Genomic DNA, 138,976 nt, shown 5'->3' with positions numbered 1-138,976 from the left:
TTTTGAGACAGGGTCTGGCTCTGTTGGCCAGGCAGTGCAGTGGCACAATCATAGCTCACTTCACCCTCTACTTGCCTGGCTCAAGCAATCCTCCTGCCTTAGCCTCCTCAGTAGCTGGGACTACAGGTGTGCACCACTACACCTGGCTAATTTTTAAACTTTTTTTTTTTTTTTTTTGAGATGGAGTGTCACTCTGTCACCCAGGCTGGAGTGCAGTGGCGCGATCTTGGCTCACTGCAACCTCCGCCTCTCGGGTTAAAGCGATTCTCCTGCCTCAGCCTCCCAAGTAGCTGTGACTACAGGTGCACAGCACCACAGCTGGCTAATTTTTGTATTTTTAGTAGAGATGGGGTTTCACCATATTGGTTAGTCTGGTCTTGAACTCCTGACCTCATGATCTGCCTGCCTCGGCTTCCCAAAGTGTTGGGATTATGGGCATGAGCCACCGCGCCAGGCCTTTTTAAACACTTTGTAGAGACGGGGTTTCACTGTGTTGCTCAGGCTGTCCTCGTACTCCTAGGCTCAAGTAATCCTCCTGCCTTGGCCTCCTGAGTAGCTGAGACTTTGGGTTTGTGCTACCATGCCTAGCTAATTTTTTTTTTAATTTTTAGTAGAGACAAGGTCTTGCTACGTTGCTCAGGCTGGTCTCTAACTCCTGGACTCAAGCCGTCCTCCCACCTCAGACTCCCAAAGTGCTGGGATTACAGATGTGAGCCACCACAACTGGCCAGTCCTTTAGTCTTTACCCCTCCTCCTTTGACCTCAGAACTGACTATTGCCAAGTTTGTCCTGCAGATACCTTCCCTCCAAGCAATTGCTGCATATTCATCACCCTCATCTTCACTTCCATTTTTAGGGCACTATGTGCTAAGAACTTTATACATGGCTTTTTTGGTTTGTTTTTGAGATGGAGTCTTGTTCTGTCGCCCAGACTGGAGTGCAGTGGCATGATCTCAGCTCACTGCAAACTCCACCTCCTAGGTTCAGGCGATTCTTCTGCCTCAGTCTCCTGAGTAGCTGGGACCATAGGTGCCCGCCAACATGGCTGGCTAATTTTTGTATTTTTAGTAGAGACAGGGTTTCACCATGTTGGCCAGGCTGGTCTCAAACTCCTGACCTCCGGTGATCCGCCCGTCTCAGGCTCCCAAAGTGCTGGGATTACAGGCATGAGCCATAGCGCTCGGGCTATACAAGGTATTTTTGATGTTCTGTTGTAGATATTTTCTAATTTCTGTTAGGAGTTCTTCAAGCCACAAATTTTTAATTAATTCATTAATTAATTTATTTATTTTGAGACAGGATCTCTGTGGTCCAGGCTGGAGTGCAGTGGTTTGATCATGAATCACTGCAGCCTTTAACTCCTGGGCTCAAGCAATCCTCCTACCTCTGTTTCCCGAGTAGCTGGAACTACAGGTGTGCGCCACCATGCCAGGCTATTTTTATTTTTAATTTTTTTTATACAGACAGGGTCTCACTATGTTGCCCAGGCTGGTCTCAAACTCCTGCGCTCAAGCGAGTCTCCTACCTCAGCCTCTGAAAGTGCTGGGATTACGAGCATTAGCCACTGTGTCCAGCCCCATGAATTATTTAGAAGTGCATTTTGACTTTTTTTTGAGACGGAGTCTTACACTGTCACCTGGGTTGGTGTGCAGTGGCACGATCTTGGCTCTCTGCAACCTCCGTCTCTCGGGTTCAAGCGATTCTCCTGCCTCAGCCTCCCAAGTAGCAGGATTACAGGCACCTGCCATCATGCTTGGCTAATTTTTGTATTTTTAGTAGAGATGAGGTTTCACTATCTTGGCCAGGCTGATCTCGAACTACTGACCTCATGATCCACCCTCTTTGGCCTCCCAAAGTGCTGGGATTACAGGCGTGAGCCACTGCGCCCAGTGCATTTTGACATTTAAAAATGCATGGGGTTGTTTATTTTTAAAAATTATTGATTTCTAATTTAATTCTATTGCTGTTAGAAAATGTGGTCTGTATGATATTTTGAGTTGATGGAGACTACTTGCTTTATGATCTGATATGTGGTCATTTTTGTAAATAGTCCGTGTGTGTCTGAAAGTAACAGTGTGTTCACCAATTGTTTGAACTGGAGTATTTAAAATATTCTGTTAGATTATGCTTGCTGATTGCATGGCTCAAATCTTTTAAATCCTTACTGAATTTTTTGTCTGCTTGATGTACCAATTCCAGAGGGAGGTGATTTAAATCTTCCATTGGTAGATTTGTCTATTTTTCCCAGTATTTCTTTCTTTTTTTTTTTTTTTTTTGAGACAGAGTCTCGCTCTGCTGCCCAGGCTGGAGGGCAGTGGTGCGATCTCGGCTCACTGCAAGCTCTGCCTCCCGGGTTCACGCCATTCTCCTGCCTCAGCCTCCCGAGTAGCTGGGACTACAGGCGCCCGCCACCACGCTCGGCTAATTTTTTGTATTTTTAGTAGAGACGGGGTTTCACCGTGTTAGTCAGGATGGTCTCAATCTCCTGACCTTGTGATCCGCCCCCCTGGGCCTCCCAAAGTGCTGGGATTACAGGCATGAGCCATTGAGCCCGGCCTATTTTTACCAGTATTTCTGTTTTATGATTTTTGAAGCTATGTTATTAGGTACATACAACTGTAGAATGGATATATCTTTTTTTTTTTTTTTGAGATGGAGTCTCGCTCTGTTGCCCAGGCTGGAGTGCAGTGGCGCGATCTCAGCTTACTGCAAGCTCAGCCTCCCGGGTTCAAGCCTTTCTCCTGCCTCGGCCTCCCGAGTAGCTGGGACTACAGGTGCCCGCCACTATGACCGGCTAATTGTTTTGTATTTTTAGTAGAGGCGGGGTTTCACCATGTTAGCCAGGATGGTCTCGATCTCTCCTACTAAAAAGATACAAAAATTAGCTGGGCATGGTGGCATGCGCCTGTAATCTTGATCTCCTGACCTTGTGATCTGCCCATCTCAGCCTCCCAAAGTGCTGGGATTAGAGGCGTGAGCCACTGTGCCTGGCCTAGAATGGATATATCTTATTGATAGATTGAGGTAAGCAAGTATCCCTAGAATCTCTCTCTGCTGGGTAGATGTTTTTTCCATTACTATCGAAGGATATCACCTTTTGGGCACCCTTGACTTTTTCTTTCTTTCTTTTTAAAATTTTTTTTTGAGACAGGGTCTTGCTCTGTCACCCAGGCTGGAGTGTCGCGGCATGATCTTGGCTCACTCCAGCCTCTGTCTCCTGGGCTCATGTGATCCTCCCACCTCAGCCTCCTGAGTAGCTGGGACTACAGGTGTGTACCACCATGCCTGGCTAATTTTAAGTATTTTTTGTAGAGATGGTGTCTCACCATGTTGCCCAGGCTGTTCTTGAACTCTTGGACTCAAGCGATCCTTCTGCCTCAGCCTCTCAAAGTGCTGGAATTACAGGCTTGAGCCACCACGCCTGGTTCACTCTTGACTTTTTTGAAGGGTACATTATCTCTGATTTAATTTCCTCCTCTTTATGAGGCCCCAGGCTTTGTCTTGTTCCTTTCTGGATTTGTGCCTTTGTGGAGTCTTGTTTTCTTGCTGGCTTAGCCTTGCATTGAAAATAACACACATGTCTGGGCGCAGTGGCTCACGCCTGTAATCCCAACACTTTGGGAGGCCGAGGTGGGTGGATCAGTTGAGGTCAGGAGTTTGAGACCAGCCTGGCCAACATGGTGAAAACCCGTCTGTACTAAAAATATAAAAATTAGCCAGGGATGGTGATGTGCACCTGTAGTCCCAGCTACTCAAGGCTCAAGAGGCTGAGGCAAGAGAATTGCTTGAAGCCAGGAGATGGAGGCTGCAGTGAGCCAAGATCACAACACTGCACTCCAGCCTGGGCAACACAGCAAGAGAAAGAAAGAGAGAAACAGAGAAACAGAGAGAGAGAGAGAGAGAAAGAGAGGAAGAGAGAAAGAGAGAGAAAGAAAGAGAGAGAAAGAGAGAAGGAAGGAGAGGGAGAGAGGGAGGGAAGGAAGGAAGCAAAGAAGGAAAGAAGGAAAGGAAGGAAGGAAGGAGACCCATATACATTTTTTTTTAATTTTTTATCTAGCATTTCTAGCTGTTTTGTACACAAGAGTTTTTCTGAATATATATAGTCCACCTTATTGCTGGAAATAAAAGTCTCTGCTAAGTGCTTTACATAAAATTGTATTGAACATTCAAAACAATTCAATAAAATCGTGTCACCATTTTCTTTTTTCAGAGAAGAAAACAGAGGCTCAGGGAGTTTATGACTGGATTCAGATCCTAGTTCTGACATTTACCAGCAATATGACATTGAATAAGTCAGTCACTCCAGAGGACACCGAGCTCAGTGAGCACATCGGCGAGGCCTGCCCTGCCGGGATGCTGTTTGCCTTACAGTAACACGTAGAATGCCTCAGTGTCTGGCACAGCACTGGTACTCAGAAGACGTCAGTGATGACTGCTGTCTAAAGGGAAGGGATATGTACCTGGGACATGTAGCCTGTACTCTCTTCACTGGGAAGCATTGACAAGGACAGCTCAGTAACTGACTGAATTACCTGGAGGACTTTAAAAGACACAAATCCCTGACCGTACTCCCCCCAAATTCTGATTGTGATGCATGGCCGGGTTTGGGAGCCTGTGTCACTGGGGTATGGCTCATGCGGTCTTCGCTGGTCCACTCCCTGGGGCTGTCCTCTAGTGAGTTACATAGAAAGGATAGCGTTGGGTTGGGTGCAGTGGCTCACACCTGTAATCCCAGCACTTTGGGAGGCTGAGGTGGGCAGATCACAAGGTCAGGAGTTCGAGACCAGCCTGGCCAATATGGTGAAACCCCGTCTCTACTAAAAAAATACAAAAATTAGCCGGGCATGGTGGCATGCACCTGTAATCCCAGCTACTCAGGAGGCTGAGGCAGAAGAATTGCTTTAACCCAGGAGGCGGAGGTTGCAGTGAGCTGAGATCGCACCACTGCACTCCAGTCTGGGCGACAGAACAAGGCTTTGTCTCAAAAAAAAAAAAAAAAAAAAAAAAAAAAGAAAGGATAACATAGTGACTATCACGAGTTGCCAAGAAGAGGGAGACAGCAGCCCTCATGGTTAAATAGCAAGCAATTTGCTTTAATTTTAATTTACTTTTTTTTTTTTTTGAGACGGAGTCTCGCTTTGCCACCCAGGCTGGAGTGCAGTAGTACAATTTCGGCTCGCTGCAACCTCTGCCTCCCGGGTTCAAGTGATTCTTCTGCCTCAGCCTCTCTAGTAGCTGGGACTACAGGCACACACTGCCACACCCAGATAATTTTTGTATTTTTAGTAGAGATGGGGTTTCACCATGTTAGCCAGTCTGGTCTCGAACTCATGGCCTCAAGTGATCTGCCTGCCTCAGTCTCCCAAAGTGCTGGGATTACAGGTGTGAGCCTTGTGCCCAGCCACCTTTTCATTTTTTTGAGACATAGTCTCACTGTGTCACACAGGCAGGAGTGCAGTGGCGCGATCTTGGCTCTCTGCAGCCTCAACTTCCCTGGCTCAAGTGACTTTCCCATCTCAGCCTCCCAAGTAGCTGGGACTACAGGAACGTGTCACCGTATATGGCTAATTTTTTTTTTTTTTTTTTGAGACGGAGTCTTGCTCTGTTGCCGAGGCTGGAGTGTAGTGTAGTGGCGTGATCTTGACTCACTGTAGCCTCTGCCTCCCGGGCTCAAGCGATTCTCCTGTCTCAGCCTCCCAAGTAGTTGGGATTATAGGCACCTGCTGCCATTCCCAGCTAATTTTTGTAGTTTTAGTAGAGATGAGGTTTCACCATGTTGGCCAGGCTGGTCTCGGACTCCTGACCTCAAGTGATCTGCCTGCCTCCGCCTCCCAAAGTGCTGGGATTACAGGTGTGAGCCACCGCACCTGGCTTATGGCTAATTTGTAAACTTTTTGTAGAAAGGAGGTCTCACTATATTGCCCAGGCTGGTCTCCAACTCCTGGGGTAAAGTGATCCTCCTACCTCAACCTCCCAAAGTACTGGGATTACGGGCATGAGCCACTGCACCTGACCTTAATTTAACTTTTTGAATAGATAATATATGTACATGTTTCAACAACCAAAATGAAATATAAAGAAATTCACTGGAAAGTTCTGTTCCCACCCTGTCCTTGCCTACCCCCCCAACAGGATTCCCCAGCTCCCTATAGGTCACCCACTGTTATTACTTTCCCTATGCAAATTCAAGCAAATATAAACATTTATTTTTATTTCCACCTCCCTTTCATTCATTGGCTATGATACTACCACTGTGCAAAGCTCTTTTTTTTTTGAGACAGGGTCTCACTCTGTCACTCCTGCTGTCTCACTCTGTCACCCCTGCTGGAGTGCAGTGGTGCAATCTTGGCTCACTGCAGCCTTGACTTCCCCAGCTCAAGCAACCCTCCCACTTTAGCCTCCTGAGTAGCTGGGACTACAGGTGCGCACTACCACGTCCAACTAATTTTTGTATTTTGTGTAGAGATGGGGTTTCACTATGTTGTCCAGGCCGGTCTCACATTTCTGCAAGTGATCTGTTCCCCTTGGCCTCCCAAAGTGCTGGTATTACAGGCATGAGCCACCACACCCAGCCTCCTCTACCTGCCTTTCTTTTTTTTTTTTTTTTATTTTTTGAGACGGAATCTCGCTCTGTCTCCCAGGCTGAAGTACAGTGGCGCGATCTTGGCTCACTGCAAGCTCAGCCTCCCGGGTTTTACGCCATTCTCCTGCCTCAGCCTCCCGAGTAGCTGGGACTACAGGAGTGCACCACCTATGCCCGGCTAATTTTTTGTATTTTTAGTAGAGACAGGGTTTCACCGCGTTAGCCAGGATGGTCTCGATCTCCTGACCTCGTGATCCGCCCGCCTCGGCCTCCCAAAGTGCTGGGATTACAGGCGTGAGCCACTGCGCCCGGCCTACCTGCCTTTCTTTCAAAAAAGATGACATACTATGTATACTGTTCTGAACCACATTTTTTTTTTTGAGACGGAGTTTCACTCTTGTTGCCCAGGCTGAAGTGCAATGGCACTATCTTGGCTCACCGCAACCTCCGCCTCCTGGGTTCAAGTGATTCTTCTGCCTCAGTCTTCTGAGTAGCTGGGATTATAGGCATGTGCCACCACACCCGGCTAATTTTGTGTTTTTAGTAGAGATGAGGTTTCTCTATGTTGGTCAGGCTGGTCTTGAGCTCCCAACCTCAGGTGATCCACGGTCCTTGGCCTCCCAAAGTGCTGGGATTACAGGTGTGAGCCATCGTGCCTGGCCTTTTTTTTTTTTTTAGATGGGGTCTTGCTCTGTCACACAGGCTGGAGTGTGGTGGCACAATCACAGCTTACTGCAGCCTCAACTTCCCCGGCTCAAGCAATCCTCCCACCTCAGCTTCCTGAGTAGATAGGACTAAATTCATATACCACCATGCTGTCTTTTTTTTTTTTTTTTTTCACTTTCTGTAGAGACGGAAGTCTCATTATGTTGACCAGGCTGGTCTTGAACCCCTGGACTCAAGTGATCCTCCTGCCTCGGCTCTCACCTTGGCCTCCCAAAGTGCTGGGATTATTGGCGTGAGCCACTGCACCCAGCCTGTACCACATTTTTGTTTCAAAATATATCCTGAAGATCTTTCCATTTTTCTTGGCATCCTTATTATTTTTTTTTACAGCTGCATAGTTTTCCATTGTGGGGCTATATCATAATTTACTGAACCCTTCACTGTCAAATATAGTAGCCACACATGGCTACTTAAATGGAAATTAATTAAAATTAAGTAACATTTATTTATTTCCTTAGTTGAACTAGCTACAGCTTGAATACTCGGTAGCTACGAGTGGCCAGTGGCTGCCATATTGGACAGGGCAGATAGAGAACATTTTCATCATTGCAGAAAGTTCTATAGGACAGTGGTTTAACTGATCCCCTAAAGCTGGACACCTAGTTTGTTTCCAGTTCTCAGGCAGCTTGGGGATGATGGGGCCCATCCCTGGAATGCAGCAGAGCTGGGTGAAAGCTGCACTGGGAGTTCTGGGCCTTCAACCTCAGACCTTGCAACCTGGGAGGCTCCTGCAAGAGGAAGTCTTTTGGATTTGGGGCAGAGGCTTGACCAGGGTCTGGAAGAGAAAGTGGCCCTAAAGAGCAGTCCTCCTCAGAGGTTGCAGTGAGCTGAGATCGCGCCACTGCACTCCAGCCTGGGCAACAGAGTGAGACTCCGTCTCAAAAAAAAAAAAAAAGCAGGCCTCCTGTTCAAACCTAACCTTTTACCCTCTCCGTCCCGGCCTGCCAAAATGCAGCTCTGTTTCTTTCACTCAATATTTAGCAGACACTTCTTGAGTAACTCCCAAGGATGATGTCAAGTCCTTCACTGGGGATGTAGGTATGAGAAAGACACAGTCCCTTCCTTGGAGAAACCCGCTGCCCAAAGAAAAAGACAGATCATCAACTGCTCTGTGAGCAGGACTTTTAAAGAGTCATCACCTAAGATCAAAAGGCCTGATATTAACCTGTTTGTGAGGATTTGGGGAAACAGGTGATCTCATCCGTTGTTGGGGATTGTAAATTGGTACAAAATTTTTGGAGGGCAATTCTGTGAAAACCTATAAAACATTTAAGAGCACATAATCTTTGACCCAGAATTGCCATACTTATAAATGTATTTTACACACACATATGTCTGCAAATATATGTACCAAGATATTTCCTGTAATTAGCATTGTTTGTAGTAATAAAAGGCGGACATACATAAATATCCACTAGGAGGGGAATGGTAAATAAATTGTGACACACCATATGATGGAAAATGATGTTGACTATCTACAGGCAGGTATATTATGACATGAAAATAGCAGGTGCTGAGCAGTGTAGAGCGTGTGCTATCATTTGTGTCACACACAGACGCACATACACACAGCATATGCTCCAAATATCTCTGCAAAGATACATTAGAACTGTTAAGAGGCCAGGCGCGGTGGCTCACACCTGTAATCCCAGCACTTTGGGAGGCCAAGGCGAGTGGATCACTTGAGGTCAGGAGTTCAAGACCAGCCTGGCCAACATGGTGAAACCCCGTCTCTACTAAAAATACAAAAATTAGCTGAACGTGGTGGTGCACACCTGTAGTCCCAGCTACTCAGGAGGCTGAGGCAGGAGAATTGCTTGAATCCGGGAAGCGGAGGTCGCAGTGAGCTGAGATCACACCACTGCACTCCAGCCGCCTGGGCAACAGAGTGAGACTCTGTCTAAAAAAAAACTGTTAAGAGTGGTTGCCTCTGGGGAGGGAATGGGCAACAGGGCAACAAGGAGGCTGATTGGCAAGCAATCTTTCCTTTCTTTCCCCTTCCTTCCTTCCTTCCTTCCTTCCTTCCTTCCTTCCTTCCTTCCTTCCTTCCTTCCTTCGAGATAGAGTCTTGCTCTGTTGCCGAGGCTAGAGTGCACTGGCGTGATCTTGGCTCGCGGCACCCTCCGCCTCCCAAGTTCAAGTAATTCTCCTGCCTCAGCCTCCCGAGTACCTGGGATTACAGGCACCTGCCACTACGCCAAGCTAATTCTTATATTTTTAGTAGAGACGGGGTTTCACCATGTTGGCCAGGCTGGTCTCAAACTCCAGACCTCAAATGATCCACCCACTTCAGCCTCCCAGGGTGTTGAGATTACAGGCATGAGCCATCGCACTTGGCCAGGAGGGACTTTACTTTCTTTGCACATGCTTTTGCACTTTGTTTCTCTTTTGAACTGTGTAATAACCTTTTTCCTTATTTTTTTTTTTTTTTTGAGGCAGGGTCTTGCTCTGTTACCCAGGCTGGAGTGCAGTGATGCGATCTTGGCTCACTGCAGCCTTGACCTCTCAGGCTCAAACAATCCTCCCACCTCAGCCTCCCGAGTAGCTGGGACTACAGGTGCGCACCATCATGCCCAGCTGTTTTTTGTTTTTGTTTTTGTTTTTTGTATTTTTTGTAGAGATGGGGTCTCACCATGTTGCCCAGGCTGGTCTTGAACTCCTGGGTTTTAGCGATCTTCCCTCCTCAGCCTCCCAAAGTGCTGGGATTACAGGTGCCTGGCCCCTTTTTCTTTTTTTTTTTTTTCCCCTCAAGATGGAGTCTTGCTCTGTCGCCCAGGCTGGAGTGCAATGGCGTGATCTCGGCTCACTGCAACCTCGGCCTCCTGGGTTCAAGCGATTCTCCTGCCTCGGCCTCCCGAGTAGCTAGGATTACAGGCATGCGCCACCACACCCGGCTAATTTTTTGTATTTTTAGTAGAGATGGGGTTTCACCATGTTGGCCACACTAGTCTCGAATTCCTGACCTCGTGATCTGCCCGCCTTGGTCTCCCAAAGTGCTAGGATTATAGGCGTGAGCCACCGCGCCCGGCCCCTTTTTCCTTTTTTTTTTTTTTTTTTTTTTTTGGAGATGGAGTCTCAGTCGGCCAGGCTGGAGTGCAGTGGCACCATCTCAGCTCACTGCAACCTCCTCCGCCTCCCGGGTTCAAGCGATTCTCCTGCCTCAGCCTCCTGAGTAGCTGGGACTACAGGCGCGTGCCACCACGCCCGGCTAATTTTTAGTATTTTAAGTAGAGACGGGGTTGTGTTAGCCAGGATGGTCTCGATCTCCTGACCTCGTGATCCACCCGCCTCGGCCTCCCAAAGTGCTGGGATTACAGGCGTGAGCCACCGCGCCCGGCCTCTCGTTTTCCGTTTTTAAGGAGGCTCCTACTGAGTAATGGTGAAGGGGAGAGAAGAGATCCCTGGGGAAACCTTAGCAATCACCTGGGTTCTGAATATCCCCAGTGACTGCACTGAAGGTGACAACAGTCCAGAAATGTCGCCGCTGCGGTGAATCCATCCATCGCCCCTCGAAGCCTTGCCCTATCTTGGCTGTCATACCGTCTGTGGCCAGCAGGGGGTAGCACAGATTCACCAATGTGTTAGTCCCAAGCTTCAGTCATCCCTTCTAGGATTTCCTCCTCTGTGGGCCAAGATGGGAAAGATACCTCCTGCCAAGCCAATGAAATTTACTACGTAATAATTGATTCCATCTTCTCATTTTTTTTTGTAACTCACAGTTCTGATCAGCATGAGAGAGAGAGAGAGAGAGAGAGAGAGAGAATGAATATAGGCTTGCAGAAACAATAATTTTCCACAGAAGAGGTGTTACTTAGCCCAGCTTTATTCCACCAGGCCTTGGGTGAAGAGTGGCTGGCAATGGCTTGAGAAGCCCCCAGGATTGAAGATACAGTCTGGTAACTACTGCATTCGTGGCTCCCCGCCTGGCTTGGGTTTCCAGCTGCAGGGCACGCTCCTACCCTTCTCTTTTCCTCTCACAGAAGTAGTTCTGGGCAAGAGGAAGCATGAACAGCTGGTCCCATAGGATGACTTGAAGCAGCCACTCTCCTAGAGAGGTTAAAAGTCTGTCCCTCGCTAGGCTGCAAGCAGCCCAAGGACCGAGGCATTTCTCATCTGCCACAGAATCTGCAGGACCAAGCACAGTGATGGGCATGTAGCTGGTGCTAAGTAAAGGTTTATTGTTCAATTGAAAGAGACAGCCATTGAGGAATCAGGGAATCCATTCTTTAAAAAAATGTGTTTTTATTCATTAAAAAAAAAAGTCTTCCAGGCTGGACGGGGTGCCTCATGCCTGTAATCCCAGCACTTTGGGAGGCCGAGGCAGGCGGATCACTTGAGGTCAGGAGTTCGAGACCAGCTTGGTCAACATAGCAAAACCCCGTCTCTACTAAAAATACAAACATGAGCTGGGTGTGGTGGCGCGCACCTGTGGTCCCAGCTACTGAGGAGGCTGAGACTGGATGATTGCTTGGACCTGGGAGGTGGAGGTTGCAGTGAGCTGAGACCGAGCCACTGCACTCCAGCCTGGGCAACAGCGAGAGACTCCGTCTTAAAAGAAAAAAAAGTCTTCCACAACAGTTATCTTATAGAGACAAGAAGAAGAAGAAAGAAGGAGAAGAAGAGGAGGAGGTCCTAGCTAATCTCAAGGGCAAGGACCCAAGGGCAAGGCTCTGGTCTGTCTGAGAGGGAGAATATGGCAGTGTGCAGGGAATGGATCATTTCCCCTGCATGCCCAAGGAGAATCCTGCTTTGACTCACCTTGGAGGTCCTTGGTCAGGCCACGAAACCAGTGATCACATCTCTCACCCATCTGGGGTGCTGGTGACCTTGGCAAAAGAAAGGCTTAAACCAGGTCAGCCTGGGGGAAGAGGCTGGCTCCTTCCAGGGTCTTCCTCCGGATTAGATGTTAACTTTCCGTCTCTTGCTTAAAGTCTTGTCAGTGGCTCTGAATGTGAGGGCAGAAGGAGGAGGATGCTGTCAGGGGAGGGGACACTAATGGCTCCTGACCTGGCCTAGAGATAATTCGGGGCTCCTTCAGTGGGCCCTCCCTCCTCAGTGCCCTGGAAGTGTAGGGAGGGGTCAGTTGGGGATCCCCACAAATTAAATGGGGAATGAGAGGAGCAACTGAAAGTCTCAAATTCAGGCTATAGATGGGACCCCAGCCCCCCATACTCTCCCATCCTACATGAGATGGGCAACGGAGGGCCAGGACAGCAACTCCAAGCCAGTGTAGGTTTTGGAGGTAGACAGTGAGGAGGCTTGCTTCTGTCCTTTGTTAGCTGAGTGCCCTTGAACAGCTTACTCACCTACTCTCAGCCTCAGTTTCCTCATCTCTAAAATAAGGCTACCAATACCTACCTTCTCTGGCCATTGTCAGGATGAATGAAAGAGCTCTGAAAGTATTTCTGTAATTAGCAGACATCAGAGATTGTTATTCTCCAAGGTGAGAGGCCCCTCTAGATCCCTGGTGGTGACAGTGTCAAGATTCTTTTTCCCTCCTCTGCGGTGCCCGCTCCTTTTCCAGCCTTGTGGCTGGCTCTCATCCTCCTTTCCGCAACCCCCCACTCCTCCTTGGGACCACCTTGGCGGGCCCAGCTTCTCGCAGCCTGCAATATTCCATAGGTGCCCCCATTCTAAAACCTGTAGGGGTGCCCTGCACAGGCGCACGGTTGGTCGAGGTGGGACAGGTGGCGGGGGTCTCCACTGGCCAGCGTCCGCGCCCCCCACCCTGTTTAGGAGTTCCTGTTTGGAGATGGCTCCCCCTGGTCCTCAGCTCGTCTCTGGGCTAAGCAGGGGAGGAGAGAAATAAAAGGTGGGGGGCCTGGAAGGGGGTTCCCACCTTCTCAGTCCGGGACCCGAGACGGGAACGCAGCCCTGGCGCGCCAACGCTGCACCACCGTGGGTCTCCGAGCCGTGCTCGCAGTCGCTGAGATCCTCGGTGCGGAGAAGATGTGCCCCTCCGATCCCCAGGGCGTGACCCCCTTCACCCAGACCCGGCCAATCCCTCGCCCGAGGCGAGCGGGAGGATGCGGTTCTAGGACCCGGAGGCGCCGCCGAGCGCGCCGCCGCCTCGGCCTCGCCTCGGTGGCCTCCCGCTCCGGCAGGTGAAGCGGCGCCGGCCGCCCCCTCTGCGGCAGGTGAAGCGGCTCGGCAGCCCACTCCCCGCCCGCCATGGTTGCGGGGGTCCCCCGGCCAGCGCCCGCCCCCTCCCTCCAGCCCGCCCCCCTGGGGCTGGGTGCCCGGCGGCGGCGGCGAACTGCGGTTTGCGCGCACGGGGAGCGACAGCAGAAGTTCGAAAATCGCCGAGGGGGGAGCCAGCGCCGCAGCTTCCTGCCCCCGGCCCAGCCCTCTGGCCCCGGCGGCCTGCAGCCTGACTTCCTCCCCCAACCCTGCAGCTCGCCGCCCGGTCCCACGGACGGGGCCGCCCCGATGGGACGCCGCGCTCCGGCCCCTGCGCGCCGCTGAGCCGAGCGCCCCCCGCCGCCGAGACCCCCGCCGCCGCCGCCAGCCGCTGCCCCCTCGCCCCCGCCCGGGCCGGGAGCCTCGTCCCCGTCCCCCGGAAAGCTGGATTTCCGAGGCTGGAGGCGCCTGGCCGGCTGGGTGGGGACCACCATGGGCAACGCGGCCGGCAGCGCCGAGCAGCCCGCGGGCCCCGCCGCGCCGCCCCCCAAGCAGCCCGCGCCTCCCAAGCAGCCGATGCCCGCGGCCGGAGAGCTGGAGGAGAGGTTCAACCGCGCCCTGGTGAGTGCGACCCGGAGGCGGGTCGGGCGCGGGCGGGGGGCGGCAGGGGCGCGGCAGGGGCTGGGCGCGCGTCCCCGCCCCCGGGGACTCAGGTGCCGCTTGGAGATCCCCGGTCCGGCAGCTGCCCCTTCCAGGAGGTGGGAGCGACAGTGGCCTTTTTTTCAGAGTGACTTAGCACTCTCCCCCCAAAACTTTCTTCAGTTATCGCCCAGTCTCCCTCCCTAAGACACCTCCACCCCAGCTGGGTCTAAAGGTCTAAACAAGTATGTTCTGTGAAGAAGTTGGGAGCGGGGCCGCACAGGGGTCCCGGGTCGCCCCCTTCCCCACTGCACGCAGGCCCAGCCACCGGGCGCGGGTCTGGGGCATCTGCCTTTCTGTGTCTAGAGTCAAAGATGAAAGGGTTACAACCTCCCGGGAGCGGGAGACCTGCTGGAGGTGTTGGGTCCTGATTTGTTGGGCGCCTGGGCTGCGGGGAATGGGGTTGTCGGATCATGGCCAGGAGGTATCTGTGTTTCTACCCCGCCATATGTCAGAGCCAGGGTGCCTGTGGGTCTTTATCTTGGGGCATCCTTTCCAAGCCACTGAAGGGAGTAAGATGAGGGAGGGTGGGGTCAGGACGGGTGGGTCGCCCAGGCTAGGGGTGGAGCAAAATCTGGAACCACCCTCCTCTGTGCCTACCTGGGGAATTGGAGCGGGGTCGCTGGGGAATAGGTCTCTGGGAGGGAACCATCAGCTCAGGCCGAGCCTGGAAACAGTCAACATGTTCAGTGGGGTGGGGGCTCCAGAGCAGACTCAGGGGTTTCCAAGACCCTGCATAAGGCAGAAGTAGGGAGAGGAAGAGCTGCTCACTCTCACTCTCCCCACCCCCGACGCCCTGGCCCTGGCTCCCTCCTCTAATTGCCTGGTGGCCTGCCTGCTGTCAGCCTTCCCTTGCTGGACGCTGGGTGACAGGCAAATGAGGCTGTGCCTTCTCCCAGATGCATTTCCCAGTCCCTGCAGGTCTGAGGGTGGGGGCTCAACGGAGACACAGGCCGCAGAGGGTGCTGGCTCAGTTGGTGGCCCTCCATCTCCTTGACATCATTTCCCCTCGCCTGGCTGGTCATTAGGCCATACGTGCTAGATCCTCAGCATGGCCCCAAAGGGTCGCCTCCTAACAGTTCCTGAATATGTTGGCTTCTGTCCTCTCCCAAGAGAAGGCTGGGGGGAGTTTGGAGGAGCTATGGGGTGGCAAGGGATCCATCCTTGTGAAGACACCTTGCTTGATTAGAGGAGGGCAGGGACGCTGAGGGACGCCTCACACCAGGCTGGCCCCTGACTTCTCCATCTCTCCACCTGCCCTGCTCCCCGCTCCCCAAGCATAGGACTTCACAAAGCTGAGCTGAGCTGAGCAGATGGGGGAGGGGGGAGAACGAGGAGACACAGTCTCTGGGGGCCATCTGGAGAGCCTGCATTGGTGGTGGGTCCTTGGACCCCTGCCAACCTGGTTGGAGGGACATGGGTCTGTCTTTCCGCCAAGTGTGTGTCTATGGTCGCGGGTGTGGGCTCTTGGGGTGAGGTCCTGACCCCAATCTTCTGTTTAGCACGCTGATGGGGAGGAGCCCTGTGAATAATTCAGACCAGGGGAAAATCCACAAGTCAAATGGTGAGGTTCTGATGTGTGTGTAGGACTTGTTTGCCCTGCTTGGATTTGTGGCTGTAACTGATTGGCTGAGTCTGACAGTAAATGCCACTGGGAGTCCCTGAGTACCAGGATGTGGAGGGGGGACACCCACAGGTGGGTCAGAGAGGGTGTGCTGGTGGAGAAAGCGGAGGTGCCTAGCAGAAATTTAGGGTAGCAGCACCCACCAGGGCTTACCCCCTACCAGGTGCCCAGGAACCCCAGTGTGTTTATACCTTCTTCCCGGGGTGGCTCAGCCTGTCTTATATCCTGTTGTGGGCAGGTTAAACCCAATCTAAGGACACTTGGCTAAGACCCTGGTTCCTCTCATTCCCCACCAGCTGGGGCATGAGGCTTGCCCCAGGGTGACAACCTTGACCTCTGCCTGAGGCTGCCCAGGGCTAAAGAGTTGGTTCAACCCTCAGGTCTGGCAGTGTGTATCGCAGAGTTGGTCGCTATGTGAACCCCCACCCGAACCACCATGGCCAGAGCTGAGTCCTGTCCTCGGTCAGTGTCTAAGAGGAGAAGAACCTTAGATTGCTGAGGGGAGGGGCCCACCGCCATCAGTGGTCCCCAGTCTCAATGGGAGAAGCACAGTCCTGCCCTCAGGGATGTAGTCCAGCGGCCCCAGGGAACCTCTTCCTTCCCCTTTTGTCCCTGGTGGGGCATAGGATCCTGATACCCCAAACTCTCCTTCCTCTCCTGGCTGTAGGACCTCTCTTGTGGGTGAGGGGTGTCCCCACTTACAGCCAGACAGGAGGTGCAGGGAGCCCTTCTCCCATGCAAGGGTGGGTGGTGGGGGGCTACCTTTCCAAGAAAGCTGTGGAAGAAGGGGGTGCCCCCTGCTTAAAATGGGGGTGGAGAGAAAGAGCAGGTTGAGCCAGGGTTTCCGGCTGCTGCCTTAGCAACAGCAGAGGAGTGATGGCTGCCCAGCCCCACGGGCCTGCTGCGATGGTGGGAACACCAGCCAGCGGGGCGCCAAGCTCTCGCCTCTCCTACGCCCATGCCCAAGGCTGGGTGTCTTCCAGCCCCTTCATGCCTTCCCCTGGGAGGCATGCAGGGTCAGGGACTGGGATGACAAGGCGACCTTTCCAGGCCTGCCAGAAGAGCCACGCTTACACCTGGGCCTGGGACACCCCTGATCTGCCGGGCAGGGAGAATCCCGTAACCTTGGGGCAGAGGGATCAAGGGAAGGTGTCAGGGGTGGTGTACGTGAGGCCAAGAGCCATGCTGGCTGGCATCCAGTAGCAGTGGAGAGGAATTTGCCTGATGGGTGCTCTTGGCTTGTGCCCAGAGGCCTGGGTGCCTGGCCAGGCTGTGTGGGGAGGTCAGGATGGCCCCATGTTGGGTGTGTGGGCCTGGAGTCCTGCTTGCAGCTGGGGCCCTTCCCTTCTGGGGCTGGCAGTAAAGGGCAGAAGGGACTGCAACTGAGGCGCTGCCCCCTGGCCACTCCCACCTCCGGGACAGGGCAGATGAAGTGTGGGGACATGGAGCCATGAGGTGGCTCAGGCCTTATGCCTGCCATTTGCAGGACAGAGGATCTCAGGGGGGATGCGGCCATGTGGTCTGATGTTGGGCTGGGCAGAGGGGAGGGGTGACATTCCCAGCAGGCAGGGCTGGCACATACTAACCCTGGAAAGCCACGGATGTGGTGGGCATGATTCACAGTGACATCTGGGGCTGATTGGCAGAGAGCTGGGTGAGACGGGCAGGAGCAGGTGCTCTCAGGGCTACCTCTGCCTTTTTCCTGGGGACATGGAGCCCTGGAAGGTGGCTTGGGTGGCCTTTGAGGGGACAGGGATTACTTATGGGAAAGGCAGGGACGTTTCCTGAGCTTTGGGGTCATGATGTTTGGGGGTTGAGATTCATTTTTGTCACTACCTGCATGGCCCTGGACAAGTTACTTAACTTCTCTGAGCTGTAGTTTCCCTCACCTGTAAAAAGAGAATAGTAATGGCATCTGCTGGCCTCCTAGGATTGTCGAGAGGGTGAAATAGAGGACTTCGCACAGTGCCTGACACAGAGCAGATGCTCAGTAACCCCCCTCCACTGTGAGAAAGGGGATAAAGCTGGAGCTGATCTGGTCCTCTCCATCTCAGGGCCCATTTAGCAGAGGGAGCCCAGACCCTGCCTCTCCCCTCCCTCCTCCTCCACTACCAAGAGCACCCAAGGTTACTGTGCACTCCCCAGGAGCCCCAGATCCTTAGTTAGTGAGGGCCAGGCAACCTCCCCACCGTTATGCAGGTCACCAGCAGTGGGGCCCGGACCGAAAACTGCCTGGTGGCCGGAAACCGCTGGAGGGAGGGCCCACCTCTCCTGGAGGGTGGGGCAGCGGTGGTGCTAACGGTAGCAGTGTGCACATGGGAGGGGGAGGGGAGGCCTCCACTTCCCCCTGAGAGAGGGTGTGCTGCCGGGGGGGGGGGGGGGTTCCCCAGTGAGTAAGAGCTCTGTGTGGGCAACAACAGGAAGCGTGGGGCGCTGGGTGGCAGGAAGTGGGGCTGGCTGTTCCTGGTTCCTCAGATGGGGGATCTGGGCCAGGCTGTCTGCAGAAGACCCCTGGGGGCCAGGACCCACATTTCCCATTCCCCGGCTGCTCCTTCTTTGGAGGAAGCTGGGTCTTCCTTGCTAGCTTGCCACCGAGGCCACCCTGGGCAAGCACCTTAACCTCCTTGAGTCTCAGTTTCCCATTTGTGAAATAGGGATTATAACAGTATCTATTTTGTAGGCTTGTTGAGGTTTAAATGAGTTTTGATGTAAAGCGCTTAGAACGGCACCTAGCACCCAGTGTTTGGGGATTGAGAGATTAATTCTGAGTTGAAAAAAAGTGTCTGGGGAGCGTTTGTTATTGTTACTGTTGTCGGTGTTGTTTTCCTCCTACCAGCCTGGATGATATAGGTAGTGGCTTCCACCCTGCTTGCCCTTGTCCCAGCTGTGGGGACCCTTGAACTCTGATGGGAGAAGCTGTTAGCTCTTTGGGTCCTCAGCACCTGATCCTGGGGCTGGGTCTCCTCACAGATCTCCTGTAAGCCTGGAATTGCTTATAAGAGCTCCAGAAAATCTATATGCCAAAGTTTAAAAAAGTAGGTAAAACTGATTGTGTTTGGATATGTGCCGAGAACACTACAACTAAGGTTGAGACCATATAGAGGTGGGCAGGTGGCAGGGAGATGGATGGGGGAGTGGGGGCTGGGGGACAGGCTCAGCTTCTGGGCCCATCCGGCTGAGGAAAGCCTGTGGGGCTGGCCTGAGACTGGGATTGATGTCCAAGTTCAGGGGTACCCTGGGGCTTAAAGGGCTAGGCCATAGGGAGAGATGGGCAGGTGGACTGAGATGTAGGCTCCGCTCAAACTGAAAGTGAAACCCTAGGGTGTGGCTGTGTCCAGATGTGGACGCAGCCCCTTCAGCCTCCTGGGACACTGTCTCAGAAGTCAGCACTGGTGTGGGGGAGGTGGGGGAAGGGCTCTTAGCAGTGTCTTTTGGGGGCTGGTCTTAGGTGAGCAGATGCTGGGGGTCCCCTCTCACACTCAGGGCAGGGAGGGAGGAGAATGGTCCCCACACATTCTAATAGAAAGATGTGGGGAATCAGTTCCTTTTCTCGGCCACACCCTAAAAGATGAATCCTGTCTCTTTCCTCATCTGGCCCGAAGCACTAAAAGCAGCAGGGAAAGTAGGCTAAGGCTAGTTAAGGTTTGGCCAAAGCCTTGGAGACAAGTCTGTGTTTCTGGATGTTTTCACAAACTTCTGCTCACCCTACCATCCCCTACCCTGGGGTCTTCCATGGACCCCTGCCCCTCCACCTCTTCTGTCTCTGTGGAGTGCTTCTTCATAGTGTTAGGCCACTGAAGAGCTTTGTTAAATCCAAACTCAACTTCTCACTGAGTGTTCCAGGAGCTCCGTGAGTGTGAGGCTCCGGTGAGGGAGTGCGCCCATTTTATGGAGGAGGAAGCTGAGGTCCAAGGGGGCAAAGAAGCTGTAGGGCTAGTTGGGCCCAGAGCCTGGGTCTTTTGAAGCCAGCTCCAGGTCCTCCATGTGGCAGCTCATAGCTGTCCCTCCCTGCCCCACTCAGGAGGCAGGTATCCCGCCCACCTGGACTGCCAGCCCCTCCCCTCCTACTTGAGCACTGTCAGCCAACTCTCCGTGTGTCCCCCAGCCCCCCATCCCATGGTGCTGCTGCCTTGCTGAAGGCCCTGGTCTGGGGGTCTGTTCCTGTTTTCAGGGTGGCCTCACTCCACCCCGAGTGAGTGGCATCTGATGGCCCCTCTCCTACTCCCTGGAGTGCCTGGCTCCTCGGTGGGCACAGCCACAGCTGAGGAGCAGCTGCTAATTAGTGTTCGGCGCTGTCAGAGCTATTTCTGATTTCTGAGCCTAAATTTAGCCTGTCTGGCAGGCTGGCATGTGGGCCTGGGGGCCTGAGAAGGCCCAGGTGGGGAAGGGGCATGGGCACCCTGCCCTCCACCACTGTTCAGACAGGTGCTCCAGGCCCCAGCAGAGGCCTCCCCTCGTCAGTAACAACCAGGGGGCTGTCCTGGGGGAGTGGACCCAGGTGGTGGCTCAGAGTCAGCTCCAGGCTCAAAGCCAGCCCAGCTCTCCTCTTACTGGCTTCGTAACCTTGGGCAGGTCACTAAACTAATCTGTGCCTGCACCTGTGAGGTGGGAATGTTAACGGTGCCAGTGACGGCAGCGAGGGTGGAAGGCAGTCGTCGGCGCGCAGGGTTCGGAGCAGTGCCTTGCACAGTAGGCATTCTGGCGGAGCTGGCCACCTGACTGTTGGGGATGTCATTATGACTAGTTACTGCCTCTAGAAATGCCGCTGGGGCCATTCCAGAACCATAAAGTTCCCTGGGTGGGTGAGGGCCTGGGAGGATTCATGTCGGGAAGCAGCTGTCCCCTCTGTGGCTCTGTGCTGGGCTCAGCCATCCCCTTACTCCCTGGCCACCATCTCCGTCTTTTGTGCCGGCCACGGCTCCAGTTTCCCTGGCACTGCTGGCCCTGTCTCTCCTCTTTGTCCCTTTTCTCCACCTTGCTCCCACCTTAGCCCTGCCCCACCCTTTGTCCCTGTGGGGTGGGGGTGACTGAGAGACATCATCAGCAAGACGGATCAGAGAGAGAGACAGACAGATGGACAGGGACAGAGAGACAGAGAATGACCTCGCCTCCTTTGTACTCCTGGGCGGTTCCCCCCACCCCCTGCCCCTGTGGTAGCAGGAGCTGTCCTGGCCCTTGGAGGGCTGGGGGAGGGCGGCTGATGAGACAGCGGTGGTTTCCTCAATCCAGGCTCACTTTCGCAATAGGGGAGAGGAATGACGTATTCCACCCCCTTCAGCCGCTGGGGGCGGGGGGCCTGGCGGAGGGGCAGTTTCACCTCTCCAGCAGGGCCTGGCCGGAAAGCTTAGGCAATGGAGGCTGAGCGCACCCAGCTTCCTGTTGTCTGGGCCTGACCCAAGGCAGTGATTTTGGGGGTAAGGTCTGGCTGGAGCCCCAGAACTAGGCCCAGCACCCTGGAGAGGAAGCTGGCTGTGGAGCCTCAGGTGGGTGTGGCCCTCTGACTGCTCCAGCTGTGGCCTCTCCTCAGAGCCACATGACTGAGGGTGTGGAGCGTGAACCACCATGGCTGATGAGCCCCTCAGGGTCTCCCACATCCCCGATGGAGACTCTTACTCAACTCAGATCTCCTTGAGGGCAGGAACTGTCTTTTTGGGCCAGACATCTAGAAGGCTCTCAATAACCTGGGGTTTACTAAATTGAAGGGAACTGGCCTCATCTTTTGGTCTGTCAGGGAGACAAGCCAAGTCTGGGGGTCCAGAAAGCCCCTGGTGCTATTGACACCTGGTTGATTCTGCAGCCCTGGGCTGGCCCTAACCTGCTCCGTGGTGGCAGGGGCACCGTACCCTTGTCGTCTGTGGCCAGGGGAGGAGGACCCAGGCAGAGCTCTGTTGACCTTTCTCAGCTCCTGGGGGAGTCCCAGCTGGGCGGCCTGCACCACAGACCCAGGGCACTGGCTCTTCTCCCCAGTGCTGTGGCCGAGTGACCTTCCCCGCAAATCTCCCCACCCCTGCAGCTGTGATCTGGAACTCCCTGCCTGCTGACATGGCCGCCCTCAGCTCCCCCAGCCCTCTCTTTCCTTTCTCAGCCTTCTCCTCCAAGTGGGAGGGGGCTGGAGAGGGATGAGGAGAAGGCTGCTGTCCACTCTCCTTGCAAGAGGTTTCCTGGTGTTCGTGAGGCACTGGTGCCCTGGGCCTGGTCTGTGTACACGTGGGATCTGGTGGCACGTGGAGGTGGGACACTGGCCACTGGCCACTGGCCACATTTTGGCTTGACTGGTGATGGCTCCCCTGTTAGCTTCCCACCAGAATGGGGGAAGAGATGATGCCCCAACAGGAAAACTGAGGCCCAGAAGTGTCTCAGGTCTCCAGAGAGGTAGGCTGACAACCCACGCACCTGCCTGCACACCAGGCAGGCCAGGGAGGCGGTGTGGGGGGTGACACAGCGCAGGCAGACTCGAATTCAAATCCTGCTGTCCCTTCTAGCTGGTGTGCCCCGGGAAAGGTGCTCTGTCTCTCTTGGCCTTGGCCTTCTCACTGGATAACATTACATATCTCCTAGGGTCAGAGGATTCATGGGGGTGATGCACCTCCTAGGGAGCCAAGTGGGTTTCCCCCAAATGCCCATTCTCCCCTCTCCCCTTGTTGGGGCCTCAGGCTCAGGGGTCTTTGTCCTCCCTGTCCCCAGAACTGCATGAACTTGCCCCCGGACAAGGTCCAGCTGCTGAGCCAGTATGACAATGAGAAGAAGTGGGAGCTCATCTGTGATCAGGTAGGTGCCAGCACTGCCCAGCCACCCCTTCCCTCCCACTGTCAGTACCCCACCCTGACCAGGCTGGGGCTATGGGGAGAGGGGCACCGCCATACTGCCCATAGGGCCAAGACTCTGCTCAGTGGCCAATGTAGCACCTGGGGAGGGTGCTGGGGTCTGCAGGACTCCCAGATCCCTTTCTCTTGAACTCCCCAAAAGACCTTGTGAGTCACTAGCAGGGCTGGGTCAGCTTCGGAGGAGCTGGCAGAGCTGGTTCAGGCTGGGGCAGCTGGGGCCTCGCACTGTCACTGTCCTCCTGCTGAGCTTCCTGAGAAACCTCTCTGGACTGGGGAAGGGAGAGGGCGACCCTGGGGTTGGACATCTTCACCTGACCCCATGGGAGGGAGGGAGGAAGGGGCGGGAATTCCTGCCCTTTTGCCTTGGGTCCAGAGGAGCTGCAGTTGACCAGCAACTCCCCAAGGCCAGCCACTTTGGACCCCTGCTTTGGTGCTCCGTCCAGGTGCCTGGACTCACGGGTCACTCAGCTGTCCCCACCCCTCCAGCTTCAAGGGCTGCGGTCGGCCATGGGCCGACCCTCTCCCAGCGCTGGGCTGGGTGGGGCTCGGCTGCCGCAGGGATTCTGTGAAGGAGGGAGGCTGCAGAGGCTGGGGGTGGGGAGTTGGGAGCTGAGAGCCTCCCCTGGGAGCCAAGGCTGGGCCTTTGCCTCCTGTTAATGAAGCAGATGGCCTGAGCCGGCTGGGCAGCAGTCCAGGGGTAAGGGCTGGGAAGTGGGAAGAGGGTGGAGAGCTGCCCCTGGAGTCTCTGGTAGGGGTCCCCTTGGAGCAGCTCAGCCTGACATCTCAGAGGTTGGGGGCTCAAAGGGCTGGAAGAAGTGAAAGTCTGAGGGGTGGCTCGGTGAATCTGAGGGGTTTGGGTTGGAAGGGTGGGGGCCCCTCTGGGGAGGGGTCTTTGCCGTGGTCCCTGCCTCTTTGTGTGAGTGGCCGCTGGAGCCTGCAGTGGGGCGGGGGGATTAGGAATTGCATCACTGAGCACAGGAGAGGAGCACGCAGGTTCCTGCCAACGCAGACGTGCAGGGCGGCTGGGTCCAAGTCCTACCCAGGTGCTGGGTCCCCTTCACGAGGCACCTCCAGCCGTCCTTCCCCGCCGTATCCCAGCTCTGGTCCAGGGAGGGCACCACCTGCCGGCTAGACTGAGTTCCTTCCCACCCCAGGGCGGGGCCTACGGCAGGACTGACCCCTGCATAGTCCACCCCAAAGCTGTGTCAGGGCTGTGGCCTGGGAGCCCATACAGGAAGGGCAGGCTAGGCCTAGGCCAGGGGTCTTTAAAGTGGCCCGATGCTAGCTGGGCGTGGTGGTGCACACCCGTAGTCCCAGCTACCTGGGAGGCTGAGGTAGGAGGATCGCTTGAGCCCGGGAGTAGGAGGCTGCAGTGAACTATGTTCGTGCCACAGCACTCCAGCCTGGGCCACAGGGCAAGAAAAGAGAAAGATAAAAGAAAAGAAAAAAAAAGAAAGTGGCTTGGTGGACTGTTTGGGTTTATACCTTTGGTATTTCAGAGGCGTCTTAAGAAAGCCTGGGACCTCAGATCAGAGCTGAGAATGGGACACTGGGACGAGAACTGGTCATTTGCCCTGGGGTAGCTCTGGCTGGTTTTCTGTATACCCCATTCCATCTCCCCAGGAGCGGTTTCAAGTCAAGAATCCCCCCGCAGCCTACATCCAGAAGCTGAAGAGCTATGTGGATACTGGTGGGGTCAGCCGAAAGGTAGCAGCTGATTGGATGTCCAACCTGGGGGTAGATGTCTCCCCTCTTTACTCTGTCCCTTTCCCCCACATTTTCCAAGCTCTGGGCAGCTGGAGTAACTGTGTGTACAGACTTTTCTATGTGCGTGTGTGGGTGCATGTATGAGTGTGTGTGTGTGTGTGTTTGTGTGTCTGTGTATTTATAGGGGACTGAGAGTGCCCTGGGTGTGCACTTTAAACATTCCTCTGTACATCCTGTGTGTGCTTACATGGACACATTCTGTGTACTTATACTGTGTGTATACACATGTGCAGCCCATATGTCCATACATAGGTGTGTGTGTATACTATGTGTGTACTTTGTCCACTTATGGATGTGTGTATGTACCATTGAGTCCATATCTAGGAGAGAGAGAGAATGTGTGTGTGTGTGTGTCCATGTATGGATGTGTGGATATTCTATGTCTGTATTTAGAGTGCATGTATATGGATGTTCATGTGCTGTGTGTGTGTGTGCACGTGCACACCCTGCCTGTGTGTGTGCATGTGTATACCTTGTGTGCCCATGTATCGGGGGTGTGTGTACCCCTGCTTGTCTATGTATGGGGGAGCACACGTAGCCTGTGAGTTCTTATTCTGCTGGGCAGGTGTGTGGAGGTGGTGGGGGAGGCTGAGCATGAAAGGCCACTTGTGCCAGTTGGAGGAGGGTGGGTGCTGCTGCCTGCTGCCTCAGGACTTGGTGGGCCTGTGGGAGGCCGGGCTTCACCCCCAGCCTTCCCTGTTCTCGGTCCCCAGTTTAAGAGGCGAGTTCAGGAGTCCACGCAGGTGCTACGGGAGCTGGAGACCTCCCTGAGGACCAACCACATTGGGTGAGTGAGGGCTCAGATCTTCCTTTCTGGGCCTAGGAAGGCTCTGCTTCCAGGCAGCTCCTGGAGCTTCCCTTTCCTACTCCCCCTGCCCCCTGCACAAGGCTGTGCTTGTGGACCACCTCCTGGAGGTGTCCAGGACAGCTTCCCCTCCCCTTCCTGCCCATGCTCTGACTGGCACCTTGAGGCATGGCTGGGCTGTGGGACCCACCTGAGTCTCCCAGAATCCTTTGGTATCATTGGGTCTTTGGGGGTTGAAAGGGCACCCCAGGGGTCCTTGCTGTCCCTGTTCTGTGCCCATCTGAGGCAGGACCTCCTTTCTGGCTGGAGCTCAGGGAGCCCTGTGCCCACAGGTGGGTGCAGGAGTTCCTCAATGAAGAGAACCGTGGCCTGGATGTGCTGCTCGAGTACCTGGCCTTTGCCCAGTGCTCTGTCACGTAAGCCCCCTGCTCCCAGCCCTCATGCCGCTCCTCAGAGCTTTGATCCCCGTCTCCCTGCATCTCACCCACTCCCCTGGCCAATTTCAAGCCAGGCAGCCCGAGCCTACCCTGGAACCCTCCATTTGGCCTTGAGCGATGCTCCTTCCAGAAGGCCTGCCCCCGACAGGGAGGGGTGGCCTCTCTTCCACCACTATGTTCAGCACAGTGCCAAGAACACAGCCTCCTCCTCCTGCTCCTTAGTCTCACCTGCAGGTCTGTCTCTCCTTGCGTTTCCTCTGCCCCCTCTTAAGTGGCCCCTGCAGTGTTGGCCTCCAGCCCCATTGCATCCTGTCCCCAGGTATGACATGGAGAGCACAGACAACGGGGCTTCCAACTCAGAGAAAAACAAGCCCCTGGAGCAGTCTGTGGAAGACCTCAGCAAGGGTCCACCCTCCTCCGTGCCCAAAAGCCGCCACCTGACCATCAAGTATGTGGGCCACAAAGTGGGGTGGTGGGAGAACAGAGAATTCAGCCCCCACACTGCTGCATCTAGCCAGCCCACCCCGGGCCCTTGGGGTTGGCGAGAGGGGTAGCCACACATTAGGGGTCCGAGTAAGGGACTCATACAGAGTTTGGGACACCAGTATGTTAAGAAGCCATCAGGGGTGGGGCTGGGTGCTGTGGCTCATGCCTGTAATCCCAGCACTTTGGGAGACTGAGGTGGGCAGATCATTTGAGGACATGAGTTTGAGACCAGCCTGGCTAACATGGTGAAACCCCATCTCTACTAAAATACAAAAATTAGCTGGGTGTGGTGGCGCACGCCTGTAATCCTAGCTACTCAGGAAGCTGAGGTGGGAGAATCACTGGAGCCCAGGGAATGGAGGATGCAGTGAGCTGAGATCGCACCACTGCACTGCAGCCTGGGTGACAGAGTGAGACCCTGTCTCAAAAAAAAAAAAAAAAAAAAAAAGAAAAGAAAAAGCCATCAGGGGTGGGCACCTAGAAGTTGGAGTCTGGATGGGTCTGGGATAAGAAGGGAGTTTCTGGGTTGGTGGGACCCCTCTTGTATGCATCTAATCCCCTGTTTTCTCCCATGCGGCCTCCAGGTGTCCCCCTTCTCCCCGGTACGTAGCCATCTAGGGGCAGGTGCATGCCTGGCTGACTCCCTCCCAGGGTGGTGGTGGGTTAGGATGAGGTATTCAACTGATGTCCCTGGGTTCAGTGCTGTGGCTGGGTTCCTCCATCCTAACACGGGCATCTTGCTGGGAGGCAGGAAGCAGGCAGTAGATTGACCCTAGAGCATCTTGTGAATCCCTAGCTTCCTGCTTTGGGTCTAGAGGATTGATTGCATATTAAGCCTCAAACTTTCACAATATGTTATTTGTCCATTCATGCAATTATGCATTCAGCAAACATTTTTTTTTAACACTTAGTATGTATTAGGTGTATGGCAGGTGCCCAGGAGACAGGTCACCCTGCCCTCAGGGGCCCACAGTCTAAGTGGGGGACAATTTAGTGTGAGCTAAATTGGGAGCTCTGAGTAGGGAGGTGGCCACCACTTGGGACATCAGGAAGGCTTCCCAGAAAAGGTGACACTGGAACTGTGTCTTACAGACAGATACAGGCTTTACAGGCAGCCATGGGAACAGGGAAGAGCATTCCAGGCAGAAGGAACAGCATGAACAAAAACTCTGGCATATTAGCACAATGACAAGAAAGGGTGATGTGGCAGGAGAGGGTGAAGGCGGGGCCTCCTGGTATTACTGGGAATGTGATAGAATCGTCAGGGAGACGGACATGTGGAAGTCCCGGTCAGCAGTTCTGCAACAATGAAAACATCACACATTTGTTAGCAAAGAATAAGGGAGTACAGTCATGTAGCACTTACTATGTGCCAGGCACTGTTCTAAGCCTATTCCATAGTCCCAACAACCCTGACAGGAAGCTACTATTATTAGCATTCCTATTCTAGAAGCGAGGAAAGTGAGGGACAGGGAGATTAAGTGACTCGTCCAGTAAATGGTGAGCTGGGATGCGCCTGAACCCTGGCAGTGTGAATTCAGATCTGCGTCTCACATTGGAAGATGAGCCCAAGTGGCCATGAGCGCCACCTTGTGGTGATCCTTCCCGTGTCTCTTCCTTCTATAGACCCTCACCCTACCAAGTCCCTGGGAAGTGTCTTTGCTTCCGTGTCCCTCCTCCTCCAAGCATGCCAGACCCCAGGTCTAAGGACTGAGGAAGCCTGCCTGCCCTCAGCCAGCCTCTTTGGTTGGGTAGATGGGATGTGGTGCCGTCAGGTTCCAGATGTGCCTCCTCTTACCCCAGAGGCTGAGTGGTGGGGAAACAGGAAGCTGGGGCTCACTCTGACTCCTGCTGCCTCCTCCACACCCCGCCCAGGCTGACCCCAGCCCACAGCAGGAAGGCCCTGCGGAATTCCCGCATCGTCAGCCAGAAGGACGATGTCCACGTCTGTATTATGTGCCTACGCGCCATCATGAACTACCAGGTCAGCCGGGGGGCGTGGGACTGGCGACTAGGGAGCCCAGCCTGTCCTCACTGGGGGCTACACAAGCCGCCGAGGCTCTGGGATCCACTGTCCCTTTACCCTGTGCTGTGCTGGGGAACTTGCGCATCTGGGCTGTTGGCTCAGGCTTTTAAGGCTGATGAGTCTTGAGGGGAAGCCCATGTTTTTGCTGCCTCTGTCAGGTTCTCTGAGTACCCCTGCCCATAGCTGGGGCATGAAGGAGCCTCACATAGGGACTGGGCTCACCTACCAAGAAGGGCTGGCCAGAGGGCCAGGGGAGAACAGCCTCGGGTCGATTCATTTGGAGGGCTGATGGGTGAAGCCGGGTCCTCCTTTACTTAGCCCGCCTTTAAGCCAGCTTCACGGTTTCCAAGGTGCCTGACGCTGGCTTTTGGAAACACAGAGGTTTTAAAAAAGAGGCCAGGAACAGTGGCTCATGCCTATAATCCCAGCACTCTGGGAGGCCGAAGCGGGAGGATTGCTTGAACCCAGGAATTCGAGATCAGCCTGGGCAACATACTGAAACCCCATCTCTATGAAAATAAAAAAATAAAAAATAAATAAAGAGAGGCCAGGCGTGGTGGCTCATATCTGTAATCCCAGCACTTTGGGAGGCCAAGGTGGGCAGATCACCTGAGGTCAGGAGTTTGAGACCAGCCTGGCCAATATGGCGAAACCCCAACTCTACTGAAAAAATACAAAAAAAAATCAGCTGAGTGTGGTGGTAGGTGCCTGTAATCCCAGCTACATGGGAAGCTGAGTCAGGAGAATCACTTGAACCCGGGAGGCAGAGGCTGCGGTGAGCTGAGATGGCGCCACTGCGCTCCAGCCTGGGTGACAGAGGGAAACTCCGTCTTGAAAAAAAAAAAAGAGAGAAACAAGGCCAGGTTTTGGTGGCCACAGAAGTTGCGGTTGGATACGAAGAACTTCCTAAACTCGAGGGCAGTTAAAGATCCGCGTGGCGCGGCACTGACTCTGCTGGGGTGCCTGAAGTCCTGGGGGGCCCTTCCTGGAGACACTGACCTCTCCTCTCTCCCCAGTCTGGCTTCAGCCTTGTCATGAACCACCCAGCCTGTGTCAATGAGATTGCTCTGAGCCTCAACAACAAGAACCCCAGGTGAGGTCCAGGCCCCAAACCTTTCTCCGTATCTAGAGTCTTCTCCTACTTAGCCCCTTGCTTACTCTGTCCTCCAGGTCTCAGAGGCTCATTCTGCACCCACTATGCTCCTCCTAGCCAGGCCTGTGCCCACCCTTGCTGCGGGTCCTGACTGTTCTCAAGGGACAACCTGCCCCTTCTCTCTCCAGAACCAAGGCTCTGGTGCTGGAGCTGCTGGCGGCCGTGTGCTTGGTGCGGGGAGGACATGACATCATCCTTGCAGCCTTTGACAACTTCAAGGAGGTACCGGAGTCCCTCACCCAAACATGCATTTCCCCCTATGGTGTTGCTTGGAGTCTTGTTGTTGGCAGTTGTGGCCTTTGCTGGAGGCAGCTGGGGACATTGGGTGGGCATTTGGGGAATGCCCAAAAGTTGAAGTTGAGCCACATCACTGGCTCAGCAATCTGGGATGGGGAAGTTCTGAATGGAAGGTACAGGGTCAGGTAAGGGCACCACCTGGGTGGGGGTAGGGACAACTACAGGGACCTGCTGAACCTCTGACTCAGCCTTGCCAGATCCAAACTAGCCTTGGTTCATACCTCCAGGAGTTGCGGACTCTGGCTAACAGGCTTGCAAGTAGATGTGTGGGGCTGCATAAGATGCATAAGACAAGATATCTTCATTCATTCATTCCTTTAATGAATATTTATTGAGTGCCTACTATGTGTCAGGAACAGGGCACTTGGGCACATCAGTGAACAAAGGAAACCATATAGGGAAAGACAGAAATGATATAATAAACAAGCAAATTACATAGTATGTTAGGAAATGATAAATGCTGTGAGAAAAAAGCCAGCAATGTTGCAGAGGGAGGGGGAATTGGTTGCAGGGTGGTCAGGGAAGGCCTCACTGAGCAAGTGAGATTTCAGCAAAGCTGTGAAGGAAGCAAGGGACTTGGTGTGGTAGTGAGGGCACTCCAGGGAGTTGGAACAGTAAGTGCAAAGGCCCTGGGGTGGGAATGTGCCAGGATGCCAGTGTAGCCAGAGTGGAAAAAGTGAGGGAGAGTGGGAGATTGAGAGGGAGTGGAGGTTTTGAGCAGAAGAGTGACGTGGCTCAACTTAGAATTAACTGGAGAGGAGCCTGTTGAAGCACAGGTGTGGCAGCCAGAAGGTAGCTTAGGACGTGTGTCACTGGGCCTCAGTGAGAGCCATTCCCCTTACCCAGGTGTGTGGGGAGCAGCACCGCTTTGAAAAGCTGATGGAATATTTCCGGAATGAGGACAGCAACATTGACTTCATGGTGAGCTCAGGAGCCCAGCAGCCTGAGGCCTGGGCCAGGCCCTCTTGGGTGCAGGGAGCAGCTAGGGTCCTGGATGCTGGGCAATGGGCTCTGCCCCCGCAAAGCGTAAGGACTGAGTGGTCAGTAGGGGAAGGGTGGATGTTGGCAGGGGGCTGGATTGAGGGAACATGGAGGTGAAATGTTGGGCAGGCCAAGGCTGGGAGTTAGTGGAGTGAGAACTGTGGAGAAGGAGGGAGGCTTGGGGTAAGTGGAGGTGGAAGGCATTGAGCAACCCCACCTAGAGGATCATAGATCTCCCCATGTCCCTGGCTCCCAGGTGGCCTGCATGCAGTTCATCAACATTGTGGTACATTCGGTGGAGAACATGAACTTCCGTGTCTTCCTGCAATATGAGTTCACCCACTTGGGCCTGGACCTGTACTTGGAGGTAAGCCCTGTACTGCCCCCCAGACTGAACTGCCTGCCCATGGCAGAGTATGGCTGAGTGGTTAGCAGCATGAGTGCTGGGGTCAGGCAGACCTGGGTTTAAATCCTGGCTCTGCCATTTCCTGCCATGTGACCTTGGATAGGCCTCTTCCTCTCTCTCAGTGTCAGTTTTGCCATCTGTCAAATAGGAGAATCATAGAAGATAATCTTGACTCTAAATGCATAGACCAGTGCCTGGCACATACCAGGCCCCCAGTCTATGGAACTGTTTTTGCAGGCACCAGAACAGGTCAAGGTGGCCCAGAGTCTGGCTCTGGGAGCACCAGCCTCAGACAGGTGCTCTGACTCCAGCATATAACGGGGAACCCAGAGATACAGGGTAGAAGCAGGAGTTGGCTCATGCTGGATGGGCCCAGGACATGGAGGAGTTCCCTGCCCTGGGGAAGGTGGGCAGAGCTGCTTGGTGCTTCCTGGCCCAGGCTGAGCAGAGAAGCTGTAGCTCCTTCTCTGCTTCCTTTGAGAGGTTTCCTGGAGGAGCGGGGCTTTCGGGGTTGGATTTTTGAAAGCCAGGATTAACAAAAGGTAGAGAGCAGGCTGGTGGGGGGGTCTACCTGTGCAATGGAATATTATTCAGCCACAAGAAGGAATGAAGTATTGACACATGGTACAACATGGGTGAGCCTTGAAAACATGCTAAGTGAAAGAAGCCAGACACAAAAGGTCACGTACTCTATGATTGCTTTTTTTTTTTTTTTTTAAGACGGAGTCTTGCTCTGTTGCCCAGGCTAGAGTGCAGTGACACGATCTTGGCTCACTGCAACCTCTGCCTCCTGGGTTCAAGTGATTTTCCAGCCTCCCCAGTAGTTGGGATTATAGGCGCCCACCACCACACTCGGTTAATTTTTGTATTTTTGGTAGAGACGGGGGTTTCACCACGTTGGCCAGGTTGGTCTTGAACTCCTGACCTTAGGTGATCCGTCTGTCTCAGCCTCCCACAGTGCTGGGATTACAGGCATGAGCCACCTCGCCCAGCTATCTATGATTGCTTTATATGAAATGTCCAGAATGGGTAAATCCATAAAGATGGAAAGTAGATCAGTGGTTGCCAGGGACTGGGGGAGGAGAGAATGGCAAGTGACTGCTGACGCCTATGGGGTTTCTTTTTGGGCTGATGACAATGTTCTGGAATTAGATAATGGTGATGGTTGCACAACCTTGTGGCTATACTAAGAATGACTGAATTGTACACTTTAAATGGATTTTATGATTTGTGAATTATATCTTAAAAAATAAAGAAAAAGTAGGCTAGGGCTCAGGCCCCTTCCTCTGGATGGCAGTGGTGGCAGGGGGGTGGTTTGGAAAGACTCCCCCCCCCCACACACACACACCAGGCCTCACCCCACTCCTTCCATCTGGGGGACAGAGGCTTCGGCTCACCGAGAGTGACAAGCTGCAGGTGCAGATCCAGGCATACCTGGACAATATTTTTGATGTGGGGGCGCTGCTGGAGGACACAGAGACCAAGAACGCTGTGCTGGAGCACATGGAGGAACTGCAGGAGCAAGTGGCGCTGGTGAGAGTGGGTCCTGACCCCAGCCCAGCACATCATAGGCCCACAGGGCACACGGGCCACAGGGCCACGCAAGCATGGGCACTGGGCAGCAGACAGTGTTGTAGTTGTGCATTGGAGGTGCTGCCTGCCTGGCCCCAGAGCCTGGCCTGAATCCAAAGCCTGAATCTGTTGGGTGTCTTTCTCAATGAGTGTGGGTGAGCACCCTCACTGACAGGCCCCTCCTCTACCCAGGCTCAGACCCCAGGTGAACTGAAATGGGTGCCTGAGGCCCCTCCCAGCTCAGTCTCCTCCTCTCCCTCCACCTCCCGCATCACTGGTACCTTGGTTTCCTCTCCTTATTTGCTTGGGTTCGAGTGCCAGGCTCGGCCCACCCTTGGCACCTGGGCTGAGCGGATCTGGGAGCCTCCCCCAGTCTTCCAGGCAGGCATGCCTGATGCCGCCCCCTCACCGGCGGTGCCAGTGCCGGGCTGCGGGTCGGGGCTCACCATGTGCTGGTGCTACAGCTGACAGAGCGGCTTCGAGACGCGGAGAACGAATCCATGGCCAAGATTGCAGAACTGGAAAAACAGCTAAGCCAGGCGCGCAAGGAGTTGGAGACCCTGCGGGTGAGGCTGGGGCGGGTGGTAGGCCAGGCGCCCAAGAACAGGCCAGCTGAGGCTTCTAGCCTTGACATCTCCCTCCACCCCGGGAAGAGGATGGGGGCTTTGTGCCAAGGAGCCTGCTGGTGGGCACTGACCCCTCCCGTGGGGTTCGTAGGAGCGCTTCAGCGAATCGACCGCCATGGGCACCTCCAGGCGTCCCCCAGAGCCTGAGAAAGCGCCTCCCGCTGCCCCGACGCGGCCCTCGGCCCTGGAGCTGAAGGTGGAGGAGCTGGAGGAGAAGGGTTTAATCCGTATCCTGCGGGGGCCGGGGGATGCTGTCTCCATCGAGATCCTCCCCGTCGCTGTGGCAACTCCGAGCGGCGGTGATGCTCCGACTCCGGGGGTGCCAACCGGCTCCCCCAGCCCAGGTGCGCAGGAGCTTCAGGCTGGCGGGGATGCGGGGCAGGGTCTGGAGGGGGGAGCCCAGGGGCATCTGTGGCGGGCAGAGTTGGGCGAGGGAGGTTTGGATTGTAGGCTCGGCTCAGGTAGGAGCGCATGCGTAGAGCGGAGAGGCGGAGAGGGGCCCACCCAAGCCAAGGAGCTGACTCGCGCCTCCCCCACGCCGCGCCCTCGCTGGCTCAGATCTCGCACCTGCAGCAGAGCCGGCTCCCGGAGCAGCGCCGCCGCCGCCGCCCCCACTGCCCGGCCTCCCCTTCCCGCAGGAAGCCCCGCCCTCTGCGCCCCCACAGGCCCCGCCTCTCCCTGGCAGCCCGGAGCCCCCGCCTGCGCCGCCGCTGCCCGGAGACCTGCCGCCCCCACCCCCGCCACCGCCACCACCTCCGGGCACTGACGGGCCGGTGCCTCCTCCGCCGCCGCCGCCGCCTCCCGGAGGTCCTCCTGATGCCCTAGGAAGACGCGACCCAGAATTGGGCCCAGGTGAGTGGAGTGGACCACCTTGGGCCCGGGGCTGGGGGGAGATGGAGGGAGGGGCCTGGGCCTCAGTGTCCTCCAGGGTCCTCTGCCTGGGGGCCTCCTGCTGCCTCCTGGCTGCCCCATCAGCCCTCCCTGGGCCCAGGTTCCCTCCAGTACCCCCAGTGCTCACCACTGCCCCCAAACCCCCGTCCCAGGAGTGAAGGCCAAGAAGCCCATCCAGACTAAGTTCCGAATGCCACTCTTGAACTGGGTGGCACTGAAACCCAGCCAGATCACCGGCACTGTCTTCACAGAGCTCAATGATGAGAAGGTGCTGCAGGTGAGTGGCCCTGCCTGGCTCCGCATGTGGGCACCGGAGGAAGAGGGGAGTTGCCTGGATCAGGCTGGGCCCTGGGGGTAGTCATTTTCTCCAAGCCATTTCACAGATGAGGAGGGGGAGGCCCAGGGATGGGCATTAAGCCAGACTGGACCAATACCTCTAACAGGCAGAATCCTGCTTTCCCAAACGCCTTCCCCTCCATCCCTGCAGAGGGGTGCATCCCCTCACCCCACTTCTTCTGCCTCCAGGCCTCTTTCCTTCCACTTTCCCACAGGCAGCCAAGGCTTCAGCCCTCCTGATTCTTCCAGTTTTCCAAAAGGATGTATTCTCTTGCCTCTAGGCCATTGTTCCATTCTGTTTCCTCTGCCTGGAATGTCTTTTCCTTTCTCCTTTTTACCGCTGGCCAGTTCAGCTCTTCCTTTAGCTCTTGTGGCCCCAAGTCTGGGTCCCCCGGGTTAGGCGGCCCTCCTCCTCCTGTGCTTCCCCTGTGCCTCCCATCAGGGCCTGTGGTCAGGCTGGGTTACTGGTTCTCTGCTGGTGGCCTGGTCAGGGCCAGATGGATGGCTCTAGCACTGTGCTCAGCCAGGAGAGTGCCAGACCCCAGCCCCACCCAGCTCCGCCTCCTCACCCTGTACCTTCAGGAGCTAGACATGAGTGATTTTGAGGAACAGTTCAAGACCAAGTCCCAAGGCCCCAGCCTGGACCTCAGCGCTCTCAAGAGTAAGGCAGCCCAGAAGGCCCCCAGCAAGGCGACACTCATTGAGGCCAACCGGGCCAAGAACTTGGCCATCACCCTGAGGAAGGGCAACCTGGGGGCCGAGCGCATCTGCCAAGCCATTGAGGCGTGAGTGTCCCTGTCCTGGGTTTGTGGGCAGTCTGGCCCCTTTGCTAGGCTGGGGTTGTCAGGCAGATCCTAGTAAAAGAGCCTCAATGGTGAGCTCTTTCATCAAGCTTCATACCAACCCTGGTCCAGGAAACTTGTCGCCATTTTAAGGTGGAGAAAACTCAGTCCATGCCTAAATTAGGATGTCCCACTTCCTCCCTGCCTCTTTGCCTAGCTGTGAGTACCCAGGCTGTGGGATTTACAGCTGGGCGTCCGCCGCTGATGTACAATGGGGACCCTGGCTTCCCAGTTCCCAGTTTCTCTGGATTCCCAGTTCCCAGTTTCTCTGGATTCCTACCTCTTGCTCTCTGAAGCTGTTGGCAAATAGAAAATACTGAAATTCATTTATTCAATCAAGGCAGGGGTAGCCCTGCTCCCAGGGACTGGTGGGTATGGATGATGCCCAGTCTCCCCTCTCCTCCCTCTCACAGCTACGACCTGCAGGCTCTGGGCCTGGACTTCCTGGAGCTGCTGATGCGCTTCCTGCCCACAGAGTATGAGCGCAGCCTCATCACCCGCTTTGAGCGGGAGCAGCGGCCAATGGAGGAGCTGTCAGAGGAGGACCGCTTCATGCTATGCTTCAGCCGCATCCCGCGCCTGCCGGAGCGCATGACCACACTCACCTTCCTGGGCAACTTCCCGGACACAGCCCAGCTGCTCATGCCGGTGTGGGCGGAGCGGGCAGGGTGGTGTGACTTGGGAGGGGATGGGCAGGAGGCAACTCCCAGCCTGGGCTGCAGCAGGGAAACTGGGAGTACTTGAGCCTCCAGATGGAGGAGGCTCCAACTTATCTTACCTCCCCCATCCCACCCCCAGCAACTGAATGCCATCATTGCAGCCTCAATGTCCATCAAGTCCTCTGACAAACTCCGCCAGATCCTGGAGGTGAGGGGCCAGGAGGTGGGGCCCACCCTTGCCTGTTCTGGATAGTGTGAGAGGGAGACCCAGGCCCTGCTCACCTGCAATGCAACAAAGATAATATTCCCACTTCTCATGTACATGCTGAGAAGGACAAATCTAAGGGTGGTGGCGAGTGGGAAGGGGTACAGCAGCCGTGTCTGTAGCAGCTCACCTGGGACCCTGCCGGAGGGCTCAGTCCCCTTTAGCGTTGCTCTGTGAGCAACCTCACCTGCTCAGTGGAGGGCCCGGGAACCAGTAGAAATGGCTGGTGGAAAGGCAGTGACCACACAGACTAGGAGGGGATGCTGGCAACAAGTTGTGGGTTGGACTAGCAGAGGACAAAATTTGGTGTGCCCATGGTGTTAACCGTGCACATGTGTGAGACCTGTGTGTACACACATGTACATGTGCTGTGGATCTGAGGGGCCTGTGCAGGAGTACAGTAGGGGCTGAGTGTGTGGGGCCTGCTCCTTGCCACCTCTTCTCCTCCTTGTGCAATATGCTTAAGCGGTGTCCTCAGCTCTGGCATTCTGCTGAGCCTTTCTCCTGCCTCTCCCAGATTGTCCTGGCCTTTGGCAACTACATGAACAGTAGCAAGCGTGGGGCAGCCTATGGCTTCCGGCTCCAGAGCCTGGATGCGGTGAGGAGGGGCCCCTGGCTTGGGGACTGGGGCTGGGGACTGGCTGGTGGCCTGTGGCTTACAATGGGTCCTTGTGCAGCTGTTGGAGATGAAGTCGACTGATCGCAAGCAGACGCTGCTGCACTACCTGGTGAAGGTCATTGCTGAGAAGTACCCGCAACTCACAGGCTTCCACAGCGACCTGCACTTCCTGGACAAGGCGGGCTCAGGTAGGAGACACACAGATCCTCGGGTGCGGGGAGGGGCCGTGGGCTGGGGTAGGTTGGGAGAAAGCTAGGGGGCCACAGTATATAATTGGTGGGAGGGCTGCCTCTCCGATTCACTGACCTGATACTGCCCCATCCCTGGCCCAGTGTCCCTGGACAGTGTCCTGGCGGACGTGCGCTCCCTGCAGCGAGGCCTAGAGTTGACACAGAGAGAGTTTGTGCGGCAGGATGACTGCATGGTGCTCAAGGAGTTCCTGAGGGCCAACTCGCCCACCATGGACAAGCTGCTGGCAGACAGCAAGACGGCTCAGGTGCGCCAGGGCTGGCCTCACCTGGAGGTGGGGCATGTAGGAGCACTAGATAGCACAGCCTGGAGGGGTGTGGCCATAGCTGGGACCCCTTGGGGGGATGCAGCAGGAATGAGGGGCCACCCTGCCTGGGAGGAGCTCAGATCAGGTGGCCAGTGTCCTGAGGGGTACAGGCTGTGAGAGGTCTAAGCTGGGGGGCTGACAGGCTGTGCCCACAGGAGGCCTTTGAGTCTGTGGTGGAGTACTTCGGAGAGAACCCCAAGACCACATCCCCAGGCCTGTTCTTCTCCCTCTTTAGCCGCTTCATTAAGGCCTACAAGGTATTCGGGTCTGGGGCAGGCTGGGAGCCCTGTAGGGCACTGAAGCCTTTCCACTGGGCAGCGGAGGGGTGGGGCCGCTTCTGTTTAGGGGGTGGGTAGGGCAGTAGGGAGGGCCACCCTCATGGAGACTGCCTTGGCCCACAGAAAGCTGAGCAGGAGGTGGAACAGTGGAAAAAAGAAGCCGCTGCCCAGGAGGCAGGCGCTGATACCCCGGGCAAAGGGGAGCCCCCAGCACCCAAGGTAGGCAACTGCTCCTGGGCTTGGTACTGGGCTGCAGGGATGCATGGCATCTCATCACCCTCTGGTGCCACCCCCACACCCTCACTGTTACAGACTGACCCTGCCCCAGGAGCCTGGGATGGGAAAGGGTTCTTTCTGCTCAAGCCAGCTGTCCTTGCTGTGGGGGACCAGGCAGATATTCCAGGGTTTTGGTGATGGGGAGGCATCCTGGAGCTGGAGCTATAAATTCCCCCTAGTCACCGCCAAAGGCCCGGCGGCCACAGATGGACCTCATCTCTGAGCTGAAACGGAGGCAGCAGAAGGAGCCACTCATTTATGAGAGCGACCGTGACGGGGCCATTGAAGACATCATCACAGGTAAGGGCTTGGCCAGGCCTTGGTCTTATCCTCAGTCTGTCCTTCTGTGCTTTCTTCTGACCCAATCCCCTACCCTCTGGGGGACTGGCTGCCACACTGCTTCTTGCTACCTTTTCTGTTTTTCTTTCCTTTTTCCTTTCTCTACTCCCCTTCACCTGCCCCACCCCCACTCAGTGATCAAGACGGTGCCCTTCACGGCCCGCACCGGCAAGCGGACATCCCGGCTCCTCTGTGAGGCCAGCCTGGGAGAAGAGATGCCCCTCTAGCCCCTCAGGTACCCAGATGACCTGGCCTCTGATACCACGCTGCCCACAGCCCCTGGGACCCTTGGGGGAACTGAGGCATGCTGCCTTCTCCTGGGCCAGTGGATGGCTGGGATGTGATTTGTGGGGTGGAGGGGTCTGGCAAACATAAACGGTACCCCTGCCATGTGCACACAATCTGAGTCCTTAGGAGGCTAAGCTTTGTGCCCTGGAGCCATGCTCCCAGCTCTGGGCGGACTCCTGAATGGTAAATGTGTCTCCTTCGGCTGCCAGATCTGCGGAACCAGCCCTACATCCGCGCAGACACAGGCCGCCGCAGTGCCCGTCGGCGTCCCCCGGGCCCCCCACTGCAGGTCACCTCCGACCTCTCGCTGTAGCCGCTATTTCTGCAGGTGGATTCTGCAGGGGTGTGGGGCCGTGGACAGGCTGAGGCTCAAGGAAGGTGGTCCTCAGCTCGGCTGGCCGGGCAGCCCCTCCTCCGCTGTGGCCCGCCTCAAACGGGCTGGTGCATCCTCCTCTTGGCCACAGAGGGCAGCATCGCCCGCCCCTTCCCCCAAATGCTGCTTGCAGCACCCACCCTAAAGCCCCGTCCAAATAGCCATACTTAGCCTCAGCAGGAGCCTGGCCTGTAACTTATAAAGTGCACCTCGCCCCCGCAAGCCCCAGCCCCGAGGACCGTCCATGGACCTTATTTTTATACGAGATTAATAAAGATGTTTGCAAAAGATCCGCGTCGGCTCCGTGCCTGCCGCAGCCACCCGCAGCCTGTTTCCGCTCAGCAAACGCTTTACTTGCACAAGCTCTTCATAGCAGGCCTCTGCAAACCAGCGGGCGCCGGGGAGAAGGGCTGCTTCTTCACTAGAGTTGGCGGCGAGGGAGCCCGCTTCGAGGGGGCGGAGGCTCTCGTGGCTGGCCCAGTATCCCTGCGGGAGGCCGGAGGGGGCGAGCGCAGGGGCGAGCGGGCAGCTGGGGTTAGACACGCCGGGCCAGCCCCGCAGCAGTTCTCCTTCCGGCTGCCCCGCCCCATTTGCGCCAGTCCTGCCTCCCACCTGGGCATCTGGCCCCTTTTCCTTTCACCCTACCCAGTACTTAGTGACGCCATAAGTGATCTCGCTTTACATCTCCGCGCGTGCCGCCTCCGTCACCGCCTGCCGGGTCCCCATTTCTTCCGGGCCTGCCCCCGCTCCTCGCCTGCCCCTCCCCTCCACCAGCCAGTGTCGCCCCATCTGTCTGTCCCGCCTCCGCGCACTTGTCCCGCCCCTCACTGCGTGTCCCTCCCCCGCCCGCCGGCTCTCACCTAGGCCGAGACACGCCCCGGGCTGGGCGGGATCTTGGGGCGGCCGGGCTAGTAGGGCTGGATCAGGCGGAAGCCGGGGCCCGGGGCTGGGCTTCGTGTCCTGCGTTCCGGGAGCGCCAACCCCTCCAGGTTAGGAATCTGAGAGTACGGGCTGCGCGCACCTGGGGCGGGTGCCTGGGAGGAGGTAGAGGAGGAGACGGTCCTCAGAACGGGTCCTGGGGGTCGGAGGCGAGGGCGGGGGTTGTAAGTGGCCGGGAGAGGTCCCTCCCGCGGGTCCCGGCGCCCCCCGCCCCGTCGGGGACGCACCTACTTCGTGCAGTTTGTGCAGCGAGCGCGCCAGCTCCTAGTTGGAGAGGTCGCTGATGCGCGCCGCATGGCAGAAGGCGAGGCCCGCGTGGGAGCGCCCCCCAACCCCCGCAGCCTGGGCTGAGCCGCAGAGCCCGCTGCTTCTTGAAGTAGTAGCTTGGAAAAGAGAGGCGGGGCGGCCGCCTCAGACACTCCCAGCCCTCTCTGTCTCACAGGTGCGGAAGCCAAAGCAGGGCCGGAAGCCACTGCTTTGTCTTTGTCCTGGGGCGACTTGGGACCCAGGAAACAGACCCAGAATTCAGGGCTCCCGTCTCTAGGGCAGGAACATCAGGGGTCCCTGCACGGGGCAGGGTTTGCTCCTCCCATTGTGGGCCCAGGAGCTGGTATGGTTGTGCCCACCTCATCACCCCCCGTGCCAACTTGGAGGGCACAAAGCCCTGGCCCAGCAGCTTGAACAGCATTTCCAAGAACAGGGTCTGCAGTCCCTGGGGGTACAGAGCTGGCTGTTCCTCACCCGGCTTGGGGGCAAAAAAGGTGAAGGAGGGTGAGGAGGGGGCACCCCCTAGGCCAGGCCCACCCCTCCTCCACCAGCCTTGCCCCTCACCCATGCACTGAGCCAAGCGGTGGTTGTCATCAAAGACACCCAGGAAGTCAATGAAGCTTACGATTCCATCACCTGGGGAGAGAGGAGAGGGGGTGCTGTGGGTGCCTGCCCCCCTGCAGAAGGCCTGCCTTGCACATGCCTGCTGGCAGTTCCAGGTGTTAGAGAATCTAGTCCTGCCTCTAGCCAAGGGCAGACCCCAGTTTCAATGGGGGAGAAACGGCCCATGCCTTGGGGGTTCCCAAATCAGGATTAGGATGAACACAGCAGCAACGTTTACAGGCCATGAGATAGGTGTGTTGGTCAGGGCAGGCTTCCTGGAAGAGGGAACTTTAAAATAGGACCAGGCCAGGATTTTGTGGGAAGGGGAGGCATTCTTTAAAAGAATGCCTGGATGTGGGAGGGGACAAGAAGACAGGGTTGGGGCACCCACCATCCAAGTCTGCCTGCCGCAGAACCTCGAACGTCTCCTGTGGACTCAGCTGGATACCCACATTGCCCAGGGCAACTTTCATGCTGCGCATGTCCACGGTGCCTGTTGGGCTGGAGCTGAAGAGTTTGAAGATATCCTGGAAGGCTGAGGGTAGAGGGGACAGGTGGCAAGACGAACCACCCACACAAGAACCCTGAGAGCTGTCCACTCTAACTCAGGTGGAACTGACGACTTGGCTCATTCCAACTCCCTCCTGGGTGTTTTAAATTTTTATTTATTTATTTATTTATTTATTTATTTTTGAGACAGAGTCTCACTCTTTGCCCAGGCTGGAGTGCAGTGGCGAGATCTCGGCTCACTGCAGCCTCAACCTCCCAAGGCTCAAACGATCCTCTCGCCTCAGCCTTCTGAGTAGCTGGGATCACAGGTACGTGCCACCACGCCTGGCTAATTGTTTAATTTGTTGTAGAGATGGGGCTTCGCCATGTTACTCAGGCTGGTCTCAAAGTCCTGGGCTCAAGTAATCCTCCCACCTTGGCCTCCCAAACTGTTGGGATTATAGACATCAACCTCCACACCTGGCCTATAACTTTTAATATAAAGAGTAGCAGTGGCTGTTGTGTGTTGGTACATGTTATGTGCCCATCCAGTCCTCATGTCCAAAACTCATGTTTGAAAAACATTCAAAACTCATGTCCAAGGTCACATCTGGCAGTCTGGCTCTGAAGCTACAGTGCCTTGGAGCCCTGCGGGTGCCTGGCATGTAGTAGGCACTGAACATTGTTGATGATGAATAAAGTGATTCTGCTTTGAGGAGCCCTTGCCAATATCAGTACATGTTGTTTGGGGGAGCACTGAGGCTGTAGTTTCTTTTGCCTTTACCCCTATGGTCCTAGACCCCATGAGGCAGGGGAACTCAGATTTTTCCCCCCATTTTTTCTCCTTCTTTACCTTCTCCCTTCTTTTCCATCCTGTTCATCATCCATCTATCCATCCATCTAAATACCTGCATTCACCTATCTACCAATCCACTGAGTTTTCTTTTCCTTTCCTCCACACACACACACACACACACACACACACACACAAGACTGTGAGCCCTAGGGTTGTAGAGATGAGCAAATCAGACAAGCATGGAGGGATGGTTGCAAACACTGGCTTCTTGCAGTGACCCCAGCTTCAGGGCAGGCAATCCTTTGTAGTTCTTCCCTGAGCACCCCCTAATTTTCTTCTCTACTCCCAGTCCTGGGGCCCTCACCTGCCAGCTGCTGGGGTGTCTTGCCTGTCAAGCTGCCCCAGGAGAAAGAAAGAGGTTGGAAAGGTCTTTGCATCTGTTGCATAGAAATGCCAGGGCTAGCCAGGCCTTACCCCAAACCCAGCACCCAAGGCCTGGCCTCCGGTCCCTGCCTTCACCTCTGAGACCCAGCATCTGGACCTGACTCGGCTGGATGGGCAGCTTCACAAGGCCCTGGGTTTCTCTTGCCCTCCTCATGGTGTGTTCAGCCTTTGTGGCCATGGCTGCTGCTGGCTCCATCTGGGTCAGCCAGGCAGTATGCAGCTGCAGCCTCCCTTTCTGCATCCTGCCAGGCTGCTCCTTTGCTGGATCTCATGTGAGCAGCCTTTGAGGGTGCTGTGGAGGCCTCAGAGGCAGGAAGGAGAGAGGGCAGAGGGACCCAGCCCACTCAGGTACTCAGACTCCAGGGGACCTGGGACCAGGCCTATGGGTATACAGTTCCACCTCCTCCCAGGATCCTCCATAGGAAGCTGTACCACAGCCCTCTATGCAGGGGATTCTGGGGAAAGGGGTAGGGCAGTGATTCCCCCCACCTTGGGTGAGGGAAAAGGACCCTCCTCCAGCCCTGGTCACCTGTTTGTTTTCTGTGATGACTCAGATCTCTTGGTCTTCTGCCCTCTGCAAATTACTCCTAAAACTCAACAGTAAGGCCAGGCATGGTGCTCAGGACTGTAATCCCGGCACTTTGGATGGCCGAGGAGGGAGGATTGCTTGAGCCTAGAAGTTCAAGGCTGCAGTGAGCCATGATGGCACCATTGTACTCCAGCCTGGGTGATGGAGAAAGAACTTGTCTCAAAAAACAAAAAAATAAAACCCCTCAACAGTAAGAAAATGAACAGCCCGATTTAAAAAAAAAATGGGCAAAAGCCAAGTGTGGTGGCTTACATCTTTAATCCCAGCACTTTGGGAAGCTGAGGTGGGAGGATCACTTGAGGCCAGGAGTTTGAGATCAGCCTGGGCAACATAGAAAGATCCCATCTCTACAAAAAATAAAAAGCTTAGCCAGGCATGGTGGTGCACACCTTTAGTCCCAGCTTTTTGGGAAGCTGAGACAGGAGGATCACTTGAGCCCAGGAGTTCAAGGCTGCAATTAGCCATGATCGAGCCACTGCACTCTGCCTGGGTGACAGAATGAAGCCTTGTCTAAAAAAAAAAAAAAAAAAAAAAAAAAAAAAAAATCTAATCTAAACAAGCACCTCACCAAAGAATGTATACAAATGAAAGTAAGCATATGAAAAAATGTTCAACATCATATGTTATCAGCAAATTGCAAATTAAAACAATGAGATACTATTATGCACCTATTCAGATACCAAAATCCAAAACACTACCACCACCACCAGATGCTGGTGAGGATGTGGAACAATAGGAACTGATTAATTGCTGGTGGGAATGCAAAATGGTGCAGCCAATCTGGAAGACAGTTTGGCAGTTTCTTACAAAACTAAATGCACCCTTATCACATGGTCCAGCTATCGTGCTCCTTGGTATTTATCCAAATGTTTTGAAAACTCATATCCACACAAAAACCTGCACATGGATGTTTATGGCAGCTTTATTCATAATTGCCAAAACTTGGCGGCAACCCAGATGTCCTTCAGTAGGTGAATGGATAAATAAACAGTGATACACCCAGACAATGGAATAGTATTCACCACTAAAAATAAATGCGCTATCAAGCCAGGAAAAGACAGGAGGAACATTAAACATGTATTACCAGGTGAAAGAAGCTAACCCAAACAAACTGCACACCGTATGATTCCAAATCATTTGGGAAAAAGCAAAACTGTGGCAACAGTAAAAGGACCAGTTGTTGACAGGAGTTGGAGGGGCCAGGTAGAGCACAGAATTTTTAGGGCAATGAAACGACTCTGTATCATACTACAATCAAAACCCATAGAACAGGCCAGGTGTGGTGGCTCGCGTCTGTAATCCCAGCACTTTGGGAGGCCAAGGCGGGTGGATCACCTAGAGTCAGGAGTTCAAGACCAGCCTGGCCAACATGGTGAAACCCCGTCTCTACAAAAATACAAAAATTAGACGGGCATGGTGGCAGGTGCCTGTAGTCCCAGCTACTTGGGAGGCTGAGGCAGGAGAATCGCTCGAACCCAGGAGGTGAACAGAGGTTGCAGTGAGCTGAGATCACGCCATTGCACTCCAGCCTGGGTGACAGGGCACAACTCCATCTCAAAAACAACAACAAACCCCTATAGAATGTAGAACACCAATAGTGAACCCCAATGTGAACTGTGGACTTTTGGTGATGATGATGAGTCAGTGTAGGTGTATCAGTTGTAACAAATGTACCACTGCAGGATGTCCATGGTGGGGGAGGTTGTATGTGGGTGGGGACAGGGGTACATGGGAACTCTTTGTACTTTCCACTCAGTTTTGCTGCAAACCTAAAACTGCTCTAAAAAATAAAGTCTATTAATTTAAAAAAAACCTGAGGAAAGATGAGTCCTGAGAGTCCAGTGATGCTTCTGGCTCAGTCCCCCACTGCCCCCAAGACACCTACCTCTGCAGCTCCTCCTTGTCCCTCCTTCCAGTCTCCTTCCCACTTCTCCTGCTGGCCCTGGCCCATTCTGAACTGCTCACCCCTTCCTAATCCCACCCTCCAGGCCCTGGGCATCTCTCTCCTTGGCCCCTTCGAAAGCTGGGCAGGCTCTTGAAGATCCACAAGGCTGGGCTTTTGCTTAGCAGGGAACCTGAGGCCAGGCCATGGCGTGGCCTCCCATTCTCCCTCCCCCAGGCTTCCCTGTCCACATCCCTGTCCATCCGCATACTCCGAATCCCCTTCCTTCCTTTGCTGCCATCTCTACTCTCCCAGAAGCCAGTCTATACTGCCTGCCTTCTGGGCCTCCAAGGCCAAACCCTGGGTGGGAGGAGTGTGCATTTGTGTGCATGTGTGTTTTTTTTTTCTTCTTTGAGAGTCTTGCTCTGTTGCCCAGGCTGGAGTGCAATGGTGCAATCGCAGCTCACTGTAACCTCTGCCTCCCGGACTCCAGAGATCCTCCTGCCTCAGCCTCCCCAGTAGCTGGGACTACAGACGCATGTCACCACGCCCAACTAATTTTTGTATTTTTAGTAGAGATGGAGTTTCACCATGTTAGCCAGACTGGTCTCGAACTCCTGACCTCAAGTGATCTGCTGACCTCTGCCTCCCAAAGTGCTGGGATTACAGCCGTGAGACATCATGCCTGGCTTTGTGTGCATGTTTGGTACATGTGACTGTCACAGGCACATGTGTACATGGGCATGTGTGGCATGTGCTGCTTCCTCTGTGTGTGGGTGCTGTATGTGTGATGTGCCGGGCAGCTGGTGGTGTCTGTGTGCACATGTCTGGGTGATCTATGGCTCTCCTGCATTTGGAGGTACATCTAGCTCCAGCCTGTGACCCCCTGGAGGACCAGTTCTTCGGCCTCATTTTCCTCCCCTTCAAGCTCCTGGACACCATCCCTTCCCCATGCCAGCTATTCCCCATGAAGAGCGCAGGAAGAACCCCCTGAGACCCACTTTCTCACCTGCCCAGTCCACGCCCACAAGGCCATCTCCTCAGATGATCCCAACACGTCCCTGGCCTCAGGCCAAGAGGAAGCCTCATTTCACAGTCTAAGAAATGGAAGCCTCACAGGACACCGAGGTCTCCCCAAGACCAGCCACAAGTCTTTCTGCTGGCCTAGAGGGCTGGCCAGGAGGGAGTGAAGGGAATTGACCCTGGGGAGTGGGCAGGTGAGAGATGGGTGGCCAGGACAAGGGTGGCATTGCCCTCTGGGGGCAGGTGGAGCCGGGGCAGCTAAAAAATGGGGTGGCATCCCTAAAAAACAGACGAGGACACAGCAGCCAGGAGGGCTCCCTGGCCCAGGGGCATTTGCACAAAAGTCTGAGCCGACGGCCAGCACTGGAGGCTTTATTGGTTCTGTCTAGTCATTTCTCTGGGATTGTTGGGGCTGACAGCTTAAAATGGATTTTCACCAATAATGGATTCTCTTTCTCTTTTCCTGGCGGCACTGAGCTGCAACACAAAAGAGAGTCACTTGGGCCCCAGAGGGTGGTTGAAGGAGAGGGGTGAGCCCAGAGGCCCCTCTGAAGAGGTCGCTGGGGGTAAGGGGTCTTCTGCTGCTGCCCCCGTCTGGGCAGCTGAGGTTACATTCTGTGTCCATTCACTACCAGAAAGCAAGGTGTACTGGAGAGCCCTGCACCCTCATTCTCCCCTCAAGAAAAGTGTCCTGGGCCCCAGGGTTGGGGCCAACAGGCTTTCAACAGGGCAGACCCCAGCCTGAGCATTCCCAACCTTGGTGAGGCCCGACCCCCAGGGTGGAAAGCCGCCTAATGCCAGTGTGGTCCTTCCCATTTTGAACCCAGGCCCCTTTGCCCACCCTCCTTGGTCCCCAGGCCCCCTCCAGCCCTCGCCTTGGCTCTGCGCCTCAGTCCACTGGAACCTCGTTCCAACAGCCTTTATGAGGTCACTGAGGTGGAGGCGTCACAGCCCACCACATCCTGCTCCCAGGCCCTCATTCCACTGTTCCCCACCCCTACCCGGCTGTGTGAGGACCCCTGCCACGTTCTAGCACAGCCCCTCTATGGGAGCTGCGGGGCTGGCCTCACTCACTCTTCCTTGCCTCCCTGCAGCAGAGGGGACGTGGCTGGTGGCTGGAGAAGCTGCATTTGCCCTTTGATGGTGGCCCTCTTGATCCCCGGCTTGCTGAAGTCAAAGTAAGATTGAGCGAAGTTCTTGTCTTCCTGACTCCAAGATTTCAGTGGTGCTCTGGCTACGCGTGGTTTCTCTGGCAGGGTCTCTGAGTGATTTTCTGGCTCTCGCTCCTCCACAGTGGTCAGGAGGGGCTCTGTGGAAGGCTCCAGAGCCTCCTGGGGTGGAGTTTTCATCATGTGTTCCAAACTGGGCAGGTCCATCCTGCTGGAGGAGGCCATGGCCAGGGAAGATGCAAAGGTGATTAGCTCTGTCAGGTCAATGGGTGGCGGGAGATCTGAGGACAGGAGGGGGCTTGGCGCCTGGGAGCTTGTGGCTGGAGGAGCTGAGTGGGCATCAGGGATCTGGAGCTGCTCCTTGGAGCACAGGGCGTTGGTGGGGATGGCCTCCCGGAGCGGGGATCTGATGGGCTGGCCTGTGCTGTCATTGTTGAGCTGCATGTTGATGGCCCGCTGCAGGCTGTGCTCTGAGGCCTGGATGAGCTTGTTTGCCCAGAAGAGGTGCTTGGAGGTCTGCGCACTGATGGAGTGATGGCAGGCAGACACGTGGTTCTTCTCCGTGAAACTCCGGCAGTTTGAATTCAGACTCCACGGTCTGAAGATCTGTGGCTTGGGCAGCCCCATGTTGGAGTGGACGGACTCTACCTTGCATACCAGCTGCATGAGTTCTTCGAAGTCAGACTCCTTGTTCGAGTTGGCTTCCGTGTCCAGCTCAGCTTCAAGCTTGAGGGCTGGGTATAGCTCTGACTCCAGTAAAGCCGGCACCTGTCCGATCTCCAGTTCTGGGTCTGGGTCTGGGTCTGGGTCTGGGTCCGGGTCCAGGTCCACTTTGAGTTGAGGCTTCTGCTCTAGCATGTCTGCCTCCAGCTGAAATGTTTCAACTCAAAGCTGAGGAGGCAGGAGCGGGAGGTCCTGCCCCTGAGGCCCTCCCTGGCACTGAGTCCCTGCCCCACCCCTGCCCTGGGTCCTGCTCTCTTCCCCCCGCCCCCTAACCCCATGCCTGCCTCCTCTCAGAGACCTGCCTGGTGAGGGGGGGTGTGTGTGGGTGTACCCACACCGGCCTGGTACTAGGGTCCCAGGATTGTCAAGGGTAGGGGCTGGTGGGGACTTAGGGAAGAGCCCTGCCGCTTGCCTACCACCTCCCTGTAAGAGGACACTCCCATTTTTACCTCCTGTTCCTCTTGTATCTGGTGTTGACTTAAGTCATCTCTAAGACAGAAGAAGACAGAGTGGGTGATGGAGATCTGTGGGGTGGGTGGTGGCTTCAGTGGGAAGGGGGTTTCTGGGGCCCTCAAAGCCCTCTGCCTTGTAACAGAAGCTGGCACGATGCACCTCCCCCCGACCACCCCGCCACCAGCTCATCCATTCCCCTGCTGTCCCACTCCACTGCCACCAGGAAGTCTGCAGTTGTATTCTGAAACTTTAGTGAGTTTAGGAAGCTCCTTGCCAACTCATGCCCCACCCCCAAAGAGGAATCCAGTTGGTTGGAGGTAAGGCCCAGGAATCTCATTTTTATCAAGCATTGCAGGTGAGCTGGGGCAACTCACTTCGAGGATTAGTGCCCAGAACACTAGTCCCCAGCAGGGGAGCCCCAGAGCAATGTCCTCCCACCCACCTGCCCACTCTTTCTTCAAGTGCCTGCCCACCCCCGCCTTGAGCAGCTCTGTCCTCAGCAAGCCAGGCAGCTCTGAGGGGTCGGGTCCTATCCTGTCCCTGGGTGTGCCCCACCACCCCTCAGTCTTCCTCTCATGCCAGGGGCTGAGGGCATAAACAGAAGTGGGAGGATAGACGCCCCACACCCTCCCCAGCCTTTTGGCCTGGACACTGGCCCCGGGGAGGTTTTGGAAATGGCAGAAGGGAGGGAGATCCTAGGCTGGGGGATCCTAGGCTGGGGGTGAGGTCGGAGGTCCTGGAGGGCTCGGGGGAGGCCCTACGTTGATTGAGGATGGTTCTCACCGCATCTCTGCAACCTCCACTGACCCTTTGCCGCAGCATGGAAATCCATGGGTACCTGACGGGAAAGGAGATGAGGGCAGGGAGCTGCAGGGTAGAGGACAGTCCCGGAGGGATTCCGGAGCCAGCCACCTCTTCCTGCCCTTCTTTTCTCTCTTCCCGGCTGCTATTCCCCCTCACCGTCCTGTCCCGCTCTCCTTGTTCCCGAGCCGGTCGCCATTCCTATCCTCCAGTCCTGCTCCCTCCACTCTCCGTCTGTGCCTTGCCTCCTCGGAGGCTCCCGGTTCCATCTCCATCCCCCAAAACCGTGACTGCTAACAGTACCCCGAACATGACAGAGCGCTTCCATAGCCTGGTCACTTTACCTGCTTTATCTCACTGATTCAACACAAAAAATTAGGACAGGTCCATTTGCCCAAGGTCCCCCAGCTGATCATAGCTGAAGTGATGACTTGAATGCAGGCTTGACTCAGGAAACTCTTAACTCCCTGCCCCCACCGGCTACTCCCAGAACCCTGTAACTGCGTGGAGTCCCAATAACGCCCCATGTGAACCTCCCCCATCTCCCCATTCCTGCTCCTCTGCCGGCTTCCTCTCCCGTCTCTGGGTCATCCATCACTGACTCCAGGCCAAGGCCTGCACCCCAGGTGTGTGATCTGAGGTGGTGCTAGCACCTATCTGACGATTTATGAGCTCAGATCACCCTCTGCAGGGGAGACTGACTCCTTGGGAACGTCTGCAACCCCAAACCCCTCCCTGGAGGCTTGTATCTTTTACTGCAGAAGCTGTTTCTTCACCCTGTGGGGGTGGGAAGCACCAGGCTGCCCTGTTCTCTGCTACCCAGGGCCATGCATAGGGGTTGATGGTGGGGCCATCATGACAACCCTGCCATCATGCAAGGTGGGTCCCCATCAGCCTGGGGTATGGCAGGAAGTGACAGCCCTGGCTCTGGCTGGGAAGAATCGCTCCCAGGATCATACTGGAAGGATGAGAATGTACTGCGGTCTCTTCCTAGAGATGTAGTGGCTGGAGGGAGGGGTCCTTGCATGGCTGGTCCTGGGATTGGGACCATCTGCTTCAGCCTGGTCTTGGAGGATGTATCAGCAGAGTGGCCGGCTCAATGATCTCTTCAGAACCCTCCACCTCCTTGACCACTATGCTTCCCTGGCTTCCTCACGTGTCTCTCTTCTCCCTCTCCAACTCCCCCTGTCCCAGGTCCTGCTGTTCCCCCAGGCTTCTGACCTCAGGGCCTTTGCTCCCTTTACAGAATTTCCCTGGGCAGTTTAATCAACACCCACAGCCTCAACCCCTCCATAAACGGCAGCTGGGTATGGACAGGAGAAGAAATTACTGTTGTGTGAGCCTCTTAACAGCACTGGGGGCTGGGAGAAAAAGTCAGACATTGACTCAGCTTGGGACCTTGTTGCCTGACTTGAGAATGTTCTATTAGGGATTCAAGTGATATTCTGCAGTATATGAAATAATTGAAATAATTTTTTTTTGAGGCAGGGTCTCACTCTGTCACCCACGCTGGAGTGCAGTGGTGTGATCTCGGCTCACTGTAACCTCCGCCTCCTGAGATCAAGCGATTCTCCTGACTCAGCCTCCTGAGCAGCTGGGATTATAGGCATGCGCCACGACGCCCAGCTCACTTTTTGTATTTTTAGTAGAGATGGGGTTTCACCATTTTGGCCAGGCTGATCTCAAACTCCTGCCCTCAAATGATCTGCCTGCCTCGGCCTCCCAAAGTGCTGGGATTACAGGCATGAGCCACCGTGCCTGGCCGAAATAATTTCAATTTCCAGTGGTTTGTTGCTAGTACACAGAAATATATCCATCTTTTGTATCCTGCAACTATACTAAAATCTTATTTGTTCTCATAGCTTTTTTTTTTCTTTTAGATTCTATCGGATTTTCTACATAGACAATAATGTGTGTGAGTCAAGACACTTTTACTTCTTCCTTCCCAATCTGGTTCCTCTTATTTCCTTTACTTGCCTAATTGCACTGGGGACAATCTCCATACAATGTTGAGTAGGAGTGCGTGTGTACATCCTCGCTTCGTTCTGAGCTTAGGGGAAAGTGTTTAGCCTTTCACCATTAAGGATGATGCTAGCTGTAGGTTTCTTCATGATGCCTTTCATTAGCTTGGGCATCTTTGTGAAGTTTCCTCTCTTAGATTGCTTAGTTTTAATTAGGAATGGATGCTGGATTTTGCCTAATGCTTTTTCTGCATTTATTGAGATGATCATATGGTTTTTCTTTAATATGATATTATATATGTTATACATAACATACGTTATAATACATTAACATATGAGTAATTTTATATTATTTGGGTGATAATTCTTTTATATTTTTATATTCTGTTTATGGTAAAATACTTTGTTTTTTTTTGAGACAGGGTCTCACTCTGTTGCCCAGGCTGGAGTTCAGTGGCGCAATTTCAGCAACCTCAACCTCCCTGTCTCAAGTGATCCTCCCACCTCACCTCTGGAGTAGCTGGGACTACACGTGTTCACCGCCACCCCCAGCTAATTTTTATATTTTTTGTAGAGATGGGTCTTGTTATATTGCCCAGGCTGGTCTTGAACTCCTGGGCTCAAGCTATCCACCTGCCTTGGCCTCCCAAAGTGCTAGATTATAGGTGTGAGCCACCATGCCCAGCTATAAATTTATTTTTTAAAATGTTAAATCAGCCTTGCGTTACTGGGATAAACCTCATTTGGTTGTGATATATTACCCTTTTTCTATGTTGTTGAATCTGATTGGCTTTTTTTCAGAATTTTCACATGCATATTCATGAGGGATATCGGTGTACAATTTTCTTTTCTTGTAATGTCTTTGTTAGGTTTTGATAGGGAGGATGGCTTCGGCCCGGGAGGCAGACGTTGCAGTGAGCCGAGATGGTGCCATTGCACTCCAGCCTGGGTGACAGAGCAAGACTGTGTCTCAAAAAAAAAAAAAAAAAAAAAAAGGAGATGAGGTCTCGCTATGTTGCCCAGGCTGGTCTCAAACTCCTGAGCTCAAGCGATCTTCCCATCTTGGCCTCCCAAAGTGTTGGGATTACAGGCGTGAGCCACCATGCCTGGCCTAATTTCTTACCTCAAATTCATACCTCGTATGTCCAGACTCTTAAGTGTGGCTGCCACGGTTCTGCCTGTCTGACCCCTGTCTCCCTTTCTAGTCTGTCATCTCTCCATACCCCACTCTCCTCGCCCTATTCATCCTTCATCCTTTCACCCAAATGAGAAACCTGGGTCATTTGTGACTCCTCCTCACTCCGCAGCTCCTGCCCTCCTACTCCTGATGCTGTCCTCATCTCCCAGTACTAGAGCCAACACACACCCATGACTTCCTACCCTTTGGCACTTGGTGCTGAGTGCTTTGCACATTCAGTCTTCATACCTACCCTATGCCCAGTTGGCCACGGCTCTCCTCTCACAGATGAGGAAACGTGTATGAGGTCACACAGCTATTAAGAGCAGCACACGACCCAAAGGCAGGTCTGGCTGGCTCCAAACTCTGGGATGCTACTCACTGCACTGTCTTAAATCTCTTTAGTCTTCCAGTGGGACCACTGCAACTATGTCCCCCTCCAACCTGGATTTTCAATGACCTCAGAGTGAGCCTGCTACATCTCACTTGTCTCCGGTTACCCCCAGACTCCATGTGGCCTCTTGGTCTGATCTCTACCTTCATTTTTCATCTCTTGGCATCCAGCTTCCTGTCCCTCACCCTAAGCCGAAGCTACCCCCAGAGTACGGCAGGCCTTTCTGCACCCAGTGCCTTTGCAAATGCTATTTCTTATACCTGGAAAGCCTTCTTCTGGCAAAGTCCTACTCATGCCTGAAAGCCCAGTTCAAATAATCAGTGTAATCCTCTCCATGACAGACCTGGCTGTCTAATCTACGTTTTACCTTACAGGCGTGAGCCACTGCACCTGACCTCTGGTTAATTTTTTTTTTTTTTTGACAGGGTCTTGCTCTGTGGCCCAGGCTGGAGTGGCAGCATCATAGCTCACTGCAACTCCTGGGCTCCAGTGAGCCTCCCAGCTCAGCCTCCCAAGTAGCTGGGACTACAGGCTCATGCCGCCACACCTGTCTAATTTTAAACATTTCCCGTAGAGGACAAAGTCTCGCTATGTTGCCTAGGCTGGTCTTGAACTCCTGGCCTCATGTGATCCTCCCACCTCTGCCTCCCGAAGTGTTGGGATTGCAGGCGTTGAGCCATCATGCCCACCTAATTTTTGACCATTTTTAATGCTGGCCCATGCCCTTCTGGGAGAGAGGATCCCCAAAAGAAAGCCACCATTTCAGTGGGGGATCTGACGCCCCTATGGGAAGGGGAGACACAGGGCACTGGGGGCAAACATCTTTGCTCATTGGTTCAGAGAAGAGTACAAGGCATCAACGAAGCGCTCCATAAAAATCTGCTGAAGACTGCCGCTCCTCCCTGCAAAGCCTCAAGCATCAAGGAGGGACAACTGGATGTGATTTTTTGGATCTGCAGTTCAGGATAATTCATGAGTCGTTTCCTGTGCACAAGGCCATTGCTCCTTCTGTGGTCTCAGAACCCCTTCAAGAACCACTGACTCTGCAGTCCCTACTCCAAGGCGCGCATGCGTGTCCGTGAGAGCACACGGGTGTGCACCGCGCAGGGGCTGAGGCTGGGAGCCGTAGTCAGGGGCAGCGGGTGGGCTTTGGCGGCGGGTCGACCTGCCTTTCAGGTTCCGGGGGTTTGGGAGCAGGGGAACCGGCCCTGGGCGGATTCCTGACCGCCCCCTTCGCGCCCCTCCCCCTCTTACTTTCGCTTTCCCCGCCTGCCCCAACCCTCGCCCCCGGGCGCTCGGCCGCTCCCACCTGTCACCCCCATGCAGACCGAGGCTCTGTCCTGGAGGCGGGGAGCGGGCTGGTGGATGCTGCCTCTCCGCCTCCAGTGTGCTCTTTGGCTGAGGGACTGGTGGGCGCTGGAAATATTAGAGGCGCCGGTGCCTGTGATGTCGCCGCCTCTGTGACGTCCCCGCCGCGACCCCACAGGCAGGGAGCCGCATTTACGTTTCGGGCGGGCGGACGCGGGACGGCCCGAGTGAGGTGTCCTCCGAAGGCTGCGGGCCCGAAGCCAGAACTCCTTCCTCTCCGAAGACCTCGGGGGTGGGGCTCGCGCTTCCGCAGCGGGCCTAGAGCGAGAAGCAGGCGGCAGGTAAGCCTGGCTGTGCTGGACCGGACTTGCACCCGCTCTGCACGCCAGGGGCTCAGGGCTGCCGCCCTTTTCGTGGTCCCAGGGCCCTTCCAAGAACCGGCTAAACCAAACCAAGCCGCTCGCACACACACTTGTGCACACAGGGAGTGTGGAGCCAGATTCGATAAGGCACCCCGTGTGCCCCAGCTCCGTGACCGAGGAACTCAGCACCCCGTGTGCCCCAGCTCCGTGACCGAGGAACTCAGCACCCCGTGTGCCCCAGCTCCGTGACCGAGGAACTCAGCACCCCGTGTGCCCCAGCTCCGTGACCGAGGAACTCAGCACCCGTGTGCCCCAGCTCCGTGACCGAGGAACTCAGCCCACAAAGGCATCCCTGGCCCCATGCAGGGCTCAGGAGGCAGCGGAAAGGGTTAAGAGTCCAGGCCTCAAGGACAGGAGGGGAGGGTGGAGGGCCTGTGGTGTGCATCCAGCATCCCTGGCTGGTCAGGGCCCAGAACCCATCCCTATTTCCCTTCTGGTGGTAGGGGGCTGCCTGGCTTGGGCAGTGGCACAAAGCATGCAGGCTTTGCTGTCCTCCTCCTCCACCCCTCAGCCTGGCATATTTTGGCGAGGGACTTCCCTGATGCCACCGGGCAAGGCATCTTGCCTAACTGGTCTGAATGACTAGCCCAGAGTTGGGACTAGAAGCAGCCACTGGGAGGAGTGGTGGGAAAGCAGCCCCACTCAAGGGCTGAAACAGTCCTTGTCCAAAACAAGGGGGACTTGAAAAGATCTCAGCAAGAAGGCAAAGAGAGGCAGTTGTTAGGGTCGTGAGGTTCAGCAGGCCGGCAGGCAAGAGAGAGGACACCGATGGCCTGGAAACATTTGTCATCACCCCGAACTTTATTGCTTACAAAGAGTTCTCTACAACCCAGACTCTGCAGTACCAAGGCTGCAGTTCTTTATGTGCTGGGGGCCGGGGCTCTCTCCCCGGGAGCAGTCTGGCTCAATGTGGACAGCTGGACAAAGGCTGTCTTGGCAAGATGTGGGAATGAGCTTCTCCCAAGGAGTCTCGGCGTCCCCTGCCCCAGGAGGTTGAGGCTAGCAGACACCCCCTGACGATTCACAGCTGATTTAATGCTACGTGAGTCCTGAGTAGCTCCCCTGGGAGAAGAGGCTAAGCTGGGGCAATGGGGAAGGGGGTGCTATTCTTAGAGAAATCTGGAAGAGGTTTGAGGAGTCACATGCATGTGGACAGCTCAAGACTGTGTCCCTTCACCCCATCTCCTGGCTTGCTATGCTCCTACAGAGTCACTGCCCTGCCCTGCCAGAGGGCAGCCATGAAAGTGCTTTGAGGTCATCAGAGTGCAAAGTGCCGTCGGCAGTACCCTCTGGCCAGGGGCAGGGCAGGGTGAGTGTCAGTGTGATGCTGAGCTGTGCTCTGGGGAACCAGCACGCTGGACACTGATAGTGGGGCTGGGGCGCTGGAGCGTCTCTGTCTGCTGCTTTCCTTAGCACTGATCATGTCCATCCACAGACTGTTCCTGTCAGGCATATCCTGCATCACCCTTCACCTTTACAGATGAGGGAACTGAGTGCCAGCGAGTCTGGGGCAGTGCTGGGCCTGAAGGGGCTCGGGGCCTGCTGCTCTGGGGAAGAGTGGTAGCCAGCAGCAAAGGGGCACATGTCTGGGGACTGAGAACCACTTCACTTACACACCTTCTTTGGTCCTTGGCTGAACCAGAGGTCAACTCAGGACCTGTGCTGCAACAACCTGAAAAGTGTGGTGTATTCTACCAGGGAGCCTTCCCAGGGTCAGACATTCTTTTCCCCTACACCCAAAAGGGGTGAGCTGGCCAGGTGAGGCCAGGCAAGGGGTTTAGAGGGTCCCCTTAACCTACGGGCGGGCATACCTGCTGACCTGGTTCTGCACTGAACCTGAGTGTGGGCCCTTACACACTTGACACTCTCACACCAGCCTGGAGGGTGAGGGGCCGAGGCGCTTGCCCACCCCTTCTGACCCAGGCTGGAAGCTGCTCTCCCCTGTCTGCCAGCAAATGGTCACTGATCCAAGCGGGTCAGGCCAACTCGACTGGAGCAGGGCAGAGAAGATCCTGTTTGTTTCCCGAGGTAACTCCTGCCGTCCTCCTCTGTCTCTTCACGTGGCGGAGTGTTTTCTCAGCAGGGTGGGGCAGGACTCAGGTGTGAAATCCTGGGAGGCATTCTGCTTGCCCCCACCTTGCTGCTGCCAGGCCCTGGTCCCACTGCTGAGCCGGGGGCTGGCAGATCCCTGGGAGCGGCTGAGCCTCTGTTTCAGGGCAGCATCGTGCACCGAGCAGGAAGGCTGCTTCCGGCAGTGTGGAGCCGGCGGTGGAGGGCAGGGTTAGGGCCTGTTCTCCAGCTGGCCATGCTTGACCCTCCAGCTCCAGGCGAAGCTGCCATCAGGGGCCAGTGTGCACTGCAGGTCGATGCCCGAGTCTGGCACCTCCATGTCGTAGCGAACAGGCTGCCCGTCTTTGGTCACCAAGCTGAAGGCTGCAGCTGGGATCTAAGGGTGGAGCAAACCAGTGGGCTGAGATCATGGCATAGGGCTCAAGCCATGTAGAAAGGTAAAGACATCTCCCTCCAGCCAGACCGGCAGCCCTAAGGGCACTGCCTGTCTGTCATTCCACGGGACTCAGAGAATCCCACCCGGCCCAAGTGTAGGTCTGGAGGACCTCTTCGTCACCACTGCCAGCCTTGCTTTGAGGCCCTGGGGAATGCTTTGAGGTCCTGGGGGATGTTGAAGGCCAATACCAAGTATTCCCTAGAGTGCCATTCTACTTCTTTGAAAGCTTTCCTCCTGGAGGGTGGGGCCAGCTGCACTGGCCTCTGGGACTCTGCCCGTCAGAGTGTACTTGCCCCCCTTACCTGGCTGCTGATGCCAGTGGCGATGTCTCCCACTTTGACCCGGTGGAACTCCCGGATGTGCAGGTGTTCACCATTAAGAGACTGTATTTGGACTTTCACACCTAGAAAGTGGACAAGGTGATAGTCAGGAGAGCGGCTGCTGGCTCCCCAAGGACCAGGGTCCTGGCAGGGGCTGGGGGAACGTTTTTGTTAAAAGTCACTCTGCCCTATGTAGGGGGGAGCAGGTCTGGCTGTGATGGAGCAGCAGAGATAAAATTTAGGCTGGTCTAAGCACAGCTGCATTTTTTTTGTTTTTGAGACAGAGTCTCACTGTGTCTCCCTGGCTGGAGTGCAGTGGCGTGATCTCAGCTCACTGCAACCTTTACCTCCCGGGTTCAAATGATTCTCCTGCCTCAGCCTCTCAAGTAGCTGGGATTACAGGCATGCGCCACTATACCCAGCTAATTTTTGTATTTTTAGTAGAGATGGGGTTTCACCATGTTGGCCAGGCTGGTCTTGAACCCCTGACCTCATGTAATCCACCTGCCTTGGCCTCCCTAAGTGCTGGGATTACAGGTGTGGGCCACCACACCCGGTCACAACGCTGCATTTTATAAGAAAAAAAAAAATCAGGCTGGAACAGCCCTCATATTATATACACCTGCTAGTTCTTCCTGGCCGTTGGCACCTGGGATTTGGCCTGTGCATTGCTAAGAGCTGGGGCTGGCTCCTATGGGGAAGTAGTATTTCAACTTGGATGCAAAGCAGAAAGGAACTGAACACAAGGATTCTTAAATTAGATTATGGGCAATTTAGATTGTTCCCTGAGTTGAAGTGGCCTTTGGCCAGCCATGGGGCCCTGATGCCATGAGTCACACTTGCCCTGGAGAGGGCCAGGGAACTCCGAGCTGATGATGCCCTTGTTATAGCAAAGCCACATCATAACCTATGCAATCAAGCTTGAAAACGAAGGAATTTTATGTTGTCTTTCTCATCTGATCTCAAATCCCAGAGGGGGATTCCTTTTGCTGAGTTTTTGATTAAAATACTCATGGGTCCTGTTCCTTTTCCCTTTAGAAGAGATTAATTGCTCATTTTCCTGACTCCAGGTCAAGAGACTGCTCTCCTCCCCAAGCTAGGGGAACCTTCTGGGACTCCATCAACTGCCAATGAGGGGATAATGGTCCCTCACTGCCCCATCAGGAAAGGCTCGTGGGTGATCGGGACCTTTGCTTGAAACCCAACTTACTGGCCAGGAACCTCCAGCTCTGGGACCAGGCGCCTTCCTCCCTCCCACTGTGCCAGGGGAGGGGAGACAAAATCCCTCAATGGCTGTCTAGCTCCAGGCAGATCAGCTGCCACGGGGACTGCTGAGCAGGTGGGAATTGGACTGTACCATTGAAATAGCTTGGGGTGTCGGTGGGCCGCCCCCGGGCCAGCACCATGTTCCAGCTGGAGCTTCGAGCCTCGGCCTGGCTGCTCCAGGAGTGTACACCTGAGCTCAGGGTGTCCCGCGAGCTTTGAGAGGCCTTTGATGGGTTCTGAAACAACAGGATTGGGTACGGACTCAGGGCCCTGGGCTCCGGGATCCATCTCCGGCTTGGGTCTCATTTGGGGAAAAGGGGCACTGCTCATGCCCTCAGCTGGAGGAGGGTAAGGGTTGCCTCCATGGGGGACCAAGGCCTGCCTCCCCATTATCTCTGGTGGCAAAACACATTCCCTAATCCCAGAAGGGTAGATTCCCATGGTTTCTCTGACTCTGTACCATGACCACCTCCCCCAACCTAGTGAGGACCCCCACCAGAAGGAAGGGGTGACCCCCATCACCCTCCCTTTACCCACTACTTGCACAGTGTCCATTCATTAGCTGGACGCAAAGCTACTTGCTCTGTGCCAGGGCCGGGAGAACCACACCCCTGGAGCCATGGCTCCGGGGCCATAACCGACTCACCTTCTCACTGTCATCCGACAGGGAGAGGCTGTCGATGCTGAGGCACGAGAGAATTTGCTCCTGCTCCTCCAGAGAAAATGGCTGGGACAGGCTGTTGAGGAATAATTCTGCAGGGAAAAGTGGAAGATGGCTGTGAAAGACTGGGAGGAGGCTGGCTGTGTTTTCAGGGGTTCTTCCTGCAGTCGGTAGAAGCTGAGCTGCTGGGGAAGGGGCTGGAAGAAAGCCCACACCGCAGGTAAAGAGAAACACCGGCCTCCGCGGGTGGCCCAGGGCCAGTGCTCAGGGCCCCACTGCAGCCACGGCTGCCCGTACCTATTTCCAGCTGCTGCAGTTCCTGCTCCGGGAAGGTTGCTTTCCGCTCTGGTGAGCTGGGGTTTCTGGCAGGGGCTGGCTCCAGGGAGGACAGAGGTAAGGGTTCCCACATCCCAGACTCCTCCTTGCTCAAAGTCAAGGGAGGAGACTTGTTTGGCTCTGGGGGCTCTGGTGGGAGAGGAGGCTGGAGCTTAGGGGCTCTGCCTGTTGTCTCCTCAGCTGGCCGGGGCCCTGGGGCCCTTGGCGAAAGCTCTCTCGGCTGAGCATGGAGGGTCTGGTGATAATTGGCTTGATTTGGCGGTGGATGTCTTGGTTCTTTATATTCTCCCCTCCAAGGGCTCTTCAGACCTCCCACTAGAAAACAGAGAGTACAATGGTGAGGGGAAGCGTTCTGTGCACAGACAGCGGTCCAGGCAGGAGCAGCCTCTCCTGAGTGCAGAAGGGCTACAGGCAAACAAAGGGGAGGACACTGCCCCGGGCCACCATGGGAGGTGGCTCCAGAGGGCAGCATGGTGGTCTCCACAGGAGACTTCCTCAATAAAATGGTCCCAATATGACAGGGATAGGACTGGATTTCTGTCTTTGATTCTGTTTTTCTTCTAGGTATCAGTAGCAAATTCAAAAACTACAGAATCAGCTCCAGAGGACTTTGTTAACAAGAAAGAGAAGATTGAAAACAGCCCTGGGGCTACACCAACTCAAGAGCTCCCAGGCAAAGTGGCATCCTGGACCCACCATCTCTCCTACCCCATCCTCAGTCAGTACTTCCCCAGGCACCGTTTGTTCTGGCATGGGGCGAGTTCAGCCCTGGGACCACCCTCATCCTTATAACTACCAGCTGTCTTTGGTGAGGTGCAAGATCTCTCTGGTTTTCTTTATTTCATTTTCATTCCTATAATCACAGCCTTTTTGTGCCCATCCCTCAGGTGACATTCTATTATGTTTGATGTGTCATTTTTGATTTGGTTGTGTCCTTGCAAAATGTGCGTTGTTTTATTTATCAATTTTTTTTATTTTTATTTTTTTAAAGAGATGAGGTCTCATCATGTTGCCCAGGCTGGACTCCAACTTCTGGGCTCAAGCGATCCTTCCACCTCAATCTTCTGAGTGGCTGGGACTACAGATGTGCGCCACCATACCTGGCTATTGATCAATTTTTAGTTTACCCAACAGGCACTATGTTCTGGGTCCCATTCTGTGTCGGGTTCTCTCTTCACTCGGCACCATGGCTTTAGGATCCATCCATGCTGCTCTGTGAACACCGAGTTGCTTTAACTGCTTGGTGCTCCACGCGGCATCCCCTTTTGTGTCTCTGTCCTCCCAGTGAGGGACCCCATCGTACCCTACTCCCCTCCCACAAAGGAAGCTATAGTGCGCGTCCTCAGGCATGTCCCCATATGGATCTGCTGGCATTCCTTTGTCAGTGCACCCAGGGGTAGAAGTCCTTGGTCTCGGTCTGCAGACGTCTGCCTGAGTGCAGCCAGGTGCCCCCCAGAGTGGGTAGCCTTGTCCACATGCCCATCAGCAGCACCTGAGGGGTCCCAACAGCCCTACATCCCACCAACTTTCTGCTTTTTTCCAGTCAAATGGCTCTTGAGTGTTACCTGGCTTTATTTATTTATTTATTTTTTGAGTCAGGGTCTCTGTTGCCCAGGCTGGAGTGCAGTGGTACAATCATGGCTCACTGCAGCCTCGACCTTCCAGGCTCAAACAATCCTCTCACCTCCTGAGTAGCTAGGACTACACGCATGTGCCACCATGCCTGGCTAATTTTTAAATTTTTTTTGCAGAGAAAGGGTCTTGCTATGTTGCCCAGGCTGATCTTGAACTCCTGGCCTCAAGCGATCCTCCTGCCCCAGCCTCCCAAAGTGCTGGGATTACAGGTGTGAGCCACTGCTCCCGGCCTGTCTTTATTTTGTATTCTTGGATTCCTAGTGAGTTTGAGCCCCCTCTATACATCATAACCCTTGTGATACTAGTAAACATATATTTTATCTTTAACCCCATTTCTGGCACAGAACTCCTAAAAGCCTTACTCTCCAAAATGATCTCTTTCTGTGTACTAATGGATTGACTGAAGGCTGGCAGCCCCTAGGTAGCTTCAGGATGGGGGCTGGTCATCAGAGAGACATAGGCAGGATTAGAGGGTTGGGACTTTCATCCCATCATCCCACGTACTGGGAGGGAAGGGGGCTAAAGGTTAAGCTGTTCGCCAATGGCCAGTGATTTATCCAATCATGCCTACGTAATGAAGCCTACACAAAAACCCAAGAAGACCGGCTTCAGAGAACTTCTGGTAGCTGGGCACATGGAGGTTCCTGGAGGGTGCCAAGCCCTGGAAGCTCTGTGCTCCCTCCCACACACCTTGCCCTATGCATCTCTTCATTTGTATCCTTTGTAATATCCTTTCTAATAAACTGGTAAATGTAAGGAAGTGTTTCTCTGAGTTCTGTGAGCCACTCCAGCAAATTAATTGATCCCAAGGAGGGGGTCATGGGGTCCCTGACTTATAGCCAGTTGGTCAGAAGCACAGGTAAACACGTGGGCCTGAGACTGGCATGGGTAGGGGATGCAGTCTTGGGGATCGAGCCCTCCTGCTGTGGCATCTGACGCTACCTCCAGGTAGATAGTGTTGAAACAGAACTGAATTAGAAGACACCAAGCTAGTGTCTGCTGCAGAACTGATTGCTGGCTTGGTGGGGTGGAAATCCCCACACATGTGGTCACAGGAGTCTTCTGGGTTGATTGTAGTTGAGTGGGAGAATGGAAAAAGCACTTCGAGTTTGCGTGTGAGTTTTCTCTTTCCCATCTCCTGAGCGCTGCCTCTGCGTCAAGGCGTGGCACTGTCGCAATCTCCCAACAACCCTGAGGCTGCTGCACCCCCATAATCCAGAGGGGGAAGCTAAGGCTCTGAGGGGTGCCTTGCTCTGGACCTGCGCCCACCTGCCTCCTCTGTCCACCTCTGTTTTCTGCCTCCCGGGTCAGCCAGCGTGGGGCTCTTCTTACCTTGCTGTAGTGCCCGGTTCACCTTCCCTCCCAGCTCTGCTGCAGACACGCGGTGGATGGGCTCTTTCCTCAGCCCCTCTTGGATGGCCTGGGCTGTGAGAGGGGCGCAGGAGGGTGGGATCTCCCTCACAGGCGGAGGCTCGCTGGCAATCTGGGGGGCAAAAAACAACAGGTGAGGCCTGCCTTCCCTCATTTCCTGATACCCGGCTGTTATTGCTCTTTGCGCAACTCCCGCCGGCCCCTGTTCCCGCTGTGCTGGGGTCCACCACAAGGAATGGAGGGGTCTGGGCTACAGTGAGGGCACTTTTCCCAGGAAAGGGACAAATGGAGCCAGTAAAACAGGCCAGAGCCAGGCAGCAAGACGCCCACAGCCTCCAGGCCCGGCCTGTTAGGAGGCAGGTGGATGGGGCCCAGGGTATGGACAGAAGAGAGTTCTCACCTGCCATGAACTTGGTGAGCCTCCGCAGCTGGATCTCCCCTTGTACCCCCAGATTTGGGTGGCAAGTATTTGAATTAGGATCCCACATGGATGACCAGGCCTCCCCTTGCTCCATCTGCCACCGCAGAGCAGCCCCTCAAGCCTGCGGCCTGGGCCCCAGGGCCCTGCAGCTCCCCCTGTTGGCCATGCCGGGTGCCGTCACCGACCTTGAGGCAGAGCGGCCCTCGGAAGAACTGAGTCCAGGGGTGGCAGCCGTTGAGCATGTGCAGCATCATACAGCAGCTGCTCCAGACGTCCACCTTGGCGTCGCAGCGCCTGCCCAGCACCACCTCCGGAGCCATGTGGGTCTCTGTGCCAGGGATGTAGTCCCCTGAGAAGGGGGATGAGACATAAAGTCACCTGGAATGCTGATGGGCAGGAGCCTAGGCAATGGCCACCCTGGTTAATCCCTGGGGTATCTTACATTTGTCACTGTTAAAGTACTTTTTATTTTATTATCTTTTTAGTTTTTTGAGATGGAGTCTTGCTCTGTCACCTAGGCTGGAGTACAATGGCACGATCTTGGCTCACTGCAACCTCCACTTCCCGGGTTCAAGAGATTCTCCTGCCTCAGCCTCCCGAGTAGCTGGAATTACAGGCATGAGCCACCATGCCCAGCTAATTTTTATATTTTTGTAGAGATGGGGTTTCACCCACGTTGGCCAGGCTGGTCTTGAACTCCTGACCTCAGGTGATCCACCCACCTCGGCCTCCCAAACTGCTGAGATTACAGGCATGAGCCACTGTGCCCGGCCATGTTAAAATACTTTAAATATAGAAATAAAGTCTCCAAGTCAGACTTGTAGGGAGGAGCTAGGCGGGGACTCTGCTGGGAACTTGTACAAAGTAACAGAGCATCCATGATGTGGACTCTGCCCTTTGGACCAAACCCTTAAAGTGTTTTTTAAAAATGGGGCAGGGGCTAGACATTACAAATTAGGTTGTAGAAGGCTAGTAAGTAATACTAGTAAGTAATACTTCTTACTAGTAAGAAATACTAGTAAGTGAAATTTAAAAATTATAATAGAAAACTTATATGCGTAAAAGACTGAAAGGATAGATGGCAGATGTGAACAGTGGTTTTTTTCCTGGTGATTTGTATTTGTAATTTTTGCTTAGCTCTACTTTCTTCAAAAGATATTAGAAAATAGGGTCAGGCAGTGGCTCATGCCTGTAATCCCAGCACTTTGGGAGACTGAGGTGGGAGGAATGCTTAAATCCAGGAATTTAAGACCAGCCTGGGCAACATACTGAGACCCCATGTGTATCTACAAAAAACATAAAAATTGAGCCGGACATGGTGGTACATGCCTGTGGTCCCAGCTACTCAGGAGGCTGAGGTGGGAGGATCGCTTGAACCAAGGAGCTTGAGGCTGCAGTGAGCTATGAGTGAGCTACTGCACTCCAGCCTGGGTGACAGAGCAAGACTCTGTCTCTAAAAAATAAAAGTTAAAAAAAATCAGAAAAGATACATTTTTTTTTTGTAACAAGAAAAAGCCCACTACAGTTATTTTAAAAGGGCTTAAAACAACACGGGTGGAGGTCAAGTGTCCACATTCAATTTACATCTTCAGAATTGCCAACATAGTCCTTTAACAACACACAATCATATACTTCCAAAGATTCTTTTTCCGTTGGTCAAAATGAAATCATTTTATCCTTAATGCTATACATGAAAAACGCAGGGCACAAAATTGTGTTATAATGGCCCTAACTAGGCACAGGGAAAACAACAGCCTGGAAGGAGTTATTTAAAATATTCATGATTCGGCCGGGCACGGAGACTCATGCCTGTAATTCCAGCACTTTGGGAGGCTGAGTGGGGCGGATCACCTAAGGTCTGGAGTTTGAGACTGGCCTGGCCAATATGGCAAAACCCCGTCTCTACTAAAAATACAAAAATTAGCTGGGCATGGTGGAAGGCGCCTGTAATCCCAGCTACTCAGGAGGCTGAGGCAGGAGAATTACTTGAACCCGGGAGACGGAGGTTGCAGTGAGCTGAGATTGTGCCACTGCATTCCAGCCTGGGTGACAGAGTGAGACTCTGTCTCAACGAAAACAACAAAAAAATTTGTGATTCTCTCTCTGGGTAAGAGGCATGGTGAAAATTCTGTTCTCTGCCTCTTTTATATGCTTAACTCTACTTCACAGTGGGCATGGATTATTTCAATAATCAGAGGAGTTAAAGAAAGATATTTCACTGACTTTAGAGCCCAGGCCCCTTGGTCAGCCTGCCCACTGTGCTTCCAGCCAACCGTGCTCAGAGGCGCAGGAGAGCTGGGGTCACAGGCTGGCAGTGCACTCCCCTGCAAAGGCCAGACAAGAGGTGGGAGCCACGGGGCCTCCAAGGCAGAAGGCCTGGGACCTACGGAGAGTCAACCAGCCTTTCCCTTCTCTTCCCTGTGTACAGGAGCATCGACAATGAGCACCTGACATCTATTATCACATTTACGCGTAACAAAGAAACCCCTGATAATCATCCAGGCTGGTTGCGGGGCTTAAACACACAGGTGGACCTAAGTGTTCACACCTCAATTCCCATTCTGGAAAGCATGGAAGGCATTTGGCGAATGAATGCTTTGGGGAGCACGGCAGTTGGTGGGGGGCCTTACCTGTGAGCAAGGACTTCCCCAGGCCATCAGGTTGAAGACACACAGCATGGCCAAAGTCACAGAGGGCTGCATGGCTCCCATCGCTGGACAGGAGCACGTTGTCAGCTGCCAGGCCGCCCCGGGGAGGAAGAGGAACAGGTGAGTCATGCCGGGTCCCAGCCCACCCTGGCTCGGTTTGGCCTGCCCTCCAGTGACGTAATTTTCTGGCTGACCCTACGTGGCAGCTGCTGCTTCTGATTAGTTTCATTAATCGTGGAGGAAGGGAGGAGGATATCAATTCAGGCTAGAGGTAGGCAGGATCTCTGAGGGCAAAGGGACAGGAGCAGGGTTTACTCGGGAACGCTGCCACTCTGCTCGCCTGCGCCGACCCCGTACCAGGGGTCACCAGTGGGTGGGAGCTTGACCTTCGGTTCTCTGTGGCCACCATCTACCAGAAACTACAGTGCTTGGCTAAGGGGTTGGAGAACATCATTCCCCTTCCTACAGGCACAGTCCTGTCAGCCTGACTCAGGGCCTGCTACTGGAGATGACCAGGCTAGCCCAGAACTGAGAGGAGATCAGACAGGATGGTGTGAGAGAAGTGCCTGCTGGGGATCAGGGCCGTGGGGCCTGGGCCTTACCTTTGACGTCCCCATGCAGAATCCTTCGTGAGTGGAGGTATTCCAGACCCTCCAGGGCCTGGCCCAGGTAGTACAGGGCCCGGTCCTCTGGGAGACAGCCCTGCTCCTTGACCAGCTGGCCCAGGGAGCCACCTAGGAGACCAAAGGCCAGGCTATACATGGGACTTGCCCGAGCCTCCATGCCAGCCAAGGGCAAGAGCACAGGGCAGGCAGTGGAAAGCAGGGTCACAGGGTCAAGAGGTTAACAATGGATAGATCAGTGACCAAGGCCAACTTGGGCAAGACTCAGGGGGGAACTCTTGGCCCTGAATTTGGAGAAAGAGTGGGACCTGGCTCCTTACCTTCCAGCAGCTCCATGAAGATGTTGACCCAAGGCCCTTCTCTCACAGCTCCATACAAAGGGACAATTCTGGGTGAGGTCAATCCTGCACATGCCATCAGCTCCTCTGCCCGAAATACTTCCAGCCGCACCTGCAAGGGCCCAGAGGCAGCTGTTAAGACAGGGAGAGGGGACCAGAGCTGGGTCCCTGGCATCCTGTCAGCACCCTAGTGCTCCACACACAGAGGCTGCTGCTGTTTCCAGTGGTGATGCAGGGGCCTGGGGGGCCTGCTGGACCCTCAGAGGCTAAATTGTGTATCCCGTGCCCTTGGTATCAGGAGCAACTTCTTGTACTTAATTAAAGTTCTGGAGTGCTGCCTGTGTGCAAAAACAGCCACATAAAAACTACATCCGCACCGGGCGCGGTGGCTCATGCCTATAATCCCAGCACTTTGGGAGGCCGAGGCGGGTGGATCACGAGGTTAGGAGAGCGAGACCATCCTGGCTAACACAGTGAAAGCCCGTCTCTACTAAAAAATACAAAAAAATTAGCTGGGCGTGGTGGCGGGCGCCTGTAGTCCCAGCTACTCGGGAGGCTGAGGCAGGAGAATGGTGTGAACCCAGGAGGCGGAGCTTGCAGTGAGCTGAGATTGCGCCAGTGCACTCCAGCCTGGGCAACAGAGTGAGACTCCGTCTCAAAAAAAAAAAATTAAAAAAACAAAACAAAACACTACATTCCAGCCGGGCACGGTGGCTCATGGCTGTAATCTCAGCACTTTGGGAGGCTGAGGCGGGTGGATCAAGGAGATCGAGGTCGGGAGATCAAGACCATCCTGGCCAACATGGCGAAACCCTGTCTCTACTAAAAATACAAAAATTAGCTGGGTGTGGTGGCACGTGGCTGTAATCCCAGCTACTTGGGAGGCTGAGGCAGGAGAATCACTTGAACCTGGGAGTCAGAGGTTGCAATGAGCCAAGGTCGCAATAAGCCGAGGTCGCACCACTGCGCTCCAGTCTGGCGACAGAGTGAGACTCCATCTCAAAAAAAAAAAAACAAAAAAAACCCCACATTCGTCATCCTGGCTGCTGGCATGCTGTCCGCCCTCAAATCTGCCAAACGCAGAACATTTTTTCCTCCAGCTAAATGTCTGGGCAATTTCTAGGATGTGGGACCTTTTGCTTACCAACATCCATGTCTACTCTCAGAAGCTGGGTTTTTGACTTATCTGACTGTCAAGAACCAAGATTTGGACTCCATCGGGTGCATTTTTTTTTCTTTTCTTTTCTTTTGAGACAGAGGTCTCGCTCTGTCGCCCAGGCTGGAGTACAGTGACGTGATCTCTATTCATTGCAACCTCTGCCTCCCGGGTTCAAGCGATTCTCCTGCCTCAGCCTCCCGAGTAGCTGGGACTACAAGTGTGCGCCACCAGGCCTGGATAATTTTTGTATTTTTTAGTAGAGACGGGGTTTCACCATGCTGGCCAGGCTGGTCTCAAACTCCTAACCTTGTGATTTGCCTGCGTCGGCCTCCCGAAGTGCTAGGATTACAGGCGTGAGCCACCATGCCCAGCCTCAACACTTTTCTTTCCCGGAGGACTAAAACATCCACATAGACAGAGCAGTGTTTATTCTGTTTGCAGCTGTCTCCCAGCATCTGGGAACTTAAGGAGGCTTCTGAGGAGGGGTTTGGCCAAGGCCACTCCCACTGCCAAATGGCAGGTCCGGGATCATCCACTCCTTTCTGCAGGGACCAGCAACTTGGTGGGAGGAAATAGGCCTTGGATATAAACATCTTGGGCTTAGATCCTGGCTCCGCCTTTTAAAACAAGGCAGCAGACTTCCCATCCACTTATTTCCACATGGAAACAGCAGGGACGGTGGTATCTGCTCCTGGGTAGAGCAAGGATTTGGAAGGATGGTAACTGACACCAGGCCTGGCAACCAGTGGGCACTCAGGAAGTGCTAGCTCCCCAGTTCCTCCAGCTCACATCAGAGAAGCTGATACTTAGACTGACACTTAGACCTTTTTTTTTTTTTTTGAGACAGACTCTCGCTGTGTCGCCCAGGCTGGAGTGCAGTGGCGCAATCTCAGCTAATTACAACCTCCGCCTCCTGGGTTCAAGCAATTCTCCTGCCTCAGCCTCCCCAGTAGCTGGGATTACAGGCACCTGCCACTATGCACAGCTAATTTTTCATATTTTTAGTAGAGGCAGGGTTTCACCATGTTGGTCAGGCTGGTCTTAAACTCCTGACCTCAGGTGATCCGCCTACCTTGGCCTCCCAAAGTGCTGGGATTACAGGCGTGAGCCACTGCGCACGGCCTCTTAGACTTCTTTTTTTTTTTTTTTTTTTTTTTGAGACAGAGTCTCGCTCTGTCACCAGGCTGGAGTGCAGTGGTGTGATATCTCAGCTAACTGCAACCTCTGCCTCCTGGGTTCAAGCGATTCTTGTGCCTCAGCCTCCTGAGTAGCTGGGATTACAGGCACGTGCCACCACACCCAGCTAATTTTTGTATTTTTAGTAGAGACAGGGTTTCACCACGTTGACCAGGCTGGTCTTGAACTCCTGGCCTCATGATCCGCCCACCTCAGCCTCCCAAAGTGCTGGGATTACAGGCGTGAGCCACTGCGCACGGCCTCTTAGGCTTCTTCTTTTTTTTTTTTTTAATTTTATTTATTATTATACTTTAAGTTTTAGGGTACATGTGCACAATGTGCAGGGTTGTTACATATGTATACATGTGCCATGTTGGTGTGCTGCACCCATTAACTTGTCATTTAGCATTAGGTATATCTCCTAATGCTATTCCTCCCCCCTCCCCCCTTAATAGACTTGTCCTCCTTCCTGGCTGCTGATGGTTCTCAAGTAAGCCTTGAGTAGCATCGCCAGGGGGCGCTGGCAGTAACAGAACCAGCTTGGAAGCGATCTCCACAGACTTGCTGACTTGGCAAACAGCTCCGACACTGTGGGGTTTTTGGACTTTTGCCTATCAGTGGAAAATGTCGCCCTTCTGGTTCCCTAATATCTGGTTTGGTTAATCACCTCCCATGAACTTTGACTCTGCCAGTGTTTCCAGCTCTAAAAAGCCTCTGAACCTGAGTTGGAACTAATTCAACAACAGGACTTGTTAGCAAATGTCTTCAGCCTAACCACCCCCAAACTGAGCTGAGGCACCCCGGGGCACTGCAGATAACTCAGAAGGGCGCCAAATGGATATCTGACATTTGAGGGAAACGGCCACCGCAGTATCTGCAGGACACCGCGTGAACTACTCGCTCGAGACAGTTCAGCTTCAAAGTACGATCACGCACGTGACATTCCCTTTGATAATGTATCTCTATGAAGCTATGTTTTTGCAGGTCACTGTGATTAAAAGTACTTCAAGGAGAAAATGTGGGATATGAAGGTGGTGGTGTCCTATCTGATTTCAGGGGTTGAGATGTGCAACAAGGCATACATCCCGTTAATAATCTGGCGGTTTGGAAATGGAAGGACCCTTTTTCTTTCAACTTATGTCACGCTTTTCAAATGGCTACTAAGTTGTTAGGATAAAGACTTATTATTCGACCTCATTGCTTCATAAACAGAACTGTTGGGTATTTGTTTTGGCCTGGGTTGCCCTGAAACAATGACTGAGATATTAACAGGGCTGTGATCCAAAAGAGTTGGGGAAACTTGGCTTTAACTTTGCAGAAATCTGTAAGTCCTCTTAGAGTGTCCCGTCCATGCTAAAAATATTTCCAACCACCCAGACCAAAGAGGTGGGAGGAGATACTTCAAAATACAAGGTGCTTTAGAAGTCGGTGCCAGAGGAGAAAGCAGCCCAGCCTTCCAGGCCAAGCTGGCTGCCCGTCTGGCCACCCCTCCTCTCTGAACTTCCGCGTTCCTCATCCATAAAATGAGGGGGCTGGACTGCGATGAGGATATTCATGAGAACTAAGATCTAATGCCCACTTATCATTTCCCAGGCACCGGTAAAGCCCTTTCTAAGCATTAGTTATTCAGATCTTACAATAGCCTGTAAGCTGGTGGGATCATTATCCCCATTTTATAGATGAAGAAGCTGAAGCCTGGGCAAGTAATTTGCCCAGGGTCACTGGGTATAAGAGATCACAGCAGGGCTTTTACTCGGGCAAGCCTGACTCCAGAGCTGCCAGCTACTCTGCCTCCTGAAGGCCTTTCCATGCTGAACTTTTTTTTTTTTTTTTGAGACAAGGTCTCCCTTGGTTGGCCAGGCTGGAGTGCAGTGGCACAATCACAGCTCACTGCAGCCTCGACCTTCCCGGGCTCAAGCGATCCTCCCATCTCAGCCTCCCAAGTAGCTGAGACTATAGGTGCCATGCCCAGCTAATTTTTGTATTTTTTGTAGAGATGGGGTTTCGCCATATTGCCCAGGCTAGTCTTGAACTCCTAGGCTCAAGTGATTCTCCCACCTCGGCCTCCAACATGTTGAGATTACAAGTGTGAGCCACTGTGCCTGGCATCCATGCTAATGTTTTAAAATACATTTAGGACTGAGCATCCCCAGGTGGAAGCACTGTCAGCAATGAGCCTACTGCCTGATACAGAAGCCACTTCCTTCCCCTCAATTGCCTGCACGCTGGACACTGGGGATCACTTTTTCCTCCTTGAACTTCCCTCTTGTTTTCTTGTATTCTTTTTTTTGAAATGGAGTTTCGCTCTTGTTGCCCAGGCTGGAGTGCAATGGCGTGATCTCGGCTCACCGCAACCTCCGCCTCCTGGGTTCAAGCGATTCTCCTGCTTCAGCCTCCTAAGTAGCTGAGATTACAGGCATGCGCCACCATGCCCGGCTTTTTGTATTTTTAATAGAGATGGGGTTTCTCCATGTTGGTCAGGCTGGTCTCGAACTCCCGACCTCAGGTGATTCACCTGCCTCGGCCTCTCAAAGTGCTGGGATTACAGGCGTGAGCCACCACACCCAGCCTTCTTTGGTATTCTTTTTTTTTTTGAGACAGAGTCTCATTCTGTCGCCCAGGCTGGAGTGCAGTGGCATGATCTTGGCTCACTGCAACCTCTGCCTCCCAGGTTCAAGCGATTCTCCTGCCTCGGCCTCCCGAGTAGCTGGTGGCGCCATCATGCCTGGCTAATTTTTTGGTATTTTTAGTAGATACGGGGTTTCACCGTGTTAGCCAGGATGGTCTCGCTCTCCTGACCTCATGATCTGCCCGCCTTGGCCTCCCAAAGTGCTGGGATTACAGACGTGAGCCACCGCACCCAGCCTCTTCTTTGGTATTCTTATCTGTTTTATTCCATCAATAAAAAAAGGCGTGAGAGCAATTCTATAAGTTCTTTTGAAGATTCCAGGAATGTAAACTATGTGAAAGGGACTACCACAGTACTGTGCACAGATGTCCAGTGAATATTAGAGGGTCCCGCCTTATTTTCTCACCTCTATCGAGGTATTTTCCTCTGATCCTTGTGCTATTTTCCTTCTAAACACGTGTCCAGGACCGGAGGCTGCTCACCTTTACCCCAATATAAATGTCTATCCCCCATTACAACTCGGGTTCCTTCAGGTCAGGCCTGTGGATTTCACATCTCTGTCCCCAGCCCCTGCACATTGTCTGGCACAGAGCAGGTGTTTGGTGACAGCTGGGTTGACTTGGCCAGCGCCACATTATCCCAGATCAGCAGCAGAACCAAAGCAAAGCTCCCAGAACTCCACACTTGAGCCAGATGTTCTAAAAGGAGTGATTCTTAACCCTTTTTGGGCTATAGACCCCTGTGAGGATCTGGGAAATGATATGAATTATTCTTTAAAAATGTGTGATTGCCCATACATGCAACACAGAAACACTTTTTTTTTTTTTTTTTTTTTTGAGACAGAGTCTTGCTCTGTCGCCCAGGCTGGAGTGCAGTGGCATGATCTTGGCTCACCGCAACCTCCGCCTCCTGGGTTCAAGCCATTCTCCTGCTTCAGCCTCCTGAGTAGCTGAGATTACAGGCATGCGCCACCACGCCCGGCTAACTTTTTGTATTTTTAATAGAGACAGGGTTTCTCCATGTTGGTCAGGCTGGTCTCGAACTCCCGACCTCAGGTGATCCACCCACCTCGGCCTCTCAAAGTGCTGGGATTACAGGCGTGAGCCACCACACCCGGCCTTCTTTGGTATTCTTTTATTTTTGAGACGGAGTCTCATTCTGTTGCCCAGGCTGGAGTGCAGTGGTGTGATCTTGGCTCACTGCAACCTCTGCCTCCCAGGTTCAAGTGATTCTCCTGCCTCAGCCTCCCGAGTAGTTAGTATTACAGGCATGCGCTACCACACCCAGCTAATTTTTTATATTTTTGGTAGAGACGGGGTTTCACCATGTTGGCCAGGCTGGTCTCGAACTCCTGACCTCAAGTGATCTGCCCGCTTTGGCCTTCCAAAGTGCTGGGATGACAGGCGTGAGCTACTGCGCCTGGCCGACAAACACTCTTTTGAATAAATTTCCTAGAATTCATGGATCCTATCAATCCATCCACTGACTAGGATAAGAACTTCTACATGGCCGTTAAAAAGCATAAAAGAGTTGTATATATGCCGATAAGGAAATCTGTCATATTATTGCATGAAAACAACATGGTACAGAATAGTCCCTAGAGTAGGATCCCATTTCTTGTGGGGTTGGGGGACAGGGTCTCACTCTGTTGTCCAGGCTGGAGTGCAGTGGTACGATCTTGGCTCACTGCAGCCTCTACTTCCTGGGCTCAAGCGATCCTCCCACCTCAGTCTCCCGAGTAGCTAGGACCACAGGTATATGCCACCATGCCTGGCTAATTTTTTTTTCTTTGTAGAGATGGGGTCTCTACAAAGAAGTGCTAGGATTATAGGCATAAGTGCCGCATCGCCTGATCTTTCTTTCCTTTTTTTTTTTTTTTTTGAGGCAGAGTCTCACTCTGTTGCCAGGCTGGAGTGCAGTCGCACAATCTCGGCTCACTGCAACCTCTGCCTCCTGGGTTCAAGCAATTCTGCCTCGGCCTCCCAAGTACCTGGGACTACAGGCACCCACCACCACACCTGGCTAATTTTTGTATTTTTAGTAGAGATGGGGTTTCACTGTGTTGGCCAGATCTCCTGACCTTGTGATCCATCACCCTTGGCCTCCCAAAGTGCTGGGATTACAGGCATGAGCCACAGGCCCGGCCTGATCTTACTTCTTTTTTTTTTTTTTTTTTGAGACTGAGTCTTGCTCTGTCACCCAGGCTGGAGTGCTGTGGCATGATCTTGGCTCACTGCAACCTCCGCCTCCCAGGTTCAAGCAATTCTCTGCCTCAGCCTCCCGAGTAGCTGGGATTACAGGCGCCTGCCACCACACCTGGCTAATATTTGTATTTTTAGTAGAGATGGGGTTTCACCATCTTGGCCAGAGGCTGGTCTTGAACTCCTGACCTTGTGATCCACCTGCCTCAGCCTCCCAAAGTGCTGGGATTACAGGTGTGAGCCACTGTGCTCGGCCCTGATCTTACTTTTAATTGCAAACAAATATAGGCTCATTATAAAATAATGCAAATGATACCAAAAAAAGCAAAAGTCTCCATTCCCCAGTCCTATTCTCAGAGGTAACTGCCCTTTGACAGAAATCTTTTTAGACTTTTAAAATTTCTTTTTTATTTCTATTTTTTACTTTTTTGTAGACATGCAATCTCGCTATGTTGCCCAGGCTGGTCTCCACCTCTTGGCCTCAAGCAATCCTCCCACCTCAGCCTCCCAAAGTACTGGGATTACAAGCGTGAGCCACTGTACCCAGCCTGGACTTTTTATGCGTGTATAAACAAGTAGTTGTTTCTTCTATTAAAATGGGATCCTGGTGGGGCACAGTGGCTCAAACCTGTAATCCCAGCACTTTGGGAGGTTGCCCAGGAGTTTGAGTCCAGCCTGGGCAACATAGTGAGATCCTGTTTCTACAAAAAATAAAAAATTAGCTGGGTGTGGTGGTGCGTGCCTAAAGTCCCAGCTACGTGGGAAGCTGAGGCAACAGCGCTGTTTGGGTCTGTGGGGCTGAGGCTGCAGTGAGCTGTGATCATGCCACTGCATACCAGCCTGGACAACAGAGTGAGATCCTGTCTCAAAAAAAAAAAAAAGAAAGAAAAGAAAAAAGATCAAACAAAACCTTAAAAATAAAAACAACTGCATCAAACCCTGGACCTATGGCCAATCAGCATCTAGATCACGAGGATGAAGGGAGTGCTGGCACTGCCACGTGACACCTTACACACTGGATTCTCCCCAAGGAGCATCAGGGGGGCACAGACTTGCTCTGATCCGATGTGCGGCCTGATCTCTGATGCCTGATCCACCTCCCGGTCCCCATCTCCTAATTAGGGAACTGTTTCTCCTGCTCTTCCAGCTGAAAACCCTAAAGGACACCACTGCCTTGAGGGAAAGCAGGGGCTGTCTGCCCAACCAATGGCAGCTGTGCGGGCTGCCAAAGAGCCATCCCCACTGCATTCTCCGGGGTGGGAAGGAAGTGGTTCTGTGAGTGGCAGCTCTGGTGGGCTTGAGCTGCAGCTCTGGTGCTCAGAAGTCCATGCCTTGTGCTTGGAGCTTTTCCAACTGCCTTGCAGTGGATGGGAGGGGCGAGACATGGAGTATTTATCCTCTTCCACTATATTAGGGTTGTTTACCTTGTTGCCTGGGAGGACTCTTAAGGCCCTCAGCAGGGGAACAGCTGAGAAGCCCAGTGACTAAGCTCCCAGCGCTGGGTGCGCATCTCTTCACACTCTCACACTCTCCTCCCACCACCTCTCAAGAGGGACAGCTGAGCCTTCTCTGGTAGCCTGGGGAGGGGAATTGCAGCTGAGCAGGTCAGGCACGTGGCCTTGGCCTCCCCCAGTGGAAGACGATGATCCACACTGGCAAGAACTCGGCAAGAACTCAGCATGCACTCAGCACGTGTTGCCAGTCAGGGGTGGTGAGGGCGGAGTTTTCGTATTCGACACAGTGTGTCTGAAGTTTGGGATGGTACCTGCAGATAGTCCCCTCACTGGTCTCACCATCCAGCCCAAGTACACACCAGGGAAGCCGGGTTTATTCACATCCCAGCTGTCTCCTCTCCCCTTAAGGCCAACAGGCACCCCGGACGGTGGTGGCAGCGTCTGCTCTGAATGGGGCCAGCGTGTGCCAGGCTTTTGTGCTCTGGCTACAGTGAGCATTTCCTGTGTCAGGTTGGTGCTCCAAAAGTTTTGGATTTTGGAGCACTTCAGATTTTGGGTTTTCAGATTGCGGATGCTCTACCTGTACTTGTTGCTTTTCTTTCGGGGATTGGAGTGTCTCTGACATAAGCCACTCGAAACAAGGTTTATCTCGGAGCTTACTTCACCCTGCCCAGAGGGCCAAGGGGATGGTCCACAGAAATGCGCCTTAGGTCCTGGTGCTGGCTTTGAGGCCGAGAGCTTTGACTGGGGACAAGGTGGCTTCCAATCAAGATGATCTGAGAGTTGGGGGTGGGGGAAAGGTTGGTGACGGGGAGAAGGACCGACACCCGTAAGGTCTGTGGGTCTGCAGCCGCCACCGATGCTCCCTCTGGGCCTGGACAGTGTGATCTGACAGGAGGAGGCCTCAGCTCCAGGCCCAGCATGCCACACCGTCCTCTCTGCTCTCCACTTCTAACATCAGTGAGATGAAGGGGTGGGAGGGGTGATTCCTGTCTTCTGTCTCTACTCAAAACTCTAGGACAACAAGTCTATCTTCTTTCCTCTTCTTCCTGAAGAGTGGTTGAAAGCCGAACTCTCAGGTCAGACAGACCTGGTCTGAATCAGGGCTCTGCCACCCGGCCAGTGACTTCCTGTCTTGCCAAGCTTCATGTCCCCATCATGTCTGTCTTGCAGGACTGTGGCACACCTGGCCAACAGGGGGCACAGCTCTGACTCTGGCAGATCTGCCCACTCCCACTGAGGCTGGCTTCCTCCTGGAAGCGCCCCACAGGTGGAGGCTACTGCTTTCCCATCATCTGGCCCAGGTCAGGGGCGGCCTCCTATGTGGTTCAGGGGTTTTACCTCAGTGTGAATTTCATGACGCTCCAACCATCTTCCACGTTGGGACTTGCCCCTCAGGCCCTGGCTGTATTGAGACACCGAGGCCACGTGCGTCCTCTCACACTGCCTCTCACATACACACATGCCAGGGGCAGCAGCCAGGCCAGGACACGTGACAGGCTGCTCCCTTCCAGTTCCAGCCGACCTCAGGTGGCTAGTGATAGCCAAGTTCTGTTCACAAGTCAGACCCACGGCCACCCTGCGACTGTCCTTGACAGAAAGCAGAGGGAACACACCAGGCCCCCTTCCTGGCTTCCCTCTTCACTCAGCCCCTGAGCCCTGGTGTACCTTTTTGACAGCGCACTGGAAGCCAGTCTGCTTGTCCTCCATCCTGTGCACCTCTCCGAAGGAGCCTCTGCCCAGGCGGGGCTGGTGCGTGGCCCAGTGGACTTCTTCTCGGTACTCATAATCCACTGGCTTGAGTTTCTGGGGTTGGCAGGAGAGAGAGGACAGTTTCAGTGGCCAGGGCAGCAGAGGGCTACAGGGCTACAGTGAGGAAGACTCTCCAGCTGGTGACCTTGCCAGGGCTGCTGAGCTGAGCCCTCACAACCAGGCAGCCCTGGGGCGAAGGCAGGGATCTGAGCCAGGCAGCACCAGAGAGGGGGCAGAGGAATGAGGTGAAGGCGAGGGAAGGGTTCATGGGCTGCGGCCACTGATCCTCGTGATGAGAAACATCCCAGACTTGTGATGGTGAGACAGAAACAGAACTGCCAATCACCTTGACAATGAAAAAACAAAACTCAGGAGCTAGAAGGTGGAGGGAAGGGAGGAACAGTGAAGAGGGGCGGGGGTCAAGGATGATGTTAAAAGTGGATGGAGGGGCCAGGCATGGTGGCTCACGCCTGTAATCCCAGCACTTTGGGAGGCCAAGGTGGGTGGATCACTTGAGGTCAGGAGTTTGAGACCACCCTGGCCAACATGGTGAAACCCTGTCTCTACCAAAAAACACAAAATTAGCCAGGCATGGTAGTGCACACCTGTAGTCTCAGCTACTCAGGAGGCTGAGGTGGGAGAATCACTTGAACTTGGAAGGGGGAGGTTGCAGTGAGCTGTTATAGTGCCACTACGCTCCAGCCTGGGCGACAGAGTAAGACTCTGTCTCAAAACAAAACAAAACAAAAAAAATAAAAAACTAAAAAGTGGATGGAATAAGACAGTGCAGTGGCTCACACCTATAATCCGAGCACTTTTGGAGGCCAATGTGTGAGGACTGCTTTAGCCCAGGAGTTTGAGACCAGCCTGGGCAACATAGCAAGACCTCATCTCTATTAAAAAAAATATAGCTGGGCGTGGTGGTACACGCTTGTAGTCCCAGCTACTTAGGGGGCTGAGGCAGGACGATTGCTTGAACCCAGGAGATGGAGGCTGTAGTGAGCTATGATTGTACGACTGCACTCCAGCCTGGGTGACAGAGTGAGACTCTGTCTCAAAAAACACATTTATTAAAAAAAAAAAAAAAAAAGTGGATGGATGGAATAAAACCCGGATATCAAAGTTTGATAAAATCATTTAAAGTTATAAAATTATTTGGGAAGTGAACAAGAGGAAAAAGGGATGGAGGTGGGTGGTGAAAACAGGTCCCATCCTCATCTTCCGTCTCTGGGGGCCATGATAACATCTCCAGTAGCTCCTGGCTGATTCCCCTTGTCCTCAGCATGTGTACTATTCATGCAGTGCCCACATTCAGCAAGCAGGAGGTGACCAACCAGAAGAACTCAGAACAGAACACACTAAAAAGGCTGTGAGAAGTGAGATTGGCGGAATAAGAGATGATACTTTTCATCCACAATGAGCACTGTCCTACCGTTTGATTTGTCACCACAGGCAAGAATGACTCTGATAAAGAGAGAAAAGCATCCCCCAGGTTGCTGGTAGAGGGACATATACAGGTGCTGGGGGATTAGTTACCTCAGTGAGCAGGACACCCTCGTTGTCCTCAGTTTTGGGGCTGGGCTCCCGGGATCTGGAGCCCCTTGCTACCCAGGTCTTGGCCAGGCTGGTCAGGCTGTGGGCCTGGCCTGAGCTCACGCTGCCTTGCAGAGCATGCACTAGGTATTCCTCCACAGAAAACTTCTCATGGGCACCACGAGACAGGCAGCTGGGCTCCAGGTGTGGGCCAGGCAGGGGCTTTGGACTGTCTACACAGGCCAGTTTGCTCAGGTGTGGGTCAGGCAAGGGTTGCTGGCTGTTTACACAGGCCAGTTTGCCCAGGAAGGACTCCAGAGGGTGAGGTTTCCAGGGCTGGAGAGGGTGGAATGGGAAGGGATGAGGCAGTCTGCTATAGGGGAAGGGGTGCGTGGGCAGGGGCAGGGGGCCTCCGTCCTGGGGGTGGTGCAGTTTCCACACGTGGTTCAGACATTGCAAGGGGCTGATCAGTTTGTGGAGTTCTGATCGAGGCAGAGCCGGCCGTAGGCCCTCGCCAAGCTGCTTAAAACAGAGTTGCCCAAGGCCTGGTTCCTTCAGAGGCTTGGTGAACTGCAGGGTGTTTCTAACATATGGGGCGCCAAGTGGAGACTCATCCTCCTGTGGGGGGAAACACAGCTATCAGCACAGAGGGCCAGGGGCCAGGGCCCAGGGACAGGCTCCAATTTCAAGGCCCCATGAACCCGGGGTCTGGGCAGTGGGTGGAGGGTCTCACCTGCACTGGGATGGTGCAGCTCTCCTGCTCAGGGGTCCTGGGGAGGGGTTTGGCCAAGGCCACTCCTGCATGAGCCAGGGACTTTGAGCTCTTCTTCTTCCGTTTCTTCCGGGCTTTGCTGCGACGCTTTCCCTTCCAACACACACGGGCCATTTTGCCCTCTGTAGCATGGGCCACATTGTTGGGGATCTGATCAAGACTCTCGGACTGGCTGTCAAAAAAGGGACAGATTTGCATATTGAGCATGAGGAGGCAGGAAGATGGAATGGTCCAGACACTTGTATCTGGACTCCTGCAGATCCAAGGTCAAATCCCAGGTTGCCATTACTTGTGTGAACGCGGCAAAGTTTCTAAATCCCAAGGAACCTGTTTTCTCACTTATCTCACTTATAAAATGGGTTTGGTATTTTCTGCCATACAGGGTGGAAATGAAGTTTCAATAATTTAGTTCATTTAAAAAGCCCAGCTCAGTGTCTGGCCCCAAGGCAAGCTGCCAAGAAGCTGTGCTTGTTACTATGGTGATGGGGTATAGACTCAGCACTTCTTTGGGAGAGTCAGGGGAGCAGACACGGTTCGCTCACTGCTCTCCAAGGTGAGCTGCCCCTGGAGAGTTCCTAGGAGGGGGCCACGCTCATGGCAGGCCTCTCAGCTCTGACTGAGCAGAGCTTGTTTGTGTTGCCTCCGGATGGAGGAACAGGTAAGGCTGGTCACCTCCATTCTCACAGTTCCTGGGGGTCCCTGGCTGCTGTTGAAGGTGGACAGCCTGGGCTGCTGCCTGGTACTGGGGAGCCTGCCCCTTCTCTGCTGGCCTCGGGGCTCATCACTGCCATGGCTCTAACTGGACCGGGATCCCTGCCAAGTATTAAAGGACCCGGCAACAGATGGGTTGCTGCAGAATAGCTGTGGAGCAGATCATGGCCTCAGCCACCCTCCCTTGGCCTCATCTTCTGCCCCCACGGAGAAGGCAGACTCATGGCAGTCCTGGGGACCACTGGAGGCCTACAGGCTTCTCTTGGACAGCTGAAAGAAGTGTGTCTATCAGAGGCTCCTACCCTGGGCCAAAAGGCACCCAGGACAGCAGAAGGAATCCCACCAAACTGAGCATTTCTTGGTTCCAAGGCAGCCAGCTGCCCTCCCCACAATCTTATCACTAGCAGGTTCCAAACTCCAATGATACAAAACCTGCCTGGTGATAGGGGAAGGAGCTGTTTCTAGCTTGAACTCTTGTTTTTTTTTTTTGAGACAGAATCTCACTCTGTCACCAGGCTGGAGTGCAGTGGCACAATCTCAGCTCACTGCAACCTCCGACTCCTGGATTCAAGCGATTCTCCTGCCTCAGCCTCCTGAGTAGCTGAGGTTATAGGCATGCGCTACCATGCCCAGGTAATTTTTGTATTTTTAGCAGAGACGGGGTTTCACCATGTTGGCCAGGATGGTCTCGATCTCCTGACCTCGTGATCCACCTGCCTCGGCCTCAGAAAGTGCTGGGATTATAGGTGAGAGCCATCGCGCCCAGCACTTGAACTCTTGTTTCAAAAAATCATCTGTGGGGGAATGCAGAGCCTGGGAACAGACTCAGCCCCACCCTGGCTTCCTTTCTACCGGGCCACCAAGTCTATCTGTCCCCTCCTTTTCTACCGCCCGCATCCCTACTCGGTGCATCTCCCAGGAGAAAAGGCACCAGCAGGTTTCTCCCATAGAGGACAGTGGAAGGCCCCCCCCACCAACCCGGCTTGCGCTCACGGTCACGCAAGAGTGGGAAGCAGCTTCTGTTCCCAGCACCCTCCCTGTTGATGGGAAACGAGGGGGTGCATTAAGGACTCTGAGGAGAATAAAAATAAAATGTCAAGTTGATGTGGCCCAGAGGCAGTCAGCCACAAGCTGTGAAAAGCCTTTGAAAAGCTTATTTGGCTGAGAGAGCGGCTCAGCCAGGAAAGCCTGGGTGAGTTCCAGGAGCTGAACCACAGGTGCTGAGGGAGGGAGCCCGGGGTCAGCAGGAGTGGCCCAGGCAAGTGCTGGGGACGAGGGCGCTGGGTCCAGTCCCCACCTTCCCACTCAGGCTTGTCTCCCCTGCTTACCTGTACTGTTTGGACCCAGCGATGAAAATGCGTTCTGAAAAGGTGGGGCTGAACTCTTGGCTATTCTCACCTAAAGCAAAAGGAGTTAGATTAGCAGAGAGGAGAAAAAATAGGAATTTAGCACTTAGGGGAGAGACATTTTACAGAGATCCCCTCTGGCGCCTCTCCTTCCCCTCCTTTCCAGACAACCCCTGTCTGGCAGTCACCTCCCCACCAATGCCTCCTTCCTGCACTGTCTCTCCCCAGCTTCTCAGCTTACTGGTCAAGAGCAGACCACGGCCTCAGCCACCTGCTCTGAAATAGCCATGCCTATATTATGGGGATCATAGGGCGCCCGCCTCACTTCCTATGAAGCTGAAGTGAGATGATCTACAGAAAACGCTCAACACAGTGCCTGGCTCATAGGAAAAACAGCTATTAGGTATTTATATATGTGTGTACATATAAGTGTGGATATATGTGTATTTTTTTAAAACAATTATGTCACTCTCTGTATTTTAGTTTTTATTCTCTCATCTCTCCTCAAAAACCAACCAGTAGGAAGTGGGAGACGAGGGCAGGATGTATGCGTGTGGAGAAATGCCAGCACGGCTGTCCAGCTCTCCAGGTTCCACCCCAAGAAGCCTCCCGGGTTGAGGGAAGGCGTTGGAGAGAGAGGACTCCCGGCCCTACCCAGGCCTCGTGGGAGTTTCTGTCTCCAAGGGAAGCCACCATTACTAGTCATCATAAGGTATCATGAGTAGAAGAAGAAAGGACCAGACTAGGCCTCACCGTGCAGCGGCCTGCCGCCCCAGGACTGGCCCAGCAGGCTCAAGAGCACGGTGCTCATTCCTGGGGGTGGGGCCACTCTAGGTGGAAGATGGTGAAGGCCCTACAGGCCCCAGTGGGGCTTTCCAGGAGACCTGGCCTTTCCTGTCTGGAGCCTCTCCAGACACTGGGGCTGCTCAAGGTCACAGCAGAAGGTTGATGGCCTGCTTGATGATTCTGCAGAGTCCCGAGTGCTCGTCTGTTACCTCTCTTCCCCTGCTCCAGTCATGATGGGCACAGCCTCCCCTTGCCACATCCACCATCTGTGCACTTTTACAACCCCACTTTCCACGATTCTTGGCATACCTCTGGTTGTGTCTCATGAGAATCTTATCTAGCGGTGACACGGACCTCTCTCCTCCATAGGGAACCCCTGGGCCCAGCTACCCACCTGCAGGCCCACCCACCTGCCCCGTGCCCACAACAACCCCAGGCCCCTACATTCAGCCTGGGCGATGATAGAGATGGCAGCTGGCCCTGCCTCGGAGCCTTCCTTGGCTGTGCCCTTGGTAATCACGTCATTCAGGATCTCCCACTTTCCGCAGAACACAGGGCTCTTCTCCACGGCCTCAAGCTTGTAGACAGAGCTCTGTTTCTTCCCCAGTGGCGGCGTCTTCTCCTTGGCTTTGGGGAGTTCCTTCTGCTGCCCCACTGCTGAACCAGGGGCACCTGGGCAGGCCATTTCCATCACTGCCATCTCCCAGGCTTGTGCTCACCCTGAGAGAGACCAAACACAGAGCAGGTCACTTAGAATCCCAGACCTGGGAGAACACAGGTCAGCCTTGGGTTGGGGGAGAAAGGCAGGGGCAAAGGGTCTCTGCCTGTTTATGTGTGCCTCTGCCACACATACTCATCCTCCAAACATCCTCAATGGTAACAGAGTCCACCTCTCAACATCTACACATGTTCCACATGGCACAGGCCCCCGGTCCTCCCAGTACCACAACATAAACAGCCTCCTTCACTGTGTCCAGCAAGGATGCCAGCCCACTCCCTCTAGGAGAGCTGTGGCACAAATGTCTGGGTTGGCTCTTTCTTGCCTTTATGATGGCTCAATCTTTTTCTGTTGTTTTATGGCAAACTTTGTTTCCCCAGGACAGAGTGGTGAATCCCAGACTCTAAAACCATGGCCTCACTGACCCCACATAAGCCTTTGGAGAGGACCTGTTGGCACACACCATCCACAGCGACTTTTCTCCAAGTGGAGAGAAGCAAGGTTCTATTCTGTTCCCTAGTAGGAGGTAGATATCTGTGTGTGTGTGTGTGTGTCCTACAAAGTCTAAAACTCAGCATGCAAATGGTGCTCAGCACGTGGTTCCTTGCCCAATGCGTCTGTTTGTGGCTCTCCAGAAGGAACTAACATGCTTCCTCCTCTAATGTCCAAACTCATTGGCTGAAAACTTCTAGGTATCATTTTTCATTCAGGCAACATCAGGAGTAGAATTTATATTCAAGGCCCTAACACGAACCTATACCTCTAGAAATAAAGAATAAAGCATAAGAATTCACGTCTCTCTGGGTTCTGTCTTGCCCAGCCCTAGGAAGCTGCAAAGAAGAGCAACCCATAGTTGCCAACAATCTGTGCCAACAGCCTGCAGACTGGAATTGGCAAAGAAGAGAAGAGCACTGATTTGAGACTGTTACCATTTGGAAACCTTTTTAAAGGCTGGGAGTTTTTAAAGGGCAGGGCCCCTCTCAGACATGACTTGCTTTAGAAACAGCCTGAGAAGGTCCCAAATGCAGACAGATTTTTAATAACTGCTCTCTGATGGTAGGTTTGTCTTAAAGCTGCTACCAGCAGAAATCATCTTCCTTGCTATAACTCTGTGAACCCTGGATCACTTCTCTGCTTCTGGGGCAGACAGGTACACCATCTGAAGCTGAACTCTAAGGCCTCTGGCCTTTTGCCCTGTGAGGCCTGAGGACTGAATGAGATGGTGGGAAGCTGAGGTACTAGGTTGAAGCATTCCTCCTTCTGAATCTGCCTCACTGGTCTTCCCACCTCGATGGCTATGAAAGGCTCTGCCAGCTTGGCTGGCAGGTGTGGTGGGGTTTGTTGTTCACTATTGATTAGTTCCTTGCATCTCTGTCTTTAAGGGTCTCCTAGCTCTGAACTTAGAGCAGCTCCAGCTTCCTGCAAGGATGCCTGGATTTGGTACCAAACGCCAGATGCTGAGGAGGCTGAATGGGTGGCCTCACTGTTACCTGAGGATCTTAAGAAGTCGGAGGGGGCCAGACATGGTGGCCCATGCCTGTAATCCCACCACTTTGGGAGGCTGAGGCAGGAGGATCACTTGAGCCCAGGAGTTCAAGATCAGCCTGGGCAACATGGTGGAACCCTGTCTCTACAAAAAAATACAAAAAATTAGCTGGGGTAGCTGGCCTGTAGTCCCAGCTACTCTAGAGGCTGCGGTGGGAGGAATGCTTGAGCCCAGGAGGTTGAGGCTGCAGTGAGCTGAGATTGCACCATTGCATTCTCCAGCCTGAGTGACAGAATAAGACCCTGTCTCTAAAAGAAAAAAAAAGTCTAAGGGGTGTTCTGACATCCAGTTAGGCAAAAGCCCTTCAAGGCTGGCTATGCTTCTTGTAATTGTACTTTCATCCCACCTCACACCTCCCCACCCCACTCTACCTCCAGAAAAGAAACTGACCTAAGCCCAGAGCCGATCCCACTGTTCTCAGCCTCTTTACCAGGGGAAATGAGATCTTAAGAACAGACCAAAAAGTCTCCAAACCTAACAGCAGTAGGGAATGCTCACAGGGAGCTCGATGTGAGCGTGACCTCCTCATTTCTATTTGAAGAAGCTGAGGCCTAATTCAGTGGAGACTTGCCCAAGGTCGCCCAACCCACGTGTGACAGGACATGGCCAGGATCCAGACCCTAGGTTCTTTAGGCTATGATGCCCACTCCCCAAGCTCCTGGGTTACAGGCAAATGCAGGAGGGCACACTAAGGTCCTCCCTGGTCAACAGGCTCCTGAGGGAAGAGGTGGGGCCCTGCACACAGTGCCTCCCCAGTGTATAGCACAGGGGCCACAGACCACGCAACTGACGCTGGCTGAACGAGGGACTCAAAGGACAAAGATTGCTTTTCCATAACCTTTGGAGACAGGATGATCCCGAATGCTGAGGAGGAAGAGAGAGTCCTGCCTGATGAATGAGAAAAAGGAGGCCAGGTGGTGCAGTTGCTGCTCTGAGGGCACGTGGCTATTAGAGATCTGGCTGTGTGGGGGCTCTGATAGCCTGTCTCCGCCTGGCATGGCCCAATGGAGGCTTCTGGATAGGTCATCCTGAGCTAGAACTCCTCCAGAGGGGGTGCAGGGCATCCCGAGTCCCAGAGTTGTCCTTTCATATTGGTGTTAGGTAGGCAGCTGTCCAGCGCCCCTCTGTGACCACACCAGGCTCCCCTCTTCCCAGAGAAGTGGAAGCTGAGGCTGAGGCAGCCACGCTCAGAGACTCCTTTGCAGCTCCCCGATGACTCATCCAACAGCCTGGCAGGCAGACAGTAACAAGAAGGCTGTTGAGAAGCTGACCCAGCAGATGGCAGCTGAACTTGTGAAGGACATGGGGAAAACAGGCTGACCCTCACCTCTCAGGGGCACAAATCATGGCCTGGGAGCTGTAAAGCTCCTCCTGTGGCTGGCTTTTCTGTGCCACATCACCATGACTCAGACCCTCACTGACAGCCTCCAAGTTCAAGAGGCTATTCTTGGGACACTTTGGCCTGACAGTGGCTCTCCCCAAACACAACCTCCCACACAGACACACACGCACACACAGACACACACACACATACGGATGCACTTGCTCCCTCCCTCCTTTCCTAATTCTATCTGGACTCTGGTGTACAAAAATCATGGTTCTGTACTAAGTCCAGGACTACTGGCTAGGGGGCCTTCCCAGCTCTGGACTTTGGTCTCTGGCTGTCACCCCAGCTCATGGCCCTAACACTTTGCCCCTTCTCCCTCCTGCAGCATGTGGGGAGGACGAAGTGGGAGCCAGTTATGTCTCTGCCTTTGAAGGCAAGTCAAACTCCTGATTCATTCCTCAGCCTAGACACTCTCCTCAGCTTATTCATGTCCCAAAGGCATTGGGCCCTCTACTCTCTGCATAAGAGTTGAGGACACGAGCAGTGGCAACAGCCAAACCCACATGGCTCACCCATAAGCCCAAGAAATCAGAAGAGGAAAGGAAAGGAGCAGAATTCACTCCATATTCTTTGAGGCCTGATGCACAGACACTGTTGGTTCTTTCTTCTGTGATGCCTCAGTGACCTCCTGGAGAAGCCTGGGGGATAGGAATGATCTGGACGGTACCAGATCAACCTCTGGGCACAGCTGTATGAGGAGTTCTTAATCTAGGTTCAAGGATGGATTCAGGGAGAAAAATGTAATTTGCATTTTTCCAGGGAAGACTTGGTCCATAGCTTTCAACAGATTCTCCAAGGATCTGCCATTCCCCAGAAGGTTCCTCTAGTCTCCCTAGAAAATCAGGGCCGGGCTAAATGCCTGATTCTGGCTCTATTCTTCCACTCTGAGGAAAAGCTCTCCAATGCAGCAGTTTCCAATCTGACCACAGATTAGAATAACCAGATAAGTTCTTTAAATGCATTCCTCCTAGTCCTGCTGAACCAGTCACTGGGCATTAGGCCCAGAATCTGTACTTTTGACAAGTTCTCTGGATGATTCTGATGCCAAAGGGCCAGAGACTGCCACCTGACCCCTGCTCTGTACTCAAGGCGACACTGTCCAAAATGGTAGCCACTAGCAACATGTGGCTATTTACATTTAATTAAAATGAGGTAAAATTTTAAAATCATCTCCTTGTTACACTAGCTACCATACTCAACAGTGCAGACAGAGAACATGTCCAGCATTGCAGAAAGTTCTATTGGACAGTGCTGTTCTGAGGTGATGAGAGTGGTGTTTTCTCTGACAGTAAAATTTCTGTTCCTAGGATTCTGGGGCAGGAATGGGGTTTACAGTAAACAAATTTTTGATTCACTGGAAGATACAAAAACAATGTTTTAAATGTTAATCTTCAAAGATGATAACCTTTTTAGAATATATCATATTTCAGTTCCCTGTTTTAGCAAGTACAACATAGTAAAAATTCCAGACTGGGAACCAGAAGTTATGGGTTCTAGCCTTAACAATTTTTTTTTTTTTTAAGAAGAGCAGTGGGACCATTTTTGTCAAATGAAATCATACCTCATCTCCCAATAACTAAAAGAACCAGATGCATGCAACTGGCATGTAACTCACATTTGAACCCGCTGCCCTGGCTGAAGGAGCTCCACATGCTCAGTGTCCCTTCATCCACCGAGGACCTCTACAAAATCCCTAGTTCTCCAAGAAAAGAGTTTGGAAACCAGCGGCTAGGAAATCTTTTGAGGTTCCTTCTAGTTCTGAGAATGTAGCCCATCTGTCAGGATTCTTTGAGGGCTGGACAACTCCAACTCAGAATACTAACTGTCGATACTTACAAAGTACCTACTGTCATCTCATTTTCAGACATGAAGATATGGCTTAGGGAAGTTTAGTAGCACACCAAAAGTTACGCAGTTGCAGGTTGCAGAGGTAGGGTTGAACCTAGACTGCTGCCTCCTAAGCCGACATCTAAACCTTGAGCTAGCCACTTAACTTTCTCTGAGTTTCTTCTCTTAGCTCCTTCAGAGCTGTTTTGAAGACCGAATGAAGACGAGTACATGAAATGCCAATCGGGTTGCCTGGCCAACAGAAGAGGCTAAATGAATGTTCATTCCCTTGTCTGTCACCAGGCTACTAAAAGCCATCACTGAGAAGATGGGGCTTCTCTGTTTCAGCACCATACAGCCAAGGTATCTTGAGCCTTACCTAGTTCATGCAATGCTTGGAGCCTTGATTCTCCATACACGAAAGGGAAATAAAACTCTGTCTTACAGGGCCAGCTTGAAAATGTCTACAAGGGGCCAAGGCAAATCCCTCTCATGACTATTTCATCTGGAAGTAAAAACTTGTCCTTCTCTGAATGCCCAGAGGGGATAAATAGCAGAAGTAGAATGACTCAACTTCCTTAATAAGATATTGGTTGAAAACCAATCTTCTCCCGACTTCCTCTTTTAAGTCTTCAGCTTGCCTGGCCACCAGGCCACAATAGGCAAACCTCTGCCTACTCAAAGTGAGGGGCTGGGCTGGGTGCGGTGGCTCACGCCTGTAATCTCAGCACTTTGGGAGGCCGAGGCAGGAGGATCACTTGAGACCAGCAGTTTGACACCAGCCTGGGCAACATAGTGAGACTTCATCTCTACAAAAAATTAAAAAATTAGCCAGGCATGGTGGCACACGTCTGTAGTCCTAGTTACTTGGGAGCCTGAAGCAGGAGGGTTGCTTGAGCCTGGGAGGTTGAGGCTGCAATGAGCCATGACTGCACCACCGCACTCCAGTCTGGGCAACAGAGCAAGACCCCATCTCAAAAGGAAAAATAAAGAAAGAAAGAAAGAAAAGGAGGGGGAAAAAAAAGAGGGAACCAAGGGCAAGTATCAGGCAGAGCAAGCTGGCCTGGCAAAACAGCCATCTGGCGAGGCAGACTCAGAAGTCCCCATACATGCTCACCCTGACTCCCCTTTCTACCCTTTCTGCCCTTCCTACAGCCCTTCCCCCAGTTTGTTCCAGACTGATTCCTTCACTTGCCTGAGCAGGGCAGCACTGGGCAAGCCTCTGATTCTCTTCTTCTGCCCACCCTGTTCCTCCCATAGGGAGTGGCTGCTTGCCTTCCTCCCTTATCAATGTCTGCCCAGATCTCACCTATCCTTTAAGGCCTATCTACTCAATGAAGCCTTTTATGGTAGGCTTCTGCATCCACTCTATAAATATTCAATGAGTGTCTCCCAAGTGCCAGGGAATGTAATAGCCACTACCGTCCATAAATGTCTTCTGTGTATGGGGCACTGTGCCAGGAACTCTATCTGCCTTGTTGATGCATTCCACACCAACCCTGCAAGGTTGGCAATATTATCTCCAATTTTACAGATGAAGAAATTAAGGCTTAGAGAGGTACATTACCTACAGGAATAAATGAGGCTCAATTTATACAGTTAGAACATCCAACATGGAGTTAGGGCTCAAGCCAGGACACTCTTGGCCCATTCTCTTAGGACCCAAGGATCTCCAGTTCCTTCCTAGAATAAAATCTGGTTGGCAGAGCCATCTAGAACATCCAGAAACTGAGCAGTATTACTACCCATGTGGATATTACTACCCCTAGCATCTGCCCATCTACTGTTGGTAATAATTCCTTAGCCCAGGTAGACAGGAAGCAGACGAAGATCCCTTACTGATGAGGGGTCTTGTCAGTCAGGGCTGAATCAGCCATCAATTTGTCAGACTTTTAGTTCAGTTACGCCACTAAATCCTGTTATGTTATGTGTTATGACTTAACTTGATGGTTTTAACAGGTTGTTTCATTTTCTTGAAACAATCAAACACATACACAAACAGGAGTTCTAGGTAAGGTGGCACTGCCTTCACTGAAAGAACCACTGAAGATGTGCTTTGCAAAGAAAAAAGTAAACAGAAAAAAGAAACAATGGTAGGCACAGGAACTCAAACAATATGTTGATCAATTTAATTAACAGTTGAATATGAAAAATTGGTTTAAATCTTTTTTTTTTTTTTTTTTTGAGACGGAGTCTTGCTCTGTCGCCCAGGCTAGAGTGCAGTGGCACAATCTTGGCTCACTGCAACCTCAGCCTTCTGGTTCAAGTGATTCTCCTGCCTCAGCCTCCTGAGTAGCTGGGATTACAGGCATGTGCCACCACACCTGGCTAATTTTTGTATTTTTAGTAGAGATGGGATTTCCCCATGTTGGCCAGGCTGGTCTCGAACTCCTGACCTCAGGTGATCCGCCTGCCTTGGCCTCCTAAAGTGCTGGGATTACAGGCATGAGCCACCATGTCTGGCCAGTTTAAATCATTTTAAAACATGAAAATCTAGACACCAATAATAAGGAAGATGGGTGAAATGGGTTGTTCAATGGGTAAAAAGTAATATGATCCTTGCCTTTTTGGGGACTTTATGTACAACAACTTTTAAATTTTATTAGAAAAAATTACAGTTAGTATGTATGTTGATTTAAGAGTAATGACTAAAATAATAGAAATACAATTCAGACCAGAAGAATAAAGAAGGAAAAATAGAAAATGCTGTCAATCTGATACAACGCAAAGCAAGGAGGAAAAAAGAAGCAAAAAGGACAATAAATATAAAATAAAAACACAAGATGGCAGAAATAAGGCAAAATATTAGCGTGTCATTAACCACAGTACATGTGAGTAGATTACAAAACAGCAAACCAGATAGGATTTTAAAAGATCCAGCTAGATGCTGACTAAAAGAAACAAAACAAAATTATCCAGAAAGGTTGGAAATAAAGACATAGAAAGAGATGTGCCAGGCCAATATTAACCACAAAGAAGTAATATTCGTATCAGACAAAATACTTAAGACAAAAAGATATAATCACTTCTAGGCACCCGATAAAGAGCCTCCAAATCCAATGATTGGAGGCAGGCTGAGGCTTTATGTTGAGTAAGGTCTTGGCCCCAGAGTGTCCTGTCTAGCTGCAGAGCAAGGATCTTATTCGTGGCAGTTCCTGGGCATGTACTAGGTCTGCTGGGTGTTGGGCCCTGTGCTGAGTGCTGGCAGTACACTGAGGAAGAAGACACTGTCCTTTGAGGATCTTACAGTCTACTGGGGGAAACAGACAAGAAGTCAGAAGAGTTCAGTACAATACAGGGATGCAAGGACAGAGATAGACACACAACAGATGTGACGGGAACACAGAGCGACACCTAGTCCAACCCAGGAGGTGATGCCTGAGCTGAGTCTGAAGCAGTGAGCAAGACCTGCCCAAGAAAAAGGAGATGGTGTTCTGGGGAGAGGGGATGGCAAAACGTAAGGCACAGAGGTGAGTCAATGCAGCAATCACCAGCAGCTTGAAGTTGTCGGTGAGTAAAGCATAAGTCAGGCAGTCCCAGGAGAGGAGGCTGCAGGTGAAGTTCAGGTATCAGACCATGGACACACGCTTGATCCTCATATACCCCCAGGGTTTAAATTCTCAGATGAGTGAGCGGGGTATAATTCCACATTCCTCCCAGACTCTGGGGGTAAAGTTCCAGATGGCAGAAGCCGCAGAGTAGGGGCAGATGGCACTGGCCAGGCACAGTGCCTCATTCCTATAATCCCAGCATTTTGGGAGGCTGAGGCAAGAGGATCACTTGAGCCTGGGAGTTTGAGATCAGCTTGTATAACATAACAAGACTGTGTCTTTATGAAAAGAAAAAAAAAAAAAAGAAAAGAAAATCCTGCCATTGGTACAGAACCCCCACCCTGGCCTGGGCTAACAATCTGACAAGTGACAGGCTTCTGAAAGGCTTGCTTCACTCTCTCCCTCAGGCGGAGAAGGAGAATGGCCATGTGATCCCTGGGACATAGCAACAGATGTCTGAGGAAGGAGGAAGGGGCCTTACTGGGGCCTGCACTCAGGCACTGTGAGTGAAACGCAGCTGGAGGAACCTCAAAACTGGACTCATTGGCCTGCTTGAGGCCTGCTTCCCAGGAGAGTAATTTCTGAATAAGCCTTTCCCATTAAGGAGGATATGAAATGTGAAGGTACATTAATCATTAAAATCTTACAGATCAATTATTAAAAAGAAACAAATCTGACATGCCCTCAAAAACTCAGTCTCGGCCAGGCATGGTGGCTCACGCCTGTAATCCCAGCACTTTCGGAGGCCGAGGCAGGTGGATCAGTTGAGGTCAGGAGTTCAAGACCAGCCTGGCCAACATAGTGAAACCCCGTCTCTACTAAAAATACAAAAATTAGCCAGGCATGGTGGCGCGTGCCTGTAATCCCAGCTACTCAGGAGGCTGAGATGAGAGAATTGCTTGAACCTAGAGGTGGAGGTTGCAGTGAGCCGAGATTGCGCCACTGCACTCCAGCCTGGGCAACAGAGCGAGACTCCATCTCAAAAAAACAAAACTCAGTCTTGCTGCCAATCCCACAGGTCAAACTGCAGGGTAAATACAATTTATGGGGTAAAGTTTCTGACTGTCCTGCAATTACCACCACATGCCTGATGATGGCTGGCCAGCCCTAGCCGTGCAGAAACTACTGTCTATAAGGCCCCTTCAGATGTTTAGGGCAATTCCCTCGCATCTATTCTATTGGCATTGGTCTTACCCACTTCCAGCTTCTCTCTGACCTCCCACCCTGGTGCTGAGCTAATCTTGAAACATCGTGTACTTAAGACAACCTCAAGCTCAAAGACATCTGCTGGCTCTGCACTGCTTATGGGCTCAGTCTCAACTCTGTGGTCCATAATCTTTTTGGCCATTGTTTCCCCAAACATAGGGTTTGGCTTTGGCCAGTCTGATCTGTCTACAGCCCCTTGGCTACTCAACTCTCCAGGTCCCATGTGTGCCGTACTGTTGTGTGGGCCACCCCATACATCCTGCTTGTCCTTCAAAGGCAAGGCTCAGCCTCTACCCAGGAAGTCCCTCCTATCAGCTCCACTGTACAACAGCCTCCTTTTCTGCCTGCCCACAGCACCTTGTCTCCTCTATCCTCATCCTCCTCCTGGTCCTGACACCCCTACTCCCTTTTACTCATTCAATGAAACAATGTAGATGAAGGAACTCTGGGAACAATAAAGCATCATAGCAAGTGAAGATACCCACTTTTTGTGTGCACAACTCACAGAATTGCAATCTAAGTAGGGAACAAATTAAAAAAAAAACAGAAAAAAGCATAATCAAAAATGTTTAGGGCTGAGCATGGTGGCTTATGCCTGTAATACCAGCACTTTGGGAGGCCAAGGCAGGAGGATTGCTTGAGTCCAGGAGTTTGAGACCAGCCTGGGCAATATAGTGAGACCCCATCTTTACAAAAAAATACAAAACTTAGCTCAGCATAGTCACACGTGCCCGTAGTTCTAGCTACTCAGGAGGCTGAGGTGGAAGGATTGCTTTAGTCTAGGAGTTCAAGGTTGCAGTGAGCCATGATTACGCCACTGCACTCCAGCCTGGACAACAGAATGAGATCCTGTTTCAAACAAACAAAAAAAAGCCGGGTGCCATGGCTCACGCCTGTAATCCCAACACTTTGGGAGGCCCAGGCAGGCGGATCACCTGAGGTCAGGAGTTTGAGACCAGCCTGACCAACACGGAGAAACCCCGTCTCTACTAAAAATACAAAATTAGCCAGGCATGGTGGCACATGCCTGTAATCCCAGCTACTCAAGAGACTGAGGCAGGAGAATCGCTTGAACCTGGGAGGCGGAGGTTGCAGTGAGCTAAGATCATGCCATTGCATTCGAGCCTGGGCAACAAGAGCGAAACTCCATCTCAAGAAAAAAAAAAAGTTCACAGTATTTCTATAACAGTAAAAAACTGGAACAAAAAAGTCTAATTACAGGGGAAGGATAATTATTAAATAAATCATGGAACATCCATTAAAAATGTTTATAAATCATTTTAACAATATGGAAAAATGGGATATTAAATTAGTAGAAAGAGGATACAGAAGTATATCTAAAATACGACCCTATATACATGTGTCGGTATATTGCAATGATATTTATAAAAATACAGATACCTAGGACATATAGCAATGGTTCTCTTTCGGTGGTGTGCTTATGGATGATTTAATATTTCTTTTTATACATTTCTAATTTTTCCACTTTTTCAGTGAGCACGTATTAGTTTTCTCAGTTCTCTTTTTTTTTGAGATGTAGTCTCACTCTGTCACCTTGGCTGGACTGCAGTGACACGATCTCAGCTCACTGTAACCTCTGCCTCCCAGGCTTAAGTGATCCTCCCATTTCAGTCTCCCGAGTAGCTGGGACAGGTGCGTGCCACCACGCTTGGCTAATTTTTTGTATTTTTGGTAGAGACAGGGTTTTGCCATGGTGCCCAGGCTGGTCTTGAACTCTTGAGCTCATGAGATGCACCTGCTTCAGCCTCCCAGAGTGCTGGGATTACAGGCATGAGCCACTGCGCCCGACCTTGGTTCTCATTTTTAACAGATAATGTTTCTAAGTGGTTAAAAAAAAAAAATACAGAAGGGGTGCCATTGAAAAGCATGAGTCCTTCCCTCCATTCCTATAAGGGGATCCCCGTTAACAGTTTCTTGTATCTCCCTCTATTGATTTTCTCTGTAGGTATTACTTTTATTTATTTTTATTATTGTTATTATTTTTATGAGATGGAGTCTCACTCTATTGCCCAGGCTGGAGTGCAATGGTGCGATCTTGGCTTACTGCAACTTCCACCTCTTGGGTTCAAGAAATTCTCCTGCCTCAGCCTCCTGAGCAGCTGGGATTACAGGCGCCTGCCACCACACCCGGCTAATTTTTCTATTTTTAGTAGAGACCGGGTTTCACCATATTGGCCAGGCTAGTCTCAAACTCCTGACCTCAAGTGATCTGCCTGCCTTGGCCTCCCAAAGTGCTGCGATTACAGGCATGAGCCACTGTGCCCGGCCAAGTATTACTTTTTAATCATGAAAACAACTAAAAAAGAATCTCTTGGCATGGGATGAGAATTTAGGAAGCATTAGGTCCACACTTGAGATTGGGGCTTTATAAGTATGTGATGAGCTGGTTTCTCCAACCCTGTACGCACACATGCACACACATGCAAGCACAAACCCATGTGCGGGCAGGAAACTTCACCAGAAAGTCTGTGGCTCTTCTGTTCTGCTCACTGAGTTCTGGCAGCTGGGCCGCTAAAACAGAAGGCTGGAGATGGGCAAGCTTGTCCTTCCTGGTTTTGGTTTTCATTTCATTCCCTCCCTTGTTCTCTGCTGAGGACTGAGAGTTTTATCAGTTGTGACTCAAGAAATAGGAAGGTGCTCAGAAGATGGGGACTGTTTCCTGCTTTGATTTATCGAATGGCAAATGCATGCGTGGTTACAGGCCCGTGCTAGTGCTGGATGAACCAGATGCCCCTGGGCACGAGTGGCCCCCCAGAGTGAAAAACAGCAGAAGTGGACCAGGGAGAAAAAAACCAGCTGTTCCTCCACTGCTTGCGCAAAGGGGTGGGAATCGCAGGGTTAGTCCTAGTCTGGGAAACCCAAGGGAGGACAGTTTTCCTAGCTAGCCTCTCCTGCCTTTCTTATATATGATCTTTAACCTTGCTTAAAAATTTTTTTTCAGGCCAGGTGCAGTGGCTCATGCCTGTAATCCCATCACCTTGGGAGGCCGAGGTGGGTGGATCACTTGAGGTCAGGAGTTCAAGACCAGCCTGGCCAACATGGGGAAATCTCGTCTCTACTAAAAATACAAAAATTAGCTGGGTGTGGTGGTGGGCACCTGTAATCCCAGCTACTTTGGAGGCTAAGGCAGGAGAATCACTTGAGCCCAGGAGGTAGAGGTTGTAATGAGCCGAGATTGCACCACTGCACCCCAGCTTGGGCAACAGAGTGAGACTCCATCTCAAAAATTTTTTTCCAATACCAAAATAATTGTTCATTGTAAAAATGTAAACAAAACAAAACTGTATATAGAAAAAAAATCCCGGCACCGTCCCATCCTCTCTGCAACATAAAAAACACTTAAGTTTCATGTAAATCCTTCTAGTTCCAATTACTATACATATATAAACATATAGTTCGGGACTTTTTTTTTTTTTTGTATTTTTAGTAGAGACGGGGTTTCACCGTGTTAGCTAGGATGGTCTTGATCTCCTGACCTCGTGATCCAGCCGCCTCGGCCTCCCAAAGTGCCGGGATTACAGGCGTGAGCCACCACGCCTGGCCTAGTTTGGGACTATTTTTAAAAGAAACATGGATTATACACATGTAATGTCATACAAATTGTATCTTTCACTTAAGATACTATGAATACTATTCCATCTCAGCACATTTAGATTAATTTCTTTTCTTTTCTTTTCTTTTTTTTTTTTTTTTGAGACGGAGTCTCGCTCTGTCGCCCAGGCTGGAGCGCAGCAGCCCATTCTTGGCTCACTGCAACCTCCGTCTCCTGAGTTCAAGTGATCCTCCTGCCTCAGCCTTCCGAGTAGCTGGGATTACAGGCGTCAGCCACCATGTCTGGCTAATTTTTGTATTTTTAGTAGAGACGGGGTTTCACCATGTTGGTCAGGCTGGTCTTGAACTCCTGACCTCAAACAATCCACCCGCCTTGGCCTCCCAAAGTACTGGGATTACAGGTGTGAGCCACCATGGTTGACCTCTAATTCATTCTTTTTAAGGCTTCATAAGATTGGAAGGTACAGATGTACCATCATTTTCCCACCTGGAAACTTTGTTTCCAATTTTTCACTTATACGTAATAATGGAAAAAACTCTACCCTTATTCACATTTATGTGTACATGTAGAAGGAATTCTAGGTGGTAAGCTCCTGGGATTGGAATTTCTGGGTGACTCTTTTGTTAATGGGTTATCTCTTTTCTCCTGTTTCTATGTGTCAGAGAAGTAGACAGCATCAGATAGGTGGTTTCCAAACATTGTATTATTTATTTGCTGTGATGATGCTATCCTTGCTTTCAACATGCTTACAGTCTAGATGGGGAAAAAATGGGTAGATGGATAAATAAATCATAAAGGAATCAAAATGCTCTTAGGATCAGAAAGACCCTCAGAGGTAATTTCTTCCAACATATTACTTACTAATCCTGAGGAATGGCCATTCAGCTACATGACAGGATGGCCTTGGAGTCAGAAGATCTGAGTTTGAATCTTAGTTTCTCAATACTCTGGTGTGTGACCATGGGCAGGTCACATAATCTGAGACTCAGGAGTCTTATCTGTAATATAGGGATCCTCAAACCTACATGATAGAATTTTACACGGTGACTCAATGCAAGGAACAAAGTTTAAATTACATAGCACAGTGCCTGGCATGCAGTGGGCACTCTGGAAACATCAGTGGAACCTCCAGTGAGATGGAAGCCGCTACAAGATGAGCAGTCAGACCTTTGTATGACTGGAAGTGTAAGATTTTTTTTGGTTTTATGTTTTTTTATTTTTTTTATTTTTTGAGACGGAGTCTTGCTCTGTCGCCCAGGCTGGAGTGCAGTGACGCAATCTTGGCTCACTGCAAGCTCTGCCTGCCGGGTTCACACCATTCTCCAGCCTCAGCCTCCTGGGTAGCTGGGACTACAGGCACCCGCCACCACGCTCAGCTAATTTTTTGTATTTTTAGTAGAGACAGGATTTCACCATGTTAGCCAGGATGGTCTCGATCTCCTGACCTCGTGATCCACCTGCCTCGGCCTCCCAAAGTGCTGGGATTACAGGCGTGAGCCACAGCGCCCGGCCGTTTTTTTTTTTTTTTTTTTTTTGTGAGACAGAGTCTTGCTGTCACCCAGGCTGGAGTGCAGTGGCGTGATCTCGGCTCACTGCAACCTCCACCTCCCGAATTCAAGCGATTCTTGTGCCTCAGCCACCCAAGTGGCTGGGATTACAGGCATGCACCACCACGCATGGCTAATTTCACTTATTTATCTTTTTGTAGAAACGGGATTGTGCCATCTTGGCCAGGCTGATCTCGAACTCCTGGCCTCAAGTGATCTGCCCACCTCAGCCTCCCAAAGTGCTGGGATTACAGATGTGAGTCATGGTCTATAAGTGTTAAGTTGCTTCAAAGTTGCTGCTATAAGGCGCTGAAGCCTACCTCCCACAGCTTCTAGCCAGCAGCCCTAGCATCAGACAGAAAGTCTGGAACAGATGTGGTCAAAGCAGGAGGAGGAGAATCCTGAAAGCAGAGGGACAGAGTGGTCAGCAAGAACCCACAAAGATGTTCTTTGAAGAGCATCCTGCACACCCCATCTGGCTTCTGTGTCCACTGGCAGTGCCTCAGCTCTGCGTGATGAACTGGGACCCACAATTCCTTGGCAGCTAAAGCTGAAATTAGTTGTCCTGTGGTCATCTTTGAGTGTTACAACAATCTGCTATTTGCATACACATAACTACATGCTGGTTGTTGGTAATCATACAAATGAATAATAATGGCAGCTATTATTATCTGCCATGTATTAGGTAATGCATGCATTTTTTTTCTTGAATCCTCACAACTCTGTGAGCAAGGCACTAATGTTATCCCTCTACAAGGAGGAAGAAACTGGGCCTCAGTAGGCCAAGTAATTTGCCCAAGGCCACGCAGCAGTGAAGTGGCAGCGGCAGGATTTGCACAAGAGACTTTTATGTCAAAGCCCATACTCTTAACCATGACACTCTTTCTACTCCCAAATGATCTAAGCTTTAAAAATTGGGACCGAGATGCAGAAGCTGTCACAAGTCAAAGGTTAGTGAGAAATTCAGGGACTGGCCTGGGAGGAAGCACCTTAATTAGGAAGCATGAACTACAGCCAGCCTATGTTCTGGAAAAAGCAACTTTAAAATGACAACAGGGAAGAAAGACTCCAAGCTGGACTTGTGGTGGGCCTGTGTTCCTCAGCCCACCCAGGCCTGACATAGCCAGGCCCATTCCAAGGAGAAATTCTATGACAAATGCAAATTTGCCATTCACTTTACAAAGCCTGGCTGCAGGCTTCTTGAACCTATTTACCATTCTTTTTATAACAAAGACTTGAGCATCATTTGCTATCTTCATAAATTTCATCAGTACTTTTGCCCCCAGGCCCTGATACAGGGCATTTTATAAGCTTTAAAAGAGAAGTATTACAATGGTATTTTCAATTCAACCTTCAAATCCTTTGCACAAGGAGAGCCAACAGCAAATAGAAAAGATGCCACAGGGGGCATCATGGATCCACAAAGACCCAATATGCAGGAGAATATGTGGGGCAAGGTAGTATTGAGATAAAAACCTGTCACACGTGTACTTAATTTTATACAATAAGCAACAAGGAATGTTTAATGTATATTGTATAAAAAAATTTTCAGGCCGGGAGTGGTGGCTCACACCTGTAATCCTAGCACATTGGGAGGCCCAGGCGGGCGGACTGCCTGAGGTTGTGAGATCGAGACCAGCCTGGCCAACATGGCAAAACGCTGCCTCCACTAAAAATACAAAAATTAGCTGGGTGTGGTGGTGGGTGCCTGTAATCCCAGCTACTCGGGAGGCTGAGGCACAAGAATCGCTTGAACCTGGGAGGTGGAGGTTGCAGCGAGCCGAGATTGTGCCACTGTACTCCAACCTAGGCAACAGAGTGAGACTCTGTCTCAAAAAATTTTAGAAAAAATTAATTAATTAATTAAAAAAATTTCAAGTGTCATCGAAATCTGCAACTTAGGGTATTTTGTGTAACTGAATATTCTGATTAAGTGGGGGTTGCCCTGTATGCCACTTAACATGACCAATTTCCAAAGATTAGATGGCCATAATTGCCCTTGACACTAAAATCATGTGAAACAGCCAGTTTCTTTGATGACTCAAAACGTACTTTGTGATCTTGCCAAGCTTTGAGATCATCGTTACAAGCAGCATTTTGGTTGTGAAAAACAACTCTCCTTATTTAACCTTTCGGGGTGGATTCTGAGCAAGAAGTTCCCTAGGCTACGGTCAATCTCGCTGAAATACAACCACCCACCGCTCCTTTCTGGGTTTAGAAATCTGGTTTTCAGAGGTGGGAGTGGCTTCAAGCAGCGTCTACCTGTGTTCAGAAAAGATGAAGAAAGACAGGCTCAGGCTCCCTGTATAGGAGAATTCAAGTTCATTGTAGTCACTGGTGACTGGTTCTGAAATTGAGGAACTAGTTTGAGGAACTTCAGAATAAACAAGAAACCCAAAGAACTCAGCTTTCCACAGAAGGCTTCCAATGCATGGAAGGAGGCACAGGTCCAGCTCCGCCCTGCCGCGGGGCAACCTTGACCCTGGCCTCATTTCAGATGCTGCCCCACATGCTCTTTGACAAGCTGGACCAAGTAACCAGCTTGAGGACATGAGTGGCAGAGGGGTCCCTTTATAATGAGGGGTCATATTCTTGTCCTCCCTTGGGAAGGGAAAAAAGGGCTTGGGACATGGGGCATGATGAGGAATATTCTCAGAGGATCTCACAGGGTTCTTTGGTAAAAGAGGGTAAATCATGAAACAGCCCACGGCTCTCTCGTCCTCCCCGAGGCCAGCAGGGCTTAGCAGGAGGAGTTTGGATTCAAGTCTTGTACTTTCACTCAACAGCAAATATTTAACCAGTGGCTACCATGTTTCAGGCACCGTGCTGGCCAGCGGGAATATGAGGATGACCAAGAGCCTTCTCTGTTGAAACCCTTGAAAGGCCTTCTTGGAATGCTGAACCCAGTTACCTAGAAGCACTGCCTTGATCTACCTGCCTACAACTCTCTAGTGGCACCAAGCCTGTGGGATGTGCCAGTGTGGTCACTGCCCTCCCAATTCCCACTTGGAGGGGTGGGAGGTGGTCAGTTATGTGTTTATTAGCTGGCTACTCACTGTCTGATTCTACTTTGAACTATATTTTCTTTTTTGAGAAGAGGACTTGTTCTGTCACCCAGGCTGGAATGCAGTGGTACAACCATAGCTTACTACAGCCTCGAACTCCTGAGCTCAAGTGATCATCCCACCTCAGCCTCTGAAGTAGCTGGACTACAGGTAAGCACCACCATGCCCAGCTAATTTTTTTTTTTTGAAAGAGTCTTGCTCTGTCGCCCAGGCTGGGGTGCAGTGGTGCAATCATGGCTCATTGCAACCTCTGCCTCCCAGGTTCAAGTGATTCTTGTGCCTCAGCCTCCCGAGTAGCTGGGATTACAAGTGCCCACCAACACACCTGGCTAATTTTTGTATTTTTAGTAGAGACGGGTTTCACCATGTTGGCCAGGCTGGTCTTGACCTCCTGGCCTCAAGTGGTCTGCCTGTCTTGGCCTCCCAAAGTGCTGGGATTACAGGTGTGAGCCACTGCGCCTGGCAATGCCCAGCTAGTTTAAAAAAATTTTTTTTTGGAGGTGGATCTCACTATGTTGTCCAGGCTGGTCTCCAGTTCTTGGCCTAAAAGGCAATCCTCCTGCCTTAGCCTCCCAAGTCACTGGGATTACAGGCATGAGCCACTGTGCCCAAGCAACATTTGAGCATATTTCTCCTGACTGTCCCTACGCTTCTGAAAATGCACCTCTTTCCCCCAGAGTGCTGAAGTTGCCCAATTGTTACCAAGCTCCCGCTCCAAGCTGACAAGTGGTACAAGACCCCAGGGTGAGAGAAATACCAAGGTGTTCCCACCCAGGCACCTGCAGAATCCGAGACGCTCTACGCCTGACAGTGCTGGCTCAGGCTGGAAAAGGAGGGCCACTGGGCTGCGCATGGTGGCCTCCTCGCTCCCTCCAGCTCCTATAGTCATGGCTCCCGACCAGCACCGGGGTTGACCTGTGAGGTGTCTGCCTTCGTACCCAGCTTACCCCTGTCTTGGTGAGGTCCTCCAGGGTGGTGCCTCAATTGTGTTTGGTTTTCTAGCACCTAGCAGACATGGCCCATTTGACACACTTGGCAAATGTTCCTGAGTGAAAGGACAGACACACTTCTGAGGAATAAATGAGTGCCACAGGCTCTGAGAGCCTGGCTGGACAGGGACACGTGTCCACACTGTCCAATCACCTGGCAGGCTGGAAGGGAGGGAGTCACAGCTTGGTGGCTGTATTCTAACTGCACCCCAGCAAGCAGGTGTCCTGAAAGATGGCTGTGGAGACACTCCTGCCATCCCCTTTCCTAAATGCTGACCTAGAGACCCAATTACTTCTAATTGCTTGAGAAGATAACCCTTCTGAACTGGACAACACCCATCTGGGCTCGGATTTGCATATATTTGCAAGTATCTAATACATGCTAGAGGGAGGTGGTGCAGGACTCTGTCCTTCACATTGATCTATACAAAGCTATTCCTGCCTCTCCAGGCACAGCATCTGCCAGTGGAGACTGTTGGGCAGGACTCAAGGAGTCTGGTGGGTCCAATCAACTCCCTTGGCCAAAGGAGTCCATCTTTTTTTTTTTTTTCTGAGACAGAGTTTCGCTCTTGTCGCCCAGGCTGGAGTGCAATGGTGGATCTTGGCTCACTGCAACCTCCACCTCCCAGGTTCAAGTGATTCTCCTACCCCAGCCTCTCGAGTAGCTGGGATTACAGGCATGTGCCACCATGCCCAGCTAATTTTTTTGTATTTTTAGTAGAGACGGGGTTTCACCATGTTGGCCAGGATGGTCTCAATCTCCTGACCTTGTGATCCGCCCGCCTCAGCCTCCCAAAGCACTGGGATTACAGGCACGAGCCACCGTGCCCAGCCTCCATTTATAATCTTAACTGGCAACCACATCCTCATTGGAGGCTAGCTAAGCCTCCTTTTCCTCCCAACCCTCCTGGCTATCCCTAGTATGGACCAGAAACACCTACCTTTTAATTCTGGCCCAGTAAAAGGAAACTTTAATGTCAGTAGAAGGTGGGTGGTAGATTTTGGCTACAATAATTCTTTGCACTTACAGGGGCCACCATCCAGATATGACATCATGACATCATGCTTCACCCACAAGGAAGAGCCTCTCACTGAGAGGAGCCAGGCAGATCACCTAGGATAACACCCAGAGTATGCATGCACCTCCTGCACAGAAGAAAGATGCAGAAGAGATTCGTGCACTGTAGGTTTGGACCCCTGTAATAAATCATTGAAAGTTACTAAATACCCACTCTAGGTGAGATACTGCTTGGCTAGGTAGGAAAGTGCCCTGAAGGTGTGGGCAACCTTTGAGACTTCCTGGTAATTGTATTTTCTTATCAACCTTGACCTCCTTTTGATTACATGAACCTCATGGTATAAGACAGCGTCCAACAAATAGCTTTCTGTTTACTTTTTCTTAGACCCAGGGCAGCAGCTGCTGTGGCTCCACCCTTCCCAGGCCTGGCAGAGCTTGCAGAAAGGCTGAGAGTGATAGGGTTGGGGTAGGGGAATAAAAGGAGAAGCTAGTTTAAAAAAAAAAAAAATCCTGCTTCAGGATTAGTTCCTTCGTTCCCTGGCAGCAGAGTACAGTGAAGAGTCTGGGTTTTATAGTTCAGGCTCTGCCATTAACTAGCTGTGTGGCCTTGGGCAACCCACTTGGCTTTCTTGGGCCACCATTTTCTCTTCTGCATTTTCTCACTGCAAAAAATGTGAATGATCATGTCCAGGCTATAATCCTAACAGCTCTTTCTGGACAGTGAGGTTAAGGTTATTTAGCCATGCCAGCAGGAGGTGACTGCTGGTTGGTCCAGATTGATGGAGTATGGGTACAGGGGCTGGGTTGGTAGTCTGCCAGAGACAGGGAACGAGATTATTTGCAAGAGCTGCAGCTTCATTAAAGTCAAGCCCTCCTTGTAGTTGGTCCTGGACATTGCTTATAGATGTCCCTGACCATAATCGGTCAAGTTCAACACCAACTGCACTAGTCCAGAACAGTGTCTGAAGAAAATCTCTGCGTTAATGGACACCTGATAGTGGCTTTAGCAGAAAGAGCGTCAGGAGAAGCTGTAGTAACCAGAACCTGGGAGGGAGGGATGGCTCAGGAGTCCCCCCTGATGCTTCTTTCTTGGTACAAATCCTGGTCCTAGAAGTGTAGACAACTGAGATGGTGGCAGGCTTGGGATTCCTAAAGCTTTCTGAAATCCAGGGTTTAATCTAGCCTTTACAATCGCTAGAGCTCTGCAGAGCCTCCAACTCAGGTGGCTGAAAAGGAGGCAGGTGGAAAAGCGTTCCTAAAAGGTTTTTCACACCAAAATAGGGCTTGTCTCTCTGCTCTCTGCCAAGGGATTTCCCAGCTCCCCAGGGCCAAAGCTCCCCTCCTGCTTCTTTGCTGACTGTCACTGGAAGCAGGCCATTTTCCACCCTCAGGGTGGCTGGACTTAGGAGTCAGTGACACTGCTGATCTGGGCTCTGTGCCCCGTCCACGATCCCCCCTCTGCTGTCAGCCCACTGGCCCCAGAAGCCTCCTGTTTACCTCCTTCCCCCTGCCTCCATAGCCCTGGGGCCGGGATGAGGCTGATTTGTGGCAGAGGGCTCCTCACAAAGGTCTGCTCAGGACTTTCTCTGCAACTGTGCTGGGGAATAAATCGCCTGTCACCTACACCCCTGCATGGGTGACTCACCTTCCAGAGAAAGTGCTCTGCTCACCTAAGCAAAGCTGCTTGGAAAATGACTAAGGCACCTATCAAATGCACTCTGTGGGGCCAACCAGTTATGGAGCAAGGTCCAGGCACACTCTGCCTCTCACCTCCAGCCTGAAGTCAAGTGCAGAGCTGCCACGCCAGGCCTGCTGGTTTCATTTTCATCTGAACTGAGCTCCACATGAGGCTTGACATCCGGTGATCTATTTTTTCTAAAAACTAGCTTCACTTTAGAAATGACTCTTCGGCCATCAAGCCAGCTTCCCCAAGAGAATAACAAAATGTTATTTAAAGGGAACAGCAGCCTGGTGAGAGCCTATATTTTTGTTTTGTATTAAGGTGAAAAAAGACTTTAAAATATAATATGAAACTTTTTTTTTCCCTTGTGAGATTAAAACAAACGTTTTTCTTTCAAGAGATGGGGTCTCGCTATGTTGCCCATAGCTACTTGACCTCCTGGGCTCAAATGATCCTCCCGCCTCAGCCTCTCAAGTAGCTGGGACTAAAGAAACGCATGTCACCATTCCAGGCTTCTTGTGAGATTTAAAGGGAAATCTGCAAGTCCTTGACTGCAGATCCTGGGCCCCGAGACAGAGTCTCAGAGAGAAGCTGACAAAGACATCTTTACGAGGGGGAAAGGGTGGTGAGCTGGGGATGCCATGTGGTAGTGGGAACCTCATCCCACAGAACCAAATGTTCCCTCCTGTTCCCCCAAAGAACAAGTCCTTGCTGATCTACATGCCATACAGTATTTTCCCTTTCCTCACCTCCAGGATTAATGCAGGAACCTACTTGATCACATGTGGGACACAGGAAGCCCCTAGACAGGCCTAGCTGTGTCTCCAGCTCAGAGTTAGGATTGTCATCTGGGCAGAGCCTGGACCTCTGTAGCCTCATTTGGAGTATGGTGAGGGCAGTACATAGTGTAAGACAGGGAGAACCCTAGAGCTGAAGCTTTTAGACTGAAGAACTGTCCCCCTAAAGGTCCTACTGAGAAAATGACTCTGGCCTGTCAGGCAGTCTGACCCTTCTTGACATCATCTTACAGAAAACAGGTTTAGTCACAATGCAGTAATTGGCAACTACTACTGCTACTATTACTACTACTACTACTACTATTACTACCACCACCAAACACCACCAACAAGAACAACAACAACAACAGTTACAGCCTCTATGTTCTGTGCTGGGCACTGGGCTCAGCACTTTACATATCTCCTCTCATTTTCTACTCAAAACAGCCCCATGAAGTATTTCTGATCCCATTCACAGATGAGGCACCTGATGATTAGAGAAGTGAAGTGATTTGCTTGCGGGCACACAGGCAGGCCGTGGCAGACCTCGACCTGACCCAGGTCTCTCTGACCTGACAGCCTCAGCCACCACATGTGACACGGACACACCAAGGACCTGTTCTGTTGCTCTGGACAAATCACGGGCTCTCTGCCTTTGTTTCTACATCTGGAAAATGGGCACAAGCACACCTGTCCAGGCAGCAGACTATTCATCTTTTGGCCTTTTATTAATTAACAATCAATATCAATTAATAATTGATTGGTACAATAAACACATAAAGCTGCTACCCTGGTTTCGTTATATTCAAAATTGACATGTTTGGGGGAAGAAAATCCTTATCATTTCATGAACAAGTTAGTAGAAAAAGCAGTGACCTAGATATCAAGAAAAGGGGGTTTAGATTCTGAGCAATCCTGTCTATTTCTCCTTATGAGGCTTCACTTTTCTGATCTTTGTCCCTGCCCTTCTTCACATGAGTATTGTGTGAAAATACAAAGACTGGCCATAAAATTATTCTTGATGCCACATGATTTCAAGGGATTTCTATCAGGGAGCTGAGGGATTAAGACATGTAGAAAAGCAAGAAGGGAAGAGGCTCCTCTAAACTAGAATACGAAGAGCACACCGGCCACTGGAGAAAAATGACTTTTTCTGCATTGTCATTCAGGCAGTCATAAGCCCAGAACAAAAACATCTCATACTTCAATGTCCTGCTCAGCTCAACAGAAATGCTCCTCTACAATTTGCCCTACATCTGGCCTTCCCTTTCTGGGCTACTACTTTCAGCATTTTAGCCAGCATCACCGAGTAAATGCAAAACCTTCACACATGCATCACTTTGAATGCCCACCCAGCTCTTGCAGATGCTCAGCCCCATTCTGTTCCCTTACTAGGGAATCCTGGTGTGTGGAGACCAGAGGGGCTGACATCCTTAGAGCTCCCTAAATCCACTGACATGGAATTGTCCCCGGCCCACCAATTTCGCACTGGTGCCATCAATAATGCCCATAATGCTCAGATGTTTCCAGTTTAACTGAAATACTAAAATGGGGCAAACAGGAAGCATCAGACACAACTGCGGTAGTGACTTATTAATCACGAAAGCAGAATTTTAGTTGCATTTTAACCTTTTGCCAGGAAAAAAAAAAAAACAACCTTGAGATGATGGAAGCCATCAGTAGAAGTACGCTGCCTTTATGCGTATCGGGCTGACTTAGACTTTTTACTTAGGACTGACTTTGCTTTTAAGATTTCTGAACTTTCCCCCCAGAAAGAACATCTGTCAAACCAACCAATATGAATCTGTCAGCTCTTCATCGAGGCAGGCAGGCTTGTTAGGAAAGCCCATGTGCTGTCCGTTGAGACAGGAAAAAAAATAGGAAGTTAAAAGTGCCTTCACAGGCCAAAGTGATACAACACTGTTCAGAGGGTGCCAACAACGAAGAAAACAACCCTGGATAAAGCTTTCATCTCTTTCACATCTCCGCAGATCTCTCACCAGACCCTAGCCAGGGATGAACTGTTATCAATCACCAAAAAAAAAAAAAAAAAAAAAAAAAATCACAACAGTTGCCAAGGGCTGGACAACCAATCAGCGCAAGCCATCTTCTCAGCAGTAAATGATATACACATATTCCAGGCAGATCACAAAGGAGTCAGTGTTCAACAGGAGAACCAAAATGAGGAACCAAACCTTCATCTGTTGAGGCGAAACAGCCCAACCAGACATTTTTGTTTAATAGAGGGAGACTGATTTGGCAGGGTCTCTGTGGTGCCGCTCCCACAAACTCTTAACAGACAATACCAATGACAAAAAACCCCCTTCAGAACTGCTTCTTATAATCAGAAAACACTCAGAAGATGGCCTGAAGCTTGGCAGCGTCTTGCTGTCTGATTTCACAAAGAGCTGGTACATATACCTGGGTACTTATCTCTAAAATTAGAGTCAGAGACGATTACTTTTATTTTGAGATCTTCTGAGAAGTTCTCCACACCCTTCAAAATAAATAAGGATGTCCGAAAGGTGTCTGAAAAATTCAGAGGTCTGGCATCGCTCCAAAGAAACTGATTGATATCACTTAAAAAACACCAAGAGTAAATCCAAACACAACCAAAGTAAGGCAAGCACTTTTTAAGTGTCCTCTCACATTAAGAGCATAAAAACCACACCAAAAACTTCTCCCTCCTTTCTGCATCTCAGTTCTATAATGTGGTCCTGATCTAGGATGCTGGGGAAGACCCATCCTTAGTCCCAGCTATGAGGCATCAGGCAAGATATATACCACCCCCACTCCCTCATACACACCTGCCTCAGGTGCCTCGCCCATAAAACAAGACACTACAATCTGTCTTACCACACAGCCATCTGAAGGAAAACGGAGCTCACAGGTATGAAGACACTAAGTAAAAAACACATCACTAATGTTAAGATACTGTCTCCTTCTAATCTTTCAGAAAGACCATGTTTCTAGTCAAGGGGTTTCCAACATTTTTCTCGGAATAAACTCCAGACTCCTATTTTATATCATGACCTCACTCTAATCATTTAATTTCATGTGCTTTTAAAGTCCTTAATTAAGTCATTGGTGTTCATTGTCTCCAGCGATCAAAAGTAATTTTACCATTTACTTTGCTGATGTATGTACCTTTTCACCACTTATCCTCTCCCTCATTCATACCTCCAGTCCACCCTTTAGGGCCGAGAGCAACTTTTTTAACCTCGACTAGGAAGGAAACACTTTTTCTGAAGCTACCCAGCACTAAGGAGGCTCCCGGGCAGGTGGGAAACGTACGTACAAGTGGCCCCTCTCTGCCTGGTGCCCAGTGGCTGCAAGATGCCAGGGCCACGATGGGTTTCCAAGATGGGAATGTTATATTTGAACCGACAGATAAAGTCCCGAGTTCGAGAGCCCAGAAGAATTACAGAGGAGGACTGGGGTCCGAGGGCGGAGGGAGGATGCTGCGGGAGGCCAGCACTGCCCCCGCTGCATGCTGAGGACAGGCTTAGCTCCTGCTCTCCGCCTTGAGGTGTGACCTGAGAACTTCCCATGAAAGGCCAGGAGGGTTTCACGCCAGGGCAGATGCCAGGGCGCACTCCTGCAGGAGACACGTCCGCCCCGCGCCAGGCGAGCTCCATCCTGGGGGCACTGGGGCGCAGAGCAGGCGGGCGGGCCTGGCGGCGGCGCGGGGCACTAGGTGAAGGGGAAGCAGGGGGCCCCTGCGCGCGCTCGGAGCCAGCGTGTGGCCGGCAGGAGTGCGCGGCCTGGAGGCCCGGGGCGAGCGCGGCGCCGGCAGCGCGTGCGAGGGCGCGCCCGCGGACCGCCGCGAGTGGGTTGGACGGGGTACGTCGGACTGCGCTGGCCTGGCCGCCGACCCCACTGCTCCGGGGCGAGGGGCCAGGCCGCAGCCCAGCCCGGGGCTGAGAGGCGATCCATCCCAGCCGCTCCCTGGTCGCCTCGCACCGGGCCCCAGGGTCCCGCCCCGTCACCTACCGGCCAAGCGCCGATCTCCCCAACCAAGCGAGTGTTGCGCTCCGCTCGCCCGCGATCTCCCGCCGCCGGCCGCCGACCGCTGAGCTCCCGGCCCGTGGTCGCCCCGCCCCGGTCCCGGGCTCCGCCCCCTCGCCTTCTCGGCCGCCCCCGGGGCCACGCCTCCCCCGGAGGCTGTAACTTTGCCTCGCTTCGCGCCTCCTTTCTTTGGCCGCACCGCGACCCGTGGCCCCGCCCACTCCCCTAGGCCAGCCAATGAGACGGTCGTTCCGGCAAGCCCGTCTTCCCGCTCCCTAGCAACGATTGGTTAACGAGGCCCGGTTTCCAGAAATGGGCACTATTTCCGGACGATGTTTGTAGAAGGGAGATCGCTGGGCGGGCGGACTGACAGAAGGCGGAGGCGACTAGGGTGTTCGTGGAACCACACATGCGCCCTCGGCTTCTGGCGGTCTTACCAGCTGCGTTCTCGAGGTTACGGGAAGGAAGGGCGAGTGTGCGCATGCGTGGGCACTCCCTGCCACTGACTTCGGTTACCTTGGAGACAGCGAGGCGCTCTCCCTCGTGGGTAGCGCGCGTTCTGCTTCCTCTCTGCTGCCAAGCAGTGGCGGCTGAGGCGGGAGGTGGTGGGGGTAGAGACGTTTTTATTGAGCTCTTACCGTGTGCCTGGGCCTGTAGAATCCCTGGAATGAGTAAAGAAGGTTACAGTGCCTGCCCTCGAGAAGCTTGGGGAGCCAAGGGCTTACAGGGGCCCGACCTGTGGGTTGAAACCCAGGTACAAAGAGAGCATGTGGGTGCGTGGCGTGGTACGAGCGCTGAGCAAAGCATCTGCTCTCTGGGTTTGCAGACCACAGAGCCGGCAAGAGGATGAGAGCTTGATGTAGGCAAAGAAAGGACCTGGAGTTCAGAATATGCATTGAAGTGTCAACAGTGCTTCTTTCTGAATGGGGGTCGGGGGTGGGGAGTAGGGAAGGTATAGAAATTTTTTCTAACTTTTGCCCCTCTGTATTATCTAGTGTTTCCACACTGAGCTTGTATTTTATTTGTAATAAATTCCAGGCCAGGCACGGTGGCTCACTCCTGTAATCCCAGCGCTTTTGGGAGGCAAAGGCAGGAGGATCGCTTGAGGCCAGGAGTTGGAGAACATCCTGGGCAATATAGCAAGGACCTCGTCCCTGCAAAAAAATAAAAGAATAGCCAGGCGTGGTAGTTTGCACTTGCAGTCCCAGCTAGAGGGGAGGCTGAGAGTCTGAGGTTACAGTGAGCCGTGATCGTGCCACTGCACTCCAGCCTGGGTAACAGAGTGAGGCAGTCCTTTAAAAAAAAAATCCAAACTTTTTTTTTTTATTGCAAAATAAAAGATGTACTCCTACCCTGGGCATCCCACTTCCATGAAGGGTCCATGGTAGGTGTGGTGAGTGGCTCTAGTCCGGGGATAGGCAGGCCCCACCCAAGGCTGTCTTGAAAAGTAAGGAACGTCCCATCTCTGAAAGTGTTTGAGCAAAGACCACCATCTGTTTGAGACTACTTTGCAGACAGTCCGAAGCTGAACTCTTCTTTCTGGATATCTGTGGCAGACAGTCATCTCTGCTGGGGAATAGGGAAGACCATTTATTTAGGCAGTGGTCAAAAACTCACAACCTGAGGGCCTCATTCACTCACCCAGGCCAGAAATATGCTTTGTTTGGCTGGCCCAATATTTTTTTAAATTTGAATTTGAATGCCTTAGAGCAGAACCTGCGGTTCCTTACAGTTCCCGCCACCCAACCATCTAACCTTATGTCACCTGTCTGGCCCCGGAGCATTTGAGGTTGTGGCTCCTGTAGAGTCCGTGCTTTAGAGCCAAACAGTCTCTGGCGCCCACCCTGGCTCTGCCACTGACTAGCTGGGAGATGGCAGACAAGAAAGAAGCTGGACTGGTGGCCCCCAAATCTCTTTCCACCCATAGGGTTTTGCATTTCAGTGACTCAGGGAGAGGCAGAGCTTGGCCAGATGTACAGGTTGGTATCGGCAATCTTGGATGCCCTTATTGCCTCTCCCACCACCTGTTTGCCTCTGGGCACACCACTTCTCAGGAAAGATGTGGGCACACCTCCAGAGTCTGCAGACGCTCCCTGGCTTGCCTTTGCCTTCTCTCTCTTTCACTATTCCTTCTTTAAAACACCCAGTGTCTCTGTACTTGGCCCAGGTTCCCTTGACACCTCTGGTCCTGGGTCCCCTGTACACTCCCACCTACCCCATCAAGATGATCTGTCTTTAAGTCCGTCCCTGAACACTAATGTGTATTAATCAGAGACAGTGAACTGTGTTGACTCAAAACTGTAACTCTGGAGAAGGAATGTCACATCAGGTTGCAGGGGAGGAGCAAACCACTAAACACTGGTAAGGAAGATATTCGGGATAAGCAAGTCCTCTCCGTTTCAGCTACTTTTCTGAGGTCTTTCCAAGCCCCACTGTGTGTGGGTGAGGTGAGAAACAATACACCCACCCAGAGTGTGCAGTGTGGTGTCTCTTGAGTCTTGAAATGCTTGCACCCTCTGGAAGGAGAGCTTCGGGACGAGATTACTTCCTCCAAGCTTAAGTCGAGACAACCTGGAAAAGCTTCTGGCCTTGAGTCACTTGTGCAGCCTTAGCTCTGCTTTAAATACAAGAAATTGACATTTACAGGATGACTCACACCTGGAGCAGTGAACTAGGTTCTCAGTACTCAAGGGTTTTCACATCCCATCCATTTCAGGTCTGGAAATAGCGTAAGACTGTGCTATTCCGAAAGAATCGCAGCTTGTTTTCTGATACTTTACAAAAAGTAAGCCAGACAGGCTTAGAGTACTTCATGTGCATAACCTCACTGAATGTTCCCTCTAGGCCAGGGTTTCTCAGCCTGGCACTATAGACATTTGGGGTTGGATAATTCATTGTTGGGGGACGGGGCTTGTATTCGTCTGTTTTCACGCTGCTGATAAAGACATAGCTGAGACGGAGTAATTTATAAAGGAAAGAGGTGTAATGGAGTCACAGTTCCATGTGGCTGGGGAGGCCTCACAATCATGGCAGAAGGCAAAAGGCATGTCTTACATGACAGCAGACAAGAGAGAATGATGAGAGCCAAGCGAAAGGGGAAACCCCTTACAAAAACATCAGATTTCATGAGACTTACGCACTACCATGAGAACAGTATGGGAGAAACTGCCCCAGCGATTCAATTATCTCCCACTGGGTCCCTCGCACAACACGGAATTGTGGGAGCTACAAGATGAGATTTTTTTTTTTTCTTTTTTGAGATGGAGTCTCCCTGTGTCACCCAGGCTGGAGTGCAGTGGCGCGACCTCAGCTCACTGCATCCTCCTCCTCTTGGGTTCAAGTGATTCTTGTGCCTCAGCCTCCTGAGTAGCTGGGACTATAGGTGTGCACCACCATGCCCGGCTAATTTTTATATTTTTAGTAGAGATGGGGTTTTGCTATGTCAGCCAGGCAGGTCTTGAACTCAAGTGATCCACCCACCTCAACCTCCCAAAGTGCTGGAATTACAGGCATGAGCCACTGCGCCTGGCCTCAATGTGAGATTTGGGTGGGGCCACAGCCAAACCACATCAGGGCTGTCTTGTGCATTGCAGGATGTTTAAAAGCTTTCCTGGCCTCTGTCTACTGCATACCTATAGCACTCTCTCATCCACCCAATGTGACAATAAATGTCTCTGGACATTGCTAGATGTCACCAAGGAAGCAAAATTGCCCCCGGTTGAAAACCCCTACAGTCTGACCCCATTGAATAGGTAGTATTACTGTCCCCATTTCACTGATGAGCAAACTGAAGCTCAGACAGAAGTAACTTTCCCAGTGTTACTTTGCTGTAACAGGAGACCCCGGATTCAAACCATGTCTGACTTCAGAGCCCCTGCCCTCCTGCATGCCGGACTCTGCAGAGAGACTTCAGGCTTCAGGGAGCCAATTGCCCATCAGTTCTCTAGGAGAGTGCTGAAGAGTGAGTAAATCAGTGAAGGAATGCTATCCTTGGATCATTTTTCCTTTTCTGTTTGCCTTGGAAGAAAGGAAATTATATTCTGGTTTTTATTGCCTTAGTCAGCATGGTTTATGGTACTGAGCCATGTCCAGTGAGAAAGTGGCTGATGAGTCATCTGAATGTCTGTGGATTTCAGGCCCCAAATTACTGTGAGATTCTGAAGTTACACTTGAGAATTCAGGTGTGAGGCTGAGATAAGAGATGACTGGGGACTGTAGGGTGGATGTTCCTGGAGGAGAGCAGTTTTCCTTTCCCTGTCGGGACTGCCTGAAGTTGCAGCCACAGTGCTGTTGCTGCCCTCCCCAGCTTGGACCTGCCCTACTGCTGCTGTTAGCTGAGGTCTATGGAGAGGCCAGGGAGGCAGGAGAGGAAATGGATAAATGGATGCAGGCAAAGTGTGATCCATTCTCTCTAGCTATTTTGTGATCAGTGATCTCATATTGGTAGCTTGAAATTGAACATGTTGGGAGTATTTATACCATGGAAGTTGGCAAACAGTATAAATCAGGGCTACCCATCCTGAGTTGGTTGTTAAACACCTGCTGGCACACCACTGTGTGCTGGTTCTGGCCTGTGCCTGCTGCCCACCAAACCAACCCCACATAGGGAGATGGCAGGGGGCACCACAAACCACAGAGCTGCTGGAGAAGAGGAGGGGCCATGGCGATGTGGGTGATGGGGAGAGGAGTGCCAATTTCAGCAAAGAATGGAGGTGAGGGCTGGTAGGGGTCTCTGGAGGGTACTGGGCAAAGATGACCTTACAAGAACAGGTCCTGGGCATACCTTCCAGAGATCTAGCCTCCTCTCCCAACTTTGGAGCCTTCTTAGGGTGCCCTGGCTTGACACAAATTCTTCTCACTTCCTGATTTGGAGATTTTCCCCTCCAGACTCACCTGCTTACCTCTAGTCTCCTCTCCACACTATCCTCAAGCCTTCTGGTGAATTGAATCTTCCTAAGAGATTGCATAGGTCCTGTCATTCCACTCCCAATGTCCCAGCATCTCCTGCCCTTCAATATCTCCCTCCTTTCGCTTCTTCCTTTCAACCTACAAATGAGGTCAAGCCAAGGACACCCTAAAAACAACAAACAAACAAAACCTTGCTAGTCCTGGCTTTCCCCTGCACTGTTAGCCTGGCCTTCTTTCCCCCTTCACTCCCAAACTTCTTGAAAGTCTGCTTCATCTCCAACTCAAGTGTGCTCCTTACAGCCTGGTTTCTGCTCACCAGCCCTTCTCTCCATGAACTGCCTCCTAGTAGATGACCTTGTCTCAGTTTCTTATCTGCAGCCAGCCACAAATGTGATGCACTGAGCTCCTCTGTGTCAGGCTCTGGGTAGGAAGCATGGAACCTCCAGACCAGTCCCTGCCCTTAGGGAGCTTCCTTGAACAGGTACCAACAGATGAGGACTTAAGCCACTGCAAGTGTGGCAAGAAGATGGGGAGACTGTATCATGTCAGGTAGGATCCAGCCAGGAAAACAGGACCCATTTTGAGGGTTTGTTTTTTTTTAAATTTTGATAGAGGTAGGGGTCTCCCTGTGTTGCCCAGGCTGATCTTGATCTCCTGGCCTCAAACAATTCTCCCGCCTTGGCCTCCCAAAGCACTGGGATTACAGGCATGAGCCTCTAAGCCCAGCCTCATTCTGAATTTTTATTTTTATTTTATTTATTTATTTATTTTTGAGATGAAGTCTCACTCTGTCACCCATGCTGGAGTGCAGTGGCATGATCTTGACTCACTGCAACCTCCACCTCCCGGGTTCAAGCAATTCTCCTGTCTCAGCCTCCTGAGTAGCTGGGATTACAGGCGCCTGCCACCACACTCGGCTAATTTTTTTGTATTTTTAGTAGAGACGGGGTTTCACCATGTTGGCCAGGCTCGTCTTGAACTCTTGACCTCAGGTGATCCACCTGCCTCGTCCTCCCAAAGTGCTGGGATTACAGGTGTGAGCCACCTCGCCTGGCCTCTGAGTTTTTAAACAGAATAAACATAGAATTGAATGCAGGAAATTGGTTACATAGGGGATGAAAGGATGGAGAAGTTCTTCAGACAATGGGGGAAGTAACCAGGAATCCAGCTGTGACCCCTGGGTTGGAGGGACTGGACTGGGGCAGTGTAATCAAAGGCTGGGACTGGGGTCACTTGGAAGAAGTTGAAACCATAGAGAAGACACAACCACTTCCACAGATACCACTAAGACTGAGAAGGATGGGGAGAAATCCCTGGATTCTCCTTTCCTTCTACCTTTGGGTTTCCTGCCAGAGCCTCTTACTGGCCTGGGAGCCTAGAGGGGTCAGTCACTTGCAATGCAGAGCAGAGCAGGTGAGGGCTGGATGGGGGAGCACACAGCCCGGGACCAGCGCAGGTATGGGATGGGAGAGGATAAATGGGGACTAACTTAGTGGAAGAGGCTCAGAGAAGGCTTCCTGAAGGGACTCAGCTGCAACCTAAAAGATGAAGGCAGTTAAAAAGGGGAAAGTATTCACAGCAATCACGAGCATTTTTTTTTGCCAATCCTCTTTCCGGGGTTTCTGAGATACTGTGTTTTTTGTCTGTTTCCCTCTCCCATTCTTTTTTTTTTTGAGGCAGAGTCTCACTGTGTCACACAGGCTGGAGTGCAGTGGTGCATTCTCAGCTCACTGCAACCTCCACCTCCCAGGTCAAGCGATTCTCCTGCCTCAGCCTCCTGAGTAGCTGGGATTACACACGTCAGCCACCACGCCTGGCTGATTTTTGTATTTTTAGTAGAGACGGGGTTTCTCCATGTTGGCCAGGCTGATCCCGAACTCCTGACCTCAAGTGATCTGCCCGCCTTGGCCTCCCAAAGTGTTGGGATTACAGGCATGAGCCACTGCACCTGGCCTCCCTCTCCAATTCTTAAAAATTGAGACCCTCCAAGTTTCAGGCCTAAGCCCCTCATTTCTCTACACTCTCTCCCTTGGAGTCCTCATCCACTACTGGCTGTATTGAATCATTCAACAAACAGTAGTTGAGCACCTATTTGGTGCCAGGCACTTGACTAGGCCCTGATGCCGGAGAGAGATGAATGAGTCATGAGGCCTGGACTCAACAGGGGAGATGGACATGGTAACGATAGATGTGGAGGGTAGAAGGAATCCCTGGGTGAGGTAAGAACTCATAGAATAGATCAAAGAAGGCTTCCTGGAGGAGGTGATACTTGAATTGGTTGCTGCCAGCTACACTAGCAGTAAGCCGGGTGAATGAGGTGGGAAGAGCATTCAGGCAGAAGGAATAACATGTACAAGGGCATGGCGACAGGGGACAGTCAAGGCATGTTTGAGGAACTGGGTCTGGATGCAAGGAACTGGGAGGGAGATGCAGCTGGCCTTGCAGTCTGCAACCTGGATTGTGGAGGAGGGCCTTGTAGGCAACTCTTAGTAGAGTGGGTTGGAGAAAAGACAAATAACATTGCTAGAATGGAATTTAGAAATCTTTCTCTGATTGCAGTGGTGAAGAGTGCAGGCTGCAGACCCAGAGGCCAGTTGTGGGGTTTTGCAGTGAACCAGGTGAGAAATGATGGAAACTGGACTCTCAGTGGCAGGAGGATGGGAAGCAGGAGAGATGAGCAAAATATGGAGAGAATCAGTACTGAGAAAATAAGTATGATGACAGGATGTGGACATGGGTGGGGAGGGCGAGCCTGGGATGAGGCTGCAGAGGTTGGGAGCCACAGGAGAAGAGAGGATTCTGGAGGAAGAAGAGGAGCGCCGGCTTTGGACATAGTGTATCTGGGCTGCCCTGGCTCTCTCAATTGTCCTCTCTTTGCTGTTGACTGCCAGATTAACACCTTCAGTTCTGACCATGATCCTGGGCTCCAAACCAGAGTTTCCAGGGGCCCATAGAGTATTTCCACCTTCTAGCCATCTGGCATCTCCAGCTTTGCACTGTTCCCCAAACCTGTTCCTTGGCCACCCCTCTCTGTTAATGACCTCACCGCCAACCCCGGGAGTCTCCGTCACCCGCCTCTTCCTGCTGTCTCATGCCAAGCATGTTGATTCTCTCTCCATGATACCTCTGTGTCTGTGGCTTCCCTTTGTCTCCCCTTTCTGATGATGCCCTTGTAGTATGTCAGCCTTTCCTCTTGCTTCCTGTCATTTATATTCCAATCTCTCCTACACTGTCTGTCACTCCCTTGCCCAAAACTTGCAATGGCTCCCCATTGCCTACTGATGAAGTACAAGCTTGTTATCTGGCTCACAAGGGCCTCACAGTCTAGCCCCAACTCACCTCTTTTGGTCTTACTTTTCACAGCTTCCCGTGGGCACCCTCTGTACTACTTACCATTGACCCAAACCACCTGTCTGTACATCCTGACCCAAGGCTGCCCTGTGGACTGAAATGCACCCCTCTGCCTCTGCCTGTCAAATCATACCCATCCATCAAGTTCCTGATGAAACGCCTCCTCTCCAAGCACCGCTTAGCCCAGCTATGTATCTGCCTACCTTATCTCTCTTAACAGACAGTATGCACCTTGATGGCAGCTTGTAATCGCCAAATGGTGAGTTGGTATTTAGTAAATGTATGTTGACCTGAAGTGGCTCCAAAACCATTCTTCAGATCAAGAACCTCCTGTGGGCTGGGCACAGTGGTTCACCCCTGTAATCCCAGCACTTTGGGAGGCTGAGGCGGGCAGATCACTTGAGGTCAGGAGTTTGAGACCAGTCTGGCCAACATGGTGAAACCCCATCTCTGCTAAAAATACAAAAATTATCCAGGCGTGTTGGTGGGCGCCTGTAATCCTAGCTACCTGGGAGGCTGAGGCGGGAGAATTGCTTGAACCTGGGAGGCAGAGGTTGCAGTGAGCCAAGATCGTGCCACTGCACTCCAGCCTGGGTGACAGAGCAAGACTCTGTCTCAGAAAATAAAAAATACAAATAGAACCTTCTGTGGCTCCTTGTTGACCACTTCAGAAGCCTGTTCCATCTTAGTATCTAACCTTACTCCCCCACTGTTGCCTCCAAATATGTCTCATGTTCAGTTTCAACCCTTCAGTAGAAGCGTGAAAGATATAAACATGAAAAAAGGCATTACTGCCCTCCAGAAGTATGCATTCTCCTAGGGTGGATTAGCCGTGCATACTAACAGCTAATAGAATTGGTATAAAATAATATCTTAGCTGGGTGCAGTGGCTTATGCCTGTAATCCCAGCACTTTGGGTGGCCGAGGCAGGTGGATCACTTGAGGTCTGGAGTTGGAGACCAGCCTGGCCAACATGGTGAAACCCCGTCTCTACTAAAAATACAAAATTAGCTGGGCATGGTGGCATGCACCTGTAATCCCAGCTGCTTGGGAGGCTGAGGCAGGAGAATCGCTTGAACCCGGGAGGCGGAGGTTGCAGTGAGCCGAGATCACACGCTACTACACTCCAGCCTGGGCGACAGAGTGAGACTCCATCTCGAAAAAAAAAAATGTTATTACATTTATTACATAAAGCTTATGCTCATTAGGGATTGTGTAACACATGGAAACAGTAAAGAAGGTCTGTAGCCTACATGAGTAGAGAGAGCTACTCCTGTTTTCTGAGAAAGGGAATCTCACCTGGGAAAGCTGTGGAAGGAGATGAGTGACTTCATGGGCTAGAGAGGATGCCGGAAATGTCAGTCAAGGATTACGTGACTCCTTGTGCTAATCACAAGAAGTCTTGATCAGGACCAAGATATATTTCACCCGATTCAGATAAAGGATGCTTAAATTAGGTAGAGGGAAAACCCAGGTGTTAAGATGCAGAGATTAGAGCAGATGTCTGTCTGTAGAGACAAGAATGCTTTCACGCAATCCATGCCATCTGGACAGAGCTTTACTATAAATCACAGTTCCCCAAAGGGAGGCATGTGGTTCCCCAGGGGTGCACTAGATGATGTGTGGTGGCCCACAGCTCTAAGAAACATTGGATCTCATGCTGAGCTAGTTATTCTCTAATTCTTTTTTAGATTTGTCTATTTCTTGAATAATTGATGCATGCAGTTTGTACAAATTCCAAAAGAGCATGCTTCTCCCACCTCTGGCCCCAGGCTCTTTTTTTCTTTTTCTTTTCTTTTCTTTCTTTCTTTTTTTTTTTTTTTTTTTGAGATGGAGTCTTGCTCTGTTGCCCAGGCTGGAGTGCAGTGGCTCAATCTTGGCTCACTGCAACCTCTGCCTCCCGGGTTCAAGTGCTTCTCCTGCCTCAGCCTCCCAAGTAGCTGAGATTACAGGCATCCACCACCAGGCCCAGCTAATTTTTGTATTTTTAGTAGAGATGGGGTTTCACCGTGTTGGCCATGCTGGTCTTGAACTCCTGACTTCTGGTGATCCACCCATCTCGGCCTCCCAGAGTGCTGGGATTACAGGCATGAGCCACTGTGCTTGGCCCCCAGGCTCTTTTGAAGCAACCATTCTCCCATCCAGGTACCAACCAGGCCTGACCCTGCTTAGCTTCCAAGATCAGACGAGATCGGGCGTGTTCAGGGTGGTATGGCAGTAGACGAAGCAATCATTCTTACCAGTTCCTTGTGTATTTTTCCAGATGTACTTCAGCATGTGCAAATGATACATTCCTATAGCCTCTTTCTAAAAAGTTAATGGAAGCATACTATCCACAACTGCCCTGTACCTTGCCTATCTCACTTATCAGTGGGTTCCACATTATACATATAGAACTGCCTCCTTCTTTTATAAAGACTCATGCTACTCAACTGTATGACTGGTATATAATTTACCCAGTTCACTGTTGATAGACTTGTTTCCAACCATTTCCAACCATTATAAGAATGTTTCAATAAATACCCTTATACGTATTTCATTTTGCATATTAGTTAATCCATGCGTTCAACAAATATTTTCTGAACACCTACTATGCACCAGGTCAGGTCTAGGCACCAGAGGCAGAGCAGTGAACACAATAGATGGAGTCCCTGCATCACGGAGCTGCCATTCTGTAGTGGAGAATAGCCATAAGATTAACTCCTAGAAGTGGGTCACACTTTCAATCCTTCTAATTAAGTCAAGTAGAAAGTCTCACTTTGGTGCCAATGTGTCTTTTTTTTTTTTTTTTTTTTTTGAGACTGAGTCTCGCTCTGTTGTCCAGGCTGGAGTGCAGTGGTGCAATCTCGGCTCACTACAACCTCCACCTTCCCGGGTTCAAGTGATTCTCCTGCCTCTACCTCCCGAATAGCTGGGATTACAGGTGTGTGTGCCACCAAGCCCAGCTAATTTTTGTATTTTTGGTAGAGATGGGGTTTCACCATTTTGGCCAGGCTGGTCTCGAACTCCTGACCTCAAGTGATCCACCGGCCTCGGCCTCCCAAATTACTGGGATTACAGGCATGAGCCACCGCACCTCGCTGAGTGCCGATATGTCTTTAATGTATCTCTCTCTGACACTTGTAAATTTCTTTAAGACAGAAAGTGCTGGCCTTAGGTTTAGAGTGTATGACAGGCCACAGAGCCTAGCTAGAGTTGAATAACAATGTTTGGTTGTTACTGGATTTATTTCTATATAGCAAATGTTATTGATTTTCCATCTATAGTCAAAATATGAAGGTTCCCTTTAAAATATGCAGGTTCCTTTCAAAATAATTTTTTAAACTTATTTTTTATTTTATTTTATTTTATTTTTTATTTATTTATTTATTTATTTATTTTGAGATGGAGTCTCGCTCTGTCACCCAGGCTGGAGTGCAGTGGCACCATCATGCCTCACTGCAGCCTCAACTTCCTGGGCTCAAACAATCCTCCCATCTCAGCCTCCCGAGTAGCTGGGACTACAGGCATGCACCACCATGCCTGACTAATTTTGTTTATTTTTTGTAGAGACAGGGTCTCACTATGTTGCCCAGGCTGGTCTCCAACAACTGGATTCAAGCAATCCTCCCACCTCAGCCTCCCAAAGTGCTGGGATTACAGGCATGAACCACCGTGCCCAGCCTCAAAATAATTTAAGTAAAAAAAAAAGGGTCAATATAGAGAAGAATGTTAAGTAAATTAATAACATAGGTGGAATTCAGATGTGGAAAAAACCCACAAAGGTGATAGTCAAATGAGTGAGGTTAGGAAATCATCAAATTAAACAAAGCAAGGAGAAAAGGCTAGGCTCGTTACATTGTATTTTATGTTTATTTTTGTATCTTCACTCATCTTTCATGTTGAAACATTCTCACCTCCATAATTCTTCCTAGGCAGCTGATTTGCTTATCATTTATTATTGTTTACTACTTATTTGGTGATTCTTATACTTAGATTTCCTGGAGTTCCTGGTCATGAAAATTTTGCTTTGTGGTTTTTTTTTTTTTTTTTTTTGAGATGGAGTCTCGCTCTGCCACCAGGCTGGAGTGCAGTGGCGTGATCTCGGCTCACCACAACCTCTGTCTCCCAGGTTCAAGTGATTCTCCTGCCTGAGACTCCCGAGTAGCTGGGATTATAGGTGCGTGCTACCAAGCCTTGCTAATTTTTGTATTTTTAGTAGAGATGGGGTTTCGCCATGTTGACCAGGCTAGTCTCGAACTCCTAACCTTGTTATCCGTCCGCCTTGGGCTCCCAAAGTGTTGGGATTACAGGCGTGAGCCACCGCGCCGGGCGCTTTGTTTTGCTTTCATGAACTGTCACCAATTTGCATTCTCTTAGAAGATCTCTTTCACTTTGAATCCCCCAAAGGCCCCGCTCTCTTTGTCATTGCTGGCTCTGGAGGGGGTTGGAGATGCTCCTGCTGGGGACCTTGATGCAACACCCTTAGTCAGATTTTCGTAATCTGGCTGAGGCTTGCCCTGTAATTCTCTAAAAATATAATATGATGAAACAACCAAGCCCAAGTAAGCCTTCGAGGAGATCTCAAAGCCAGAAGCTTCTGAACAGTGCCCACAACCACAAGTGGGGCTGTAATCACCCACAACTTGTTAGCTAAAGACACAAACAATTAGCTCGGTGGTTGGAAAGGTAAACAAGGGGCATTTCACAAATGTGTTCTTTAGGTCAAGTAGGTGGTAGTAAGTCTCTAGCTGTGGTTGTTGGCTTTCTCTGCGGCACGGGTCGGAGAGTAGGTGATGCCTCTGGGCCCTGGGCAGAGTACCTTTGAGGTGGGCAGTAAGAGGGACCACAGCTGAATGGAGAGGGAGTAGGTGGGAGCACGCAGGGCTCCAAGGCAACTGAAGGAGCACCTGGGAGCCTGAGAAATAAGAGACAACAAAAAGTAAGGCCATCCATTACAGGGCAAGTCCTTGAGTTTTGAAATCTAGTGGAGCTCTCAATTAATGACTGAGGAACTACCATGTACCAGGACCTGACTTAAACTTTTTTTTTTTTTTTTTGAGATGGAATCTTGCTCCGTTGCCCAGCCTGGAGTGCTGTGGCACAGTCTTGGCTCACTGCAACCTCCGCCTCTTGGGTTCAAGCGATTCTCCTGCCTCAGGCTTCCGAGTAGCTGGGATTACAGGCACCTGCCACCATGCCCAGCTAATTTTTTGTATTTTTAGTAGAGGTGGGGTTTCACCATGTTGGCCAGGCTGGTCTTGAACTCCTGACCTCGTGATCTGCCTGCCTCAGCCTCCCAAAGGGCTGGGATTACAGGCATGAGCCACCTTGCCTGGCCTGACTTAAACATTTTTATAAGTACCAGCTCAGTGGTTCTCAAGCTTTTTGGCTTGTTCATAAATTTTTTTGAGGACTCCAAAGAGCTTTTGTTTTTATAGATGATATCCGATGGTGTGATGGTACATGTTTAACAATTGGTTCTCTGCTGAAAAGTCCTAATTTGTAGCACTTACCAATTTCCATAGTGTAAATACTTCCACCATGGCCAATTTCTTTTTCTTTCTTTCTTTTTTGTTTTTTTGTTTTTTTTTTTTTTTTTTTTTGAGACGGAATCTTGTTCTGTCGCCCAGGCTCGAGTGCAGTGGTGCAATCTTGGCTCACTGCAACCTCTGCCTCCTGGGTTCAAGAGATTCTCCTGCCTCAGGCTTCTGAGTAGCTGGAACTACAGGCATCTTGAACCCCAGACCTCAGGTGATCCACCCGCCTCGGCCTCCCAAAGTGCTGGGATTACAGGCGTGAGCCACCATGCCTGGCCCACCATGGCCGATTTCAAGATACCAACCTAACATCACTGAATGTGAAATGGGAAGAGATATGTACAGTCAACTTTCCCAAGCCAGTGCAAGCAGACTCCAGTGCACCGCTGGAATTTTTATTGATATTTACAGTACTGGAAATTAAAACTCATAAATTTTAAAAAATGCCTTCACTAAAAATACTAATAACCCATTACATATGAATATAAACATTCTTTTTGAAAATAACTATTTAGAAAAATAAAAAATAATTACTGAAGACAGTGGCATTGTTTTATATTTTGCAAATCCCTTTAATCTAGCTTAACGGAAGACAGCGGCATTCATAGATCTCCATTCAATCAGTTGTGATGTCCTATATCACGTGGTCTTTGGAAAACTCCACAAAAGAGCACTAAAGGTAAATAATGTCTTAGAATTACTATGGAAATAGTTTTGACCTCATGGACCCCCTGAAAGAGTCCTGGGGACTTCCAGGGGGTCCCAGGACCACACTTTGAGAATAGCTGTACTAATGCATTTACTTTTTCCAAGGAGCCCAGTGAGGCAGGTTTTCTTATATCCCCATTTTGCAAATGAGGAAATTGAGGTACAGAGTATTTACCCAAGGGCACTAAGCTAGAAAGTGGCAAAGTCAGCCAGACATGGTGCCTCGCACCTGTTATCCCAACACTTTGGGAGGCCAAGGCGAGAGGATTGCTTGAGCCCAGGAGTTCAAGACCAGCCTGGGCAATAGAGTGAGACCTTGTCTCTACAAAAAATTTAAAATAAAATAAATCAAAAAAGAAAATGGTGGCTGGGCATGGTGGCTCATGCCTGTAATCCCAGCACTTTGGAAGGCCGAGATGGGCGGATCACTTGAGGCCAGGAGTTCAATACCAGCCTGGGCAACATGGTGAAACCCTGTCTCTACTAATACAAAAATTAGCCAGGCTCGGTGGTGCGTGCCTGTAATCACAGCTACTTGGGAGGCTGAGGTGGGAGAATCTCTTGAACCTGGGAGGGAGAGGTTGCAGTGAACCAAGATGACACCATTGCACTCCAGCCTGGGTGACTCTGTCTCAAAAAAAAAATAAAAAGAAAAGAAAATGGCAAAGTCAAGATTCCAACCCAGTCAGTCTATACAGATGGGCAGTTGAGTTGGTGACTATCACTTATTAGATATGTGATCTTGGTGATAATTAACCTCTCTGAGCCTGAGGTACTGTCATTTGACCAACCCATTGTCATCCCCTAGGTTAGGCAGGACTCGACTTTCTCCCTTGTACCCAGCTCTCACTGATGGGGCATCATCTGTGCTCCCTTAGAACCTTCTTTTTTTCTCTGCTCACCTGACACTTTATCCCACACTACATGGCATTAATTGTCTCCATCAGACTGTGTGCACCCCATGAGGACAGACACCACATCTATCTTGATTACATTTGTGCCATCAGTGTCTGCAGCAGGTCTTCAAACGTCTTTGCTGAAGAAATAAGTGAAGAAATAAATGGATAGACATTTTGCAAGAAGGCAGGACACAGTCCATCCTACCTAGGGCTCTTCTCTGTGGCTCGAGGGAGAGGAGTGGCAGTGGGGGAGTGGAAAGGGGATAAAGTGATCCTGCTCCCAAATGGCACTTATATACACTTGCCCAAGCCTGCTGCGTCATCCTAATTACAGGACAAACTCTTGCCTGGAGTCTCCTCCACTCAATGTTCCCATTACTTGGCACTCAGACGCTTGAGTTAGCAGCCCCTCCAGGTATACCTTCATTCTTCTAGAAACTTCTGTATCCCCTGTGCACTAGAGGTCCACGTAGTACATATAGAGCTGCCTTATTCCTTGCAAAGACTGCATACTACCCCATTGTATAATTGGTATATAATTTGCAGATGGCGGGCTCTGCTTTTTCCCTTCATATCCTGGGCTATGTGATGAGTTACTGGCACCCACCCCCACTACCCTTTTTTAAGGCAGTTAAATCTTTTTATGTCATCACCTACAGAAAGGGTCCAGGGACAAAAGAGTGGCCCACACCACTTGGGGCCCAATTAATGACTACACTTGTGGAGGCTGGGGACTCTGGCAGGTGGGAGCGGTTAGATAGAGGCTCTCCTTAGGGCCTCGCAGCTTCCTCTTTTGCTATCTATACGGTCCTTTCCAGCGGTGACCTTCTAGGAGCCTCAGAAGCCCCAAGAAGGGAGAAGTGTAATTGTGGGGGAGGGAGGGAGCAGTGCAGAGACAACCAGCCAGGGTTCTGCCTGGAAGGTCAGGGGGCTGAGCTCTGGCACCAGAGACCTTTAAGAAGCAAAAAGGAACTGAGAAAGCAGCCAGGAGTCTGCTCAGCCTGGAGTTCCTGGAATTCTGCTTTGTGGGTGAGCTTCCTGTGGCAGCCAAGGCCCCTTCTGACTAACAGGAGATGAGAATGGGAGGTGAGGAGGGTGGGTAGAGAGGTGGCTGGGCCTGCCAGCTCTCCTGGGCACTGCCAGCTCCCCAAACTGGCTCCAGATTTCCTCCAGGAACTGAGCTGAGATTCCTGGGAATCTCACCCACTTGGGTGAGTGGCTGCCTGCCTGCTGAGCAGAGGTTGGGCAAGTCTACAAGTCAGGTTCTCTTCCCACCCAGCATCAAGCTGTCTGCCCACTTGGTCTGGAGTAGGCAACAAAACCAAGGCCATGATCTCTAGAAAGCCATCTCTAAAACATGAACTTTACATAGGAGGGAACAACTGGCCCCACAGCCATTTTTATTAATATGATTAGGTGGTTGCCACCTTGGAAGGCACTGTGAGCCTGGCCTGGGCTGCAGGACTGATGAATTTCAGTAGAAGGGAGGAGAAGAAGGAATCAGGAGCAGGAGGCGGGAGCCAGAGAACACCAGCAGGGGTGGGATTCTTACCAACTTGGGGTTGGAACCACTCCTGAGGTTGCAGACAAATCCAGGGATCCCATTTCCTCCCTCCACCCACTATTAGTGCAGGTGAAATCTTGCTAAAATAAAAATCAAGGGTAGCCTTGGCATACTGTTGACTTCTCATACTATGTCATAATTGTTGTTCGCACATGTGCCTCCCCTTCTAATCTGTGAGGTCCTGGAGGATGGAGGCCTGGGTTGGATTCACCTCTGGACACCAGCCTCCTGCACTGGGCTTGGCACATGGGAAGGGCTCAATAGATATTACATGAACGAATGAAGGAGCCTGACTGAGCCCTCCCCATATGCCAGGCCCACCAAGGGGGAGCTACAAGCAAGGGCAGTTGATTGGGATGGAGGTGTGGACACACCTGTCTGGCAGCTGCTTGCTTTGTTTTCACTGCTCATAGCTTCCTCCTCCTCCTCCTCTCCCTGGAGCTGCCCTGGTCTCTAAATGCTTAGATAAGGTGGTTTATTCATCCATTCAACAAATGTTTATTGAGCACCTGCTGTGACAGGCCCTGGGTTCTGCATGATTGGGAATGAAACCTACACATTTCCTGCCTCCTCCAGCTCCTAGTCTAGTGTCATTAAATAAGTAATTACAGTGAGTAGTAACAAATACTGTGACTTGGTAGGTCTCATAGAGCTAGGGTGATGGTATAACTTATTATCCTAACTGGGACACCTTTTGGGAGTAAAAGTGATGGTTGCCGGTTGAGTTCCCCAGGAAGCGGATTCTGAAATGGAGATTAGTGTGCAGAAAGTTGATTAGGAGGCCGTGAGGATCAACACCTGTGAAAAGGAAGGGACCAAAGCAAGATTGAGCAGAGGGAGATGTTGGGATGTGATGGAGTCTCAACGAAGGCCTCAGCCAATCCCACAGGGCACCTTCAGCTGAAATGGTCCTTCAGCTTCATCTCCAGTTGGAGTGAGGAGGCCTGGCCTTCATACCATTATGTTGATAAGTCACTGGATACTGGCTACCTCTGGAAGGAGGTATGACCTTGGGCGAGGCTGTTCTCAGTTGAGACAGTCTTCAAAGAAGGCTGACAGCTGAAGGCGTCTTCCCATTGCCAATAGCCAAGGATTTGGGTGGCACTTCCCAGCATCTGCCACAGAAGCACTGTTGATAATTATGTCCAGATAATAGGCGTTTGCAGGGCTGGCCCAAGTACCCACAGCAAGAGCACCTGGCTGGGAGTTTCAGCTGGGATCTTGCACAAATGTGGTGTGGCAGAAAGCTCCCAGCAATAGGAACAAGCCCAGGGCTTGCTCAACCTGCATCCTCTTCATGGCTATCTCTCCTTTCTCTCACCTGTTTCTTTTGCTTTTTTTTTTTTTTTTAGACAGGTTCTCCCTCTGTTGCCCAGGCTGGAGTGCAGTGGTGCCATCATGGCTCACTGCAGCCTCAAACTCCTGAGTTCAGGGGATCCTCCCACCTCAGCCTCCCGAGTAGCTGGGACTACAGGTGTGCATCACCATGCCCAGCTAATTTTTTGATTTTTTTGTAGAGTCGGGGTCTCACTATGTTGCCCAGGCTGGTCTCAAACTCCTGGGCTCAAGTGATCTTCCTGCCTCAGCTTCCCAAAGTGCTGGGATTATAGGTGTGCACCACCATGCCTGGCTTCTTTGCTTTATAGAACCAGTCATGGCGGTCACATGCTACGTCACCTACTTTGTATCATTCTATCACCCATTTTCCATGCATTCTATTCTTTAATTTGTGGTGAGGTGGGTGTCATTATTATTCTCACCCCATGGATCCAAACTATCAGGCAGTCCTTTCCCTGTTACTTCCAAAACAGAGCCCAACCATTCCCTTTCTCTGTCTTCAACACCTCCATCTTGGTGCAAACCACCACCATCTCTCCCCTAACTGCTGACATTGTTTTGATTTTGAGCCCAGGTAGCCAACAGCATGGATCTGCTGAGAAGGCAGATGACAGCAGTAAAACAACAGCAGAAACAGACCACGGACAGAGGCCCAGGTAGAGCACGTACACTGAGAAAACTCCAGGAAAGCCAAAAGCATGGTATCTGAACCGAGAGATAAGCACATGAGCTGAAAGCTCAGGATATTCCCTCTTCAGAACAAAATTGAGAGCAGGGGAGCACAGGGGTTAACAGCATGGCCTCTGGGCCAGAGCGCCTGGGTTTCTGTAACCTTGGACCAGCTTCTTGATGTCTCTATGCCTCAGTTTCCTTGTCTGTAAAACAGGGGTGATGATAATAGAACCATCATAAGGGGTTTTAGGTGAAGTAATCAGTCACCATGGGCAAGGTATTTAGAGCAGTGCTCTGCCAGGGTTAGCTGCAGGTATTACCCTGGGAGCTACCATCTTGGTCCACATTCAGTGTGGCCAATGTGGCTGTTAGCACTCCTTGTCTGCTCCCATCTCCAACATCTTACCCCCATGTGGAGTCATTTATTCATTCACTGCAGCCACACTCCATCTGCCCACGGTGAGACATCACTGCAGCCACACTCCATCTGCCCATGGTGAGGCATCACTGCAGCCACACTCCATCTGCCCACGGTGACGCATCACTGCAGCCACGCTCCATCTGCCCATGGTGCTCCATCTGCTCAAGTATTTCTTGAGCGCCTACTCACGTATCAGGCATTGAACTCTTGTGTTATTTTCCTATATCCCAAAAGTCACTGAGCTTAAGGGCGGGCTGACCTAGGCTTGCTTTCTGCTGCACAGGGGAGGCTCCATTCCCCATCATTTCTTGTTCATGCTCAAGGTCATCCAGATGAAAAGCCAGCTTCTGTGTGGCTCAGCTGCCTATTGTTCTCCCTTTTGGATCTCTGTCTGCTGGGTCTGAGTCCTTGGGCTTAGAGTGAGCATGAGAATGACCCTTAGGCCCTGCTTTCAGACCCCAGAGGGCTCAGCGGGAAAGGAGGCTGAGCGGTTTACTTGGGCCCTTTGCAGGGTGGGGCCCTGCCCCCTCTCGTGGGTGCCTCCTCCACATGGATCCTCCCTTGGCCATGGCCTCGTGTACTCCTGGCCTGAGTCTCCTTTTTCTGGGTGGCCGCTCTCCATCTCAGGAAAGGGCCTGGAAGGGATGAGGAAGGAGTTCACAGGAGAGAGAAGAGGGCAGAGGCAAGTGGAAGAAAAGAGAGAGGCCAAGTCAGGCAAGAGGGGTTGAGAGGGAGGAGGAGGAGAGGATGCTGATGATGACATCTGACATGATTGATTAATGCATGCCTTAATTCCTAGGAGGTCAGAGCTGTTATTATCCCCACTCTACGGTGGAGGCTGAGGCAAAGTGGGTTATGAAACTTGCCCAAAGCCTTGGAGCTGGTAACTGGCAGAGCTAGAATTTGAACTTGAATAGTTTGACTCTGCCACCCCAGAAGGGTGCAGAATTCTCAAAAGACATCCCGAGGTGTGCAATGAATCGTGTTGAATGGACGGTGGGTTGTGTGTGTGTGTGTGTGTGTGTGTGTGTGTGCGCGTGTTGGGGGGGCGGGGGGAGGCTGAAGGCTGTGAGTTGGCTCTTTTTTTTTCTTAAGAGTCAGTGTCATGGCTGGGCATGGTGGCTCACGCCTGTAATCACAGCACTTTGAGAAGCCAAGGTGGGCAGATCACTTGAGGTCAGGAGTTTGAAACCAGCCTGGCCAACATGGTGAAACCCTGTCTCTACTAAAATAAAAAAATTAGCCGGGTGTGGTAGCGCAGGCCTGTAGTCCCAGCTACTCGGGAGGCTGAGGCAGGAGAATCACTTGAACCTGGGAGGCAGAGGTTGCAGTGAGCCGAGATTGTATCACTGCACTCCAGCAGCCTGGGCGACAGAGTGAGACTCCGTTTAAATAAAATAAAATAAAATAAAATAAAATAAAATAAAATAAAAAAGAGTCAGGGTCTTGCTCTGTCACCCAGGCAGGAGGGTAGTGGTGTGATCATAGCTCACTGAAGCCTTGAACTCCTGGCCTCAAGTGATCCTCCCACCTCAGCCTCCCCAGTCGCTGGGATTACAGATGTAATCCCTGGTGTCTTTTGGCCCCGTCTGGTGAAGCGTCTTATCTTCCCCATGTAGTAACATCTCATGTACTCGGGTCAGGATCCTATGATCCTCCCACCAGAGGGAAACCTATATTCACCAGGTTCTGAGACAGCACTGTCCACAGCAGCAGTGTGAGGAGGGAGGTGGCTGTGGTGTGGGCACAGGCCTGATATCGGTCATTTCCTATCCCTGTGATCATAGGTGAGGCATTTAGCCTCATTTTCCTCAGTCACAAAATAGAAATAAGAAGTCCATCCTCATAAGGCCATGTGAAGCTGAAACTGCACAGGGGGAGGGCCTGGCACAGGGCGGGGGTGCGGTAAACGGGCGCAGTTGTGATTCCTGCAGCTCCCGTCACCAGCCTCACTGCTCGGTGGCTGGCAGAGCCCTTCCCACCCCACTCTCAGTCTGGCCTAGGTCCCCAGAGCAGGTAGGCAGGCACTTGCAGAAGCCCCCTCACTGTGTCACAGATGAGCAAATTGAAGCTCAGGAGGTCAGAGAGAACAAGGAGACCTTGCAGAGGTGTGTGGGGATCTGCTGGAGTCTGCAGGGGTATCAGGAAGAGAGGGCCCTCTGGGTGGATAGTAGGGGGCCCAGGGGCCCAGTGCAGCTCCCCCACTCCTCCCCCAGCCACTGAGTCCATCCACACGGCTGGGATCTATTGGCCCACAAATGGCCCCCATGTCCCTTTCCAGCAGCCTGACCTCATCCACTTGGAGAAAAACAGGAAGCTGGGCATTGCCAGGAATCGGAACACTCCCTTCCTCAGCTCTGGGCTGCAAGGATGCTGGGATGGCAGGGGGCTCTGGGAGAAGAACCTGGGACAGGGTGTGGGGTGGGGGCTCCACAGGCTAAGCCGGGGTGACCTGGGCTGCCCTTGGGGCTTTGGCTTTGGCTCAGTTGGACAGACTTGGTCTGGCCTGGCATTGCTGAGCCAGACCAGGGGCTGGGAGGAAGCAGTGAGGTGGGGAGAGGGAGAAGGAGCTCCTGACTTTTCTCTCCCGTGTCGAGACAGAGCCCTGGGGCACCAGGGCCACATCTGCCTTTTGCATTCATGGGTCCCTTCCTCCACAGAAAAATATTACAAAGTATATTATACAACTGTGTTGGTATAAAGATGAATATAACCCAAGCTGGATTCATGATTATCTATTGATTATTATTTTGTTCAACATTTCTTCTGATTATAAAATAAAATTAAAACATTTTCAGCCAGGCCTGTAATTCCAGCACTTTGGGAGGCCGAGGCGGGTGGATTGCTTGAGCCCAGGAATTCAAGACCAGCCTGGGCAACATGGCAAAACCCCATCTCTATAAGAAAATGCAAAACTTAGCCAGGTGTGGTGGCACACTCCTGTAGTCCCAGACTCGGGAGCCTGAGGTGGGAGGATCACCGGAGCCCGGGGTGTTGGAGAGTGCACCGAGCTGCAATTGCACTGCTCCACTCCAGCCTGGGTGACAAAATGAGATCCTGTCTCAAAAAAAAACCACCACCACCAACATTTTCACGGGGCCCCAAAAGTGTCAGTGTGCCTCCTGTGTCTAATGGAGAATTTGGCCCCGTGGGGGAAGCTTCTAATGCTTTCCTGTCCTGCAGAAGCCATGTACCCCCTACACAGCCATGCAGCATGGCCATTAGCACCCAGGGGATTGCCAGCCCAGCCTAAAAACTGAACCTCCCCAAGCCCCAGTTTCCTCTTCTGTAGAATGGGAGAACCACAATGCTTGCCTCCTGGTGCTTTTGTTTTGTTTTGTTTTGTTTTGTTTTGTTTTGTTTTGAGACGTAGTCTCCCTCTGTCGCTCCAGGCTGGAGTGCATGGCATGATCTTGGCTCACTGCAACCTCCACCTCCCAAGTTTAAGCGATTCTCCTACCTCAGGCTCCCGAGTAGCTGAGACTACAGGGACATGCCACCATGCCTGGCTAAATTTTGTATTTTTAGTAGAGATGGGGTTTCACCATGTTGGCCAGGCTAGTCTTGAACTCCTGACCCCAAGTGAGGCTCCTGCTGCTTGGCCTCCCGAAGTGCTGGGATTACAGACATGAGCCACCGTGTCCGGCCCTCGTGCTCTTTTGAGATGATCCCATGAAAAGTGTCAGGTCCAGGACCTGACCCAGATAACCCCCGACTGTCTTCACCATGTATGTTCACCTCAGACCCTGGCAGAGACCCCAACAGCAGCAAGGTGCCTAGCTTTGGGGCTTAGGGACATTTCCAGGGCTGCCACACCTTTCACTTCTTTCTCCTCTCCTGCCTGTCCCTCTTGGACTCCTGCTCAGGGTCAGACCTAAGGCAACCATGAATCTAATACATCGTGTTAGTCCAGTTCACAAGCCACTTTGGCTCCATGACTCCATCGGTCCTCACAACTACCCCATGAGGGTTGTCTTGTGTGTGATTCTTCACCCCATTCTCCCAGAGAGGATACCAACCATCAGAGAGGTTAGGTACATGTCCAAGGTCACACAGCTAGAAAGGGCAGAGTTGGGACAAGCATTTAGATCTGTCAAGCCTACCCTCAGTTGGCACTGTTACATCTGACACTCCAAAATGTTCATGCCAGTCAGTATGTATGTATGTGTGTGTGTGTGATGGTTCTTGTGACAAGGTAGGTGAGAAGGACTGGAGTGACTCTGGAGTCCTCAGGACCTTTCTGGGATGTGCTGACGGGTGGTTCACAGGGGTCCCTGGGCATCTGGTCTCCTGTCTTTGCCCTGCTTAAGGCTGGGGTGGGACCTGGTCCCTGTCTCCGTGGCTCTGCTGCAGTTGTACCCTCCTTCCTGTGCCCCTGCTCCTCCTCACTGGCTGTCTCAGTGCCAACAGAACCAAAGGAGCAAAGTGGCTTAAGATAACCCTGCCATTTTACATCAAAGCTCTAGGGTCATCTTTAATTTTTACTTTTTTTTTTTTTTTTTTTTGAGACAAGAGTCTCACTCTGTCACCCCGGCTGGAGTGGAGTAGTGTGATCTCGGCTCACTGTAACCTTGGCCTCCTGGGTTCAAGCGATTCTCCTGCCTCAGTCTACTCATTAGCTGTGATTACAGGTGCACACCACCATGGCCAGGTAATTTTTTTTGTATTTTTAGTAGAGACAGGGTTTTACCATGTTGGCCAGGCTGGTCTGGAACTCCTAACCTCAAATGATCCACCTGCCTTGGCCCCCGAAAGTGCTGGATTGTAGGTGTGAGCCACAAAATTTTTAAGTTGTTTGTTTGTTTGTTTGAGACAGGGTCTCATTCTGTTTCCCAGGCTGGAGTGTAATGGCCCGATCATAGCTCACTGCAGCCTTGACCTCTTGGGCTCAAGCGATCCTCCCACCTCAGTCTCCTGAGTAGATGGGACTACAGGTGTGTGCCACCATGCCCGGATTTTTTAATTTTTAAAACTTTTAGTAGAGAAGGGGTTTTGCCATGTTGCCCAGGCTGGTCTCAAACTCCTGGCCTCAAGCCATCCTCCTGCCTCAGCCTCCCAAAGTGCTAGGATTACAGACATGAGCCACTGTGACTGGTATAATTTTTAAGTTTGTATTGGAAAACAATTTACCATCTTCAAATATATATTATCTCACAAATAGAAATATAGTGAGAAGCTGGTATTCATGTTAGATTCCAGTAAAGAAGATTTAGGCTTAGGGTGAAGAAGGATTCACAGCTCATGAGCATTATTTAAGCACAGAAACTGATGACTGTGTACTGTGCAGTGCATGGAGAACCCTTTATAAAGAACTTCCAGGAGAGACTGAATTTATCTGGCAGGGATGGTTTGGGTTAAGGTTTTAACTTCTGTGCTGTTTTTGATTAAAATCTTCCAGCGCCTCTGACTGAGTTAGACCTCTCTGATCTCTTGTTACTTTGTTATTTCCTAAGAATCTGAGCTGGAGCTGGATGACAAATACGGTCCTCTGCCCCGTCAGCCATGGACCTGGGGGATGACCTCTCCTTTGCCAGAGGAGGATGGGAGCTGGTGGGTGCTGAGACTGACAGTGGATCCACCCAGGCGGAGAGTCTCTTAATGACTCGACTTGGATCCTGTCAGGGCTCTGCCTGCTCTCTTGCTCTTGGGGCATCCTGTGGCTCTCCCAGTAGGGGTGGAGGGGGCGTGGCTGGACGCTTGCTCGAGGCCCTCCCCATACCAGCAAAGTCCTGCCCCCTTGACTCCTGAAGGTAGGCTGGTTCCTTCTCCAGGCCTTGCTTCCTCACTTCCTGCCACTCTGCTGAAACAGGCTCCACGGTTCCTGCCGGCTCCAGCCTCCCGCTGGCCTCTTCCACGGCCCTCTGCATCTGAAGATGCACCGCATCCGGGTGTGAGTCTTCAAATCGAGTCCATTGGCCCAGTGGGTTCTAAGTTCCCTGAAGGCTAAGACTCACCCTGCTCTGCTCACCATGCTATGCCCAGCTCAGCCAGCCCACGAGAGGAACCCAGGAAATATTTGTTGAACCCATTATTGTATGGATTAATATTGTAATGTAATAAAATGATGGATTCCACAAATATTTCCTGGAAGACAGGTGTGGAAGTCACACGGACCTGGGTTCATGTTCCATCTCAGCAAGCTGCTCAGCCTGAGTCCCTCAGGCTTGTTACCTTCAAAGTGGGGGTAATCATTCCACCGGGCTCATGGGGCAGCTGTGGGGAAACTGAGGCGTGCACATGCAACAATTAGCAGAATGCCGGGTGGGGCAGAGTACGCACTGAAGGGATAGGAGCCGCTATGATGAGACTCCCTCTTGTGCTGGGATGGTGAGGGCGAGGGCCCAGGATCCATCGTACAGGCGGATGCATGGTGAGCAGAACACGTGTGAGGCGGGGGGCCCGATGTGCCTTGGGATGGTAGGAAAGAATTCATCCCTGCCGTTGACACTGGCTAATATCATGTCAGATGGGCCAGAGAATATACCCTAGTGGTTGCCTATGGAGGTCGGCGAGAGAGGAGACGTGGCTAGCACAGGAAGAGGGGAGAGAAGGAAAGGGGGCACCAGCCAGGCAGACCAGGCAGGGTAGGTAAATCAAGCAATCCTCCCATCTTGGTCTCTCAAAGTGCTGGGATTATAGTTGTAAGCCACTGTGCCCAGCCTTCTCAGATTCTTTCCTGCCTTCCTAGGAGGGTGGGGAGCAGAGCAGAGGGGCTAGACCCTGGGGGTGGGTAGGGAAAGAGAGACAGGCTCTGGCATCTACACCCAGATCCTAACCCCAGCTTTGCCACTGTGTGAATATGGACAAATCACCCTCTTTCTCACCCTAGGTCTCAGCTGCCCCTCTGTGCAGACACACTGACAGCCACATGTGGACTTCTCCCCCAGCTGCAGCTGGGAATCGGCCTCCAGTCAGAAGCAGGACAGGGAACAAGCATGGTGGTTTTGGTGTCATGGATTCAAATCCCAGCTGGATGACTCTGCTCACCTCACCTGCCTTTCAGTTTCCATGAGCTGCTATATAGCAGAGTGGTCAGGAGCACAGACTCTAGAGCCCGACCCAAGGTTAATCCCTGTTCTGCCACTGACTATGGGAACACAGACAAGGCACGTCACTCTGGGCCTCAGTTTACCAATCTCTTAAATGGGGATGGATATAATCATCCTCTTCTCTAGGGATATTGTGAGAGTTAAAGGAGGTAATTAACATAAAACCCTTAGAACAGTGCTTAGCGCAGGTGAGGGTCATGTCGCTGAATATAAGACACTGTCTATGCATTACACTTTTAAAGATGTTAAAATGCAAAAATGTGCACCCCTATAATTGAGGAGGTAAGGTATAATTTCGAGATACTGCATAGAAAACATCACTGTAAACTCTAAAATAATAGGCAAAACCTAAAGTTCCTGGGTGTTTTCTGTGTGCCAGGCACTGTGCCAAGGACTTACAAGCATTGTCCCATTCAACCCTATAATAACCCTATGAGGAAGGTTATAGAATCATCTTCACTTTACAGATGAGGAAAGAGAGACCCCAAGAGATTAAGTGATTTGCCCAAGATCACACAGCTTTGTCCACATAAATGTTGGGCATTCATCACCACAACCGCAACTGTCCCACCCCTTTTTGGCTTCATCTGGTTTAGAAATTTTTTGTTTGTTTGTTTGTTTGTTTGTTTGTTTGTTTGAGATGGAGTCTCACTCTGTTGCCCAGGCTGGAGTGCAGTGGAGTGATCTTGGCTCACTGCAACCTCTGCCTCCCGGGTTCAAGCGATTCTCCTGCCTCAGCCTCCCAAGTAGCTAGGACTACAGGCACACGCCACCACACCCGGCTAATTTTTGTGTTTTTAGTAGAGAAGGGGGTTTCAGCATGTTGGCTAGGCTGGTCTTGATCTCCTGACCTCCTGACCTCCTGATCTGCCCGCCTTGGCCTCCCAAAGTGCTGGAATTACAGGCAAGAGCCACCGTGCCTGATCTAGAATGGTTTTACTCCATGGTTCTGGAACTTGGCTGCTTGTTGGAATCACTAGGGAGCTTTAAGAAATCCTGAGACTGGGCAAGATAGTGAGACCCCATCTCAAAAAAAAAAAGCAACAACAAATTAGCCAGGTGTGGTGGCTTGTGCCTGTAGTCCTAGCTACTCGGGAGGCTAAGATGGGAGGATCTCTTAAGCCCAGGAAGTCAAGGCTGCAGTGAGCTATGATAGTGCCACTGCCCTCCAGCCTGAAGTCTGGGGCTCCCCCTCAGAGATTTATATGTAATTGGTCTGGGATGTGGTCTGCACATTTGGGATTTTAAAAATGACCCCCCTTTCGGCCGGGCGTGGTGGCTCATGCCTGTAATCTCAGCACTTTGGGAGGCCGAAGTGGGTGGATCACGAAGTCAGGAGATTGAGACCATCCTGGCGAACACGGTGAAATCCCATCTCTACTAAAAATACAAAAAAATTAGCCAGGTGTGGTGGCGGGCACCTGTAGTCCCAGCTACTCGGGAGGCTGAGGCAGGAGAATGGCATGAACCCAGGAGGCGGAGCTTGCAGTCAGCCGAGATCATGCCACTGCACTCCAGCCTGGGCGACAGAGTGAGACTCCGTCTCAAAAAAAAAAAAAAAAAAAAAAAAAGACCCCCCTTTCAACAGCAGACAGGTGCTTCACACACACATACACACACACACACACACACACACGGAAAAAAATTACCCCCAGTGATTCTACTGTGCAGTCTGGGGTGAGAACTTCTGTTTTACTCCAGGTATGACTTCAGCAGCCTCCTAACTTCTCATCAGTTGCTCCCTCCCTGCCTGAAATCCATTTGACACAACCCAAAGACTTTCATAGCACAATAAAGGTAAATGACTTAAAATGCAGAGACTGATTGAGGAGAGAAAATGGCTGACTCTCATTCCTACACATGTTCCATTGGGCAGCTGTAAGAGTCTTTCCTTTTTTTTCTATTTTTTTTAATAGAGATGGGGTCTCGCTATGTTGACAAGGCTGGTCTTGAACTCCTGGCCTCAAGTGATCCTCCCATCTTGGCCCCTCAAAGTGCCGGGATTATAGGTGTGAGCCACTGCGCCCAGTCTTGTCAGATTCTTTCCTGCCCTCCTAGGAGGGTGGGGAGCAGAGTGGAAGTGCTGGATCCTGGGGGTCGGTAGGGAAAGAGAGAGGATCTGGCAACAACACCCAGATCCTAACCCCAGCTTTGCCACTGTGTGAACATGGACCAATCACCCCCTCTCTCACCCTAGGTCTCAGGTCCTGCTCTGTGAAATGACATTTGTTTGAGGGCCAGCATCCTAGAGCTAGGGACACAGTCCCTAAGAACCTGCCTTCCAGCAACCCTCAAGGCCACACATCCGGGTAGCTTCCCTGGGGTCTAGCTTGCCCTGCCTTCTGAAGTTTATTTGTTTAACACAATCAAGTTATTACAAAGCTTAATTCCCAGAAGATATCACTGTACTTTTGAGCTTATGAAGCAACTCAAAGTAAATTTATGAGGTGTTGACAAGTAGAGGCCGTGGGGAACCAGCTTTTTGTTGCATAGAGAGTAATCTTCTATAGTCAGCTGGAGGCTTATCTTCAGTTAGATGTCGTCTAAGAGAAAACATTTCCTCTTTTGAGCAGATCAGCGTGGCCTCTGTAATAACTCTTTTGCACACTTAGTTAAAGGGAACCCTGTTCTGATTCCTGTGGTTAGCAATTAATTGACGAGGCTTTTATAGTTCTTGGAATAAAGAAGAAATGGAAATTCCAAAGAAGAGACAGACCTATAAAGCCCTTTTAATGAGATACATGAGTGGGTAGTGGTGGAGTAAGGGAGTGTCCTGGAACCAGCCTGAAGGGTGGGCCCAGGAAGCTGTTCCTACTCTTGGCTTTCAGAGTTTTGTGTTTTTTTCTTTTCTTTTTTTTTCCCCAAAGTCATGGCTGAAGGCCTCCCAGCTGTGGAGCTTAATCAGACCCCAGTGATTGCATAAATCACAAACATCTAGCACTAGCCCAATCAGGCCCAAACCCAACTCTTTTGAATGTTAGAACTTGCACATTTGAGGTCAAGTTCTGTTGGACACAGAGAGGAAGGGTATTCGGAAAAGGACAGACTTTTTCCAGAAACTCTTTGGCACCCAGCCTCCCTCCCCCCGAGACAGATTTGGGAGCACATCCAAAGCAAGGCACCCACACAAAGACCAGGGATGCTTTCCAGATGAGATCCAGCCCCTTGTCTGCCCACAGGCATTGACTGAGTCTCCTTGTGCTCAGTGGGTTAGATACTTGAGCAGGAGCTGGGAGGTAAGTCAACTTGGCATCATCTCTGGCTCTAAGGGAGTTGAATAATCCTGTGTTCCATGTATTGTGCCTGGGATGGGAGTCAAGAGGTGAGAGAGGGCTGCCCCTCCTTTGGAGCAGTTTCTACAGGAGACACAGACCAGATGCCTGGCCTGACTGCCCTGCTGCCCCACCGAGATAGACCCCGGCTCTCGGTTCCACTCATGGTGAGTGTTAAGCACCCCCTACGCTACACCATTGTATCCCTTCCTTATTCCACTGGCTGCCAATGCGCTATCTTGTTGACCCAGCCTCCAAATAATAATTTTTCTTGATTATGGAGTTTTGGCACCTCCTGAAATTTTGCTCTCGAGGCAAGCGCCTAAATCAGCTAATCCTAATGGAGGCCCCGGCAAACATCTGACTGATGGCGACACATACAAAAGCAGCTTCAAGCCACAGTGCGTTAGTGCTTAGAAAAAAAGCCCCATGAGATTCCAAAGG

General features: G+C 51.8%; 4 protein-coding genes and 3 long non-coding RNA genes across 23 annotated transcripts; 3 read left to right on the top strand and 4 right to left on the bottom strand.

Annotated features, from left to right (window-relative positions):
* Positions 1–9,133: 9,133 nt before the first annotated feature.
* LOC134758523 (circumsporozoite protein-like) lies at positions 9,134–13,925 on the bottom strand. 4 transcript variants are annotated; one of them, XM_063706325.1, is made up of 2 exons: positions 12,068–13,925; positions 9,134–11,030 (listed from the first exon to the last, which is right to left on the bottom strand). In XM_063706325.1, the coding sequence occupies exon 1, from the start codon at positions 13,921–13,923 to the stop codon at positions 13,153–13,155; it is 771 nt and encodes a 256-aa protein (XP_063562395.1). In that variant the 5' UTR covers positions 13,924–13,925; the 3' UTR covers positions 9,134–11,030; positions 12,068–13,152. The 4 variants fall into 4 exon arrangements, with proteins under 4 accessions (XP_063562395.1, XP_063562394.1, XP_063562396.1 ...); XM_063706324.1 differs by lacking the exon at positions 9,134–11,030 and adding an exon at positions 11,062–11,434; XM_063706326.1 differs by lacking the exon at positions 9,134–11,030 and adding an exon at positions 11,450–11,857.
* FMNL1 (formin like 1) lies at positions 13,921–39,142 on the top strand. 10 transcript variants are annotated; one of them, XM_019027727.4, is made up of 28 exons: positions 13,921–14,050; positions 22,437–22,520; positions 24,200–24,313; positions 25,057–25,130; positions 25,481–25,564; positions 25,905–26,033; positions 26,656–26,673; positions 27,947–28,055; positions 29,114–29,190; positions 29,379–29,472; positions 30,394–30,468; positions 30,785–30,895; positions 32,318–32,467; positions 32,971–33,072; positions 33,224–33,476; positions 33,691–33,984; positions 34,176–34,300; positions 34,942–35,144; positions 35,615–35,849; positions 36,000–36,068; positions 36,643–36,723; positions 36,803–36,932; positions 37,077–37,240; positions 37,456–37,557; positions 37,702–37,797; positions 38,034–38,154; positions 38,329–38,428; positions 38,691–38,778. In XM_019027727.4, exons 1-27 carry the CDS (start codon positions 13,922–13,924, stop codon positions 38,418–38,420), a joined length of 3,315 nt encoding a protein of 1,104 aa, XP_018883272.2. In that variant the 5' UTR covers position 13,921; the 3' UTR covers positions 38,421–38,428; positions 38,691–38,778. The 10 variants fall into 10 exon arrangements, with proteins under 10 accessions (XP_018883272.2, XP_018883271.2, XP_018883269.2 ...); XM_019027726.4 differs by lacking the exon at positions 38,329–38,428 and having other exon boundaries at positions 38,691–39,142; XM_019027724.4 differs by having other exon boundaries at positions 24,200–24,283; positions 38,034–38,428.
* A 15-nt stretch (positions 39,143–39,157) lies between these two features.
* Positions 39,158–40,697, bottom strand: LOC101150563 (uncharacterized). The gene is made up of 3 exons (XR_010133797.1): positions 40,625–40,697; positions 39,715–39,888; positions 39,158–39,340 (listed from the first exon to the last, which is right to left on the bottom strand). It is a non-coding gene; the product is annotated as an uncharacterized lncRNA (long non-coding RNA).
* Positions 40,698–46,242: 5,545 nt separating this feature from the next.
* SPATA32 (spermatogenesis associated 32) lies at positions 46,243–53,991 on the bottom strand. Of its 3 annotated transcripts, XM_055387865.2 has the most exons (6): positions 53,874–53,937; positions 51,755–51,938; positions 49,015–49,069; positions 48,228–48,267; positions 46,961–47,925; positions 46,243–46,363 (listed from the first exon to the last, which is right to left on the bottom strand). In XM_055387865.2, the coding sequence occupies exons 3-6, from the start codon at positions 49,017–49,019 to the stop codon at positions 46,276–46,278; spliced, it is 1,098 nt and encodes a 365-aa protein (XP_055243840.1). In that variant the 5' UTR covers positions 49,020–49,069; positions 51,755–51,938; positions 53,874–53,937; the 3' UTR covers positions 46,243–46,275. The 3 variants fall into 3 exon arrangements, with proteins under 3 accessions (XP_055243840.1, XP_018883276.3, XP_018883278.3); XM_019027731.4 differs by lacking the exon at positions 51,755–51,938 and having other exon boundaries at positions 53,874–53,991; XM_019027733.3 differs by lacking the exons at positions 51,755–51,938; positions 53,874–53,937 and having other exon boundaries at positions 46,961–47,946.
* A 1,085-nt stretch (positions 53,992–55,076) lies between these two features.
* MAP3K14 (mitogen-activated protein kinase kinase kinase 14) lies at positions 55,077–108,964 on the bottom strand. Its single transcript, XM_019027730.4, has 16 exons — positions 108,817–108,964; positions 82,383–82,658; positions 81,135–81,204; positions 79,057–79,267; positions 78,327–78,941; positions 76,707–76,844; positions 66,402–66,531; positions 66,061–66,192; positions 65,441–65,545; positions 62,996–63,159; positions 62,351–62,501; positions 59,345–59,698; positions 59,033–59,139; positions 58,478–58,622; positions 57,103–57,203; positions 55,077–56,740 (listed from the first exon to the last, which is right to left on the bottom strand). The coding sequence occupies exons 2-16, from the start codon at positions 82,636–82,638 to the stop codon at positions 56,576–56,578; spliced, it is 2,844 nt and encodes a 947-aa protein (XP_018883275.1). The 5' UTR covers positions 82,639–82,658; positions 108,817–108,964; the 3' UTR covers positions 55,077–56,575.
* On the top strand, positions 55,949–61,774 carry LOC109026986 (uncharacterized). Of its 3 annotated transcripts, XR_010133796.1 has the most exons (5): positions 55,949–56,052; positions 58,191–58,459; positions 59,054–59,267; positions 59,948–60,191; positions 60,375–61,774. It is a non-coding gene; the product is annotated as an uncharacterized lncRNA (long non-coding RNA). The 3 variants fall into 3 exon arrangements; XR_002006079.3 differs by having other exon boundaries at positions 59,948–61,774; XR_008680096.1 differs by having other exon boundaries at positions 58,191–59,267; positions 59,355–61,774.
* Positions 108,965–116,304: 7,340 nt separating the features above from the next.
* On the top strand, positions 116,305–123,208 carry LOC129533736 (uncharacterized). Its single transcript, XR_008680093.2, has 3 exons — positions 116,305–116,357; positions 117,103–117,349; positions 123,191–123,208. It is a non-coding gene; the product is annotated as an uncharacterized lncRNA (long non-coding RNA).
* Positions 123,209–138,976: the final 15,768 nt, after the last annotated feature.

Source organism: Gorilla gorilla, chromosome 4 (genome assembly GCF_029281585.2).
Source record: "Gorilla gorilla gorilla isolate KB3781 chromosome 4, NHGRI_mGorGor1-v2.1_pri, whole genome shotgun sequence".
NCBI classification, from domain to species: Eukaryota; Metazoa; Chordata; class Mammalia; order Primates; family Hominidae; genus Gorilla; species Gorilla gorilla.
The sequence above is the reverse complement of the archived record's forward strand: the minus strand, read 5'-3'. Positions and strand labels throughout refer to the sequence as shown.

Bases quoted from the DNA above. Each gene is read 5' to 3' on its own strand.
- MAP3K14 (XM_019027730.4), bottom strand. From the start codon at position 82,638: ATGGCAGTGATGGAAATGGCCTGCCCAGGTGCCCCTGGTTCAGCAGTG. The intron at 57,204-58,477 runs GTACAGTCCAAT...TCCACTTTCTAG, and splicing joins CACCCCAAGCTATTTCAATG to GTGTGAAAGTCCAAATACAG. The intron at 56,741-57,102 runs GTAAGGGGGGCA...CTCCACCCTTAG, and splicing joins CCACTGGCATCAGCAGCCAG to ATCCCAGCTGCAGCCTTCAG.
- LOC134758523 (XM_063706325.1), bottom strand. From the start codon at position 13,923: ATGGTGGTCCCCACCCAGCCGGCCAGGCGCCTCCAGCCTCGGAAATCC.
- SPATA32 (XM_019027731.4), bottom strand. The intron at 47,926-48,227 runs GTAAAAATGGGA...GAAACATTTCAG, and splicing joins AGATACAAGAGGAACAGGAG to CTGGAGGCAGACATGCTAGA. The intron at 46,364-46,960 runs GTGAGTGAGGCC...TTTGTGTTGCAG, and splicing joins CTGCAGGGAGGCAAGGAAGA to CTCAGTGCCGCCAGGAAAAG.
- FMNL1 (XM_019027721.4), top strand. From the start codon at position 13,922: ATGGGCAACGCGGCCGGCAGCGCCGAGCAGCCCGCGGGCCCCGCCGCG. The intron at 33,477-33,690 runs GTGCGCAGGAGC...TCGCTGGCTCAG, and splicing joins AACCGGCTCCCCCAGCCCAG to ATCTCGCACCTGCAGCAGAG. The intron at 37,558-37,701 runs GTATTCGGGTCT...CTTGGCCCACAG, and splicing joins GCTTCATTAAGGCCTACAAG to AAAGCTGAGCAGGAGGTGGA.